This window comes from Schistocerca americana, unplaced genomic scaffold (assembly GCF_021461395.2).
Source record: "Schistocerca americana isolate TAMUIC-IGC-003095 unplaced genomic scaffold, iqSchAmer2.1 HiC_scaffold_13, whole genome shotgun sequence".
NCBI classification, from domain to species: Eukaryota; Metazoa; Arthropoda; class Insecta; order Orthoptera; family Acrididae; genus Schistocerca; species Schistocerca americana.
Genome location: NW_025725371.1, coordinates 8,976,241 through 9,120,419, shown reverse-complemented (window position 1 = coordinate 9,120,419; position 144,179 = coordinate 8,976,241).

Sequence of the window (144,179 nt, the reverse complement as noted above, 5' to 3'; positions counted from 1 at the left end):
AGTAAGAAGAGTCTCTATTCTTGTACTTAAGGCGGCATTGTGCCTTTGTTTTTAACTCCGATGCGATTTCTGTGTTTCATCGTCAATGTGAAGGTCCAAGTAATACATTGAACCTGCAGTTGTGTATCGGAAAGTAATACTGGTCTCACAGGGAATGCTCAAAGCACCGACTGTATGAAGAGTCTCTATTCTTGTACTTAAGGCGGCATTGCGCCTTTTGTATTTAATTCCGATGCGATTTCTGTGTTTCATCGTCAATGTGAAGGTCCAATTAATACATTGAACCTGCAGTGGTGTATCGGAACCTAATACTGGTCTCACAGGGAATGCTCAAAGCACCGACAGTAAGAGGAGTCTCAATTCTTGTACTTAAGGCGGCATTGTGCCTTTTGTATTTAACTCCGATGCGATTTCTGTGTTTCATCGTCAATGTGAAGGTCCAAGGAATACATTGAACCTGCAGTGGTGAATCGGAAACTAATACTGGTCTCACAGGGAATGCTCAAAGCACCGACAGTAAAAAGAGTCCTTATTCTTGTACTTAAGGCGGCATTGTGCTTTTGTATTTAATTCCTATGCGATTTCTGTGTTTCATCGTCAATGTGAAGGTCCAAGGAATACATTGAACCTGCAGTGGTGTATCGGAAAGTAATACTGGTCTCACAGGGAATGCTCAAAGCACCGACAATAAGAAGTGCCTCTATTCTTGTACTTAAGGCCGCATTGTGCCTTTTGTATTTAACTCCGATGCGATTTCTGTGTTCCATCGTCAATGTGAAGGTCCAAGGAAAACATTGAACCTGCAGTGGTGTATCGGAAACTAATACTGGTCTCACAGGGAATGCTTAAAGCATCGACTGTAAGAAGAGTCTCTATTATTGTACTTAAGGCGGCATTGCGCCTTTTGTATTTAATTCAGATGCGATTTCTGTGTTTCATCGTCAATGTGAATGTCCAAGGAATAAATTGAACACGCAGTGGTTTATCGGAAACTAATACTGGTCTCACAGGGAATGCTCAAAGCACTGACTGTGAGAAGAGTCTCTATTCTTGTTCTTATGACGGCATTGTGCCTTTTGGATTTAATTCCGATGCGATTTCTGTTTTTCATCGTCAATGTGAAGGTCCAAGGAATACATTGAACCTGCAGTGGTGTATCAGAGAGTAATAATGGTCTCACAGGGAATGCTCAAAGCACCGACTGTAAGAAGAGCCTCTATTCTTGTACTTAAGGCGGCATTGCGCCTTTTGTATTTAATTCCGATGTGATTTCTGTGTTTCATCGTCAATGTGAACGTCCAAGGAATACATTGAACCTGCAGTGGTGTATCGGAAACTAATACTGGTCTCACAGGGAATGCTCATAGCACCGACAGTAAGAAGAGTCTCAATTCTTGTACTTAAGGCGGCATTGTGCCTTTTGTATTTAACTCCGATGCGATTTCTGTGTTTCATCGTCAATGTGAAGGTCCAAGGAATACATTGAACCTGGAGTGGTGTATCAGAAACTAATACTGGTCTCACAGGGAATGCTCAAAGCACCGACTGTAAGAAGAGTCTCTATTCTTGTACTTAAGGCGGCATTGCGCCTTTTGTAATTAATTCAGATGCGATTTCCTTGTTTCATCGACAATGTGAAGGTCCAAGGAATACATTGAACCTGCAGTGGTGTATCGGAAACTAATACTGGTCTCACAGGGAATGCTCAAAGCACCGACTGTAAGAAGAGACTCTATTCCTGTACTGAAGGCGGCATTGGGATTTTTATATTTAATTCCGATGCGATTTCCTTGTTTCATCGTCAATGTGAAGGTCCAAGGAATATATTGATCTTGCAGTGGTGTATCGGAAGCTAATACTGGTCTCACAGGGAATGCTCATGGCACCGACTGTAAAAAGAGTCTCTATTCTTGTACTTCAGCATTGTGCCTTTTGTATTTAATTCCGAAGCGATTTCTGTGTTTCATCGTCAATGTGATGGTCCAAGGAAAACATTGAAACTGCAGTGGGCTATCGGAAACTAATCCTGGTCTCACAGGAAAGGATCAAAGCACAGACTGTAAGAAGAGTCTCTTTTCTTGTACTTAAGGCGGCATTGTGCCTTTTGGATTTAATTCCGATGCGATTTCTGTGTTTCATCGTCAATGTGAAGGTCCAAGGAATACATTGAACCTGCAGTGGTGTATCAGAAAGTAATACTGGTCTCACAGGGAATGCTCAAAGCACCGACTGTATGACGAGTCTCTATTCTCGTACTTAAGGCGGCATTGCGCCTTTTGGATTTAATTCCGATGCGATTTCTGTGTTTCATCGTCAATGTGAAGGCCCAAGGAATACATTGAACCTGCAGTGGTGTATCGGAACCTAATACTGGTCTCACAGGGAATGCTCAAAGCACCGACAGTAAGAGGAGTCTCAATTCTTGTACTTAAGGTGGCATTGTGCCTTTTGTATTTAACTCCGATGCGATTTCTGTGTTTCATCGTCAATGTGATGGTCCAAGGAAAACATTGAAACTGCAGTGGGCTATCGGAAACTAATCCTGGTCTCACAGGAAAGGATCAAAGCACAGACTGTAAGAAGAGTCTCTTTTCTTGTACTTAAGGCGGCATTGTGCCTTTTGTACTTAATTCCGATGCGATTTCTGTGTTTCATCGTCAATGTGAAGGTCCAAGGAATACATTGAACCTGCAGTGGTGCATCGGAACCTAATACTAGTCTCACAGTGAATGCTCAAAACACCGACTGTAAGAAGAGTCTCTATTCTTGTACTTAAGGCGGCATTGTGCCTTTTCTATTAAATTCCGATGCAATTTCTATGTGTCATCGTCAATGTGAAGGTCCAAGGAAAACATTGAACCTGCAGTGGTGTATCTGAAACTAATACTGGTCTCACAGGGAACGCTCAAAGCATCGACTGTATGAAGAGTCTCTATTATGGTACTTAAGGCGGCATTGCGCCTTTTGTATTTAATTCCGATGCGATTTCTGTGTTTCATCGTCAATGTGATGGTCCAAGGAAAACATTGAAACTGCAGTGGGCTATCGGAAACTAATCCTGGTCTCACAGGAAAGGATCAAAGCACAGACTGTAAGAAGAGTCTCTTTTCTTGTACTTAAGGCGGCATTGTGCCTTTTGGATTTAATTCCGATGCGATTTCTGTGTTTCATCGTCAATGTGAAGGTCCAAGGAATACATTGAACCTGCAGTGGTGTATCAGAAAGTAATACTGGTCTCACACGGAATGCTCAAAGCACCGACTGTATGACGAGTCTCTATTCTTGTACTTAAGGCGGCATTGCGCCTTTTGGATTTAATTCCGATGCGATTTCTGTGTTTCATCGTCAATGTGAAGGCCCAAGGAATACATTGAACCCGCAGTGGTGTATCGGAACCTAATACTGGTCTCACAGGGAATGCTCAAAGCACCGACAGTAAGAGGAGTCTCAATTCTTGTACTTAAGGCGGCATTGTGCCTTTTGTATTTAACTCCGATGCGATTTCTGTGTTTCATCGTCAATGTGATGGTCCAAGGAAAACATTGAAACTGCAGTGGGCTATCGGAAACTAATCCTGGTCTCACAGGAAAGGACCAAAGCACAGACTGTAAGAAGAGTCTCTTTTCTTGTACTTAAGGCGGCATTGCGCCTTTTGTATTTAATTCCGATGCGATTTCTGTGTTTCATCGTCAATGTGAAGGTCCAAGGAATACAATGAACCTGCAGTGGTGAATCAGAAACTAATACTGGTCTCACAGGGAATGCTCAAAGCACCGACAGTAAGAAGAGTCTCTATTCTTGTACTTAAGGCGGCATTGTGCCTTTTGTATTTAACTCCGATGCGATTTCTGTGTTTCATCGTCAATGTGAAGGTCCAAGGAAAACATTGAACCTGCAGTGGTGTATCTGAAACTAATACTGGTCTCACAGGGAATGCTCAAAGCATCGACTGTATGAAGAGTCTCTATTATGGTACTTAAGGCGGCATTGCGCCTTTTGTATTTAATTCCGATGCGATTTCTGTGTTTCATCGTCAATGTGAATGTCCAAGGAATAAATTGACCACGCAGTGGTTTATCGGAAACTAATACTGGTCTCACAGGGAATGCTCAAACACTGACTGTGAGAGGAGTCTCTATTCTTGTTCTTATGACGGCATTGTGCCTTTTGGATTTAATTCTGATGCGATTTCTGTGTTTCATCGTCAATGTGAAGGTCCAAGTTATACATTGAACCTGCAGTGGTGTATCAGAAATTAATAATGGTCTCACAGGGAATGCTCAAAGCACGGACTGTAAGAAGAGCCTCTATTCTTGTACTTGAGGTGGCATTGCGCCTTTTGTATTTAATTCCGATGCGATTTCTGTGTTTCATCGTCAATGTGAAGGTCCAAGGAATACATTGAACCTGCAGTGGTGTATCGGAAACTAATACTGGTCTCACAGGGAATGCTCATAGCACGACAGTAAGAAGAGTCTCAATTCTTGTACTTATGGCGGCATTGTGCCTTTTGTATTTAACTCCGATGCGATTTCTGTGTTTCATCGTCAATGTGAAGGTCCAAGGAATACATTGAACCTGGAGTGGTGTATCGGAAACTAATACTGGTCTCACAGGGAATACTCAAAGCATCGACTGTAAGAAGAGTCTCTATTACTGTACCTAAGGTGGCATTGCGCCTTTTGTATTTAATTCAGATGCGATTTCTGCTTTTCATCGTCAATGTGAATGTCCAAGGAATAAGTTGAACACGCAGTGGTGTATCGGAAACTAATACTGGTCTCACTGGGAATGCTCAAGGCACCAACTGTAAGAAGAGTCTCTATTCTTGTACTTATGACGGCATTGTGCTTTTTGGATTTAATTCCGATGCGATTTCTGTGTTTCATCGTCAATGTGAAGGTCCAAGGAATACATTGAACCTGCAGTGGTGTATCAGAAAGTAATACTGGTCTCACAGGGAATGCTCAAAGCACCGACTGTAAGAAGAGTCTCTATTCTTGTACTTATGACGGCATTGTGCTTTTTGGATTTAATTCCGATGCGATTTCTGTGTTTCATCGTCAATGTGATGGTCCAAGGAAAACATTGAAACTGCAGTGGGCTATATGAAACTAATCCTGGTCTCACACGAAAGGATCAAAGCACAGACTGTAAGAAGAGTCTCTTTTCTTGTACTTAAGGCGGCATTGTGCCTCTTGTACTTAATTCCGATGCGATTTCTGTGTTTCATCGTCAATGTGAAGGTCCAAGGAATACATTGAACCTGCAGTGGTGTATCAGAAACTAATACTGGTCTCACAGGGAATGCTCAAAGCACCGACTGTAAGAAGAGTCTCTATTCTTGTAGTTAAGGTGGCATTTCGCCTTTTGTATTTAATTCCGATGCGATTTCTATGTTTCATCGTCAATAAGAAGGTCCAAGGAATACAATGAACCGCCAGTGGTGTATCGGAAACTAAAACTGGCCTCACAGGGAATGCTCAAAGCACCGACAGTAATAAGAGTCTCTATTCTGCACTTAAGGCGGCATTGTGCCTTTTGTATTAAACTCCGATGCGATTTCTGTGTTTCATCGTCAATGTGAAGGTCCAAGGAATACATTGAACCTGCAGTGGTGTATCAGAAACTAATACTGGTCTCACAGGGAATGCTCAAAGCACCGACTGTGAGAAGAGTCTCTATTCTTGTACTTAAGGCGGCATTGGGCTTTTTATATTTAATTCCGATGCGATGTCTGTGTTTCATCGTCAATGTGAAGGTCCAAGGAATACAGCGATCCTGCAGTGGTGTATAGGAAACTAATACTGGTCTCACAGGGAATGCTCATGGAACCGACTGTAAAAAGAGTCTCTATTCTTGTACTTAAGACAGCATTGTGCCTTTTGTATTTAATTCCGATGTGATTTCTGTGTTTCATCGTCAATGTGAAGGTCCAAGGAATACAATGAACCAGCGGTGGTGTATCAGAAACTAATACTGGTCTCACAGGGAATGCTCAAAGCACCGACTGTAAGAAGAGTCTCTATTCTTGTACTTAAGGCGGCATTGCGCCTTTTGTATTTAATTCCGATGCGATTTCTGTGTTTCATCGTCAATGTGAAGGTCCCCGGAATACATTGAACCTGCAGTGGTGTATCGGAAACTAATACTGGTCTCACAGGGAATGCTCAAAGCATCGACTGTAAGAAGAGTTCCCAATATTGTACCTAAGGCGGCATTGCGCCTTTTGTATTTAATTCAGATGCGATTTCTATGTTTCATCGTCAATGTGAATGTCCAAGGAATAAATGGAACACGCAGTGGTGTATCAGAAACTAATACTGGTCTCAGTGGGAATGCTCAAAGCACCGACTGTAAGAAGAGTCTCTATTCTTGTTCTTATGACGGCATTGTGCCTTTTGGATTTAATTCTGATGCGATTTCTGTGTTTCATCGTCAATGTGAAGGTCCAAGTTATACATTGAACCTGCAGTGGTGTATCAGAAATTAATAATGGTCTCACAGGGAATGCTCAAAGCACGGACTGTAAGAAGAGCCTCTATTCTTGTACTTGAGGTGGCATTGCGCCTTTTGTATTTAATTCCGATGCGATTTCTGTGTTTCATCGTCAATGTGAAGGTCCAAGGAATACATTGAACCTGCAGTGGTGTATCGGAAACTAATACTGGTCTCACAGGGAATGCTCATAGCACGACAGTAAGAAGAGTCTCAATTCTTGTACTTATGGCGGCATTGTGCCTTTTGTATTTAACTCCGATGCGATTTCTGTGTTTCATCGTCAATGTGAAGGTCCAAGGAATACATTGAACCTGGAGTGGTGTATCGGAAACTAATACTGGTCTCACAGGGAATACTCAAAGCATCGACTGTAAGAAGAGTCTCTATTATTGTACCTAAGGTGGCATTGCGCCTATTGTATTTAATTCAGATGCGATTTCTGCTTTTCATCGTCAATGTGAATGTCCAAGGAATAAGTTGAACACGCAGTGGTGTATCGGAAACTAATACTGGTCTCACTGGGAATGCTCAAGGCACCAACTGTAAGAAGAGTCTCTATTCTTGTACTTATGACGGCATTGTGCTTTTTGGATTTAATTCCGATGCGATTTCTGTGTTTCATCGTCAATGTGAAGGTCCAAGGAATACATTGAACCTGCAGTGGTGTATCAGAAAGTAATACTGGTCTCACAGGGAATGCTCAAAGCACCGACTGTAAGAAGAGTCTCTATTCTTGTACTTATGACGGCATTGTGCTTTTTGGATTTAATTCCGATGCGATTTCTGTGTTTCATCGTCAATGTGATGGTCCAAGGAAAACATTGAAACTGCAGTGGGCTATATGAAACTAATCCTGGTCTCACACGAAAGGATCAAAGCACAGACTGTAAGAAGAGTCTCTTTTCTTGTACTTAAGGCGGCATTGTGCCTCTTGTACTTAATTCCGATGCGATTTCTGTGTTTCATCGTCAATGTGAAGGTCCAAGGAATACATTGAACCTGCAGTGGTGTATCAGAAACTAATACTGGTCTCACAGGGAATGCTCAAAGCACCGACTGTAAGAAGAGTCTCTATTCTTGTAGTTAAGGTGGCATTTCGCCTTTTGTATTTAATTCCGATGCGATTTCTATGTTTCATCGTCAATAAGAAGGTCCAAGGAATACAATGAACCGCCAGTGGTGTATCGGAAACTAAAACTGGCCTCACAGGGAATGCTCAAAGCACCGACAGTAATAAGAGTCTCTATTCTGCACTTAAGGCGGCATTGTGCCTTTTGTATTAAACTCCGATGCGATTTCTGTGTTTCATCGTCAATGTGAAGGTCCAAGGAATACATTGAACCTGCAGTGGTGTATCAGAAACTAATACTGGTCTCACAGGGAATGCTCAAAGCACCGACTGTGAGAAGAGTCTCTATTCTTGTACTTAAGGCGGCATTGGGCTTTTTATATTTAATTCCGATGCGATTTCTGTGTTTCATCGTCAATGTGAAGGTCCAAGGAATACAGCGATCCTGCAGTGGTGTATAGGAAACTAATACTGGTCTCACAGGGAATGCTCATGGAACCGACTGTAAAAAGAGTCTCTATTCTTGTACTTAAGACAGCATTGTGCCTTTTGTATTTAATTCCGATGTGATTTCTGTGTTTCATCGTCAATGTGAAGGTCCAAGGAATACAATGAACCAGCGGTGGTGTATCAGAAACTAATACTGGTCTCACAGGGAATGCTCAAAGCACCGACTGTAAGAAGAGTCTCTATTCTTGTACTTAAGGCGGCATTGCGCCTTTTGTATTTAATTCCGATGCGATTTCTGTGTTTCATCGTCAATGTGAAGGTCCAAGGAATACATTGAACCTGCAGTGGTGTATCGGAAACTAATACTGGTCTCACAGGGAATGCTCAAAGCATCGACTGTAAGAAGAGTTCCTATTATTGTACCTAAGGCGGCATTGCGCCTTTTGTATTTAATTCAGATGCGATTTCTATGTTTCATCGTCAATGTGAATGTCCAAGGAATAAATGGAACACGCAGTGGTGTATCAGAAACTAATACTGGTCTCAGTGGGAATGCTCAAAGCACCGACTGTAAGAAGAGTGTCTATTCTTGTACTTATGACGGCATTGTGCCTTTTGGATTTAATTCCGATGCGGTTTCTGTGTTTCATCGTCAATGTGAAGGTCCAAGGAATACATTGAACCTGCAGTGGTGTATCAGAAAGTAATACTGGTCTCACAGGGAATGCTCAAAGCACCGACTGTAAGAAGAGTCTCTATTCTTGTACTTAAGGCGGCATTGCGCATTTTGTATTTAATTCCGATGCGATTTCTGTGTTTCATCGTCAATGTGAAGGTCCAAGGAATACATTGAACCTGCAGTGGTGTATCGCATCCTAATACTTGTCTCACAGGGAATGCTCAAAGCACCGACAATAAGAAGAGTCTCAATTCTTGTACTTAAGGCGGCATTGTGCCTTTTGTATTTAACTACGATGCGATTTCTGTGATTCATCGTCAATGTGAAGGTCCAAGGAATACATTGAACCTGCAGTGGTGTATCGGAAAATAATACTGGTCTCACAGGGCATGCTCAAAGCACCGACAGTAAGAAGAGTCTCTATTCTTGTACTTAAGGCGACATTGTGCCTTTTGTATTTAACTCCGATGCGATATCTGTGTTTCATCGTCAATGTGAAGGTCCAAGGAATACATTGAACCTTCAGCGGTGTGTCAGAAGCTAATACTGGTCTCACAGGGAATGCTCAAAGCACCGACTGTAAGAAGAGTCTCTATACTTGTACTTAAGGCGGCATTGGGCCTTTTATATTTAATTCCGATGCGATTTCTGTGTTTCATCGTCAATGTGTATGTCCAAGGAATACATTGATCCTGCAGTGGTGTATCGGAAACTAATACTGGTCTCACAGGGAATGCTCATGGCACCGACTGTAAGAAGAGTCTCTATTCTTGTACTTAAGACAGCATTGTGCCTTTTGTGTTTAATTCCGATGCGATTTCTGTGTTTCATCGTCAATGTGAAGGTCCAAGGAAAACATTGAACCTGCAGTGGTGTATCGGAAACTAATACTGGCCTCACAGGGAGTGCTCATAGCACCGACAGTAAGAAGAGTCTCTAATCTTGTACTTAAGGCGGCATTGTGCCTTTTGTATTTAACTCCGATGCGGTTTCTGTGTTTCATCGTCAATGTGAAGGTCCAAGGAAAACATTGAACCTGCAGTGGTGTATCGGAAACTAATACTGGTCTCACAGGGAATGCTCAAAGCATCGACTGTAAGAAGAGTCTCTATTATTGTACTTAAGGCGGCATTGCGCCTTTTGTATTTAATTCAGATGCGATTTCTGTGTTTCATCGTCAATGTGAATGTCCAAGGAATAAATTGAGCACGCAGTGGTTTATCGGAAACTAATACTGGTCTCACAGGGAATGCTCAAAGCACTGACTGTGGGAAGAGTCTCTATTCTTGTTCTTATGATGGCATTGTGCCTTTTGGATTTAATTCTGATGCGATTTCTGTGTTTCATCTTTAATGTGAAGGTCCAAGGAATACATTGAACCTGCAGTGGTGTATCAGAAAGTAATAATGGTCTCACAGGGAATGCTCAAAGCACCGACTGTAAGAAGAGCCTCTATTCTTGTACTTAAGGCGGCATTGCGCCTTTTGTATTTAATTTCGATGCGATTTCTGTGTTTCATCATCAATGTGAAGGTCCAAGGAATACATTGAACCTGGAGTGGTGTATCAGAAACTAATACTGGTCTCACAGGGAATGCTCAAAGCACCGACTGTAAGAAGAGTCTCTATTCTTGTACTTAAGCCGGCATTGCGCCTTTTGTAATTAATTCAGATGCGATTTCTTTGTTTCATCGGCAATGTGAAGGTCCAAGGAATACATTGAACCTGCAGTGGTGAATCGGAAACTAATACTGGTCTCACAGGGAATGCTCAAAGCACCGACTGTAAGAAGAGACTCTATTCTTGTACTTAAGGCGGCATTGGGATTTTTATATTTAATTCCGATGCGATTTCTGTGTTACATCGTCAATTCGAAGGTCCAAGGAATATATTGATCCTGCAGTGGTGTATCGGAAACTAATACTGGTCTCACAGGGAATGCTCAAAGCACCGACTGTAAGAAGAGACTCTATTCTTGTACTTAAGACAGCATTGTGCCTTTTGTGTTTAATTCCGATGCGATTTCTGTGTTTCATCGTCAATGTGAAGGTCCAAGGAAAACATTGAACCTGCAGTGGTGTATCGGAAACTAATACTGGCCTCACAGGGAGTGCTCATAGCACCGACAGTAAGAAGAGTCTCTAATCTTGTACTTAAGGCGGCATTGTGCCTTTTGTATTTAACTCCGATGCGGTTTCTGTGTTTCATCGTCAATGTGAAGGTCCAAGGAAAACATTGAACCTGCAGTGGTGTATCGGAAACTAATACTGGTCTCACAGGGAATGCTCAAAGCATCGACTGTAAGAAGAGTCTCTATTATTGTACTTAAGGCGGCATTGCGCCTTTTGTATTTAATTCAGATGCGATTTCTGCTTTTCATCGTCAATGTGAATGTCCAAGGAATAAGTTGAACACGCAGTGGTGTATCGGAAACTAATACTGGTCTCACTGGGAATGCTCAAAGCACCGACTGTAAGAAGAGTCTCTATTCTTGTACTTATGACGGCATTGTGCCTTTTGGATTTAATTCCGATGCGATTTCTGTGTTTCATCGTCAATGTGAAGGTCCAAGGAATACATTGAACCTGCAGTGGTGTATCAGAAAGTAATACTGGTCTCACAGGGAATGCTCAAAGCACCGACTGTAAGAAGAGTCTCTATTCTTGTACTTAAGGCGGCATTGCGCCTTTTGTGTTTAATTCCGATGCGATTTCTGTGTTTCATCGTCAATGTGATGGTCCAAGGAAAACATTGAAACTGCAGTGGGCTATCGGAAACTAATCCTGGTCTCACAGGAAAGGATCAAAGCACAGACTGTAAGAAGAGTCTCTTTTCTTGTACTTAAGGCGGCATTGTGCAATTTGTACTTAATTCCGATGCGATTTCTGTGTTTCATCGTCAATGTGAAGGTCCAAGGAATACATTGAACCTGCAGTGGTGTATCAGAAACTAATACTGGTCTCACAGGGAATGCTCAAAACACCGACTGTAAGAGGAGTCTCTATTCTTGTAGATAAGGTGGCATTTCGCCTTTTGTATTTAATTCCGATGCGATTTCTGTGTTTCATCGTCAATAAAAAGGTCCAAGGAATACAATGAACCGCCAGTGGTGTATCGGAAACTAAAACTGGTCTCACAGGGAATGCTCAAAGCACCGACAGTAATAAGAGTCTCTATTCTTGCACTTAAGGCGGCATTGTGCATTTTGTATTAAACTCCGATGCGATTTCTGGTTTCATCGTCAATGTGAAGGTCCAAGGAATACATTGAACCTGCAGTGGTGTACCTGAAGGTAATACTGGTCACACAGGAAATGCTCAAAGCACCGACAGTAAGAAGAGTCTCTATTCTTGTACTTAAGGCGACATTGTGCCTTTTGTATTTAACTCCGATGCCATATCTGTGTTTCATCGTCAATGTGAAGGTCCAAGGAATACTTTGAACCTGCAGCGGTGTATCAGAAGCTAATACTGGTCTCACAGGGAATGCTGAAAGCACCGACTGTAAGAAGAGTCTCTATACTTGTACTTAAGGCGGCATTGGGCCTTTTATATTTAATTCCGATGCGATTTCTGTGTTTCATCGTCAATGTGAAGGTCCAAGGAATACATTGATCCTGCAGTGGTGTATCGGAAACTAATACTGGTCTCACAGGGAATGCTCATGGCACCGACTGTAAGAAGAGTCTCTATTCTTGTACTTAAGACAGCATTGTGCCTTTTGTATTTAATTCCGATGCGATTTCTGTGTTTCATCGTCAATGTGAAGGTCCAAGAAATACATTGGACCTGCAGTGGTGTATCGGAAACTAATACTGTTCTCACAGGGAATGCTCAAAGCATCGACTGTAAGAAGAGTCTCTATTATTGTACTTAAGGCGGCATTACGCCTTTTGTATTTAATTCAGATGCGATTTCAGTGTTTCATCGTCAATGTGAATGTCCAAGGAATAAATTGAACACGCAGTGGTGTATCGGGAACTAATATTGGTCTCACTGGGAATGCTCAAAGCACCGACTGTAAGAAGAGTATCTATTCTTGTACTTATGACGGCATTGTGCCTTTTGGATTTATTCCGATGCGATTTCTGTGTGTCATCGTCAATGTGAAGGTCCAAGGAATACATTGAACCTGCAGTGGTGTATCAGAAAGTAATACTGGTCTCACAGGGAATGCTCAAAGCACCGACTGTAAGAAGAGTCTCTATTCTTGTACTTAATTCGGCATTGCGCCTTTTGTGGTTAATTCCGATGCGATTTCTGTTTTTCATCGTCAATGTGAAGGTCCAAGGAATACCTTGAACCTGAAGTGGTGATCCGGAAACTAATACTGGTCTCACAGGGTATGCTCAAAGCACCGACAGTAAGAAGAGTCCCAATTCTTGTACTTAAGGCAGCATTGTGCCTTTTGTATTTATCTCCGATGCGATTTCTGTGTTTCATCGTCAATGTGAAGGTCCAAGGAATACATTGAACCTGCAGTGGTGTATCAGAAACTAATACTGGTCTCACTGGGAATGCTCAAAGCACCGACTGTAAGAGGAGTCTCTATTCTTGTACTTAAGGCGGCATTGCGCCTTTTGTAATTAATACCGATGCGATTTCTTTTTTTCATCGTCAATGTGAAGGTCCAAGGAATACATTGAACCTGCAGTGGTGTATCGGAAATTAATACTGGCCTCACAGGGAATGCTCAAAGCACCGACTCTAAGAAGAGTCTCTATTCTTGTACTTAAGACGGCATAGTGCCTTTTGAATTTAATTTCGATGCGATTTATGTGTTTCATCGTCAATGTGAAGGTTCAAGGAATACATTGATCCTGCAGTGGTGTACCGGAAACTAATACTGGTATCACAGGGAATGCTCAAAGCACCGACTGTAAGAAGAGTCTCTATTCTTGTACTTAAGGCGGCATTGTGCCTTTTGTATTTAATTCCGATGCGATTTCTGTGTTTCATCGTCAATGTGAAGGTCCAAGGAATACATTGAACCTGCAGTGGTGTATCGGAAACTAATACTGGTCTCACAGTAAAGGATCATATCACAGACTCTAAGTAGTCTCACTCTTCTTGCACTTAAGGCGCCATTGTGCCTTTTGCATTTAATTCCGATGCGATTTCTGTGTTTCATCGTCAATGTGTCTGTCCAAGGAATACATTGAACAAGCAGTGGTGTATCGGAAACTAATACTGGTCTCACAGGGAATGCGCAAAACACCGACTGTAAGAAGAGTCTCTATTCTTGTACTTAAGGCGGCATTGTGCCCTTTGTATTTAATTCCGATGCGATTTCTGTGTTTCATCGTCAATGTGTATGTCCAAGGAATACATTAAACCTGCAGTGGTGTTTCAGAAAGTAATACTGGTCTCACAGGGAATGCTCAAAGCACCGACTGTAAGAAGAGTCTCTATTCTTGTACTTAAGGCGGCATTGCGCCTTTTGTATTTAATTCCGATGCGATTTCTGTGTTTCATCGTCAATGTGAAGGTCCAAGGAATACATTGAACCTGCAGTGGTGTATCGGAACCTAATACTGGTCTCACAGGGAATGCTCAAAGCGCCGATAGTAAGAAGAGTCTCTATTCTTGTACTTAAGGCGGCATTGTGCCTTTTGTATTTAACTCTTATGCGATTTCTGTGTTTCATCGTCAATGTGAAGGTCCAAGGAATACATTGAACCTGCAGTGGTGTATCAGAAACTGATACTGGTCTCACAGGGAATGCTCAAAGCACCGACTGTAAGAAGAGTCTCTATTCTTCTACTTAAGGCGGCATTGGGCTTTTCATATTTAATTCCGATGCGATTTCTGTGTTTCATTGTCAATATGAAGGTCCAAGGAATGCATTGATCCTGCAGTGGTGTATTGGAAACTAATACTGGTGTCACAGGGAATGCTCATGGCACCGACTGTAAAAAGAGTCTCTATTCTTGTACTTAAGACAGCATTGTGCCTTTTGTATTTAATTCCGATGCGATTTCTGTGTTTCATCGTCAATGTGAAGGTCCAAGGAATACATTGAACCTGCAGTGGTGTATCGGAACCTAATACTGGTCTCACATGGAAAGCTCAAAGCACCGACAGTAAGAAGAGTCTCAATTCTTTTACTTAAGGCGGCATTGTGGCTTTTGTATTTAACTCCGATGCGATTTCTGTGTTTCATCGTCAATGTGAAGGTCCAAGGAATACATTGAACCTGCAGTTGGCTATCGGAAACTAATCCTGGTCTCACAGGAAAGGATGAAAGCACAGACTGTAAGGAGAGTCTCTTTTCTTAAACTTAATGCGGCATTGTGCTTTTGTATTTAATTCCGATGCGATTTCTGTGTTTCGTCGTCCATGTGAAGGTCCAAGGAATTCATTGAACGTTCAGTGGTGTATCAGAAACTAATACTGGTCTCACAGAAAAGGATCATATCACAGACTCTAAGAAATCTCACTCTTCGAGCACTTAAGTCGGCATTGTGCATTTTGTATTTAATTCCGATGCGATTTCTGTGTTTCATCGTCAATGTGAAGGTCCACGGAATACATTGAGCCTACAGTGGTGTATCGGAAAATAATACTGGTCTCACAGGAAAGGATCAAAGCACAGACTCTAAGTAGTCTCACTCTTGTTGCACTTAAGGCGTCATTGTGCCTTTTGCATTTAATTCCGATGCGATTTCTGTGTTTCATCGTCAATGTGTCTGTCCAAGGAATACATTGAAACAGCAGTGGTGTATCGGAAATTAATACTGGTCTCACAGGGAATGCGCAAAACACCGACTGTAAGAGGAGTCTCTATTCTTGTACTTAAGGCGGCATTGTGCCCTTTGTATTTAATTCCGATGCGATTTCTGTGTTTCATCGTCAATGTGAATGTCCAAGGAATACATTGAACCTGCAGTGGTGTATCAGAAAGTAATACTGGTCTCACAGGGAATGCTCAAAGCACCGACTGTAAGAAGAGTCTCTATTCTTGTACTTAAGGCGTCATTGCGCCTTTTGTATTTAATTCCGATGCGATTTCTGTGTTTCATTGTCAATGTGAAGGTCCAAGGAATACATTGAACCTGCAGTGGTGTATCGGAACCTAATACTGGTCTCACAGGGAATGCTCAAAGCACCGACAGTAAGAAGAGTCTCTATTCTTGTACTTAAGGCGGCATTGTGCCTTTTGTATTTAACTCCGATGCGATTTCTGTGTCTCATCGTCAATGTGAAGGTCCAAGGAATACATTGAACTTGCAGTGGCGTATCAGAAACTAATACTGGTCTCACAGGGAATGCTCAAAGCACCGACTGTAAGAAGAGTCTCTATTCTTGTACTTAAGGCGGCATTGGGCTTTTTATATTTAATTCCGATGCGATTTCTGTGTTTCATCGTCAATGTGAAGGTCCAAGGAATACATTGATCCTGCAGTGGTGTATTGGAAACTAATACTGGTTTCACAGGGAATGCTCAAAGCACCGACAGTAAGAAAAGTCTCAATTCTTGTACTTAAGGCGGAATTGTGCCTTTTGTATTTAACTCCGACGCGATTTCTGTGATTCATCGTCAATGTGAAGGTCCAAGGAATACATTGAACCTGCAGTGGTGTATCGGAAAGTAATACTGGTCTCACAGGGAATGCTCAAAGCACCGACAGTATGAAGAGACTCTATTCTTGTACTTAAGGCGACATTTTGCTTTTGTATTTAACTCCGATGCGATATCTGTGTTTCATCGTCAATGTGAAGGTCCAAGGAATACATTGAACCTGCAGCGGTGTATCAGAAGCTAATACTGGTCTCACAGGGAATGCTCAAAGCACCGACTGTAAGAAGAGTCTCTATTCTTGTACTTAAGGCGGCATTGGGCCTTTTATATTTAATTCCGATGCGATTTCTGTGTTTCATCGTCAATGTGAAGGTCCAATTAATACATTGATCCTGCAGTGGTGTATCGGAAACTAATACTGGTCTCACAGGGAATCCTCATGGCACCGACTGTAAGAAGAGTCTCTATTCTTGTACTTAAGACAGCATTGTGCCTTTTGTATTTAATTGCGATGCGATTTCTGTGTTTCATCGTCAATGTGAAGGTCCAAGGAATACATTGAACCTGCAGTGGTGTATCAGAAACTAATACTGTTCTCACAGGAAATGCTCAAAGCACAGACTGAAAGAAGAGTCTCTATTCTTGTACTTAAGGCGGCATTGCGCCTTTTGTATTTAATTCCGATGCGATTTCTGTGTTTCATCGTCAATGTGAAGGTCCAAGAAATACATTGAACCTGCAGTGGTGTATCGGAAACTAATACTGGTCTCACAGGGTATGCTCAAAGCATCGACTGTAAGAAGAGTCTCTATTATTGAACTTAAGGCGGCATTGCGCCTTTTGTATTTAATTCAGATGCGATTTCTGTGTTTCATCGTCAATGTGAATGTCCAAGTAATAAATTGAACACACAGTGGTGTATCGGAAACTAATATTGGTCTCACTGGGAATGCTCAAATCACCGACTGTAAGAAGAGTCTCTATTCCCTTACTTATGACGGCATTGTGCCTTTTGGATTTAATTCCGATGCGATTTCTGTGTTTCATCGTCAATGTGAAGGTCCAAGGAATACATTGAAACTGTAGTGGTGTATCAGAAAGTAATACTGGTCTCACAGGGAATGCTCAAAGCACCGACTGTAAGAAGAGTCTCTATTCTTGTACTTAAGGCGGCATTGCGCCTTTTGTATTTATTTCCGATGCGATTTCTGTCTTTCATCGTCGATGTGAAAGTCCAAGGAATACCTTGAACCTGCAGTGGTGAATCGGAGCCTAATACTGGTCTCACAGGGAATGCACAAAGCACCGACAGTAAGAAGAGTCTCAATTCTTGTACTTAAGTCGGCATTGTGCCGTTTGTATTTAACTCCGATGCGATTTCTGTGTTTCATCGTCAATGTGAAGGTCCAAGGAATACATTGAACCTGCAGTGGTGTATCAGAAACTAATACTGGTCTCACTGGGAATGCTCAAAGCACCGACTGCAAGAAGAGTCTCAATTCTTGTACTTAAGGCGGCATTGCGCCTTTTGTATTTAATTCCGATGCGATTTCTGTGTTTCATCGTCAATGTGAAGGTCCAAGAAATACATTGAACCTGCAGTGGTGTATCGGAAACTAATAGTGGCCTCACAGGGAATGCTCAAAGCACCGACTGTAAGAAGAGTCTCTATTCTTGTACTTAAGACGGCATAGTGCCTTTTGAATTTAATTTCGATGCCATTTTTGTGTTTCATCGTCAATGTGAAGGTCCAAGGAATACATTGAACATGCAGTGGTGTATCGGAAACTAATACTGGTCTCACAGGGAATGCTCAAAACACCGACTGTAAGAAGAGTTTCTATTCTTGTACTTAATGCGGCATTGTGTCTTTTGTATTTAATTCCGATGCGATTTCTGTGTTTCGTCGTCCATGTGAAGGTCCAAGGAATACATTGAACGTGCAGTGGTGTATCGGAAACTAATACTGGTCTCACAGAAATGGATCATATCACAGACTCTAAGAAATCTCACTCTTCGTGCACTTTAGGCGGCATTGTGCCTTTTGTATTTAATTCCGATGCGATTTCTGTGTTTAATCGTCAATGTGAAGGTCCACGGAATACATTGAACCTGCAGTGGTGTATCGGAAACTAATACTGGTCTCACAGGAAAGGATGAATGCACAGACCCTAAGTAGTCTCACTCTTCTTGCACTTAACGCGTCATTGTGCCTTTTGCATTTAATTCCGATGAGATTTTTGTGTTTCATCGTCAATGTGTCTGTCCAAGGAATACATTGAACCAGTAGTGGTGTATCGGAAACTAATACTGGTCTCAAAGGGAATGCTCAAAACACCGACTGTAAGAAGTGTCTCTATTCTTGTACTTAAGGCGGCATTGTGCGTTTTGTATTTAATTCCGATTGGATTTCTGTGTTTTATCGTCAATGTGTATGTCCAAGCAATACATTGAACCTGCAGTGGTGTATCGGAAACTAATACTGGTATCACAGCGAATGCTCAAAGCACCGACTGTAAGAAGAGTCTCTATTCTTGTACTTAAGGCGGCTTGTGAATTTGTATTTAATTCCGATGCGATTTCTGTGTTTCATCGTCAATGTGTATGTCCAAGGAATACATTGAACCTGCAGTGGTGTATCGGAAACTAATACTGGTCTCACAGGGAATGCTCATAGCACCGACTGTAAGAAGAGTCTCTATTCTTGTACTTAAGGCGATATTGTGCCTTTTGTATTTATTTCCGATGCGATTTCTGTGTTTCATCGTCAATGTGTATGTCCGAGGAATACTTTGAACCTGCAGAGGTGTATCGGAAACTAATACTGGTCTCACAGGGAATGCTCAAAGCACCGACTGTAAGAAGAGTCTCTATTCTTGTACTTAAGGCGGCATTGTCCCTTTTGTATTTAATTCCGATGCGATTTCTGTGTTTCATCGTCAATGTGTATGTCCAAGTAATACATTGAACCTGCAGTGGTGTATCGGAAACTAATACTGGTCTCACAGGGAATGATCAAAGCACCGACTGTAAGAAGAGTATCTATTCTTGTCCTTAAGGCGGCATCGTGCATTTTGTATTTAATTCCGATGCGATTTCTGTGTATCATCGTCAATCTGAAGGTCCAAGGAATACATTGAAGCTGCAGTGGTGTATCGGAAACTAATACTGGTCTCACAGGGAATGCTCAAAGCACCGATCGTAAGAAGAGTCTCTATTGTTGTACATAAGGCGGCATTGTGCATTTTGTATTTAATTCCGATGCGTTTTCTGTGTTTCATCGTCATGTGTATGTCCAAGGAATACATTGATGCTGCAGTGGGGTATCGGAAACTAATACTGGTCTCACAGGGAATGCTCAAAGCACCGACTGTAAGAAGAGGCACTATTCTTGTACTTAAGGCGGTATTGTTCCTTTTGTATTTAATTCCGATGCGATTTCAGTGTTTCATCGTCAATGTGTATGTCCGAGGAATACATTGAACCTGCAGAGGTTAATCGGCAACTAATACTGGTCTCACAGGGAGTGCTCAAAGCACCGACTGTAAGAAGAGTCTCTATTCTTGTACTTAAGGCGGCATTGTGCCTTTTGTACTTAATTCCGATGCGATTTCTGTGTTTCATCGTCAATGTCAAGCTCCAAGGATTACATTGAACCTGCAGTGGTGTATCGGAAACTAATACTGGTCTCACAGGCAATGCTCAAAACACCGACTGTAAGAAGAGTTTCTATTCTTGTACTTAAGGCGGCATTGCGCCTTTTGTATTTAATTCCGATGCTATTTCTGTGTTTCATCGTCAATGTGTCTGTCCAAGGAATACATTGAACCTGCAGAGGTTAATCGGAAACTAATACTGGTCTCACAGGGAATGCTCAAGGCACCCACTGTAAGAAGAGTCTCTATTCTTGTACTTAAGGCGGCATTGTGCCTTTTGTATTTAATTCCGATGCGATTACTGTGTTTCCTCGTCAATGTGAAGGGCCACGGAATACATTGAGCCTGCAGTGGTGTATCGGAAACTAATACTGGTCTCACAGGAAAGGATCAAAGCACAGACTCTAAGTAGTCTCACTCTTCTTGCACTTAAGGCGTCATTGTGCCTTTTGCATTTAATTCCAATGCGATTTCTGTGTTTCATCGTCAATGTGTCTGTCCAAGGAATACATTGAACCAGCAGTGATGTATCGGAAACTAATACTGGTCTCACAGGGAATGCTCAAAGCACCGACTGTAAGAAGAGGCACTATTCTTGTACTTAAGGCGGTATTGTTCCTTTTGTATTTAATTCCGATGCGATTTCAGTGTTTCATCGTCAATGTGTATGTCCGAGGAAGACATTGAACCTGCAGAGGTTAATCGGAAACTAATACTGGTCTCACAGAAAAGGATCATATCACAGACTCTAAGAAATCTCAATCTTCGTGCACTTAAGGCGGCATTGTGCCTTTTGTATTTAATGCCGATGCGATTTCTGTGTTTCATCGTCAATGTGAAGGTCCACGGAATACATTGAACCTGCAGTGGTGTATCGGAACCTAATACTGGTCTCACAGGAAAGGATCAAATCACAGACTCTAAGTAGTCTCACTCTTCTTGCACTTAAAGTTGCAATGAGCCTTTTTTATTTAATTCCGATGCGATTTCTGTGTTTCATCGTCAATGTGTATGTCCAAGGAATACATTGAAACCTGCAGTGGTGTATCGGAAAGTAATACTGGTCTCACAGGGAATGCTCAAAGCACCGACCGTAAGAAGAGTCTCTATTCTTGTACTAAGGCGGCATTGTGCCTTTTGTATTTAATTCCGCTGCGATTTCTGTGTTTCTTCGTCAATGTGTATGTCCAAGGAATACATTGAACCTGCAGTGGTGCATCGGAAACTAATACTGGTCTCACAGGGAATGCTCAAAACACCGACTGTAAGAAGAGTCACTGTTCTTGTACTTAAGGCGGCATTGTGCCTTTTGTATTTAATTCCGATTCGATTTCTATGTATCATCGTCAATGTGAAGTTCCAAGGAATACATTGAACATGCAGTGGTGTATCGGAAACTAATACTGGTTTCACTTTGAATGCTCAAAGCACCGACTGTAAGAAGAGTCTCTATTCTTGTACTTAAGGCGGCATTGTGCCTTTTGTATTTAATTCCGATGCGATTTCTGTGTTTCGTCGTCAATGTGTATGTCCAAGGAATACATTGAACCTGCAGTGGTCTATCGGAAACTAATACTGGTCTCACAGGGAATGCTCAAAGCGCCGACTGTGAGAAGGGTCTCTATTCTTGTACTAAGGCGGCATTGTGCCTTTTGCATTTAATTCCGATGCGATTTCTGTGTATCATCGTCAATGTGTATGTCCAAGGAATTCATTGAACCTGCAGTGGTGTATCAGAGACTAATACTGGTCTCACAGGGAATGCTCATAGCACCGACTGTAAGAAGACTCTCTATTCTTGTACTTAAGGCGATATTGTGCCTTTTGTATTTATTTCCGATGCGATTTCAGTGTTTCATCGTCAATGTTCATGTCCGACTAATACATTGAACCTGCAGAGGTGTATCGGAAACTAATACTGGTCTCACAGGGAATGCTCAAAGCACCGACTGTAAGAAGAGTCTCTATTCTTGTACTTAAGGCGGCATTGTGCCTTTTGTATTTAATTCCGATGCGATATCTGTGTTTCATCGTCAATGTGTATGTCCAAGGAATACATTGAACCTGCAGTGGTGTATCGGAAACTAATACTGGTCTCACAGGGAATGATCAAAGCACCGACTGTAAGAAGAGTCTCTGTTTTTGTACTTAAGGCGGCATTGTGCCTTTCATATTTAATTCCGATTCGATTTCTATCTACCATCGTCAATGTGAAGTTCCAAGGAATACATTGAACCTGCAGTGGTGTATCGGAAACTAATACTGGTCTCACAGGGAATGATCAAAGCACCGACTGTAAGAAGAGTATTTATTCTTGTACTTAAGGCGGCATCGTGCATTTTGTATTTAACTCCGATGCGATTTCTGTGTATCATCGTCAATCTGAAGGTCCAAGGAATAAATTGAAGCTACAGTGGTGTATCGGAAACGAATACTGGTGTCACAGGAAATGCTCAAAGCATCGACCGTGGGAAGAGTCTCTATTCTTGTACATAAGGCGGCATTGTGCCTTTTGTATTTACTTCCGATGCGATTTCTGTGTTTCATCGTCAATGTGAAGGTCCAAGAAATACCTTGAACCTGAAGTGGTGATCCGGAAACTAATACTGGTCTCACAGGGTATGCTCAAAGCACCGACAGTAAGAAGAGTCCCAATTCTTGTACTTAAGGCGGCATTGTGCCTTTTGTATTTATGTCCGATGCGAATTCTGTGTTTCATCGTCAATGTGAAGGTCCAAGGAATACATTGAACCTGCAGTGGTGTATCAGAAACTAATACTGGTCTCACTGGGAATGCTCAAAGCACCGACTGTAAGAGGAGTCTCTATTCTTGTACTTAAGGCGGCATTGCGCCTTTTGTAATTAATACCGATGCGATTTCTTTTTTTCATCGTCAATGTGAAGGTCCAAGGAATACATTGAACCTGCAGTGGTGTATCGGAAATTAATACTGGCCTCACAGGGAATGCTCAAAGCACCGACTCTAAGAAGAGTCTCTATTCTTGTACTTAAGACGGCATAGTGCCTTTTGAATTTAATTTCGATGCGATTTATGTGTTTCATCGTCAATGTGAAGGTTCAAGGAATACATTGATCCTGCAGTGGTGTACCGGAAACTAATACTGGTATCACAGGGAATGCTCAAGGCACCGACTGTAAGAAGAGTCTCTATTCTTGTACTTATGGCGGCATTGTGCCTTTTGTATTTAATTCCGATGCGATTTCTGTGTTTCATCGTCAATGTGAAGGTCCAAGGAATACATTGAACCTGCAGTGGTGTATCGGAAACTAATACTGGTCTCACAGTAAAGGATCATATCACAGACTCCAAGTAGTCTCACTCTTCTTGCACTTAAGGCGCCATTGTGCCTTTTGCATTTAATTCCGATGCGATTTCTGTGTTTCATCGTCAATGTGTCTGTCCAAGGAATACATTGAACAAGCAGTGGTGTATCGGAAACTAATACTGGTCTCACAGGGAATGCGCAAAACACCGACTGTAAGAAGAGTCTCTATTCTTGTACTTAAGGCGGCATTGTGCCCTTTGTATTTAATTCCGATGCGATTTCTGTGTTTCATCGTCAATGTGTATGTCCAAGGAATACATTAAACCTGCAGTGGTGTTTCAGAAAGTAATACTGGTCTCACAGGGAATGCTCAAAGCACCGACTGTAAGAAGAGTCTCTATTCTTCTACTTAAGGCGGCATAGGGCTTTTCATATTTAATTCCGATGCGATTTCTGTGTTTCATCGTCAATATGAAGGTCCAAGGAATGCATTGATCCTGCAGTGGTGTATTTGAAACTAATACTGGTCTCACAGGGAATGCTCATGGCACCGACTGTAAAAAGAGTCTCTATTCTTGTACTTAAGACAGCATTATGCCTTTTGTATTTAATTCCGATGCGATTTCTGTGTTTCATCGTCAATGTGAAGGTCCAAGGAATACATTGAACCTGCAGTGGTGTATCGGAACCTAATACTGGTCTCACAGGGAATGCTCAAAGCGCCGATAGTAAGAAGAGTCTCTATTCTTGTACTTAAGGCGGCATTGTGCCTTTTGTATTTAACTCTTATGCGATTTCTGTGTTTCATCGTCAATGTGAAGGTCCAAGGAATACATTGAACCTGCAGTGGTGTATCAGAAACTAATACTGGTCTCACAGGGAATGCTCAAAGCACCGACTGTAAGAAGAGTCTCTATTCTTCTACTTAAGGCGGCATAGGGCTTTTCATATTTAACTCCGATGCGATTTCTGTGTTTCATCGTCAATATGAAGGTCCAAGGAATGCATTGATCCTGCAGTGGTGTATTGGAAACTAATACTGGTCTCACAGGGAATGCTCATGGCACCGACTGTAAAAAGAGTCTCTATTCTTGTACTTAAGACAGCATTATGCCTTTTGTATTTAATTCCGATACGATTTCTGTGTTTCATCGTCAATGTGAAGGTCCAAGGAATACATTGAACCTGCAGTGGTGTATCGGAACCTAATACTGGTCTCACATGGAAAGCTCAAAGCACCGATAGTAAGAAAAGTCTCAATTCTTTTACTTAAGGCGGCATTGTGCCTTTTGTATTTAACTCCGATGCGATTTCTGTGTTTCATCGTCAATGTGAAGGTCCAAGGAATACATTGAACCTGCAGTTGGCTATCGGAAACTAATCCTGGTCTCACAGGAAAGGATGAAAGCACAGACTGTAAGGAGAGTCTCTTTTCTTGAACTTAATGCGGCATTGTGCTTTTGTATTTAATTCCGATGCGATTTCTGTGTTTCGTCGTCCATGTGAAGGTCCAAGGAATTCATTGAACGTTCAGTGGTGTATCAGAAACTAATACTGGTCTCACAGAAAAGGATCATATCACAGACTCTAAGAAATCTCACTCTTCGAGCACTTAAGTCGGCATTGTGCATTTTGTATTTAATTCCGATGCGATTTCTGTGTTTCATCGTCAATGTGAAGGTCCACGGAATACATTGAGCCTACAGTGGTGTATCGGAAAATAATACTGGTCTCAAAGGAAAGGATCAAAGCACAGACTCTAAGTAGTCTCACTCTTGTTGCACTTAAGGCGTCATTGTGCCTTTTGCATTTAATTCCGATGCGATTTCTGTGTTTCATCGTCAATGTGTCTGTCCAAGGAATACATTGAAACAGCAGTGGTGTATCGGATATTAATACTGGTCTCACAGGGAATGCGCAAAACACCGACTGTAAGAGGAGTCTCTATTCTTGTACTTAAGGCGGCATTGTGCCCTTTGTATTTAATTCCGATGCGATTTCTGTGTTTCATCGTCAATGTGAATGTCCAAGGAATACATTGAACCTGCAGTGGTGTATCAGAAAGTAATACTGGTCTCACAGGGAATGCTCAAAGCACCGACTGTAAGAAGAGTCTCTATTCTTGTACTTAAGGGGTCATTGCGCCTTTTGTATTTAATTCCGATGCGATTTCTGTGTTTCATTGTCAATGTGAAGGTCCAAGGAATACATTGAACCTGCAGTGGTGTATCGGAACCTAATACTGGTCTCACAGGGAATGCTCAAAGCACCGACAGTAAGAAGAGTCTCTATTCTTGTACTTAAGGCGGCATTGTGCCTTTTGTATTTAACTCCGATGCGATTTCTGTGTTTCATCGTCAATGTGAAGGTCCAAGGAATACATTGAACTTGCAGTGGCGTATCAGAAACTAATACTGGTCTCACAGGGAATGCTCAAAGCACCGACTGTAAGAAGAGTCTCTATTCTTGTACTTAAGGCGGCATTGGGCTTTTTATATTTAATTCCGATGCGATTTCTGTGTTTCATCGTCAATGTGAAGGTCCAAGGAATACATTGATCCTGCAGTGGTGTATTGGAAACTAATACTGGTCCCACAGGGAATGCTCAAAGCACCGACAGTAAGAAAAGTCTCAATTCTTGTACTTAAGGCGGAATTGTGCCTTTTGTATTTAACTCCGACGCGATTTCTGTGATTCATCGTCAATGTGAAGGTCCAAGGAATACATTGAACCTGCAGTGGTGTATCGGAAAGTAATACTGGTCTCACAGGGAATGCTCAAAGCACCGACAGTATGAAGAGACTCTATTCTTGTACTTAAGGCGACATTTTGCTTTTGTATTTAACTCCGATGCGATATCTGTGTTTCATCGTCAATGTGAAGGTCCAAGGAATACATTGAACCTGCAGCGGTGTATCAGAAGCTAATACTGGTCTCACAGGGAATGCTCAAAGCACCGACTGTAAGAAGAGTCTCTATTCTTGTACTTAAGGCGGCATTGGGCCTTTTATATTTAATTCCGATGCGATTTCTGTGTTTCATCGTCAATGTGAAGGTCCAAGGAATACATTGATCCTGCAGTGGTGTATCGGAAACTAATACTGGTCTCACAGGGAATCCTCATGGCACCGACTGTAAGAAGAGTCTCTATTCTTGTACTTAAGACAGCATTGTGCCTTTTGTATTTAATTGCGATGCGATTTCTGTGTTTCATCGTCAATGTGAAGGTCCAAGGAATACATTGAACCTGCAGTGGTGTATCAGAAACTAATACTGTTCTCACAGGAAATGCTCAAAGCACAGACTGAAAGAAGAGTCTCTATTCTTGTACTTAAGGCGGCATTGCGTCTTTTGTATTTAATTCCGATGCGATTTCTGTGTTTCATCGTCAATGTGAAGGTCCAAGAAATACATTGAACCTGCAGTGGTGTATCGGAAACTAATACTGGTCTCACAGGGTATGCTCAAAGCATCGACTGTAAGAAGAGTCTCTATTATTGAACTTAAGGCGGCATTGCGCCTTTTGTATTTAATTCAGATGCGATTTCTGTGTTTCATCGTCAATGTGAATGTCCAAGTAATAAATTGAACACACAGTGGTGTATCGGAAACTAATATTGGTCTCACTGGGAATGCTCAAATCACCGACTGTAAGAAGAGTCTCTATTCCCTTACTTATGACGGCATTGTGCCTTTTGGATTTAATTCCGATGCGATTTCTGTGTTTCATCGTCAATGTGAAGGTCCAAGGAATACATTGAAACTGTAGTGGTGTATCAGAAGGTAATACTGGTCTCACAGGGAATGCTCAAAGCACCGACTGTAAGAAGAGTCTCTATTCTTGTACTTAAGGCGGCATTGCGCCTTTTGTATTTATTTCCGATGCGATTTCTGTCTTTCATCGTCGATGTGAAAGTCCAAGGAATACCTTGAACCTGCAGTGGTGAATCGGAGACTAATACTGGTCTCACAGGGAATGCACAAAGCACCGACAGTAAGAAGAGTCTCAATTCTTGTACTTAAGTCGGCATTGTGCCGTTTGTATTTAACTCCGATGCGATTTCTGTGTTTCATCGTCAATGTGAAGGTCCAAAGAATACATTGAACCTGCAGTGGTGTATCAGAAACTAATACTGGTCTCACTGGGAATGCTCAAAGCACCGACTGCAAGAAGAGTCTCAATTCTTGTACTTAAGGCGGCATTGCGCCTTTTGTATTTAATTCCGATGCGATTTCTGTGTTTCATCGTCAATGTGAAGGTCCAAGAAATACATTGAACCTGCAGTGGTGTATCGGAAACTAATACTGGCCTCACAGGGAATGCTCAAAGCACCGACTGTAAGAAGAGTCTCTATTCTTGTACTTAAGACGGCATAGTGCCTTTTGAATTTAATTTCGATGCCATTTTTGTGTTTCATCGTCAATGTGAAGGTCCAAGGAATACATTGAACATGCAGTGGTGTATCGGAAACTAATACTGGTCTCACAGGGAATGCTCAAAACACCGACTGTAAGAAGAGTTTCTATTCTTGTACTTAATGCGGCATTGTGTCTTTTGTATTTAATTCCGATGCGATTTCTGTGTTTCGTCGTCCATGTGAAGGTCCAAGGAATACATTGAACGTGCAGTGGTGTATCGGAAACTAATACTGGTCTCACAGAAATGGATCATATCACAGACTCTAAGAAATCTCACTCTTCGTGCACTTTAGGCGGCATTGTGCCTTTTGTATTTAATTCCGATGCGATTTCTGTGTTTAATCGTCAATGTGAAGGTCCACGGAATACATTGAACCTGCAGTGGTGTATCGGAAACTAATACTGGTCTCACAGGAAAGGATGAATGCACAGACCCTAAGTAGTCTCACTCTTCTTGCACTTAACGCGTCATTGTGCCTTTTGCATTTAATTCCGATGAGATTTTTGTGTTTCATCGTCAATGTGTCTGTCCAAGGAATACATTGAACCAGTAGTGGTGTATCGGAAACTAATACTGGTCTCACAGGGAATGCTCAAAACACCGACTGTAAGAAGTGTCTCTATTCTTGTACTTAAGGCGGCATTGTGCGTTTTGTATTTAATTCCGATTGGATTTCTGTGTTTTATCGTCAATGTGTATGTCCAAGCAATACATTGAACCTGCAGTGGTGTATCGGAAACTAATACTGGTATCACAGCGAATGCTCAAAGCACCGACTGTAAGAAGAGTCTCTATTCTTGTACTTAAGGCGGCTTGTGAATTTGTATTTAATTCCGATGCGATTTCTGTGTTTCATCGTCAATGTCAAGGTCCAAGGAATACATTGAACCTGCAGTGGTGTATCGGAAACTAATACTGGTCCCACAGGGAATGCTCAAAGCACCGACTGTAAGAAGAGTCTCTATTCTTGTACTTATGACGGCACAGTGCCTTTGAATTTAATTACGATGCGATTTCTGTGTTTCATCGTCAATGTGAAGGTCCAAGGAATTCATTGAACGTTCAGTGGTGTATCGGAAACTAATACTGGTCTCACAGAAAAGGATCATATTACAGACTCTAAGAAATCTCACTCTTCGTGCACTTAAGTCGGCATTGTGCCTTTTGTATTTAATTCCGATGCGATTTCTGTGTTTCATCGTCAATGCGACGGTCCACGGAATACATTGAGCCTGCAGTGGTGTATTTGAAACTAATACTGGTCTCACAGGAAAGGATCAAAGCACAGACTCTAAGTAGTCTCACTCTTCTTGCATTTAAGGCGTCATTGTGCCTTTTGCATTTATTTCCGATGCGATTTCTGTGTTTCATCGACAATGTGTCTGTCCAAGGAATACATTGAACCAGCAGTGGTGTATCGGAAACTAATACTGGTCTCACAGGGTATGCGCAAAACACCGACTGTAAGAAGAGTCTCTATTCTTGTACTTAAGGCGGCATTGTGCCCTTTGTATTTAATTCCGACGCGATTTCTGTGTTCCATCGTCAATGTGTACGTCCAAGGAATACATTGAACCTGCTGTGGTGTATCGGAAACTAATACAGGTCTCACAGGAAAGGATCAAAGCACAGACTGTAAGACGTCTCACTCTTCTTGCATTGAAAGTTGCAATGAGCCTTTTTCATTTAATTCCGATGCTATTTCTGTGTTTCATCGTCAATGTGTATGTCCAAGGAATACATTGAACCTGCAGTGGTGTATCGGAAACTAATACTGGTCTCACAGGGAATGCCCAAAGCACCGACTGTAAGAAGAGTCTCTATTCTTGTACTTAAGGCGGCATTGTGCCTTTTATACTTAATTCCGATGCGATTTCTGTGTTTCATCGTCATTGGGTATGTCAAAGGAATACATTGAACCTGCAGTGGTGCATCGGAAACTAATACTGGTCTCACAGGGAATGCTCAAATCACCGACTGTAAGAAGAGTCTCTGTTTTTGTACTTAAGGCGGCATTGTGCCTTTCGTATTTAATTCCGATACGATTTCTATGTATCATCGTCAATGTGAAGTTCCAAGGAATACACTGAACCTGCAGTGGTGTATCGGAAACTAATACTGGTCTCACAGGGAATGATCAAAGCACCGACTGTAAGAAGAATATCTATTCCTGTACTTAAGGCGGCATCGTGCATTTTGTATTTAATTCCGATGCGATATCTGTGTATCATCGTCAATCTGAAGGACCAAGGAATACATTGAAGCTGCAGTGGTGTATCGGAAACTAATACTGGTCTCACAGGGAATGCTCAAAGCACCGACTGTAAGAAGAGTCTCTATTCTTGTACTTAAGACGGCATAGTGCCTTATGATTTTAATTCCGATACGATTTCTGTGTATCATCGTCAATGTGAAGGTCCAAGGAATACATTGAACCTGCAGTGGTGTATCGGAAACTAATACTTGTCTCACAGGCAATGCTCAAAACACCGACTGTAAGACGAGTTTATATTCTTGTACATAAGGCGGCATTGTGCCTTTTGTATTTAATTCCGATGCGATTTCTGTGTTTCATCGTCAATGTGAAGGTCCAAGGAATACATTGAACCTGCAGTGGGCTATCGGAAACTAATCCTGGTCACACAGGAAAGGATCAAAGCACAGACTGTAAGAAGAGTCTCTTTTCTTGAACTGAAGGCGGCATTGTGCCTTTTGTATTTAATTCCGATGCGATTTCTGTGTTTCGTCGTCCATGTGAAGGTCCAAGGAATTCATTGAACGTTCAGTGGTGTATCGGAAACTAATACTGGTCTCACAGAAAAGGATCATATCACAGACTCTAAGAAATCTCAATCTTCGTGCACTGAAGGTGGCATTGTGCCTTTTGTATTTAATGCCGATGCGATTTCTGTGTTTCATCGTCAATGTCAAGGTCCACGGAATACATTGAACCTGCAGTGGTGTATCGGAAACTAATACTGGTCTCACAGGAAAGGATCAAAGCACAGACTCTAAGTAGTCTCACTCTTCTTGCACTTAAAGTTGCAACGAGCCTTTTTTATTTAATCCCGATGCGATTTCTGTGTTTCATCGTCAATGTGTATGTCCAAGGAATACATTGAACCTGCAGTGGTATATCGGAAAGTATTACTGGTCTCACAGGGAATGCCCAAAGCACCGACTGTAAGAAGAGTCTCTATTCTTGTACTTAAGGCGGCATTGTGCCTTTTGTATTTAATTCCGATGCGATTTCTGTATTTCATCGTCAGTGTGTATGTCCAAGGAATACATTGATCCTGCAGTGGTGCATCGGAAACTAATACTGGTCTCACAGGGAATGCTCAAAACACCGACTGTAAGAAGAGTCACTGTTCTTGTACTTAAGGCGGCATTGTGCCTTTTGTATTTAATTCCGATACGATTTCTATGTATCATCGTCAATGTGAAGTTCCAAGGAATACATTTAACCTGCAGTGGTGTATCGGAAACTAATACTGGTTTCACAGGGAATGCTCAAAACACCGACTGTAAGAAGAGTCTCTATTCTTGTACTTAAGGCGGCATTGTGCCTTTTGTATTTAATTCCGATGCGATTTCTGTGTTTCGTCGTCAATGTGTATGTCCAAGGAATACATTGAACCTGCAGTGGTCTATCGGAAACTAATACTGGTCTCACAGGGAATGCTCAAAGCACCGACTGTGAGAAGAGTCTCTATTCTTGTACTAAGGCGGCATTGTGCATTTTGTATTTAATTCCGATGCGATTTCTGTGTATCATCGTCAATGTGTATGTCCAAGGAATACATTGAACCTGCAGTGGTGTATCGGAAACTAATACTGGTCTCACAGGGAATGCTCATAGCACCGACTGTAAGAAGAGTCTCTATTCTTGTACTTAAGGCGATATTGTGCCTTTTGTATTTATTTCCGATGCGATTTCTGTGTTTCATCGTCAATGTGTATGTCCGAGGAATACTTTGAACCTGCAGAGGTGTATCGGAAACTAATACTGGTCTCACAGGGAATGCTCAAAGCACCGACTGTAAGAAGAGTCTCTATTCTTGTACTTAAGGCGGCATTGTCCCTTTTGTATTTAATTCCGATGCGATTTCTGTGTTTCATCGTCAATGTGTATGTCCAAGGAATACATTGAACCTGCAGTGGTGTATCGGAAACTAATACTGGTCTCACAGGGATGATCAAAGCACCGACTGTAAGAAGAGTATCTATTCTTGTCCTTAAGGCGGCATCGTGCATTTTGTATTTAATTCCGATGCGATATCTGTGTATCATCGTCAATCTGAAGGTCCAAACAATACATTGAAGCTGCAGTGGTGTATCGGAAACTAATACTGGTCTCACAGGGAATGCTCAAAGCACCGATCGTAAGAAGAGTCTCTATTGTTGTACATAAGGCGACATTGTGCATTTTGTATTTAATTCCGATGCGTTTTCTGTGTTTCATCGTCATGTGTATGTCCAAGGAATACATTGATGCTGCAGTGGGGTATCGGAAACTAATACTGGTCTCACAGGGAATGCTCAAAGCACCGACTGTAAGAAGAGGCACTATTCTTGTACTTAAGGCGGTATTGTTCCTTTTGTATTTAATTCCGATGCGATTTCAGTGTTTCATCGTCAATGTGTATGTCCGAGGAATACATTGAACCTGCAGTGGTGCATCGGAAACTAATACTGGTCTCACAGGGAATGCTCAAAACACCGACTGTAAGAAGAGTCACTGTTCTTGTACTTAAGGCGGCATTGTGCCTTTTGTATTTAATTCCGATACGATTTCTATGTATCATCGTCAATGTGAAGTTCCAAGGAATACATTTAACCTGCAGTGGTGTAACGGAAACTAATACTGGTTTCACAGGGAATGCTCAAAACACCGACTGTAAGAAGAGTCTCTATTCTTGTACTTAAGGCGGCATTGTGCCTTTTGTATTTAATTCCGATGCGATTTCTGTGTTTCGTCGTCAATGTGTATGTCCAAGGAATACATTGAACCTGCAGTGGTCTATCGGAAACTAATACTGGTCTCACAGGGAATGCTCAAAGCACCGACTGTGAGAAGAGTCTCTATTCTTGTACTAAGGCGGCATTGTGCATTTTGTATTTAATTCCGATGCGATTTCTGTGTATCATCGTCAATGTGTATGTCCAAGGAATACATTGAACCTGCAGTGGTGTATCGGAAACTAATACTGGTCTCACAGGGAATGCTCATAGCACCGACTGTAAGAAGAGTCTCTATTCTTGTACTTAAGGCGATATTGTGCCTTTTGTATTTATTTCCGATGCGATTTCTGTGTTTCATCGTCAATGTGTATGTCCGAGGAATACTTTGAACCTGCAGAGGTGTATCGGAAACTAATACTGGTCTCACAGGGAATGCTCAAAGCACCGACTGTAAGAAGAGTCTCTATTCTTGTACTTAAGGCGGCATTGTCCCTTTTGTATTTAATTCCGATGCGATTTCTGTGTTTCATCGTCAATGTGTATGTCCAAGGAATACATTGAACCTGCAGTGGTGTATCGGAAACTAATACTGGTCTCACATTGATGATCAAAGCACCGACTGTAAGAAGAGTATCTATTCTTGTCCTTAAGGCGGCATCGTGCATTTTGTATTTAATTCCGATGCGATTTCTGTGTATCATCGTCAATCTGAAGGTCCAAGGAATACATTGAAGCTGCAGTGGTGTATCGGAAACTAATACTGGTCTCACAGGGAATGCTCAAAGCACCGATCGTAAGAAGAGTCTCTATTGTTGTACATAAGGCGACATTGTGCATTTTGTATTTAATTCCGATGCGTTTTCTGTGTTTCATCGTCATGTGTATGTCCAAGGAATACATTGATGCTGCAGTGGGGTATCGGAAACTAATACTGGTCTCACAGGGAATGCTCAAAGCACCGACTGTAAGAAGAGGCACTATTCTTGTACTTAAGGCGGTATTGTTCCTTTTGTATTTAATTCCGATGCGATTTCAGTGTTTCATCGTCAATGTGTATGTCCGAGGAATACATTGAACCTGCAGAGGTTAATCGGCAACTAATACTGGTCTCACAGGGAGTGCTCAAAGCACCGACTGTAAGAAGAGTCTCTATTCTTGTACTTAAGGCGGCATTGTGTCTTTTGTACTTAATTCCGATGCGATTTCTGTGTTTCATCGTCAATGTCAAGCTCCAAGGATTACATTGAACCTGCAGTGGTGTATCGGAAACTAATACTGGTCTCACAGGCAATGCTCGAAACACCGACTGTAAGAAGAGTTTCTATTCTTGTACTTAAGGCGGCATTGCGCCTTTTGTATTTAATTCCGATGCTATTTCTGTGTTTCATCGTCAATGTGTCTGTCCAAGGAATACATTGAACCTGCAGAGGTTAATCGGAAACTAATACTGGTCTCACAGGGAATGCTCAAGGCACCCACTGTAAGAAGAGTCTCTATTCTTGTACTTAAGGCGGCATTGTGCCTTTTGTATTTAATTCCGATGCGATTACTGTGTTTCCTCGTCAATGTGAAGGGCCACGGAATACATTGAGCCTGCAGTGGTGTATCGGAAACTAATACTGGTCTCACAGGAAAGGATCAAAGCACAGACTCTAAGTAGTCTCACTCTTCTTGCACTTAAGGCGTCATTGTGCCTTTTGCATTTAATTCCAATGCGATTTCTGTGTTTCATCGTCAATGTGTCTGTCCAAGGAATACATTGAACCAGCAGTGATGTATCGGGAACTAATACTGGTCTCACAGGGAATGCTCAAAGCACCGACTGTAAGAAGAGGCACTATTCTTGTACTTAAGGCGGTATTGTTCCTTTTGTATTTAATTCCGATGCGATTTCAGTGTTTCATCGTCAATGTGTATGTCCGAGGAAGACATTGAACCTGCAGAGGTTAATCGGAAACTAATACTGGTCTCACAGAAAAGGATCATATCACAGACTCTAAGAAATCTCAATCTTCGTGCACTTAAGGCGGCATTGTGCCTTTTGTATTTAATGCCGATGCGATTTCTGTGTTTCATCGTCAATGTGAAGGTCCACGGAATACATTGAACCTGCAGTGGTGTATCGGAACCTAATACTGGTCTCACAGGAAAGGATCAAATCACAGACTCTAAGTAGTCTCACTCTTCTTGCACTTAAAGTTGCAATGAGCCTTTTTTATTTAATTCCGATGCGATTTCTGTGTTTCATCGTCAATGTGTATGTCCAAGGAATACATTGAACCTGCAGTGGTGTATCGGAAAGTAATACTGGTCTCACAGGGAATGCCCAAAGCACCGACCGTAAGAAGAGTCTCTATTCTTGTACTAAGGCGGCATTGTGCCTTTTGTATTTAATTCCGCTGCGATTTCTGTGTTTCTTCGTCAATGTGTATGTCCAAGGAATACATTGAACCTGCAGTGGTGCATCGGAAACTAATACTGGTCTCACAGGGAATGCTCAAGACACCGACTGAAAGAAGAGTCACTGTTCTTGTACTTAAGGCGGCATTGTGCCTTTTGTATTTAATTAAGATTCGATTTCTATGTATCATCGTCAATGTGAAGTTCCAAGGAATACATTGAACATGCAGTGGTGTATCGGAAACTAATACTGGTTTCACATTGAATGCTCAAAGCACCGACTGTAAGAAGAGTCTCTATTCTTGTACTTAAGGCGGCATTGTGCCTTTTGTATTTAATTCCGATGCGATTTCTGTGTTTCGTCGTCAATGTGTATGTCCAAGGAATACATTGAACCTGCAGTGGTCTATCGGAAACTAATACTGGTCTCACAGGGAATGCTCAAAGCGCCGACTGTGAGAAGGGTCTCTATTCTTGTACTAAGGCGGCATTGTGCCTTTTGCATTTAATTCCGATGCGATTTCTGTGTATCATCGTCAATGTGTATGTCCAAGGAATTCATTGAACCTGCAGTGGTGTATCGGAAACTAATACTGGTCTCACAGGGAATGCTCATAGCACCGACTGTAAGAAGACTCTCTATTCTTGTACTTAAGGCGATATTGTGCCTTTTGTATTTATTTCCGATGCGATTTCAGTGTTTCATCGTCAATGTTCATGTCCGACTAATACATTGAACCTGCAGAGGTGTATCGGAAACTAATACTGGTCTCACAGGGAATGCTCAAAGCACCGACTGTAAGAAGAGTCTCTATTCTTGTACTTAAGGCGGCATTGTGCCTTTTGTATTTAATTCCGATGCGATTTCTGTGTTTCATCGTCAATGTGTATGTCCAAGGAATACATTGAACCAGCAGTGGTGTATCGGAAACTAATACTGGTCTCACAGGGAATGATCAAAGCACCGACTTTAAGAAGAGTCTCTGTTTTTGTACTCAAGGCGGCATTGTGCCTTTCATATTTAATTCCGATTCGATTTCTATCTATCATCGTCAATGTGAAGTTCCAAGGAATACATTGAACCTGCAGTGGTGTATCGGAAACTAATACTGGTCTCACAGGGAATGATCAAAGCACCGACTGTAAGAAGAGTATCTATTCTTGTACTTAAGGCGGCATCGTGCATTTTGTATTTAACTCCGATGCGATTTCTGTGTATCATCGTCAATCTGAAGGTCCAAGGAATACACTGAAGCTACAGTGGTGTATCGGAAACGAATACTGGTCTCACAGGAAATGCTCAAAGCATCGACCGTGGGAAGAGTCTCTATTCTTGTACATAAGGCGGCATTGTGCCTTTTGTATTTACTTCCGCTGCGATTTCTGTGTTTCATCGTCAATGTGTATGTCCAAGGAATACATTGAACCTGCAGTGGGGTATCGGAAACTAATACTAGTCTCACAGGGAATGCTCAAAGCACCGACTGTAAGAAGAGGCGCTATTCTTGTACTTAAGGCGGTATTGTTCCTTTTGTATTTAATTCCGATGCGATTTCAGTGTTTCATCGTCAATGTGTATGTCCGAGGAATACAATGATCCTGCAGAGGTGAATCGGATACTAATACTGGTCTCACAGGGAATGCTCAAAGCACCGACTGTAAGACGAGTCTCTATTCTTGTACTTAAGGCGGCATTGTGCCTTTTGTATTTAATTCCGATGCGATTTCTGTGTTTCATCGTCAATGTCAAGGTCCAAGGAATACATTGAACCTGCAGTGGGCTATCGGAAACTAATCCTGGTCTCACAGGAAAGGATCAAACACAGACTGTAAGAAGAGTCTCTTTTCTTGAACTTAAGGCGGCATTGTGATTTGTATTTAATTCCGATGCGATTTCTGTGTTTCGTCGTCCATGTGAAGGTTCAAGGTATTCATTGAACGTTCAGTGGTGTATCGGAAACTAATACTGGCCTCACAGAAAAGGATCATATCACAGACTCTAAGAAATCTCACTCTTCGTGCACTTAAGGCGGCATTGTGCCTTTTGTATTTAATGCCGATGCGATTTCTGTGTTTCATCGTCAATGTGAAGGTCCACGGAATACATTGAACCTGCAGTGGTGTATCGGAAACTAATACTGGTCTCACATAAAAGGATCAAAGCACAGACTCTAAGTAGTCTCACTCTTCTTGCACTTAAAGCATCATTGTGCCTTTTGCATTTAATTCCGATGCGATTTCTGTGTTTCATCATCAATGTGTCTGTCCAAGGAATACATTGAACCAGCAGTCGTGTATCAGAAACTAATACTGGTCTCACAGGGAATGCGCAAAATACCGACTGTAAGAAGTGTCTATATTCTTGTACTTAAGACGGCATTGTGGCTTTTGTATTTAATTTCGATGCGATTTCTGTGTTTCATCGTCAATGTGTATGTCCAAGGAATACATTGAACCTGCAATGGTGTATCGAAAACTAATACTGGTGTCACAGAAAAGGATCAAAGCACAGACTCTAAGACGTCTGACTCTTCTTGCACTTAAAGTTGCAATGAGCCTTTTTTATTTAATTGCGATGCGATTTCTGTGTTTCATCGTCAATGTGTATGTCCAAGGAATACATTGAACCTGCAGTGGTGTATCGGAAACTAATACTGGTTTCACAGGGAATGCTCAAAGCACCGACTGTAAGAAGAGTCTCAATTCTTGTACTTAAGGCGGCATTGTGCCTTTTGTATTTAATTCCGATGCGATTTCTGTGTTTCATCGTCAATGTGTATGTCCAAGGAATACATTGAAGCTGCAGTGGGGTATCGGAAACTAATACTGGTCTCACAGCAAATGCTCAAGGCACCGACTGTAAGAAGAGGCACTATTCTTGTATTTAAGGCGGTATTGTTCCTTTTGTATTTAATTCCGATGCGATTTCAGTGTTATATCGTCAATGTGTATGTCCGAGGAATACATTGAACCTGCAGAGGTTAATCGGAAACTACAACTTGTCTCACAGGGAATGCTCAAAGCACCGACTGTAAGAAGAGTCTCTATTCTTGTACTTAAGGCGGCATTGTGCCTTTTGTACTTAATTCCGATGCGATATTTGTGTTTCATCGTCACTGTGTATGTCCAAGGAATACATTGAACCTGCAGTGGTGCATCGGAAACTAATACTGGTCTCACAGGGAATGCTCAAAACACCGACTGTAAGAAGAGTCTCTGTTTTTGTACTTAAGGCGGCACTGTGCCTTTCGTATTTAATTCCGATACGATTTCTATCTATCATCGTCAATGTGAAGTTCCAAGGAATACATTGAACCTGCAGTGGTGTATCGGAAACTAATACTGGTCTCACAGCGAATGATCAAAGCACCGACTGTAAGAAGAGTATCTATTCTTGTACTTAAGGCGGCATCGTGCATTTTGTATTTAACTCCGATGCGATTTCTGTGTATCATCGTCAATCTGAAGGTCCAAGGAATACATTGAAGCTGCAGTGGTGTATCGGAAACGAATACTGGTCTCACAGGGAATGCTCAAAGTATCGACCGTAGGAAGAGTCTCTATTCTTGTACATAAGGCGGCATTGTGCCCTTTGTATTTAATTCCGATGCGATTTCTGTGTTTCATCGTCAATGTGTATGTCCAAGGAATACATTGAACCTGCAGTGGGGTATCGGTAACTATTACTGGCCTCACAGGGAATGCTCAAAGGACCGACTGTAAGAAGAGTCTCTATTCTTGTACTTAAGGCGGTATTGTTCCTTTTGTATTTTATTCCGATGCGATTTCAGTGTTTCATCGTCAATGTGTATGTCCGAGGAATACATTGAACCTGCAGAGGTTAATCGGAAACTAATACTGGTCTCACAGGGAATGCTCAAAGCCCCGACTGTAAGAAGAGTCTCTATTCTTGTACTTAAGACGGCATAGTGCCTTTTGAATTTAATTCCGATGCGATTTCTGTGTTTCATCGTCAATGTGAAGGTCCAAGGAATTCATTGAACCTGCAGTGGTGTATCGGAAACTAATACTGGTCTCACAGGCATTGCTCGAAACACCGACTGTAAGAAGAGTTTCTATTCTTGTACTTAAGGCGGCATTGTGCCTTTTGTATTTAATTCCGATGCGATTTCTGTGTTTCATCGTCAATGTGAAGATCCAAGGAATACTTTGAACCTGCAGTGGGCTATCGGAAACTAATCCTGGTCTCACAGGAAAGGATCAAATCACAGACTGTAAGAAGAGTCCCTTTTCTTGAACTTAAGGCGGCATTGTGCCTTTTGTATTTAATTCCGATGCGATTTCTGTGTTTCGTCGTCCATGTGAAGGTCCAAGGAATTCATTGAACGTTCAGTGGTGTATCGGAAACTAATACTGGTCTCACAAAAAGGATCATATCACAAACTCTAAGAAATCTCACTCTTCGTGCACTTAAGGCGGCATTGTGCCTTTTGTATTTAATTCCGAAGCGATTTCTGTGTTTCATCGTCAATGTGTATGTCCAAGCAATACATTGAACCTGCAGTGGTGTATCGGAAACTAATACTGGTCTCACAGGGAATGCCCAAAGCACCGACTGTAAGAAGAGTCTCCATTCTTGTACTTAAGGCGGCATTGTGCCTTTTGTATTTAATTCCAATGCGATTTCTGTGTTTCATCGTCAATGTGTATGTCCAAGGAATACATTGAACCTGCAGTGGTGCATTGGAAACTAATACTGGTCTCACAGGGAATGCTCAAATTACCGACTGTAAGAAGAGTCACTGTTCTTGTACTTAAGGCGGCATTGTGCCTTTTGTATTTAACTCCGATACGATTTCTATGTATCATCGTCAATGTGAAGTTCCGAGGAATACATTGAACTTGCAGTGGCGTATCGGAAACTAATACTGGTTTCACAGGGAATGCTCAGACTGTAAGATGAGGCTCTATTCTTGTACTTAAGGCGGCATTGTGCCTTTTGTATTTAATTGCGATGCGATTTCTGTGTTTCGCCGTCAATGTGTATGTCCAAGGAATACATTGAACCTGCAGTGGTCTATCGGAAACTAATACTGGTCTTACAGGGAATGCTCAAAGCACCGACTGTGAGAAGAGTCTCTATTCTTGTACTTAGGCGGCATTGTGCCTTTTGTATTTAATTCCGATGCGATTTCTGTGTATCATCGTCAATGTGTATGTCCAAGGAATACATTGAACCTGCAGTGGTGTATCGGAAACTAATACTGGTCTCACAGGGAATGCTCATATCACCGACTGTAAGAAGAGTCTCTATTCTTGTACTTAAGGCGATATAGAGCCTTTTGTATTTAATTTCGATGTAACTTTATTGCTTGATCGACAATGTGTATGTCCAAGGATTACATTGAACGTGCAGTGGTGTATCGGAATCTAATACTCGTCTCACAGGAATGGATTAAAGGAAAGACTCTAAGAAATCTCACTCTTCTTAAACTTAAGGCGACATTGTGTCTTTTGTATTTAATTCCGATGTAATTTCAGTGTTTTATCGTCAATGTTTATGTCCAAGGAATACATTGAACTAGCAGTGGTGTATTGGAAACTAATACTGATCTCGCAGGGAACGCTCAAAGCACCGACTGTAAGAAGAGTCTCAATTCTTGTACTTAAAGCGGCATTGTGCCTTTTGTATTTAATTCCGATGTGATATCTGTGTTTCATCCTCAGTGTGAAGGTCCAAGGAACACATTGAACCTGCAGTGGTGTATTGGAATCTAATACTGGTCTCACAGGAAAAGATCAAAGCACAGACTCGAAGAAGTGTCACTTTTCCTGCACTTAAGGCGGCATGTGCATTTTGTATTTAATTCCAATGTAATTAAGTGGTTCATCGTCAATGTGTATGTCCTAGGAACACATTGAACCTGCAGTGGTGTATCGGAAACTAATTCTGGTCTCACAGGGAATGCTCAAAGCACCGACTCTAAGAAGAGTCTCTTATCTTGTACTTAAGGCGGCATTGTGCCATTTATATTTAATTCCGATGCGATATCTGTGTTTCATCGTCAATGTGTATGTCCAAGGAATACATTGAACCTGCAGTGGGGTATCGGAAACTAATACTAGTCTCACAGGGAATGCTCAAAGCACCGACTGTAAGAAGAGGCGCTATTCTTGTACTTAAGGCGGTATTGTTCCTTTTGTATTTAATTCCGATGCGATTTCAGTGTTTCATCGTCAATGTGTATGTCCGAGGAATACAATGATCCTGCAGAGGTGAATCGGAAACTAATACTGGTCTCACAGGGAATGCTCAAAGCACCGACTGTAAGACGAGTCTCTATTCTTGTACTTAAGGCGGCATTGTGCCTTTTGTATTTAATTCCGATGCGATTTCTGTGTTTCATCGTCAATGTCAAGGTCCAAGGAATACATTGAACCTGCAGTGGGCTATCGGAAACTAATCCTGGTCTCACAGGAAAGGATCAAACACAGACTGTAAGAAGAGTCTCTTTTCTTGAACTTAAGGCGGCATTGTGCTTTTTGTATTTAATTCCGATGCGATTTCTGTGTTTCGTCGTCCATGTGAAGGTTCAAGGTATTCATTGAACGTTCAGTGGTGTATCGGAAACTAATACTGGCCTCACAGAAAAGGATCATATCACAGACTCTGAGAAATCTCACTCTTCGTGCACTTAAGGCGGCATTGTGCCTTTTGTATTTAATGCCGATGCGATTTCTGTGTTTCATCGTCAATGTGAAGGTCCACGGAATACATTGAACCTGCAGTGGTGTATCGGAAACTAATACTGGTCTCACATAAAAGGATCAAAGCACAGACTCTAAGTAGTCTCACTCTTCTTGCACTTAAAGCATCATTGTGCCTTTTGCATTTAATTCCGATGCGATTTCTGTATTTCATCATCAATGTGTCTGTCCAAGGAATACATTGAACCAGCAGTCGTGTATCAGAAACTAATACTGGTCTCACAGGGAATGCGCAAAATACCGACTGTAAGAAGTGTCTATATTCTTGTACTTAAGACGGCATTGTGGCTTTTGTATTTAATTTCGATGCGATTTCTGTGTTTCATCGTCAATGTGTATGTCCAAGGAATACATTGAACCTGCAATGGTGTATCGAAAACTAATACTGGTGTCACAGGAAAGGATCAAAGCACAGACTCTAAGACGTCTGACTCTTCTTGCACTTAAAGTTGCAATGAGCCTTTTTTATTTAATTGCGATGCGATTTCTGTGTTTCATCGTCAATGTGTATGTCCAAGGAATACACTGAACCTGCAGTGGTGTATCGGAAACTAATACTGGTCTCACAGGGAATGCCCAAAGCACCGACAGTAAGAAGAGTCTCAATTCTTGTACTTAAGGCGACATTGTGCCTTTTGTATTTAATTCCGATGCGATTTCTGTGTTTCATCGTCAATGTGTATGTCCAAGGAATACATTGAACCTGCAGTGGTGCATCGGAAACTAATACTGGTCTCACAGGGAATGCTCAAAACACCGACTGTAAGAAGAGTCACTGTTCTTGTACTTAAGGCGGCATTGTGCCTTTTGTATTTAATTCCGATACGATTTCTATGTATCATCGTCAATGTGAAGTTCCAAGGAATACATTGAACCTGCAGTGGTGTATCGGAAACTAATACTGGTTTCACAGGGAATGCTCAAAGCACCGACTGTAAGAAGAGTCTCAATTCTTGTACTTAAGGCGGCATTGTGCCTTTTGTATTTAATTCCGATGCGATTTCTGTGTTTCATCGTCAATGTGTATGTCCAAGGAATACATTGAAGCTGCAGTGGGGTATCGGAAACTAATACTGGTCTCACAGCAAATGCTCAAGGCACCGACTGTAAGAAGAGGCACTATTCTTGTATTTAAGGCGGTATTGTTCCTTTTGTATTTAATTCCGATGCGATTTCAGTGTTATATCGTCAATGTGTATGTCCGAGGAATACATTGAACCTGCAGAGGTTAATCGGAAACTACAACTTGTCTCACAGGGAATGCTCAAAGCACCGACTGTAAGAAGAGTCTCAATTCTTGTACTTAAGGCGGCATTGTGCCTTTTGTACTTAATTCCAATGCGATATTTGTGTTTCATCGTCACTGTGTATGTCCAAGGAATACATTGAACCTGCAGTGGTGCATCGGAAACTAATACTGGTCTCACAGGGAATGCTCAAAACACCGACTGTAAGAAGAGTCTCTGTTTTTGTACTTAAGGCGGCACTGTGCCTTTCGTATTTAATTCCGATACGATTTCTATCTATCATCGTCAATGTGAAGTTCCAAGGAATACATTGAACCAGCAGTGGTGTATCGGAAACTAATACTGGTCTCACAGCGAATGATCAAAGCACCGACTGTAAGAAGAGTATCTATTCTTGTACTTAAGGCGGCATCGTGCATTTTGTATTTAACTCCGATGCGATTTCTGTGTATCATCGTCAATCTGAAGGTCCAAGGGATACATTGAAGCTGCAGTGGTGTATCGGAAACGAATACTGGTCTCACAGGGAATGCTCAAAGCATCGACCGTAGGAAGAGTCTCTATTCTTGTACATAAGGCGGCATTGTGCCCTTTGTATTTAATTCCGATGCGATTTCTGTGTTTCATCGGCAATGTGTATGTCCAAGGAATACATTGAACCTGCAGTGGGGTATCGGTAACTAATACTGGCCTCACAGGGAATGCTCAAAGGACCGACTGTAAGAAGAGTCTCTATTCTTGTACTTAAGGCGGTATTGTTCCTTTTGTATTTTATTCCGATGCGATTTCAGTGTTTCATCGTCAATGTGTATGTCCGAGGAATACATTGAACCTGCAGAGGTTAATCGGAAACTAATAATGGTCTCACAGGGAATGCTCAAAGCCCCGACTGTAAGAAGAGTCTCTATTCTTGTACTTAAGACGGCATAGTGCCTTTTGAATTTCATTCCGATGCGATTTCTGTGTTTCATCGTCAATGTGAAGGTCCAAGGAATACATTGAACCTGCAGTGGTGTATCGGAAACTAATACTGGTCTCACAGGCATTGCTCAAAACACCGACTGTAAGAAGAGTTTCTATTCTTGTACTTAAGGCGGCATTGTGCCTTTTGTATTTAATTCCGATGCGATTTCTGTGTTTCATCGTCAATGTGAAGATCCAAGGAATACTTTGAACCTGCAGTGGGCTATCGGAAACTAATCCTGGTCTCACAGGAAAGGATCAAAGCACAGACTGTAAGAAGAGTCCCTTTTCTTGAACTTAAGGCGGCATTGTGCCTTTTGTATTTAATTCCGATGCGATTTCTGTGTTTCGTCGTCCATGTGAAGGTCCAAGGAATTCATTGAACGTTCAGTGGTGTATCGGAAACTAATACCGGTCTCACAAAAAGGATCATATCACAAACTCTAAGAAAACTCACTCTTCGTGCACTTAGGGCGGCATTGTGCCTTTTGTATTTAATTCCGAAGCGATTTCTGTGTTTCATCGTCAATGTGTATGTCCAAGCAATACATTGAACCTGCAGTGGTGTATCGGAAACTAATACTGGTCTCACAGGGAATGCCCAAAGCACCGACTGTAAGAAGAGTCTCCATTCTTGTACGTAAGGCGGCATTGTGCCTTTTGTATTTAATTCCAATGCGATTTCTGTGTTTCATCGTCAATGTGTATGTCCAAGGAATACATTGAACCTGCAGTGGTGCATTGGAAACTAATACTGGTCTCACAAGGAATGCTCAAATTACCACCTGTAAGAAGAGTCACTGTTCTTGTACTTAAGGCGGCATTGTGCCTTTTGTATTTAATTCCGATACGATTTCTATGTATCATCGTCAATGTGAAGTTCCGAGGAATACATTGAACTTGCAGTGGCGTATCGGAAACTAATACTGGTTTCACAGGGAATGCTCAGACTGTAAGATGAGGCTCTATTCTTGTACTTAAGGCGGCATTGTGCCTTTTGTATTTAATTGCGATGCGATTTCTGTGTTTCGCCGTCAATGTGTATGTCCAAGGAATACATTGAACCTGCAGTGGTCTATCGGAAACTAATACTGGTCTTACAGGGAATGCTCAAAGCACCGACTGTGAGAAGAGTCTCTATTCTTGTACTTAGGCGGCATTGTGCCTTTTGTATTTAATTCCGATGCGATTTCTGTGTATCATCGTCAATGTGTATGTCCAAGGAATACATTGAACCTGCAGTGGTGTATCGGAAACTAATACTGGTCTCACAGGGAATGCTCATATCACCGACTGTAAGAAGAGTCTCTATTCTTGTACTTAAGGCGATATAGAGCCTTTTGTATTTAATTTCGATGTAACTTTATTGCTTGATCGACAATGTGTATGTCCAAGGATTACATTGAACGTGCAGTGGTGTATCGGAATCTAATACTCGTCTCACAGGAATGGATTAAAGGAAAGACTCTAAGAAATCTCACTCTTCTTAAACTTAAGGCGACATTGTGTCTTTTGTATTTAATTCCGATGTAATTTCAGTGTTTCATCGTCAATGTGTATGTCCAAGGAATACATTGAACTAGCAGTGGTGTATTGGAAACTAATACTGATCTCGCAGGGAACGCTCAAAGCACCGACTGTAAGAAGAGTCTCAATTCTTGTACTTAAAGCGGCATTGTGCCTTTTGTATTTAATTCCGATGTGATATCTGTGTTTCATCCTCAGTGTGAAGGTCCAAGGAACACATTGAACCTGCAGTGGTGTATTGGAAACTAATACTGGTCTCACAGGAAAAGATCAAAGCACAGACTCGAAGAAGTGTCACTTTTCCTGCACTTAAAGCGGCATGTGCATTTTGTATTTAATTCCAATGTAATTTCAGTGGTTCATCATCAATGTGTATGTCCTAGGAACACATTGAACCTGCAGTGGTGTATCGGAAACTAATTCTGGTCTCACAGGGAATGCTCAAAGCACCGACTCTAAGAAGAGTCTCTTATCTTGTACTTAAGGCGGCATTGTGCCATTTATATTTAATTCCGATGCGATATCTGTGTTTCATCGTCAATGTGAAGGTCCAAGGAATACATTGAACCTGCAGTGGTGTATCGGAAACTAATACTGGTCTCACAGGGAAAGCTCAAAGCACCGCCTGTAAGAAGAGTCTCTATTCTTGTACTTAAGGCGGCATTGTGCCTTTTGTATTTAATTCCGATGCGATTTCTGTGTTTCATCGTCAATGTGAAGGTCCAAGGAATACATTGAACCTGCAGTGGTGTATCGGAAAGTAATACTGGTCTCACAGGAAAGGATCAAAGCACAGACTCTAAGAAGTCACACTCTTCTTGCACTTAAGGCGGCATTGTGCCTTTGGTATTTAATTCCGTTGCGATATCTGTGTTTCATCGTCAATGTGAATGTCCAAGGAATACATTGAACCTGCAGTGGTGTATCGGAAACCAATACCGGTCTCACAGGAAAGGATCAAAGCACAGAGTCTAAGAAGTCTCACTCTCCTTGCACTTAAGGAGGCATTGTGTCTTTTGTATTTAATTCCCTTGCGATTTCTGTGTATCATCGTCTATGTGAAGGTCCAAGGAATACATTGAACCCGCTGTGGTGTATCGGAAACTAATACTGGTCTCACAGGAAAGGACCAAAACAAAAACTCTAAGAAGTCTCACTCTTCTTGCACTTAAGTCGGCATTGTGCCTTTTGTATTTAATTTCGATGTAATTTCAGTGTGTCATCGTCAATGTGTATGTCGAAGGAATACATTGTACCTGCAGTGGTGTATCGGAAACTAATACTGGTCTCACAGGAAAGGATCAAAAGACAGACTCTAAGAAGTCTCACTCTTCTTGCCCTTAAGGCGGCATTGTGCCTTTTGTATTTAATTCCGATGTGATATATGTGTTTCACCGTCAATGTGAGTTCCAAGGAACACATTGAACCTGCAGTGGTGTATCGGAAACAAATACTGGTCTCACAGGAAAAGATCAAAGCACAGACTCGAAGAAGTCTCACTCTTCCTGCTCTTAAGGCGGCATTGCGACATTTGTATTTAATTCCAATGTAATTTCAGTGGTTCATCGTCAATGTGTATGTCCTAGGAATACATTGAACCTGCACTGGTGTATCGGAAACTAATACTGGTTTCACAGGGAATGCTAAAAGCACCGACTGTAAGAAGAGTCTCTATTCTTGTACGTAAGGCGGTATTGGGCCTTCTGTATTTCAGTGATTCATCGTCAATGTGTATGTCCAAGGAATACATTGAACCTGCAGAGGTGTATCGGAAACTAATACAGGTCTCACAGGGAATGTTTAAAGCACCGACTGTAAGAAGAATCTCTATTCTTCTACTTAAGGCGGCATTGTGCCTTTGGTATTTAATTCCGATGCGATTTCTGTGTTTTATCGTCAATGTGAAGGTCCAAGGAATACACTGAACCTGCAGTGGTGTATCGGAAACTAATACTGGTCTCACAGGCAATGCTCAAATCACCGACTGTAGGAAGAGTTTCTATTCTTGTACTTAAGGCGGCATTGTGCCTTTTGTATTTAATTCCGATGCGATATCTGTGTTTCATTGTCATTGTTAAGGTCCAAGGAATACATTGAACCTGCAGTGGGCTATCGGAAACTAATCCTGGTCTGACAGGAAAGGATCAAAGCACAGACTGTAAGAGGAGTCTCTTTTCTTGAACTTAAGGCGGCATTGTGCCTTTTGTATTTAATTCCGGAGCGATTTCTGTGTTTCGTCGTCCATGTGAAGGTCGAAGGAATTCATTGAACGTTCAGTGGTGTATCGGAAACTAATACTGGTCCCTCAGAAATGGATCATATCACAGACTATAAGAAATCTCACTCTTCGTGCACTTAAGGCGGCATTGTGCCTTTTGTATTTAATCCCGATGCGATTTCTGTGTTTCATCGTCAATGTGAAGGTCCTCGGAATACATTGAACCTGCAGTGGTGTATCGGAAACTAATACTGGTCTCACAGGAAAGGATCAAAGCACAGACTCTAAGTAGTCTCACTCTTCTTGCACTTAAGGCGTCATTGTGCCTTTTGCATTTAATGCCGATGCGGTTTCTATGTTTCATCGTCAATGTGTCTGTCCAAGGAATACATTGAACCAGCAGTGGTGTATCGGAAACTAATACTGGTCTCACAGGGAATGCGCAAAACACCGACTGTAAGAAGTGTCTATATTCTTGTACTTAAGACGGCATTGTGCCTTTTGTATTTAATTCCGATGCGATTTCTGTGTTTCATCGACAATGTGTATATCCAAGGAATACATTGAACCTGCAGTGGTGTATCGGAAACTAATACTTGCCTAACAGGAAAGGATCAAAGCACAGACTCAAAGACGTCTCACTATTCTTGCACTTAAGGTTGCATTGAGCCTTTTGTATTTAATTCCGATGCGATTTCTGTGTTTCATCGTCATTGTGAAGGTCCAAGGAATACATTGAACCTGGAGTGGTGTATCGGAAACTAATACTGGTGTCACAGGAAAGGATCAAAGCACAGACTCTAAGACGTCTGACTCTTCTTGCACTTAAAGTTGCAATGAGCCTTTTTTATTTATTTCCGATGCGATTTCTGTGTTTCATCGTCAATGTGTATGTCCAAGGATTACATTGAACCTGCAGTGATGTATCGGAAAATAATACTGGTCTCACAGCGAATGCCCAAAGCACCGACTGTAAGAAGAGTCTCTCTTCTTGTACTTAAGGCGGCATTGTGCCTTTTGTATTTAATTCCGATGCGATTTCTGTGTTTCAACGTCAATGTGTATGTCCAAGGAATATATTGAACCTGCGGTGGTGCATCGGAAACTAATTCCGGTTTCACAGGGAATGCTCAAAGCACCGACTGTAAGAAGAGTCTCTATTCTTGTACTTAAGGCGGCATTGTGCCTTTTGTATTTAATTCCGATGCGATTTCTGTGTTTGGCCGTCAATGTGTATGTCCAAGGAATACATTGAACCTGCAGTCGTCTAACGGAAACTAATACTGGTCTCACAGGGAATGCTCAAAGCACCGACTGTGAGAAGAGTCTCTATTCTTGTACTAAGGCGGCATTGTGCCTTTTGTATTTAATTCCGATGCGATTTCTGTGTATCATCGTTAATGTGTATGTCCAAGGAATACATTGCACCTGCAGTGGTGTATCGGAAACTAATACTGGTCTCACAGGGAATGCTCATAGCACCGACTGTAAGAAGAGTCTCTATTCTTGTACTTAAGGCGATATTGTGCCTTTTGTATTTATTTCCGATGCGATTTCAGTGTTTCATCGTCAATGTGTATGTCCGAGGAATACATTGAACCTGCAGAGGTGTATCGGAAACTAATACTGGCCTCACAGGGAATGCTCAAAGCACCGACTGTAAGAAGAGTCTCTATTCTTGTACTTAGGCGGCATTGTGCCTTTTGTATTTAATTCCGATGCGATTTCTGTGTATCATCGTCAATGTGTATGTCCAAGGAATACATTGAACTAACAGTGGTGTATTGGAAACTAATACTGATCTCGCAGGGAACGCTCAAAGCACCGACTGTAAGAAGAGTCTCTATTCTTGTACTTAAAGCGGCATTGTGCCTTTTGTATTTAATTCCGATGTGATATCTGTGTTTCATCGTCAGTGTGAAGGTCCAAGGAACACATTGAACCTGCAGTGGTGTATTGGAAACTAATACTGGTCTCACAGGAAAAGATCAGAGCACAGACTCGAAGAAGTCTCACTCTTCCTGCACTTAAGGCGGCATTGTGCCTTTCGTCTTTAATTCCAATGTAATTTCAGTGGTTCATCGTCAATGTGTATGTCCTAGGAATACATTGAACCTGCAGTGGTGTATCGGAAACTATTTCTGGTCTCACAGGGAATGCTCAAAGCACCGACTGTAAGAAGAGTCTCTAATCTTGTACTTAAGGCGGCATTGTGCCATTTGTATTTAATTCCGATGCGATATCTGTGTTTCATCGTCAATGTGAAGGTCCAAGGAATACATTGAACCTGCAGTGGTGTATCGGAAACTAATACTGGTTTCACAGGGAAAGCTCAAAGCACCGCCTGTAAGAAGAGTCTCTATTCTTGTACTTAAGGCGGCATTGTGCCTTTTGTATTTAATTCCGATGCGATTTCTGTGTTTCATCGTCAATGTGAAGGTCCAAGGAATACATTGAACCAGCAGTGGTGTATCTGAAACTAATACTGGTCTCACAGGAAAGGATCAAAGCACAGACTCTAAGAAGTAACACTCTTCTTGCACTTAAGGCGGCATTGTGCCTTTTGTATTTAATTCCGTTGCGATATCTGTGTTTCATCGTCAATGTGAATGTCCAAGGAATACATTGAACCCGCTGTGGTGTATCGGAAACTAATACTGGTCTCACAGGAAAGGATCAAAACACAGACTCTAAGAAGTCTCACTCTTCTTGCACTTAAGTCGGCATTGTGCCTTTTGTATTTAATTTCGATGTAATTTCAGTGTGTCATCGTCAATGTGTATGTCCAAGGAATACATTGAACCTGCAGTGGTGTATCGGAAACTAATACTGGTCTCACAGGAAAGGATCAAAAGACAGACTCTAAGAAGTCCCACTCTTCTTGCCCTTAAGGCGGCATTGTGCCTTTTGTATTTAATTCCGATGTGATATATGTGTTTCATCGTCAATGTGAGTTCCAAGGAACACATTGAACCTGCAGTGGTGTATCGGAAACAAATACTGGTCTCACAGGAAAAGATCAAAGCACAGACTCGAAGAATTCTCACTCTTCCTGCACTTAAGGCGGCATTGTGCCTTTGGTATTTAATTCCGATGCGATTTCTGTGTTTTATCGTCAATGTGAAGGTCCAAGGAATACACTGAACCTGCAGTGGTGTATCTGAAACTAATACTGGTCTCACAGGCAATGCTCAAAACACCGACTGTAAGACGAGTTTCTATTCTTGTACTTAAGGCGGCATTGTGCCTTTTGTATTTAATTCCAAAGCGATTTCTGTGTTTCATCGTCAATGTGAAGGTCCAAGGAATACATTGAACCTGCAGTGGGCTATCGGAAACTAATCCTGGTCTCACAGGAAAGGATCAAAGCACAGACTGCAAGAGGAGTCTCTTTTCTTGAACTTAAGGCGGCATTGTGCCTTTTCTATTTAATTCCGATGCGATTTCTGTGTTTCATCGTCAATGTGTCTGTCCAAGGAATACATTGAACCAGCAGTGGTGTATCGGAAACTAATACTGGTCTCACAGGGAATGCGCAAAAGCACCGACTGTAAGAAGTGTCTATATTCTTGTACTTAAGACGGCATTGTGCCTTTTGTATTTAATTCCGATGCGATTTCTGTGTTTCATCGTCATTGTGAAGGTCCAAGGAATACATTGAACCTGGAGTGGTGTATCAGAAACTAATACTGGTATCACAGGAAAGGATCAAAGCACAGACTCTAAGACGTCTGACTCTTCTTGCACTTAAAGTTGCAATGAGCCTTTTTTACTTAATTCCGATGCGATTTCTGTGTTTCATCGTCAATGTGTATATCCAAGGAATACATTGAACCTGTAGTGGTGTATCGGACACTAATACTGGTATCACAGGGAATGCCCAAAGCACCGAATGTAAGAAGAGTCTATCTTCTTGTACTTAAGGCGGCATTGTGCCTTTTGTATTTAATTCCGATGCGATTTCTGTGTTTCATCGTCAATGTGTATGTCCAAGGAATACATTGAACCTGCAGTGGTTCATCGGAAACTAATACTGGTCTCACAGGGAGTACTCAAAACACCGACTGTAAGAAGAGTCACTGTTCTTGTACTTAAGGCGGCATTGTGCCTTTTGTATTTAATTCCGATACGATTTCTATGTATCATCGTCAATGTGAAGTTCCAAGGAATACATTGAACCTGCAGTGGTGTATCGGAAACTAATACTGGTTTCACAGGGAATGCTCAAAGCACCGACTGTAAGAAGAGTCTCTATTCTTGTACTTAAGGCGGCATTGTGCCTTTTGTATTTAATTCCGATGCGATTTCTGTGTTTGGCCGTCAATGTGTATGTCCAAGGAATACATTGAACCTGCAGTCGTCTAACGGAAACTAATACTGGTCTCACAGGGAATGCTCAAAGCACCGACTGTGAGAAGAGTCTCTATTCTTGTACTAAGGCGGCATTGTGCCTTTTGTATTTAATTCCGATGCGATTTCTGTGTATCATCGTTAATGTGTATGTCCAAGGAATACATTGAACCTGCAGTGGTGTATCGGAAACTAATACTGGTCTCACAGGGAATGCTCATAGCACCGACTGTAAGAAGAGTCTCTATTCTTGTACTTAAGGCGATATTGTGCCTTTTGTATTTATTTCCGATGCGATTTCAGTGTTTCATCGTCAATGTGTATGTCCGAGGAATACATTGAACCTGCAGAGGTGTATCGGAAACTAATACTGGCCTCACAGGGAATGCTCAAAGCACCGACTGTAAGAAGAGTCTCTATTCTTGTACTTAGGCGGCATTGTGCCTTTTGTATTTAATTCCGATGCGATTTCTGTGTATCATCGTCAATGTGTATGTCCAAGGAATACATTGAACTAACAGTGGTGTATTGGAAACTAATACTGATCTCGCAGGGAACGCTCAAAGCACCGACTGTAAGAAGAGTCTCTATTCTTGTACTTAAAGCGGCATTGTGCCTTTTGTATTTAATTCCGATGTGATATCTGTGTTTCATCGTCAGTGTGAAGGTCCAAGGAACACATTGAACCTGCAGTGGTGTATTGGAAACTAATACTGGTCTCACAGGAAAAGATCAAAGCACAGACTCGAAGAAGTCTCACTCTTCCTGCACTTAAGGCGGCATTGTGCCTTTCGTCTTTAATTCCAATGTAATTTCAGTGGTTCATCGTCAATGTGTATGTCCTAGGAATACATTGAACCTGCAGTGGTGTATCGGAAACTATTTCTGGTCTCACAGGGAATGCTCAAAGCACCGACTGTAAGAAGAGTCTCTAATCTTGTACTTAAGGCGGCATTGTGCCATTTGTATTTAATTCCGATGCGATATCTGTGTTTCATCGTCAATGTGAAGGTCCAAGGAATACATTGAACCTGCAGTGGTGTATCGGAAACTAATACTGGTTTCACAGGGAAAGCTCAAAGCACCGCCTGTAAGAAGAGTCTCTATTCTTGTACTTAAGGCGGCATTGTGCCTTTTGTATTTAATTCCGATGCGATTTCTGTGTTTCATCGTCAATGTGAAGGTCCAAGGAATACATTGAACCAGCAGTGGTGTATCTGAAACTAATACTGGTCTCACAGGAAAGGATCAAAGCACAGACTCTAAGAAGTAACACTCTTCTTGCACTTAAGGCGGCATTGTGCCTTTTGTATTTAATTCCGTTGCGATATCTGTGTTTCATCGTCAATGTGAATGTCCAAGGAATACATTGAACCCGCTGTGGTGTATCGGAAACTAATACTGGTCTCACAGGAAAGGATCAAAACACAGACTCTAAGAAGTCTCACTCTTCTTGCACTTAAGTCGGCATTGTGCCTTTTGTATTTAATTTCGATGTAATTTCAGTGTGTCATCGTCAATGTGTATGTCCAAGGAATACATTGAACCTGCAGTGGTGTATCGGAAACTAATACTGGTCTCACAGGAAAGGATCAAAAGACAGACTCTAAGAAGTCCCACTCTTCTTGCCCTTAAGGCTGCATTGTGCCTTTTGTATTTAATTCCGATGTGATATATGTGTTTCATCGTCAATGTGAGTTCCAAGGAACACATTGAACCTGCAGTGGTGTATCGGAAACAAATACTGGTCTCACAGGAAAAGATCAAAGCACAGACTCGAAGAATTCTCACTCTTCCTGCACTTAAGGCGGCATTGTGCCTTTGGTATTTAATTCCGATGCGATTTCTGTGTTTTATCGTCAATGTGAAGGTCCAAGGAATACACTGAACCTGCAGTGGTGTATCTGAAACTAATACTGGTCTCACAGGCAATGCTCAAAACACCGACTGTAAGACGAGTTTCTATTCTTGTACTTAAGGCGGCATTGTGCCTTTTGTATTTAATTCCAAAGCGATTTCTGTGTTTCATCGTCAATGTGAAGGTCCAAGGAATACATTGAACCTGCAGTGGGCTATCGGAAACTAATCCTGGTCTCACAGGAAAGGATCAAAGCACAGACTGCAAGAGGAGTCTCTTTTCTTGAACTTAAGGCGGCATTGTGCCTTTTCTATTTAATTCCGATGCGATTTCTGTGTTTCATCGTCAATGTGTCTGTCCAAGGAATACATTGAACCAGCAGTGGTGTATCGGAAACTAATACTGGTCTCACAGGGAATGCGCAAAAGCACCGACTGTAAGAAGTGTCTATATTCTTGTACTTAAGACGGCATTGTGCCTTTTGTATTTAATTCCGATGCGATTTCTGTGTTTCATCGTCATTGTGAAGGTCCAAGGAATACATTGAACCTGGAGTGGTGTATCAGAAACTAATACTGGTATCACAGGAAAGGATCAAAGCACAGACTCTAAGACGTCTGACTCTTCTTGCACTTAAAGTTGCAATGAGCCTTTTTTACTTAATTCCGATGCGATTTCTGTGTTTCATCGTCAATGTGTATATCCAAGGAATACATTGAACCTGTAGTGGTGTATCGGACACTAATACTGGTATCACAGGGAATGCCCAAAGCACCGAATGTAAGAAGAGTCTATCTTCTTGTACTTAAGGCGGCATTGTGCCTTTTGTATTTAATTCCGATGCGATTTCTGTGTTTCATCGTCAATGTGTATGTCCAAGGAATACATTGAACCTGCAGTGGTTCATCGGAAACTAATACTGGTCTCACAGGGAGTACTCAAAACACCGACTGTAAGAAGAGTCACTGTTCTTGTACTTAAGGCGGCATTGTGCCTTTTGTATTTAATTCCGATACGATTTCTATGTATCATCGTCAATGTGAAGTTCCAAGGAATACATTGAACCTGCAGTGGCGTATCGGAAACTAATACTGGTTTCACAGGGAATGCTCAAAGCACCGACTGTAAGAAGAGTCTCTATTCTTGTACTTAAGGCGGCATTGTGCCTTTTGTATTTAATTCCGATGCGATTTCTGTGTTTCGCCGTCAATATGTATGTCAAAGGAATACATTGAACCTGCAGTCGTCTATCGGAAACTAATACTGGTCTCACAGGGAATGCTCAAATCACCGACTGTGAGAAGAGTCGCTATTCTTGTACTAAGGCGGCATTGTGCCTTTTGTATTTAATTCCGATGCGATTTCTGTGTATCATCGTCAATCTGAAGGTCCAAGGAATACATTGAAGCTGCAGTTGTGTATCGGAAACTAATAATGGTCTCACAGGGAATGCTCATAGCACCGACTGTAAGAAGAGTCTCTATTCTTGTACTTAAGGCGATATTGTGCCTTTTGTATTTATTTCTGATGCGATTTTAGTGTTTCATCGTCAATGTGTATGTCCGAGGAATACATTGAACCTGCAGAGGTGTATCGGAAACTAATACTGGTCTCCCAGGGAATGTTCAAAGCACCGACTGTAAGAAGAGTCTTTATTCTTGTACTTTTGGCGGCATTGTGCCTTTTGTATTTAATTCCGATTCGATTTCTGTGTCTCATCGTCAATGTGTATGTCCAAGGAATACATTGAACCTGCAGTGGAGTATCGGAAAGTAATACTGGTCTCACAGGGAATGATCAAATCACCGACTGTAAGATGAGTATCTATTCTTGTCCTTAGGGCGGCATCGTGCATTTTGTATTTAATTCCGATGCGATTTCTGTGTATCATCGTCAATCTGAAGGTCCAAGGAATACATTGAAGCTGCAGTTGTGTATCGTAAACTAATACTGGTCTCACAGGTAATGCTCAAAGCACCGACCGTAAGGAGAGTCTCTATTCTTGTACATAAGGCGGCATTGTGCCATTTGTATTTAATTCCGATGCGATTTCTGTGTTTCATCGTCAATGTGAAGGTCCAAGGAATACATTGAACCTGCAGTGGTGTATCGGAAACTAATACTGGTCTCACAGGAAAGGATCAAAGCACAGACACTAAGAAGTCACACTCTTCTTGCACTTAAGGCGGCATTGTGCCTTTTGTATTTAAATCCGTTGCGATATCTGTGTTTCATCGTCAATGTGAATGTCCAAGGAACACATTGAACCTGCAGTGGTGTATCGGAAGCTAATACTGGTCTCACAGGAAGTGCTCTAAGCACCGACTGTAGGAAGAGTCTCTATTCTTGTACTTAAGGCGGCATTGTGTCTTTTGTATTTAATTCCGATGCGATTTCTGTGTTTCATCGTCAATGTGTATGTCCAAGGAATACATTGAACATGCAGTGGTGCATCGGAAACTAATACTGGTCTCACAGGAAAGGATCAAAGACCAGACTCTAAGACGTCTCACTCTTCTTGCATTTAAGGTTGCAATGAGCCTTTTGTATTTAATTCCGATGCGATTTCTGTGTTTCATCGTCAATGTGAAGGTCCAAGGAATACATTGAACCTGCAGTGGTGTATCGGAAACTAATACTGGTCTCACAGGAAAGGATCAAAGCACAGACTCTAAGAAGTCTCACTCTCCTTACACTTAATGCGGCATTGAGCGTTTTGTATTTAATTCCGATGCGATTTCTGTGTTTCATCGTCAATGTGTATGTCCAAGGAAAACATTGAACCTGCAGTGGTGTATCGGAAGCTAATACTGGTCTCACAGGGAATGCTCTAAGCACCGACTGTAGGAAGAGTCTCTATTCCTGTACTTAAGGCGGCATTGTGCCTTTTGTATTTAATTCCGTTGCGATTTCTGTGTTTCATCGTCAATGCGTATGTCCTAGGAATACATTGAACCTGCAGTGGTGCATCGGAAACTAATACTGGTCACACAGGAAAGGATCATTGCCCAGACTCTAAGACGTCTCACTGTTCTTGCACTTCAGGTTGCATTGAGCCTTTTGTATTTAATTCCGATGCGACTTCTGTGTTCCATCGTCAATGTCAAGGTCCAAGGATTACATTGAACCTGCAGCGGTGTATCGGAAACTAATACTGGCCTCACAGGGAATGGTCAAAGCACCGACTGTAAGAAGAGTCTCCATTCTTGTACTTAAGGCGGCATTGTGCCTTTTGTATTTAATTCCGATGCGATTTCTGTGTTTCATCGTCAATGTGTATATCCAGGGAATACATTGAACCTGCAGTGGTGTATCGGAAACTAATACTGGTCTCACAGGGAATGCTCAAAGCACCGACTGTAACAAGAGTCTCTATTCTTGTACTTACGGCGGCATTGTGCCTTTTGTATTTAATTCCGATGCGATTTCTGTGTTTCATCGTCAATGTGTATATCCAGGGAATACATTGAACCTGCAGTGGTGTATCGGAAACTAATACTGGTCTCACAGGGAATGCTCAAAACACCGACTGTAACAAAAGTCTCTATTCTGGTACTTAAGGCGGCATTGTACCTTTTGTATTTAATTCCGATGCGTTTTCTATGTATCATCGTCATTGTGAAGGTGCAAGGAATACATTGAACTTGCAGGGGTGTATCGGAAACAAATACAGGTCTCACAGGGAATGCTCAAAGCTTCGACTGTAAGAAGAGTCTCTATTCTTGTACTTAAGGCGGCATTGTACCTTTGGTATTTAATTCCGATGCGATTTCTGTGTTTCATCCTCAATGTGAAGGTATAAGGAATACATTGAACCTGCAGTGGTGTATCGGAAACTAATACTTGTCTCACAGGAAAGGATCAAAGCACAGACTCTAAGAAGTCTCACTCTTCTCTCACTTAAGGCGGCATTGTGCCTTTTGTATTTAATTCCGATGCGATTTCTGTGTTTCATCGTCAATGTGAAGGTCCATGGAATACATTGAACCTGCAGTGATGTATCGGAAACTAATACTGGTCTCACAGGAAAGGATCAAAGCACAGACTCTAAGAAGTCAAACTCTTCTTGCACTTAAGGCGGCATTGTGCCATTTGTATTTAATTCCGTTGCGATATCTGTTTTTCAACGTCAATGTGAATGTCCAAGGAATACATTGAACCTGCAGTGGTGTATCGGAAACTAATACTGGTCTCACAGGAAAGGATCAAATGACAGACTCTAAGAAATCTCACTCTTCTTGCACTCAAATCGGCATTGTGCCTTTTGTATTTAATTACGATTCGATTTCTGTGTTTCATCGTCAATGTGAAGGTCCAAGGAGTACATTGAAATTGCAGTGGTGTATCGGAAACTAATACTGGTCTCACAGGAAAGGATCAAAGCACAGACTCTAAGAAGTCTCACCCTTCTTGCACTTAAGTCGGCATCGTGCCTTTTGTATTTAATTTCGATGTAATTTCAGTGTTTCATCGTCAATGTGTATGTCCAAGAAATACATTGAACCTGCAGTGGTGTATCGGAAACTAATACTGGTCTCACAGGAAAGGATCAAAGGACAGACTATAAGAAGTCTTACTCTTCTTGCACTTAAGGCGGCATTGTGGCTTTTGTATTTAATTCCGATGTAATTTGAGTGTTTCATCGTCAATGTGTATGTCCAAGGAATACATTGAACCAGCTGTGGTGTATCGGAAACTAATACTGGTCTCACAGGGAACGCTCAAAGCACAGACTCGAAGTAGTGTCACTCTTCCTGCACTTAAGGCGGCATTGCGCCATTTGTATTTAATTCCAATGTAATTTCAGTGGTTCATCAACAATGTGTAAGTCCTAGGAATACATTGAACCTGCAGTGGTGCATCGGAAACTTATACTGGTCTCACACGAAAGGATCAAAGCACAGACTCTAAGACGTCTCACTCTTCTTGCACTTCAGGTTGCTATGAGCATTTTGTATTTAATTCCGATGCGATTTCTATGTTTCATCGTCAATGTGTATGTCCAAGGAATACATTGAACCTGCAGTGGTGTATCGGAAGCTAATACAGGTCTCACAGGGTATGCTCTAAGCACCGACTGTAGGAAGAGTCTCTATTCTTGTACTTAAGGCGGCATTGTGCCTCTTGTATTTAATTCCGTTGCGATTTCTGTGTTTCATCGTCAATATGTATGTCGAAGGAATACATTGAACCTGCAGTGGTGCATCGGAAACTAATACTGGTCTCACAGGAAAGGATCAACGCCCAGACTCTAAGACGTCTCACTCTTCCTGCACTTCAGGTTGCGTTGAGCCTTTTGTATTTAATTCCGATGCGCTTTCTGTGTTTCATTGTCAATGTGAAGGTCCAAGGAATACATTGAACCTGCAGTGGTGTATCGGAAACTAATACTGGTCTCACTGGGATTGCTGAAAGCACGGACTGTAAAAAGAGTCTCAAATCGTGTACTTAAGGCGGCATTGTGCCTATTGTATTTAAATGCGATGCGACTTCTGTGTTTCATTGTCAATGTGTATGTCCAAGGAATACATAGAGCCTGCAGTGGTGTATCGGAAACTTATACTGGTCTCACAGGGAATGCCGAAAGCACCGACTGTAAGATGAGTTTCTATTCTTGTACTTAGGGCATCATTGTGCCATTTGTATTAAATTCCGTTGCGATTTCTGTGTTTCATCGTTAATGTGTATGTCCAAGGAATACATTGAACCTGCCGTGGAGCATCGGAACCTAATACTGACCTCACAGAGAATGCTCAAAACACCGACTGTAAGAAGAGTCTCTATTCTTGTACTTAAGGCGGCATTGTGCCTTTTGTATTTAATTACGATGCGAATTCTATGCATCATCGTCAATGTGAAAGTCCAAGGAATACATTGAACCTGCAGTGGTGTATCGGAAACTAATACTGGTCTCACAGGGAATGCTCAAAGCACCGCCTGTAAGAAGAGTCTCTATTCTTGTACTTAAGGCGGTAGTGTGCCTTCTGCATTTAAATCCGATGCGATTTCTCTGTTTCATCGTCAATGTGAAGGTCCAACATTGAACCAGCAGTGGTGGATCGGAAACTTATACTGGTCTTACAGGAAAGGATCAAAGCATAGACTCTAAGAAGTCTCACTCTTCTTGCACTTAAGGCGGCATTGTTCCTTTTGTATTTAATTCCGTTGCGATATCTGTGTCTCATCGTTAATGTGAATGTCCAAGGAATACATTGAACCTGCAGTGGTGTATCGGAAGCTAATACTGGTTTCACAGGAAAGGATCAAAGCACAGACTCTAAGAAGTCTGACTCTTCTTGCACTTAAGGCGGCATTGTGCCTTTTGTATTTAATTCCGATCTAATTTCAGTTTTTCATCACCAACGTGTACGTCCAAGGAATACATAGAGCCTGCAGTGGTGTATCGGAAACTAATACTGGTCTCACAGGGAATGCTCAAAGCACCGCCTGTAAGAAGAGTCTCTATTCTTGTACTTAAGGCGGTAGTGTGCCTTCTGTATTTAAATCCGATGCGATTTCTCTGTTTCATCGTCAATGTGAAGGTCCAACATTGAACCAGCAGTGGTGGATCGGAAACTTATACTGGTCTTACAGGAAAGGATCAAAGCATAGACTCTAAGAAGTCTCACTCTTCTTGCACTTAAGGCGGCATTGTTCCTTTTGTATTTAATTCCGTTGCGATATCTGTGTCTCATCGTTAATGTGAATGTCCAAGGAATACATTGGACCTGCAGTGGTGTATCGGAAGCTAATACTGGTCTCACAGGAAAGGATCAAAGCACAGACTCTAAGAAGTCACACTCTTCTTGCACTTAAGGCGGCATTGTGCCTTTTGTATTTAATTCCGTTGCGATATCTGTGTTTCATCGTCAATGTGAATGACCAAGGAATACATTGAACATGCAGTGGTGTATCGGAAACTAATACTGGTCTCACAGGAAAGGAACAAAGCACAGACTCTAAGAAGTCTCACACTTCTTGCACTAAAGGCAGCATTGTGCCTTTTATATTATTAATTACGATGCGATTTCTGTGTTTCATCGTCAATGTGAAGGTCCAAGGAATACATTGAACCTGCAGTGGTGTATCGGAAACTAATACTGGTCTCACAGGAAAGGATCAAAGCACAGACACTCAGAAGTCACACTCTTACTGCACTTAAGGCGGCATTGTGCCTTTTGTATTTAATTCCGTTGCGATATCTGTACTTCATCGTCAATGTGAAGGTCCTAGGAATACATTGAACCTGCAATGGTGTATCGGAAACTAATACTGGTCTCACAGGAAAGGATCAACTCACAGACTCTAAGAAGTCTCACTCTTCTTGCACTTAAGGCGGCATTGTGCCTTTTGTATTTAATTCCGATGCGATTTCTATGTATCATCGTCAATGTGAATGTCCAAGGAATACATTGAACCTGCAGTGGTGTATCGGAAACTAATACTGGTCACTGGGAACGCTCAAAGCACCGACTGTAAGATGAGTCTCTATTCTTGTACTTAAGGCGGCATTGTGCCTTTGGTATTTAATTCCGATGCGATTTCTGTGCTTCAGCGTCAATGTGAAGGTCCAAGGAATACATTGAACCTGCAGTGGTGTATTGGAAACAAATACAGGTCTCACAGGGAATGCTCTAAGCACCGACTGTAGGAAGAGTCTCTATTCTTGTACTAAAGGCGGCATTGTGCCTTTTGTATTTAATTCCGATGCGATTTCTGTGTATCATCGTCAATGTGTATGTCCAAGTAATACATTGAACCTGCAGTGCTGTATCGGAAACTAATACTTGTCTCACAGGGAATGCTCAAACCACCGACTGTAATAAGAGTGTCTATTGTTGTACTTAGGGCGGCATTGTGCCTTTTGTATTTAATTCCGATGTGATTTCTATGTATCATCGTCAATGTTATGGTTCAAGGAATACATTGAACCTGCAGTGGTGTATCGGAAACTATTACAAGTCTCACAGGGAAATCTCAAAGCACCGACTGTATGAAGAGTCTCTATTCTTGTAGTTAACGCGGCATTGTGCCTTTGGTATTTAATTCCGATGCGATTTCTGTGTTTCATCGTCAGTGTGTATGTCCAAGAAATACATTGAACCTGCAGTGGTGTATCGGAAACTAATACTGGTCTCACAGGGAGTGCTCAAAGCACCGACTGTAGGAAGAGTCTCTATTCTTGTACTTATGGCGGCATTGTGCCTTTTGTATTTAATTCCGATGCGATTTCTGTGTATCATCGTCACTGTGTATGTCCAAGGAATACATTGAACCTACAGTGGTGTATCGGAAACTAATACTGGTCTCACAGGGAATGCTAAAAGCACGAACTGTAAGAAGAGTCCCTATTCCTCTACTTAAGGCGGTATTGTGCCTTCTGTATTTAATTCCGATGCGATTTCAGTGTTCCATCGGCAATGTGTATGTCCAAGGAATACATTGAACCTGCAGAGGTGTATCGGAAACTAATACTGGTCTCACAGGGAATGCTCAAAGCACCGACTGTAAGAAAAATCTCTATTCTTGTACTTAGTGCGGCATTGTGCCTTTTGTATTTAATTCCGATTCGATTTCTGTGTTTCATCGTCAATGTGTATGTCCAAGGAATTCATTGAACCTGCAGTGGTGCATCGGAACCTAATACTGGTTTTACAGGGAATGCTCAAAACACCGACTGTAAGAAGAGTCCCTATTCTTGTACTTAAGGCGGCATTGTGCCTTTTGTATTGAATTCCGATGCGATTTCTATGTATCATCGACAATGTGAAGGTCCAAGTAATACATTGAACCTGCAGTGGTGTATCGGAAACTAATACTGGTCTCACAGGGAACGCTCAAAGCACCGACTGTAAGATGAGTCTCTATTCTTGTACTTAAAGCGGCATTGTGCCTTTGGTATTTAATTCCGATGCGATTTCTGTGTTTCAGCGTCAATGTGAAGGTCCAAGGAATACATTGAACCTGCAGTGGTGTATCGGAAACTAATACTGGTCTCACAGGAAAGAATCAAAGCACAGGCTCTAAGAAGTCTCACTCTTCTTACACTTAAGGCGGCACTGTGCCTTTTGTATTTAATTCCGATGCGATTTCTGTGTTTCATCGTCAATGTGAAGGTCCAAGGAATACATTAAACCTGCAGTGGTGTATCGGAAACTAATACTGGTCTCACAGGGAAAGCTCAAAGCACTGCCTGTAAGAAGAGTCTCTATTCTTGTACTTAATGCGGCATTGTGACTTTTTATTTAATTCCGATGCGATTTCTGTGTTTCATCGTCAATGTGAAGGTTCAAGGAATACATTGAACCTGCAGTGGTGTATCGGATACTAATACAGGTCTCATAGGAAAGGATCGAAGGACTGTCTCTAAAAAGTCTCACTCTTCTTGCACTTAAGGCGGCATTGTGGCTTTTGTATTTAATTCCGATGTAATGTCAGTGTTTTATCAACAATGTGTATGTACAAGGAATACATTGAACCAGCAGTGGTGTATCGGAAACTAATACTGGTCTCACAGGGAACGCTCAAATCACCGACTGTAAGATGAGTCTCTATTCTTGTACTTAAGGCGGCATTGTGCCTTTGTTATTTAATTCCGATGCGATTTCTGTGTTTCAGCGTCAATGTGAATGTCCAAGGAATACATTGAACCTGCAGTGGTGTATCGGAAACTAATACTGGTCTCACAGGAAAGGATCAAAGCACAGACTCTAAGAAGTCTCAAACTTCTTGCACTTAAGGCGGCATTGTGCCTTTTGTATTTTATTCCGATCTAACTTAAGTTTTTCATCACCATCGTGTACGTCTAAGGAATACATTGAACCCGCAGTGGTGTATCGGAAACTAATACTGGTCTCACAGGAAAGGATCAAAGCACAGACTCTAAGAAGTCTCACTCTTCTTGCACTTAAGGCGGCATTGTGGCTTTTGTAATTAATCCCGATGTAATTTCAGTGTTTTATCAACAATGTGTATGTCCAAGGAATACATTGAACCAGCAGTGGTGAATCGGAAACTAATACTTGTCTCAGAGGGAACGCTCAAAGCACCGACTGTAAGATGAGTCTCTATTCTTGTACTTAAGGCGGCATTGTGCCTTTGGTATTTAATTCCGATGCGATTTCTGTGTTTCAGCATCAATATGAAGATCTATGGAATACAGTGAACCTGCCGTGGTTAATCGGAAACTAATACTGGTCTCACAGGAGAGGATCAAATCAAAGACTCTAAGAAGTCTCACTGTTCTTGCACTTAAGGCGGCATTGTGCCTTTTGTATTTAATTACGATGCGATTTCTGTGTTTCATCGTCAATGTGAAGGTACAAGGAATACATTGCACCTGCAGTGGTGTATCGGAAACTAATACTGGTCTCACAGGAAAGGATCAAAGCACAGACTCTAAGAAATCTCACTCTTCTTGCACTCAAGGCGGCATTGTGCCTTTTGTATTTAATTACGATGCGATTACTGTGTTTCATCGTCAATGGGAAGGTCCAAGGAATACATTGAACCTGCAGTGGTGTATCGGAAACTAATACTGGTCTCACAGGAAAGGATCAAAGCACAGACTCTAAGAAGTGTCACTCTTCTTGCCCTTAAGGCGGCATTGTGTCTTTTGTATTTTATTCCGATCTAATTTCAGTTTTTCATCACCAACGTGTACGTCCAAGGAATACATTGAACCCGCAGTGGTGTATCGGAAACTAATACTGGTCTCACAGGAAAGGATCAAAGCATAGACTCTAAGAAGTCTCACTCTTCTTGCACCTAAGGCGGCATTGTGTCTTTTGTATTTACTTGCGATGCGATTTCTGTGTTTCATTGTTAATGTGAAGGTCCAAGGAATACATTGAACCTGCTGAGGTGTATCGGAAACTAATACTGGTCTCACAGGAAAGGATCAAAACACAGACTCTAAGAAGTCTCACTCATCTTGCACTTAAGTCGGCATTGTGCCTTTTGTATTTAATTTCGATGTAATTTCAGTGTTTCATCGTCAATGTGTATGTAAAAGGAATACATTGAACCTGCAGTGGTGTATCGGAAACTAATACTGGTCTCACAGGAAACGATCAATGGACAGACTCTAAGAAGTCTCACTCATTTTGCACTTAAGGCGGCATTGTGGCTTTTGTATTTAATTCCGATGTAATTTCAGTGTTTCATCGTCAATGTGTATGTCCAAGGAATACATTGAATGAGCAGTGGTGTATCGGAAACAAATACTGGTCTCACAGGGAACGCTCAAAGCACCTACTGGAAGAAGAGTACCTATTCTTGTACTTAAAGCGGCATTGTGCATTTTGTATTTAATTCCGATGCGATTTCTGTGTTTCATCGTCAATGTGAAGGTCCAAGGAATACATTGTACCTGCAGTGGTGTATCGGAAACTAATACTGGTCTCACAGGAAAGGATCAAAGCACAGACTCTATGAAGTCTCACTCTACTTGCACTTAAGGCGGCATTGGGCCTTTTTTGTTTAATTCCGATGCGATTTCTGTGTTTCATCGTCGATGTGTATGTCCAAGGATTACATTGAACCTGCAGTGGTGTATCGTAAGCTAATACAGGTCTCACAGGAAATGCTCTAAGCACCGAATGTAGGAAGAGTCTCTATACTTGTACTTAAGGCGGCATTGTGCCTTTTGTATTTAATTCCGTTGCGATTTCTGTGTTTCATCGTCAATGTGTATATCCAAGGAATACATTGAACCTGCAGTGGTGCATCGGAAACTAATACTGGTCTCACAGGAAATGATCAACGCCCAGACTCTAGGACGTCTCACTCTTCCTGCACTTCAGGCTGCATTGAGCCTTTTGTATTTAATTCCGATGCGATTTCTGTGTTTCATCGTCAATGTGAAGGTCCAAGGAATACATTGAACCGGCAGTGGTGTATCGGAAACTAATACTGGTCTCACAGGGAATGCTCAAAGCACCGACTGTAAGAAGAGTCTCTAATCTTGTACTTAGGGCGGCATTGTGCCTTTTGTATTTAATTCCGATGCCACTTCTGTGTCTCATCGTCAATGTGTATGTCAAAGGAATACATAGAACCTGCAGTGGTGTATCGGAAACTAATACTGGTCTGACAGAGAATGCTCAAAACACCGACTGTAAGAAGAGTCTATATTCATGTACTTAAGGCGGCTTTGTGCCTGTTGTATTTAATTCCGATGCGATTTCTGTGTTTCATCGTCAATGTGTATGTACAAGGAATACATTGAACCTGCAGTGGTGCATCGGAAACTAATCCTGGTCTCACAGGAAAGGATCAATGGACAGACTCTAAAAAGTCTCACTCTTCTTGCACTTAAGGCGGCATTGAGCCCTTTTCATTTAATTCCGATGCGATTTCTGTGTTTCATCGTCAATGTGAAGGTCCAAGGAATACATTAAACCTGCAGTGGTGTATCGGAAACTAATACTGGTCTCACAGGAAAGGATCAGTGGACAGACTCTAAAAAGTCTCACTCTTCTTGCACTTAAGGCGGCATTGTGGCTTTTGTATTTAATCCCGATGTAATTTCAGTGTTTTATCAACAATGTGTATGTCCAAGGAATACATTGAACCAGCAGTGGTGAATCGGAAACTAATACTTGTCTCAGAGGGAACGCTCAAAGCACCGACTGTAAGATGAGTCTCTATTCTTGTACTTAAGGCGGCATTGTGCCTTTGGTATTTAATTCCGATGCGATTTCTGTGTTTCAGCGTCAATATGAAGGTCTATGGAATACAGTGAACCTGCCGTGGTTAATCGGAAACTAATACTGGTCTCACAGGAAAGGATCAAATCACAGACTCTAAGAAGTCTCACTGTTCTTGCACTTAAGGCGGCATTGTGCCTTTTGTATTTAATTACGATGCGATTTCTGTGTTTCGTCGTCAATGTGAAGGTCCAAGGAATACATTGAACCTGCAGTGGTGTATCGGAAACTAATACTGGTCTCACAGGAAAGGATCAAAGGACAGACTCTAAGAAATCTCACTCTTCTTACACTCAAGGCGTCATTGTGGCTTTCGTATTTAATTCCGATGTAATTTCAGTGTTTCATCGTCATTGTGTATGTCCACGGAATACATTGAATGAGCTGTGGTGTATCGGAAACTAATCCTGGTCTCACAGGGAACGCTAAAAGCACCGACTGGAAGAAGAGTCTCTATTCTTCTACTTAAAGCGGCATTGTGCTTTTTGTATTTAATTCCGATGCGATATCTGTGTTTCATCGTCAATGTGAGGTCCAAGGAACACATTGAACCTGCAGTGGTGTATCGGAAACTAATACTGGTCTCACAGGAAAAGATCAAAGCACAGACTCGAAGAAGTGTCACTCTTCCTGCACTTAAGGCGGCATTGCGCCTTTTGTATTTAATTCCAATGCAATTTCAGTGGTTCATCGTCAATGTGTAAGTCCTAGGAATACATTGAACCTTCAGTGGTGCATCGGAAACTAATACTGGTCTCACAGGAAAGGATCAAAGCACAGACTCTAAGACGTTCACTCTTCTTGCACTTAAGGTTGCTATGAGCATTTTGTATTTAATTCCGATGCGATTTCTGTGTTTCATCGTCAATGTGAAGATGCAAGGAATACATTGAACCTGCAGTGGTGTATCGGGAAATAATTCTGGTCTCACAGGAAAGGATCAAAGCACAGACTCTAAGAAGTCTCTCTCTACTTGCACTTAAGGCGGCATTGACCCTTTTTTATTTAATTCCGATGCGATTTCTGTCTTTCATCGTCAATGTGTATGTCCAAGGAATACATTGAACCTGCAGTGGTGTATCGTAAGCTAATACAGGTCTCACAGGGAATGCTCTAAGCACCGACTGTAGGAAGAGTCTCTATTCTTGTATTTAAGGCGGCATTGTGCCTTTTGTATTTAATTCCGTTGCGATTTCTGTGTTTCATCGTCAATGTGTATGTACAAGGAATACATTGAACCTGCAGTGGTGCATCGGAAACTAATTCTGGTCTCACAGGAAAGGATCATAGCACAGACTCAAAGAGGTCTCACTCTTCTTGCACTTAAGGTTGCAATGAGCCGTTTGTATTTAATTCCGATGTTATTTCTGTGTTTCATCTTCAATGTGAAGGTCCAAGGAATACATTGAACCTGCAGTGGTGTATCGGAAACAAATACTTTTCTCACAGGAAAGGATTAAAGCACAGACTCTAAGAAGTCTCACTCTACTTGCACTTAATGCGGCATTGAGCCCTTTTTATTTAATTCCGATGCGATTTCTGTGTTTCATCGTCAATGTGAAGGTCCAAGGAATACATTGAACCTGCTGTGGTGTAGCGGAAACTAATACTGGTGTCACAGGAAAGGATCAAAGCACAGACTCTAAGAAGTCTCACTCTACTTGCATTTAAGGCGGCATTGTGCCTTTTTTTTTAAATTCCGATGCGATTTCTGTGTTTCATCTTCAATGTGTATGTCCAAGGAATACATTGAACCTGCAGTGGTGTATCGGAAACTAATACTGGTCTCACAGGGAATGGTCTAAGCACCGACTGTAGGAAGAGTCTCTATTCTTGTACTTAAGGCGGCATTGTGCCTTTGGTATTTAATTCCGTTGCGATTTCTGTGTTTCATCATCAATGTGTATGTCCAAGGAATACATTGAACCTCCAGTGGGGCATCGGAAACTAATACTGGTCTCACAGGAAAGGATCAAAGCCCAGACTCTAAGACGTCTCACTCTTCTTGCTTTTCAGGTTGCATTGAGCCTTTTGTATTTAACTCCGATGCGATTTCTGTGTTTCATCGTCAATGTGAAGGTGCAAGGAATACATTGAACCGGCAGTGGTGTATCTGAAACTAATACTGGTCTCACAGCGAATGCTCAAAGCACCGACTGTAAGAAGAGTCTCTATTCTTGTACTTAAGGCAGCATTGTGCCTTTTGTATTTAATTCCGATGCGTTTTCTATGTATCATCGTCAATGTGAAGGTCCAAGGAATCCATTGTACCTGCAGTGGTGTATCGGAAACTAATACAGGTCTCACAGGGAATGATCAAAACACCGACTGTAAGAAGAGTCTCTATTCTTGTACTTAAGGCGGCATTGTGCCTTTGGTATTTAATTTCGATGCGATTTTTGTGTTTCATCGGCAATGTAGAGGTCCATGGAATACATTGAACCTGCAGTGGTGTATCGGAAAGTAATACTGGTCTCACAGGAAAGGATCAAAGCACAGACTCTAAGAAGTCACACTCTTCTTGCACTTAAGGCGGCATTGTGCCTTTTGTATTTAATTCCGTTGCGATATCTGTGTTTCATCGTCAATGTGAATGACCAAGGAATACATTGAACATGCAGTGGTGTATCGGAAACTAATACTGGTCTCACAGGAAAGGAACAAAGCACAGACTCTATGAAGTCTCACTCTTCTTGCACTAAAGGCAGCATTGTGCCTTTTATATTATTAATTACGATGCGATTTCTGTGTTTCATCGTCAATGTGAAGGTCCAAGGAATACATTGAACCTGCAGTAGTGTATCGGAAACTAATACTGGTCTCACAGGAAAGGATCAAAGCACAGACACTAAGAAGTCACACTCTTATTGCACTTAAGGCGGCATTGTGCCTTTTTTATTTAATTCCGTTGCGATATCTGTACTTCATCGTCAATGTGAAGGTCCTATTAATACATTGAACCTGCAATGGAGTATCGGAAACTAATACTGGTCTCACAGGAAAGGATCAACTAACAGACTCCAAGATGTCTCACTCTTCTTGCACTTAAGGCGGCATTGTGCCTTTTGTATTTAATTCCGATGCGATTTCTGTGTTTCAGCGTCAATGTGAAGGTCTAAGGAATACATTGAACTTTCAGTGGTGTATCGGAAACTAATACTGGTCTCACAGGGAAAGCTCAAAGCACCGACTGTAAGAAGAGTCTCTATTCTTGTACTTAAGGCGGCATTGTGCCTTTTGTATTTATTTCCGATGCGATTACTGTGTTTCATCGTCATTGTGAAGGTCCAAGGAATACATTGAACGTGCAGTGGTGTATCGGAAACTAATACCGGTCTCAAAGGAAAGGATCAAAGCACAGACTCTAAGAAGTCTCACTCTTCTTGCACTTAAGGCGGCACTGTGCCTTTTGCATTTAATTTCGATGCGATTTCTGTGTTTCATCGTCAACGTGAAAGTCCAAGGAATACATTAAACCTGCAGTGGTGTATCGGAAACTAATACTGGTCTCACAGGGAAAGCTCAAAGCACCGCCTGTAAGAAGAGTCTCTATTCTTGTACTTAATGCGGCATTGTGACTTTTGTATTTAATTCCGATGCGATTTCTGTGTTTCATCGTCAATGTGAAGGTCCAAGGAATACATTGAACCTGCAGTGGTGTATCGGAAACTAATACTGGTCTCCCACTAAAGGATCAAAGCACAGACTCTAAGAAGTCACACTCTTATTGCACTTAAGGGGGCATTGTGCCTTTAGTATTTAATTCCGTTGCGATATCTGTATTTCATCGTCAATGTGAAGGTCCTAGGAATACATTGAACCTGCAGTGGTCTATCGGAAACTAATACTGGTCTCACAGGAAAGGATTAAATCACAGACTCTAAGAAGTCTCACTCTTCTTGCACTTAAGGCGGCATTGTGCCTTTTGTATTTAGATACGATGCGATTTCTGTGTTTCATCGTCAATGTGAAGGTCCAAGGAATACATTGAACCTGCAGTGGTGTATCGGAAGCCAATACTGGTCTCACAGGGAATACTCTAAGCACCGACTGTAGGAAGAGTCTCTATTCTTGTACTAAAGGCGGCATTGTGCCTTTTGTATTTAATTCCGATGCGATTTCTGTGTATCATCGTCAATGTGTATGTCCAAGTAATACATTGAACCTGCAGTGGTGTATCGGAAACTAATACTTGTCTCACAGGGAATGCTCAAACCACCGACTGTAAGAAGAGTGTCTATTGTTGCACTTAGGGCGGCTTGTGCCTCCTGTATTTAATTCCGATGCGTTTTCTGTGTTTCATCGTCAACGTGTATGTCCAAAGAATACATTGAACCTGCAGTGGTGCATCGGAACCTAATACTGGTCTCACAGGGAATGCTCATAACACCGACTGCAAGAAGAGTCTCTATTCTTGTACGTAAGGCGGCATTGTGCCTTTTGTATTTAATTCCGATGCGATTTCTATGTATCATCGTCAATGTTATGGTTCAAGGAATACATTGAACCTGCAGTGGTGTATCGGAAACTATTACAGGTCTCACAGGGAAATCTCAAAGCACCGACTGTAAGAAGAGTCTCTATTCTTGTAGTTAAGGCGGCATTGTGCCTTTGGTATTTAATTCCGATCCGATTTCTGTGTTTCATCGTCAGTGTGTATGTCCAAGAAATACATTGAACCTGCAGTGGTGTATCGGAAACTAATTCTGGTCTCACAGGGAATGCTCAAAGCACCGACTGTAGGAAGAGTCTCTATTCTTGTACTTAAGGCGGCATAGTGCCTTTTGTATTTAATTCCAATGCGATTTCTGTGTATCATCGTCACTGTGTATGTCCAAGGAATACATTGAACCTACAGTGGTGTATCGGAAACTAATACTGGTCTCACAGGGAATGCTAAAAGCACCAACTGTAAGAAGAGTCTCTATTCTTGTACTTAAGGCGGTATTGTGCCTTCTGTATTTAATTCCGCTGCGATTTCAGTGTTTCATCGTCAATGTGTATGTCCAAGGAATTCATTGAACCTGCAGTGGTGCATCGGAACCTAATACTGGTCTCACAGGGAATGCTCAAAACACCGACTGTAAGAAGAGTCCCTATTCTTGTACTTAAGGCGGCATTGTGCCTTTTGTATTTAATTCCGATGCGATTTCTATGTATCATTGTCAATGTGAATGTCCAAGGAATACATTGAACCTGCAGTGGTGTATCGGAAACTAATACTGGTCACTGGGAACGCTCAAAGCACCGAATGTAAGATGAGTCTCTATTCTTGTACTTAAGGCGGCATTGTGCCTTTGGTATTTAATTCCGATGCGATTTCTGTGTTTCAGCGTCAATGTGAAGGTCCAAGGAATGCATTGAACCTGCAGTGGTGTATTGGAAACTAATACAGGTCTCACAGGGAATGCTCTAGGCACCGACTGTAGGAAGAGTCTCTATTCTTGTACTAAAGGCGGCATTGTGCCTTTTGTATTTAATTCCGATGCGATTTCTGTGTATCATCGTCAAAGTGTATGTCCAAATAATACATTGAACCTGCAGTGGTGTATCGGAAACTAATACTTGTCTCACAGGGAATGCTCAAACCACCGACTGTAATAAGAGTGTCTATTGTTGTACTTAGGGCGGCATTGTGCCTTTTGTATTTAATTCCGATGCGATTTCTATGTATCATCGTCAATGTTATGGTTCAAGGAATACATTGAACCTGCAGTGGTGTATCGGAAACTATTACAGGTCTCACAGGGAAATCTCAAAGCACCGACTGTAAGAAGAGTCTCTATTCTTGTAGTTAAGGCGGCATTGTGCATTTGGTATTTAATTCCGATGCGATTTCTGTGTTTCATCGTCAGTGTGTATGTCCAAGAAGTACATTGAACCTGCAGTGGTGTATCGGAAACTAATACTGGTCTCACAGGGAATGCTCAAAGCACCGACTGTAGGAAGAGTCTCTATTCTTGTACTTAAGGCGGCATTGTGCCTTTTGTATTTAATTCCGATGCGATTTCTGTGTATCATCGTCAATGAGTATGTCCAAGGAATTCATTGAACCTGCAGTGGTGCATCGGAACCTAATACTGGTCTCACAGGGAATGCTCAAAACACCGACTGTAAGAAGAGTCCCTATTCTTGTACTTAAGGCGGCATTGTGCCTTTGATATTTAATTCCGATGCGATTTCTGTGTTTCATCGGCAATGTGAAGGTCCATGGAATACATTGAACCTGCAGTGGTGTATCGGAAACTAATACTGGTCTCACAGGAAAGGATCAAAGCACAGACTCTAAGAAGTCACACTCTTCTTGCACTTAAGGCGGCATTGTGCCTTTTGTATTTAATTCCGTTGCGATATCTGTGTTTCATCGTCAATGTGAATGACCAAGGAATACATTGAACATGCAGTGGTGTATCGGAAACTAATACTGGTCTCACAGGAAAGGAACAAAGCACAGACTCTAAGAAGTCTCACTCTTCTTGCACTAAAGGCAGCATTGTGCCTTTTATATTATTAATTACGATGCGATTTCTGTGTTTCATCGTCAATGTGAAGGTCCAAGGAATACATTGAACCTGCAGTGGTGTATCGGAAACTAATACTGGTCTCACAGGAAAGGATCAAAGCACAGACACTAAGAAGTCACACTCTTATTGCACTTAAGGCGGCATTGTGCCTTTTGTATTTAATTCCGTTGCGATATCTGTACTTCATCGTCAATGTGAAGGTCCAAAGAATACATTGAACTTTCAGTGGTGTATCGGAAACTAATACTGGTCTCACAGGGAAAGCTCAAAGCACCGATTGTAAGAAGAGTCTCTATTCTTGTACTTAACGCGGCATTGTGGCTTTTGTATTTAATTCCGATGCGATTTCTGTGTTTCATCGTCATTGTGAAGGTCCAAGGAATACATTGAACCTGCAGTGGTGTATCGGAAACTAATACCGGTCTCAAAGGAAAGGATCAAAGCACAGACTCTATGAAGTCTCACTCTTCTTGCACTTAAGGCGGCACTGTGCCTTTTGTATTTAATTCCGATGCGATTTCTGTGTTTCATCGTCAATGTGAAGGTTCAAGGAATACATTAAACCTGCAGTGGTGTATCGGAAACTAATACTGGTCTCACAGGGAAAGCTCAAAGCACTGCCTGTAAGAAGAGTCTCTATTCTTGTACTTAATGCGGCATTGTGGCTTTTTATTTAATTCCGATGCGATTTCTGTGTTTCATCGTCAATGTGAAGGTTCAAGGAATACATTGAACCTGCAGTGGTGTATCGGAAACTAATACTGGTCTCCCACTAAAGGATCAAAGCACAGACTCTAAGAAGTCACACTCTTATTGCACTTAAGGCGGCATTGTGCCTTTTGTATTTAATTCCGTTGCGATATCTGTACTTCATCGTCAATGTGAAGGTCCTAGGAATACATTGAACCTGCAATGGTGTATCGGAAACTAATACTGGTCTCACAGGAAAGGATCAAATCACAGACTCTAAAAAGTCTCACTCTTCTTGCACTTAAGGCGGCATTGTGCCTTTTGTATTTAATTACGATGCGATTTCTGTGCTTCATCGTCCATGTGAAGGTCCAAGGAATACATTGGCCATGCAGTGGTGTATCGGAAACTAATACTGGTCTCACAGGAAAGGATCAAAGCACAGACTCTAAGAAGTCACACTCTTATTGCACGTAAGGCGGCATTGTGCCTTTTGTATTTGATTCCGTTGCGATATCTGTATTTCATCGTCAATGTGAAGGTCCTAGGAATACATTGAACCTGCAGTGGTGTATCGGAAACTAATACTGGTCTCACAGGAAAGGATTAAATCACAGACTCTAAGAAGTCTCACCCTTCTTGCACTTAAGGCGGCATTGTGCCTTTTGTATTTAATTACGATGCGATTTCTGTGTTTCACCGTCAATGTGAAGGTCCAAGGAATACATTGAATCTGCAGTGGTGTATCGGACGCTAATACTGGTCTCACAGGGAATGCTCTAAGCACCGACTGTAGGAAGAGTCTCTATTCTTGTACTAAAGGCGGCATTGTGCCTTTTGTATTTAATTCCGATGCGATTTCTGTGTATCATCGTCAATGTGTGTGTCCAAGTAATACATTGAACCTGCAGTGGTGTATCGGAAACTAATACTTGTCTCACATGGAATGCTCAAACCACCGACTGTAAGAAGAGTGTCTATGGTTGTACTTAGGGCGGCATTGTGCCTTTTGTATTTAATTCCGATGCGTTTTCTGTGGTTCATCGTCAACGTTTATGTCCAAAGAATACATTGAACCTGCAGTGGTGCATCGTAACCTAATACTGGTCTCACAGGGGATGCTCAAAACACCGACTGCAAGAAGAGTCTCTGTTCTTGTACTTAAGGCGGCATTGTGCCTTTTGTATTTAATTCCGATGCGATTTCTATGTATCATCGTCAATGTTAAGGTTCAAGGAATACATTGAACTTGCAGTGGTTTATCGGAAACTAATACAGGTCTCACAGGGAAATCTCAAAGCACCGACTGTAAGAAGAGTCTCTATTCTTGTAGTTAAGGCGGCATTGTGCCTTTGGTATTTAATTCCGATGCGATTTCTGTGTTTCATCGTCAGTGTGTATGTCCAAGAAATACATTGAACCTGCAGTGGTGTATCGGAAACTAATACTGGTCTCACAGGGAATGCTCAAAGCACCGACTGTAGGAAGAGTCTCTATTCTTGCACTTAAGGCGGCATTGTGCCTTTTGTATTTAATTCCGTAGTGATTTCTGTGTTTCATCGTCAATGTGTATGTCCAAGGAATACATAGAACCTGCAGTGGTGCATCGGAAACTAATACTGGTCTCACAGGAATGGATCAACGCCCAGACTCTAAGACGTCTCACTCTTCCTGCACTTCAGGTTGCATTGAGCCTTTTGTATTTAATTCCGATGCGATTTCAATGTTTCATCGTCACTGTGAAGGTCCAAGGAATACATTGAACCTGCAGTGGTGTATCGGAAACTAATACTGGTCTCACAGGGAATGCTCAAAGCTCCGACTGTTAGAAGAGTCTCTAATCTTGTACTTAAGGCGGCATTGTGCCTTTTGTATTTAATTCCGATGCGACTTCTGTGTTTCATCGTCAATGTGTATGTCCAAGGAATACATAGAACCTGCAGTGGTGTATCGGAAACTAAGACTGGTCTCACAGAGAATGCTCAAAACACCGACTGTAAGAAGAGTCTCTATTCATGTACTTAAGGCGGCTTTGTGCCTTTTGTATTTAATTCCGATGCGATTTCTGTGTTTCATCGTCAATGTGTATGTACAAGGAATACATTGAACCTGCAGTGGTGCATCGGAAACTAATACTGGTCTCACAGGAAAGGATCAAAGCAAAGACTCAAAGACGTTCACTCTTCTTGCACTTAAGGTTGCAATGAGCCTTTTGTATTTAATTCCGATGTTATTTCTGTGTTTCATCTTCAATGTGAAGGTCCAAGGAATACATTGAACCTGCAGAGGTGTATCGGAAACTAATACTGGTCTCACAGGAAAGGATCAAAGCACAGGCTCTAAGAAGTCTCACTCTACTTGCACTTAATGCGGCATTGAGCCCTTTTTATTTAATTCCGATGCGATTTCTGTGTTTGATCGTCAATGTGAAGGTCCAAGGAATACATTAAACCTGCAGTGGTGTATCGGATACTAATACAGGTCTCATAGGAAAGGATCGAAGGACTGTCTCTAAAAAGTCTCACTCTTCTTGCACTTAAGGCGGCATTGTGGCTTTTGTATTTAATTCCGATGTAATTTCAGTGTTTTATCAACAATGTGTATGTCCAAGGAATACATTGAACCAGCAGTGGTGTATCGGAAACTAATACTGGTCTCACAGGGAACGCTCAAATCACCGACTGTAAGATGAGTCTCTATTCTTGTACTTAAAGCGGCATTGTGCCTTTGTTATTTAATTCCGATGCGATTTCTGTGTTTCAGCGTCAATGTGAATGTCCAAGGAATACATTGAACCTGCAGTGGTGTATCGGAAACTAATACTGGTCTCACAGGAAAGGATCAAAGCACAGACTCTAAGAAGTCTCAAACTTCTTGCACTTAAGGCGGCATTGTGCGTTTTGTATTTAATTCCGATGCGATTTCTGTGTTTCATCGTCAATGTGATGGTCCATGGAATACATTGAACCTGCAGTGGTGTATCGGAAACTAATACTGGTCTCACAGGAAAGGATCAAAGCACAGACCCTAAGAAGACACACTCTTCTTGCACTTAAGGGGGCATTGTGCCTTTTGTATTTAATTCCCTTGCGATATCTGTGATTCATCGTCAATGTCAATGTCCAAGGAATACATTGAACCTGCAGTGGTGTATCGGAAACTAATACTGGTCTCACAGGAAAGGATCAAAGCACAGACTCTAAGAAATCTCACTCTTCTTGCACTCAAGGCGGCATTGTGCCTTTTGTATTTAATTACGATGCGATTACTGTGTTTCATCGTCAATGTGAAGGTCCAAGGAATACATTGAACCTGCAGTGGTGTATCGGAAACTAATACTGGTCTCACAGGAAAGGATCAAAGCACAGACTCTAAGAAGTGTCACTCTTCTTGCCCTTAAGGCGGCATTGCGCCTTTTGTATTTTATTCCGATCTAATTTCAGTTCTTCATCACCAACGTGTACGTCCAAGCAATACATTGAACCCGCAGTGGTGTATCGGAAACTAATACTGGTCTCACAGGAAAGGATCAAAGCACAGACTCTAAGAAGTCTCACTCTTCTGGCACTTAAGGCGGCATTGTGTCTTTTGTATTTAATTGCGATGCGATTTCTGTGTTTCATTGTTAATGTGAAGGTCCAAGGAATACATTGAACCTGCTGAGGTGTATCGGAAACTAATACTGGTCTCACAGGAAAGGATCAAAACACAGACTCTAAGAAGTCTCACTCTTCTTGCACTTAAGTCGGCATTGTGCCTTTTGTATTTAATTTCGATGTAATTTCTGTGTTTCATCGTCAATGTGTATGTAAAAGGAATACATTGAACCTGCAGTGGTGTATCGGAAACTAATACTGGTCTCACAGGAAAGGATCAAAGGACAGACTCTAAGAAGTCTCACTCATTTTGCACTTAAGGCGGCATTGTGGCTTTTGTATTTAATTCCGATGTAATTTCAGTGTTTCATCGTCAATGTGTATGTCCAAGGAATACATTGAATGAGCAGTGGTGTATCGGAAACTAATACTGGTCTCACAGGGAACGCTCAAAGCACCGACTGGAAGAAGAGTCTCTATTCTTGTACTTAAAGCGGCATTGTGCATTTTGTATTTAATTCCGATGCGATTTCTGTGTTTCATCGTCAATGTGAAGGTCCAAGGAATACATTGTACCTGCAGTAGTGTATCGGAAAATAATACTGGTCTCACAGGAAAGGATCAAAGCACAGACTCTATGAAGTCTCACTCTACTTGCACTTAAGGCGGCTTTGAGCCTTTTTTGTTTAATTCCGATGCGATTTCTGTGTTTCATCGTCAATGTGAATGACCAAGGAATACATTGAACATGCAGTGGTGTATCGGAAACTAATACTGGTCTCACAGGGAATGCTCAAAGCACAGACTGTAGGAAGAGTCTCTATTCTTGTACTTAAGGCGGCATTGTGCCTTTTGTATTTAATTCCGATGCGATTTCTGTGTATCATCGTCAATGAGTATGTCCAAGGAATTCATTGAACCTGCAGTGGTGCATCGGAACCTAATACTGGTCTCACAGGGAATGCTCAAAACACCGACTGTAAGAAGAGTCCCTATTCTTGTACTTAAGGCGGCATTGTGCCTTTGATATTTAATTCCGATGCGATTTCTGTGTTTCATCGGCAATGTGAAGGTCCATGGAATACATTGAACCTGCAGTGGTGTATCGGAAACTAATACTGGTCTCACAGGAAAGGATCAAAGCACAGACTCTAAGAAGTCACACTCTTCTTGCACTTAAGGCGGCATTGTGCCTTTTGTATTTAATTCCGTTGCGATATCTGTGTTTCATCGTCAATGTGAATGACCAAGGAATACATTGAACATGCAGTGGTGTATCGGAAACTAATACTGGTCTCACAGGAAAGGAACAAAGCACAGACTCTAAGAAGTCTCACTCTTCTTGCACTAAAGGCAGCATTGTGCCTTTTATATTATTAATTACGATGCGATTTCTGTGTTTCATCGTCAATGTGAAGGTCCAAGGAATACATTGAACCTGCAGTGGTGTATCGGAAACTAATACTGGTCTCACAGGAAAGGATCAAAGCACAGACACTAAGAAGTCACACTCTTATTGCACTTAAGGCGGCATTGTGCCTTTTGTATTTAATTCCGTTGCGATATCTGTACTTCATCGTCAATGTGAAGGTCCAAAGAATACATTGAACTTTCAGTGGTGTATCGGAAACTAATACTGGTCTCACAGGGAAAGCTCAAAGCACCGATTGTAAGAAGAGTCTCTATTCTTGTACTTAACGCGGCATTGTGGCTTTTGTATTTAATTCCGATGCGATTTCTGTGTTTCATCGTCATTGTGAAGGTCCAAGGAATACATTGAACCTGCAGTGGTGTATCGGAAACTAATACCGGTCTCAAAGGAAAGGATCAAAGCACAGACTCTATGAAGTCTCACTCTTCTTGCACTTAAGGCGGCACTGTGCCTTTTGTATTTAATTCCGATGCGATTTCTGTGTTTCATCGTCAATGTGAAGGTTCAAGGAATACATTAAACCTGCAGTGGTGTATCGGAAACTAATACTGGTCTCACAGGGAAAGCTCAAAGCACTGCCTGTAAGAAGAGTCTCTATTCTTGTACTTAATGCGGCATTGTGGCTTTTTATTTAATTCCGATGCGATTTCTGTGTTTCATCGTCAATGTGAAGGTTCAAGGAATACATTGAACCTGCAGTGGTGTATCGGAAACTAATACTGGTCTCCCACTAAAGGATCAAAGCACAGACTCTAAGAAGTCACACTCTTATTGCACTTAAGGCGGCATTGTGCCTTTTGTATTTAATTCCGTTGCGATATCTGTACTTCATCGTCAATGTGAAGGTCCTAGGAATACATTGAACCTGCAATGGTGTATCGGAAACTAATACTGGTCTCACAGGAAAGGATCAAATCACAGACTCTAAAAAGTCTCACTCTTCTTGCACTTAAGGCGGCATTGTGCCTTTTGTATTTAATTACGATGCGATTTCTGTGCTTCATCGTCCATGTGAAGGTCCAAGGAATACATTGGCCATGCAGTGGTGTATCGGAAACTAATACTGGTCTCACAGGAAAGGATCAAAGCACAGACTCTAAGAAGTCACACTCTTATTGCACGTAAGGCGGCATTGTGCCTTTTGTATTTGATTCCGTTGCGATATCTGTATTTCATCGTCAATGTGAAGGTCCTAGGAATACATTGAACCTGCAGTGGTGTATCGGAAACTAATACTGGTCTCACAGGAAAGGATTAAATCACAGACTCTAAGAAGTCTCACCCTTCTTGCACTTAAGGCGGCATTGTGCCTTTTGTATTTAATTACGATGCGATTTCTGTGTTTCACCGTCAATGTGAAGGTCCAAGGAATACATTGAATCTGCAGTGGTGTATCGGACGCTAATACTGGTCTCACAGGGAATGCTCTAAGCACCGACTGTAGGAAGAGTCTCTATTCTTGTACTAAAGGCGGCATTGTGCCTTTTGTATTTAATTCCGATGCGATTTCTGTGTATCATCGTCAATGTGTGTGTCCAAGTAATACATTGAACCTGCAGTGGTGTATCGGAAACTAATACTTGTCTCACATGGAATGCTCAAACCACCGACTGTAAGAAGAGTGTCTATGGTTGTACTTAGGGCGGCATTGTGCCTTTTGTATTTAATTCCGATGCGTTTTCTGTGGTTCATCGTCAACGTTTATGTCCAAAGAATACATTGAACCTGCAGTGGTGCATCGTAACCTAATACTGGTCTCACAGGGGATGCTCAAAACACCGACTGCAAGAAGAGTCTCTGTTCTTGTACTTAAGGCGGCATTGTGCCTTTTGTATTTAATTCCGATGCGATTTCTATGTATCATCGTCAATGTTAAGGTTCAAGGAATACATTGAACTTGCAGTGGTTTATCGGAAACTAATACAGGTCTCACAGGGAAATCTCAAAGCACCGACTGTAAGAAGAGTCTCTATTCTTGTAGTTAAGGCGGCATTGTGCCTTTGGTATTTAATTCCGATGCGATTTCTGTGTTTCATCGTCAGTGTGTATGTCCAAGAAATACATTGAACCTGCAGTGGTGTATCGGAAACTAATACTGGTCTCACAGGGAATGCTCAAAGCACCGACTGTAGGAAGAGTCTCTATTCTTGCACTTAAGGCGGCATTGTGCCTTTTGTATTTAATTCCGTAGTGATTTCTGTGTTTCATCGTCAATGTGTATGTCCAAGGAATACATAGAACCTGCAGTGGTGCATCGGAAACTAATACTGGTCTCACAGGAATGGATCAACGCCCAGACTCTAAGACGTCTCACTCTTCCTGCACTTCAGGTTGCATTGAGCCTTTTGTATTTAATTCCGATGCGATTTCAATGTTTCATCGTCACTGTGAAGGTCCAAGGAATACATTGAACCTGCAGTGGTGTATCGGAAACTAATACTGGTCTCACAGGGAATGCTCAAAGCTCCGACTGTTAGAAGAGTCTCTAATCTTGTACTTAAGGCGGCATTGTGCCTTTTGTATTTAATTCCGATGCGACTTCTGTGTTTCATCGTCAATGTGTATGTCCAAGGAATACATAGAACCTGCAGTGGTGTATCGGAAACTAAGACTGGTCTCACAGAGAATGCTCAAAACACCGACTGTAAGAAGAGTCTCTATTCATGTACTTAAGGCGGCTTTGTGCCTTTTGTATTTAATTCCGATGCGATTTCTGTGTTTCATCGTCAATGTGTATGTACAAGGAATACATTGAACCTGCAGTGGTGCATCGGAAACTAATACTGGTCTCACAGGAAAGGATCAAAGCAAAGACTCAAAGACGTTCACTCTTCTTGCACTTAAGGTTGCAATGAGCCTTTTGTATTTAATTCCGATGTTATTTCTGTGTTTCATCTTCAATGTGAAGGTCCAAGGAATACATTGAACCTGCAGAGGTGTATCGGAAACTAATACTGGTCTCACAGGAAAGGATCAAAGCACAGGCTCTAAGAAGTCTCACTCTACTTGCACTTAATGCGGCATTGAGCCCTTTTTATTTAATTCCGATGCGATTTCTGTGTTTGATCGTCAATGTGAAGGTCCAAGGAATACATTAAACCTGCAGTGGTGTATCGGATACTAATACAGGTCTCATAGGAAAGGATCGAAGGACTGTCTCTAAAAAGTCTCACTCTTCTTGCACTTAAGGCGGCATTGTGGCTTTTGTATTTAATTCCGATGTAATTTCAGTGTTTTATCAACAATGTGTATGTCCAAGGAATACATTGAACCAGCAGTGGTGTATCGGAAACTAATACTGGTCTCACAGGGAACGCTCAAATCACCGACTGTAAGATGAGTCTCTATTCTTGTACTTAAAGCGGCATTGTGCCTTTGTTATTTAATTCCGATGCGATTTCTGTGTTTCAGCGTCAATGTGAATGTCCAAGGAATACATTGAACCTGCAGTGGTGTATCGGAAACTAATACTGGTCTCACAGGAAAGGATCAAAGCACAGACTCTAAGAAGTCTCAAACTTCTTGCACTTAAGGCGGCATTGTGCGTTTTGTATTTAATTCCGATGCGATTTCTGTGTTTCATCGTCAATGTGATGGTCCATGGAATACATTGAACCTGCAGTGGTGTATCGGAAACTAATACTGGTCTCACAGGAAAGGATCAAAGCACAGACCCTAAGAAGACACACTCTTCTTGCACTTAAGGGGGCATTGTGCCTTTTGTATTTAATTCCCTTGCGATATCTGTGATTCATCGTCAATGTCAATGTCCAAGGAATACATTGAACCTGCAGTGGTGTATCGGAAACTAATACTGGTCTCACAGGAAAGGATCAAAGCACAGACTCTAAGAAATCTCACTCTTCTTGCACTCAAGGCGGCATTGTGCCTTTTGTATTTAATTACGATGCGATTACTGTGTTTCATCGTCAATGTGAAGGTCCAAGGAATACATTGAACCTGCAGTGGTGTATCGGAAACTAATACTGGTCTCACAGGAAAGGATCAAAGCACAGACTCTAAGAAGTGTCACTCTTCTTGCCCTTAAGGCGGCATTGCGCCTTTTGTATTTTATTCCGATCTAATTTCAGTTCTTCATCACCAACGTGTACGTCCAAGCAATACATTGAACCCGCAGTGGTGTATCGGAAACTAATACTGGTCTCACAGGAAAGGATCAAAGCACAGACTCTAAGAAGTCTCACTCTTCTGGCACTTAAGGCGGCATTGTGTCTTTTGTATTTAATTGCGATGCGATTTCTGTGTTTCATTGTTAATGTGAAGGTCCAAGGAATACATTGAACCTGCTGAGGTGTATCGGAAACTAATACTGGTCTCACAGGAAAGGATCAAAACACAGACTCTAAGAAGTCTCACTCTTCTTGCACTTAAGTCGGCATTGTGCCTTTTGTATTTAATTTCGATGTAATTTCTGTGTTTCATCGTCAATGTGTATGTAAAAGGAATACATTGAACCTGCAGTGGTGTATCGGAAACTAATACTGGTCTCACAGGAAAGGATCAAAGGACAGACTCTAAGAAGTCTCACTCATTTTGCACTTAAGGCGGCATTGTGGCTTTTGTATTTAATTCCGATGTAATTTCAGTGTTTCATCGTCAATGTGTATGTCCAAGGAATACATTGAATGAGCAGTGGTGTATCGGAAACTAATACTGGTCTCACAGGGAACGCTCAAAGCACCGACTGGAAGAAGAGTCTCTATTCTTGTACTTAAAGCGGCATTGTGCATTTTGTATTTAATTCCGATGCGATTTCTGTGTTTCATCGTCAATGTGAAGGTCCAAGGAATACATTGTACCTGCAGTAGTGTATCGGAAAATAATACTGGTCTCACAGGAAAGGATCAAAGCACAGACTCTATGAAGTCTCACTCTACTTGCACTTAAGGCGGCTTTGAGCCTTTTTTGTTTAATTCCGATGCGATTTCTGTGTTTCATCGTCGATGTGTATGTCCAAGGATTACATTGAACCTGCAGTGGTGTATCGTAAGCTAATACAGGTCTCACAGGGAATGCTCTAAGCACCGACTGTAGGAAGAGTCTCTATACTTGTACTTAAGGCGGCATTGAGCCTTTTGTATTTAAATCCGTTGCGATTTCTGTGTTTCATCGTCAATGTGTATGTCCAAGGAATACATTGAACCTGCAGTGGTGCATCGGAAACTAATACTGGTCTCACAGGACATGATCAACGCCCAGACTCTAAGACGTCTCACTCTTCCTGCACTTCAGGTTGCATTGAGCCTTTTGTATTTAATTCCGATGCGATTTCTGTGTTTCATCGTCAATGTGAAGGTCCAAGGAATACATTGAACCTGCAGTGGTGTATCGGAAACTAATACTGGCCTCACAGGGAATGCTCAAAGCACCGACTGTAAGAAGAGTCTCTAATCTTGTACTTAGGGCGGCATTGTGCCTTTTGTATTTAATTCCAATGCGATTTCTATGTATCATCGTCAATGTTAAGGTTCAAGGAATACATTGAACCTGCAGTGGGTTATCGGAAACTAATACAGGTCTCACAGGGAAATCTCAAAGCACCGACTGTAAGAAGAGTCTCTATTCTTGTAGTTAAGGCGGCATTGTGCTTTTGGTATTTAATTCCGATGCGATTTCTGTGTTTCATCGTCAGTGTGTATGTCCAAGAAATACATTGAACCTGCAGTGGTGTATCGGAAACTAATACTGGTCTCACAGGGAATGCTCAAAGCACCGACTGTAGGAAGAGTCTCTATTCTTGCACTTAAGGCGGCATTGTGCCCTTTGTATTTAATTCCGTAGTGATTTCTGTGTTTCATCGTCAATGTGTATGTCCAAGGAATACATAGAACCTGCAGTGGTGCATCGGAAACTAATACTGGTCTCACAGGAATGGATCAACGCCCAGACTCTAAGACGTCTCACTCTTCCTGCACTTCAGGTTGCATTGAGCCTTTTGTATTTAATTCCGATGCGATTTTAATGTTTCATCGTCACTGTGAAGGTCCAAGTAATACATTGAACCTGCAGTGGTGTATCGGAAACTAATACTGGTCTCACAGGGAATGCTCAAAGCTCCGACTGTTAGAAGAGTCTCTAATCTTGTACTTAAGGCGGCATTGTGCCTTTTGTATTTAATTCCGATGCGACTTCTGTGTTTCATCGTCAATGTGTATGTCCAAGGAATACATAGAACCTGCAGTGGTGTATCGGAAACTAAGACTGGTCTCACAGAGAATGCTCAAAACACCGACTGTAAGAAGAGTCTCTATTCATGTACTTAAGGCGGCTTTGTGCCTTTTGTATTTAATTCCGATGCGATTTCTGTGTTTCATCGTCAATGTGTATGTACAAGGAATACATTGAACCTGCAGTGGTGCATCGGAAACTAATACTGGTCTCACAGGAAAGGATCAAAGCAAAGACTCAAAGACGTTCACTCTTCTTGCACTTAAGGTTGCAATGAGCCTTTTGTATTTAATACCGATGTTATTTCTGTGTTTCATCTTCAATGTGAAGGTCCAAGGAATACATTGAACCTGCAGAGGTGTATCGGAAACTAATACTGGTCTCACAGGAAAGGATCAAAGCACAGGCTCTAAGAAGTCTCACTCTACTTGCACTTAATGCGGCATTGAGCCCTTTTTATTTAATTCCGATGCGATTTCTGTGTTTGATCGTCAATGTGAAGGTCCAAGGAATACATTAAACCTGCAGTGGTGTATCGGATACTAATACAGGTCTCATAGGAAAGGATCGAAGGACTGTCTCTAAAAAGTCTCACTCTTCTTGCACTTAAGGCGGCATTGTGGCTTTTGTATTTGATTCCGATGTAATTTCAGTGTTTTATCAACAATGTGTATGTCCAAGGAATACATTGAACCAGCAGTGGTGTATCGGAAACTAATACTGGTCTCACAGGGAACGCTCAAATCACCGACTGTAAGATGAGTCTCTATTCTTGTACTTAAAGCGGCATTGTGCCTTTGTTATTTAATTCCGATGCGATTTCTGTGTTTCAGCGTCAATGTGAATGTCCAAGGAATACATCGAACCTGCAGTGGTGTTTCGGAAACTAATACTGGTCTCACAGGAAAGGATCAAAGCACAGAATCTAAGAAGTCTCAAACTACTTGCACTTAAGGCGGCATTGTGCGTTTTGTATTTAATTCCGATGCGATTTCTGTGTTTCATCGTCAATGTGATGGTCCATGGAATACATTGAACCTGCAGTGGTGTATCGGAAACTAATACTGGTCTCACAGGAAAGGATCAAAGCACAGACCCTAAGAAGACACACTCTTCTTGCACTTAAGGGGGCATTGTGCCTTTTGTATTTAATTCCCTTGCGATATCTGTGATTCATCGTCAATGTGAATGTCCAAGGAATACATTGAACCTGCAGAGGTGTATCGGAAACTAATACTGGTCTCACAGGAAAGGATCAAAGCACAGACTCTAAGAAATCTCACCCTTCTTGCACTCAAGGCGGCATTGTGCCTTTTGTATTTAATTACGATGCGATTACTGTGTTTCATCGTCAATGTGAAGGTCCAAGGAATACATTGAACCTGCAGTGGTGTATCGGAAACTAATACTGGTCTCACAGGAAAGGATCAAAGCACAGACTCTAAGAAGTGTCACTCTTCTTGCCCTTAAGGCGGCATTGCGCCTTTTGTATTTTATTCCGATCTAATTTCAGTTCTTCATCACCAACGTGTACGTCCAAGGAATACATTGAACCCGCAGTGGTGTATCGGAAACTAATACTGGTCTCACAGGAAAGGATCAAAGCACAGACTCTAAGAAGTCTCACTCTTCTTGCACTTAAGGCGGCATTGTGTCTTTTGTATTTAATTGCGATGCGATTTCTGTGTTTCATTGTTAATGTGAAGGTCCAAGGAATACATTGAACCTGCTGAGGTGTATCGGAAACTAATACTGGTCTCACAGGAAAGGATCAAAACACAGACTCTAAGAAGTCTCACTCTTCTTGCACTTAAGTCGGCATTGTGCCTTTTGTATTTAATTTCGATGTAATTTCTGTGTTTCATCGTCAATGTGTATGTAAAAGGAATACATTGAACCTGCAGTGGTGTATCGGAAACTAATACTGGTCTCACAGGAAAGGATCAAAGGACAGACTCTAAGAAGTCTCACTCATTTTGCACTTAAGGCGGCATTGTGGCTTTTGTATTTAATTCCGATGTAATTTCAGTGTTTCATCGTCAATGTGTATGTCCAAGGAATACATTGAATGAGCAGTGGTGTATCGGAAACTAATACTGGTCTCACAGGGAACGCTCAAAGCACCGACTGGAAGAAGAGTCTCTATTCTTGTACTTAAAGCGGCATTGTGCATTTTGTATTTAATTCCGATGCGATTTCTGTGTTTCATCGTCAATGTGAAGGTCCAAGGAATACATTGTACCTGCAGTGGTGTATCGGAAAATAATACTGGTCTCACAGGAAAGGATCAAAGCACAGACTCTATGAAGTCTCACTCTACTTGCACTTAAGGCGGCATTGAGCCTTTTTTGTTTAATTCCGATGCGATTTCTAAGTTTCATCGTCGATGTGTATGTCCAAGGATTACATTGAACCTGCAGTGGTGTATCGTAAGCTAATACAGGTCTCACAGGGAATGCTCTAAGCACCGACTGTAGGAAGAGTCTCTATACTTGTACTTAAGGCGGCATTGTGCCTTTTGTATTTAAATCCGTTGCGATTTCTGTGTTTCATCGTCAATGTGTATGTCCAAGGAATACATTGAACCTGCAGTGGTGCATCGGAAACTAATACTGGTCTCACAGGACATGATCAACGCCCAGACTCTAAGACGTCTCACTCTTCCTGCACTTCAGGTTGCATTGAGCCTTTTGTATTTAATTCCGATGCGATTTCTGTGTTTCATCGTCAATGTGAAGGTCCAAGGAATACATTGAACCTGCAGTGGTGTATCGGAAACTAATACTGGCCTCACAGGGAATGCTCAAAGCACCGACTGTAAGAAGAGTCTCTAATCTTGTACTTAGGGCGGCATTGTGCCTTTTGTATTTAATTCCGATGCCACTTCTGTGTCTCATCGTCAATGTGTATGTCAAAGGAATACATAGAACCTGCAGTGGTGTATCGGAAACTAATACTGGTCTGACAGAGAATGCTCAAAACACCGACTGTAAGAAGAGTCTCTATTCATGTACTTAAGGCGGCTTTGTGCCTTTTGTATTTAATTCCGATGCGATTTCTGTGTTTCATCGTCAATGTGTATGTACAAGGAATACATTGAACCTGCAGTGGTGCATCGGAAACTAATACTGGTCTCACAGGAAAGGATCGCAGCACAGTCTATAAGAAGTCTCACTCTACTTGCACTTAATGCGGCATTGAGCCCTTTTCATTTAATTCCGATGCGATTTCTGTGTTTCATCGTCAATGTGAAGGTCCAAGGAATACATTAAACCTGCAGTGGTGTATCGGAAACTAATACTGGTCTCACAGGAAAGGATCAATGGACAGACTCTAAAAAGTCTCACTCTTCTTGCACTTATGGCGGCATTGTGGCTTTTGCATTTAATCCCGATGTAATTTCAGTGTTTTATAAACAATGTGTATGTCCAAGGAATACATTGAACTAGCAGTGGAGAATCGGAAACTAATACTTGTCTCAGAGGGAACGCTCAAAGCACCGACTGTAAGATGAGTCTCTATTCTTTTACTTAAGGCGGCATTGTGCCTTTGGTGTTTAATTCCGATGCGATTTCTGTGTTTCAGCGTCAATATGAAGGTCTATGGAATACAGTGAACCTGCCGTGGTTAATCGGAAACTAATACTGGTCTAACAGGAAAGGATCAAATCACAGACTCTAAGAAGTCTCACTGTTCTTGCACTTAAGGCGGCATTGTGCCTTTTGTATTTAATTACGATGCGATTTCTGTGTTTCATCGTCAATGTGAAGGTCCAAGGAATACATTGAACCTGCAGTGGTGTATCGGAAACTAATACTGGTCTCACAGGAAAGGATCAAAGCACAGACTCTAAGAAGTCTCACTCTTCTTGCACTTAAGGCGGCATTGTGTCTTTTGTATTTAATTCCGATGCGATTTCTGTGTTTCATCGTCAATGTGAATGTCCAAGGAACACATTGAACCTGCAGTGGTGTATCGGAAACTAATACTGGTCTCACAGGAAAGGATCAAAGCACAGACTCTAAGAAATCTCACTCTTCTTACACTCAAGGCGTCATTGTGGCTTTCGTATTTAATTCCGATGTAATTTCAGTGTTTCATCGTCAATGTGTATGTCCACGGAATACATTGAATGAGCTGTGGTGTATCGGAAACTAATACTGGTCTCACAGGGAACGCTAAAAGCACCGACTGTAGGAAGAGTCTCTATACTTGTACTTAAGGCGGCATTGTGCCTTTTGTATTTAATTCCGTTGCGATTTCTGTGTTTCATCGTCAATGTGTATGTACAAGGAATACACTGAACCTGCAGTGGTGCAACGGAAACTAATTCTGGTCTCACAGGAAAGGATCATAGCACAGACTCAAAGAGGTCTCACTCTTCTTGCACTTAAGGTTGCAATGAGCCGTTTGTATTTAATTCCGATGTTATTTCTGTGTTTCATCTTCAATGTGAAGGTCCAAGGAATACATTGAACCTGCAGTGGTGTATCGGAAACTAATACTGGTCTCACAGGAAAGGATTAAAGCACAGACTCTAAGAAGTCTCACTCTACTTGCACTTAATGCGGCATTGAGCCCTTTTTATTTAATTCCGATGCGATTTCTGTGTTTCATCGTCAATGTGAAGGTCCAAGGAATACATTTAACCTGCAGAGGTGTATCGGAAACTAATACTGGTGTCGCAGGGAATGCTTATAGCACCCTCTGTAAGAAGAGTCTCTATTCTTGTATTTAAGGCGGAATTGTGCATTCTGTATTTAATTCCGATGCGATTTCAGTGTTTTATCGTCAATGTGTATGTCCAAGGAATACATTGAACCTGCAGAGGTGTTACGGACACTAATACTGGTCTGATAGGGAATGCTCAAAGCACCGACTGTAAGAAGTGTCTCCATTCTTGTACTTGAGGCGGCATTGTGCCTTTTGTATTTAATTCCGATGCGATTTCTGTGTTTCATCGTCAATGTGAAGGTCCAAGGAATACATTGAACCTGCAGTGGTGTATCTGAAACTAATACTGATCTCACAGGAAAGGATCAAAGCACAGACTCTAAGAAGTCTCACTCTTCTTGCACTTAAGGCAGCATTGTTCCTTTTGTATTTAATTCTGTTGCGATATCTGTGTTTCATCGTCAATGTAAATGACCAAGGAATACATTGAACCTGCAGTGGTGTAGCGGAAACTAATACTGGCCTCACAGGAAAGGATCAAAGCACAGACTCTAAGAAGTCTCACTCTTCTTGCACTTAAGGCAGCATTGTGCCTTTTGTATTTCATTACGATGCGATTTCTGTGTTTCATCGTCAATGTGAAGTTCCAAGGAATACATTGAACCTGCAGTGGTGTATCGGAAAGTAATACTGGTCTCACACGAAAGGATCAAAGCCCAGACTCTAAGAAATCTCACTCTTCTTGCACTTAAGGCGGCATTGTGCCTTTTGTATTTAATAACGACCTAATTTCAGTTTTTTATCACCAACGTGTACGTCCAAGGAATACATTGAACCTGCAGTTGTGTATCGGAGACTAATACTGGTCTCACAGTGAATGCTCAAAACACCGACTGTAAGAAGAGTCTCTATTCTTGTTCTTAAGGCGGCATTGTTCCTTTTGTATTTAATTCCGATGCGATTTCTGTGTTTCATTGTCAATGTGAAGGTCCAAGGAATACATTGAACCGGCAGTGGTGTATCGGAAACTAATACAGGTCTCACAGGGAATGCTCAAAGCACCGACTGTAAGAAGAGTCTCTATTGTTGTACTTAAGGCGGCACTGTGCCTTTTGTATTTAATTCCGATGCGATTTCTGTGTTTCATCGTCAATCTGTATGTCCAAGGAATACATTGAACTTGCAGTTTTGCATCGGAACCTAATACTAGTCTCACAGCGAATGCTCAAAACACCGACTGTAAGAAGAGTTTCTATTCTTGTACTTAAGGCGGCATTGTGCCTTTTGTATTTAATTCCGATGCGATTTCTATGTGTCATCGTCAATGTGAAGGTCCAAGGAATACATTGAACCTGCAGTGGTGTATCGGAAACTAATACTGGTCTCACAGTAAAGGATCAATGCACTGACTCTAAGAAGTCTCACTCTTCTTGCACTTAAGGCGGCATTGTGCATTTTGTATTTAATTCCGGTGCGATCTCTGTGTTTCATCGTCAATGTGAAGGTCTAAGGAATACATTGAACCTGCAGTGGTGTATCGGAAACTAATACTGGTCTCACAGGAAAGGATCAAAGCACAGACTCTAAGAAGTCTCAACCTTCTTGCACTTAAGGCGGCATTGTGCCTTTTGTATTGACTTACGATGCGATTTCTGTGTTTCATCGTCAATGTGAAGGTCCGAGGAATACATTGAACCTGCAGTGGTGTATCGGAAACTAATACTGGTCTCACAATAAAGGATCAAAGCACAGACTCTAATAAGTCTCACTCTTCTTGCACTTAAGGCGGCATTGTGCCTTTTGTATTTAATTCCGATCTAATTTCAGTTTTTCATCACCAACGTGTACGTCCAGGGAATACATTGAACCTGCAGTGGTGTATCGGAAACTAATACTGGTCTCACAGAGAATGCTCAAAACACCGACTGTAAGAAGAGTCTCTATTCTTGTACTTAAGGCGGCATTGTGCCCTTTGTATTTAATTCCGATGCGATTTCTGTGTTTCATCGTCAATGTGTATGTCCAAGGAATACATTGAACCTGCAGTGGTGGATCGGAAACTAATACTGGTCTCACAGGAAATGATCAAAGCACAGACTCTAAGACGTCTCACTCTTCTTGCCCTTAAGGATGCAATGAGCCTTTTGTATTTTATTCCGATATGATTTCTGTGTTTCATCGTCAATGTGAAGGTCCAAGGAATACATTGAACCTGCAGTGGTGTATCGGAAACTAATACTGGTCTCACAGGACAGGATCAAAGCACAGACTCTAAGAAGTCTCACTCTACTTGCACTGAAGGCGGCATTGAGCCTTTTTTATTTAATTCCGATGCGATTTCTGTGTTTAATGGTCAATGTGTATGTCCAAGGAAAACATTGAACCTTGCAGTGGTGTATCAGAAGCTATTACTGGTCTCACAGGGAATGCTCTAAGCACCGACCGTAGCAAGAGTCTCTATTCTTGTACTAAAGGCGGCATTGTGCCTTTTGTATTTAATTCCGATGCGATTTCTGTGAATCATCGTCAATGTGTATGTCCAAGTAATACATTGAACCTGCAGTGGTGTAGCGGAAACTAATACTTGTCTCACAGGGAATGCTTAGACCACCGACTGAAAGAAGAGTCTCTATTCTTGTACATAGGGCGGCATTGTGCTTTTGTATTTAATTCCGATGTGATTTCTGTGTTTCATCGTCAACGTGCATGTCCAAAGAATACATTGAACCTGCAGTGGTGCATCGGAACCTAATACTGGTCTCACAGGGTATGTTCAAAACACCGACTGTAAGAAGGGTCTCTATTTTTCTACTTAAGGCGGCATTGTGCCGTTTGTATTTAATTCCGATGCGATTTCTATGTGTCATCGACAATGTTAAGGTTCAAGGAATACATTGAACCTGCAGTGGTGTATCAGAAGCTAATACTGGTCTCACAGGGAAAGCTCAAAGCACCGACTGTAAGAAGAGTCTCTATTCTTGTACTTAAGGCGGAATTGTGCCTTTGGTATTTAATTCCGATGCGATTTCTGTGTTTCATCGTCAGTGTGTATGTCCAAGGAATACATTGAACCTGCAGTGGTGTATCGGAAACTAATACTGGTCTCACAGGGAATGCTCAAAGCACCGACTGTAGGAAGAGTCTCTATTCTTGTACTTAAGGCGTCATTGTGCCTTTTGTATTTACTTCCGATGCGATTTCTGTGTATCATCGTCAATGTGTACGTCCAAGGAATACATTAAACCTGCAGTGGTGTATCGGAAACTAATACTGGTCTCACAGGGAATGCTCAAAGCACCGACTGTAGGAAGAGTCTCTATTCTTGTACTTAAGGCGTCATTGTGCCTTTTGTATTTAATTACGAAGCGATTTCTGTGTTTCATCGTCAAGGTGAAGTTCCAAGGAATAGATTGAACATGCAGTGGTGTATCGGATAGTAATACTGGTCTCACACGAAAGGACCAAACCCAGACTCTAAGAAATCTCACTCTTCTTGCACTTAAGGCGGCATTGTGCCTTTTGTATTTAATTCCGACCTAATTTCAGTTTTTTATCACCAACGTGTACGACCAAGGAATACTTCGAACCTGCAGTTGTGTATCGGAGATTAATACTGGTCTCACAGTGAATACTCAAAACACCGACTGTAAAAAGTGTCTCTATTCTTGTACTTAAGGCGGCATTGTGCCTTTTGTATTTAATTCCGATTCGATTTCTGTATTTCATCGTCAATGTGTATGTCCAAGGAATACATTGAACCTGCAGTGGTGTATCGGAAACTAATACTGGTCTCACAGGAAAGGATCAAAGCACAGACTCTAAGAAGTCTCACTCTTCTTGCACTTAAAGCAGCATTGTGCCTTTTGTATTTAATTCCGTTGCTATATCTGTACTTCATCGTCAATGTGAAGGTCCTACGAATACATTGAACCTGCAATGGTGTATCGGAAACTAATACTGGTCTCACAGGAAAGGATCAAATCACAGACTCTAAGAAGTCTCACTGTTCTTGCACTTAAGGCGGCATTGTGCCTTTTGTATTTAATTACGATGCGATTTCTGTGTTTCATCGTCAATGTGAAGGTCCAAGGAATACATTGAACCTGCAGTGGTGTATCGGAAACTAATACTGGTCTCACAGGAAAGGATCAAAGCACAGACTCTAAGAAGTCTCACTCTTCTTGCACTTAAGGCGGCATTGTGTCTTTTGTATTTAATTCCGATGCGATTTCGGTGTTTCATCGTCAATGTGAATGTCCAAGGAACACATTGAACCTGCAGTGGTGTATCGGAAACTAATACTGGTCTCACAGGAAAGGATCAAAGCACAGACTCTAAGAAGTCTCACTCTTCTTGCACTTAAGGCGGCATTGTGTCTTTTGTATTTAATTCCGATGCGATTTCAGTGTTTCATCGTCAATGTGAATGTCCACGGAATACATTGAATGAGCTGTGGTGTATCGGAAACTAATACTGGTCTCACAGGGAACGCTAAAAGCACCGACTGGAAGAAGAGTCTCTATTCTTCTACTTAAAGCGGCATTGTGCTTTTTGTATTTAATTCCGATGCGATATCTGTGTTTCATCGTCAATGTGAGGTCCAAGGAACATATTGAACCTGCAGTGGTGTATCGGAAACTAATACTGGTCTCACAGGAAAAGATCAGAGCACAGACTCGAAGAAGTGTCACTCTTCCTGCACTTAAAGCGGCATTGCGCCTTTTGTATTTAATTCCAATGCAATTTCAGTGGTTCATCGTCAATGTGTAAGTCCTAGGAATACATTGAACCTTCAGTGGTGCATCGGAAACTAATACTGGTCTCACAGGAAAGGATCAAAGCACAGACTCTAAGACGTTCACTCTTCTTGCACTTAAGGTTGCTATGAGCATTTTGTATTTAATTCCGATGCGATTTCTGTTTTTCATCGTCAATGTGAAGATGCAAGGAATACATTGAACCTGCAGTGGTGTATCGGAAAATAATACTGGTCTCACAGGAAAGGATCAAAGCACAGACTCTAAGAAGTCTCTCTCTACTTGCACTTAAGGCGGCATTGACCCTTTTTTATTTAATTCCGATGCGATTTCTGTCTTTCATCGTCAATGTGTATGTCCAAGGAATACATTGAACCTGCAGTGGTGTATCGTAAGCTAATACAGGTCTCACAGGGAATGCTCTAAGCACCGACTGTAGGAAGAGTCTCTATTCTTGTACTTAAGGCGGCATTGTGCCTTTTGTATTTAATTCCGTTGCGATTTCTGTGTTTCATCGTCAATGTGTATGTACAAGGAATACATTGAACCTGCAGTGGTGTATCGGAAACTAATACTGGTCTCACAGGAAAGGATTAAAGCACAGACTCTAAGAAGTCTCACTCTACTTGCACTTAATGCGGCATTGAGCCCTTTTTATTTAATTCCGATGCGATTTCTGTGTTTCATCGTCAATGTGAAGGTCCAAGGAATACATTGAACCTGCAGTGGTGTATCGGAAACTAATACTGGTGTCGCAGGGAATGCTTATAGCACCCTCTGTAAGAAGAGTCTCTATTCTTGTATTTAAGGCGGAATTGTGCATTCTGTATTTAATTCCGATGCGATTTCAGTGTTGTATCGTCAATGTGTATGTCCAAGGAATACATTGAACCTGCAGAGGTGTTACGGACACTAATACTGGTCTGATAGGGAATGCTCAAAGCACCGACTGTAAGAAGTGTCTCCATTCTTGTACTTGAGGCGGCATTGTGCCTTTTGTATTTAATTCCGATGCGATTTCTGTGTTTCATCGTCAATGTGAAGGTCCAAGGAATACATTGAACCTGCAGTGGTGTATCGGAAACTAATACTGATCTCACAGGAAAGGATCAAAGCACAGACTCTAAGAAGTCTCACTCTTCTTGCACTTAAGGCAGCATTGTTCCTTTTGTATTTAATTCCGTTGCGATATCTGTGTTTCATCGTCAATGTAAATGACCAAGGAATACATTGAACCTGCAGTGGTGTAGCGGAAACTAATACTGGCCTCACAGGAAAGGATCAAAGCACAGACTCTAAGAAGTCTCACTCTTCTTGCACTTAAGGCAGCATTGTGCCTTTTGTATTTCATTACGATGCGATTTCTGTGTTTCATCGTCAATGTGAAGTTCCACGGAATACATTGAACCTGCAGTGGTGTATCGGAAAGTAATACTGGTCTCACACGAAAGGATCAAAGCCCAGACTCTAAGAAATCTCCCTTTTCTTGCACTTAAGGCGGCATTGTGCCTTTTGTATTTAATTCCGACCTAATTTCAGTTTTTTATCACCAACGTGTACGTCCAAGGAATACATTGAACCTGCAGTTGTGTATCGGAGACTAATACTGGTCTCACAGTGAATGCTCAAAACACCGACAGTAAGAAGAGTCTCTATTCTTGTTCTTAAGGCGGCATTGTTCCTTTTGTATTTAATTCCGATGCGATTTCTGTGTTTCATTGTCAATGTGAAGGTCCAAGGAATACATTGAACCGGCAGTGGTGTATCGGAAACTAATACAGGTCTCACAGGGAATGCTCAAAGCACCGACTGTAAGAAGAGTCTCTATTCTTGTACTTAAGGCGGCACTGTGCCTTTTGTATTTAATTCCGATGCGATTTCTGTGTTTCATCGTCAATGTGTATGTCCAAGTAATACATTGAACCTGCAGTGGTGCATCGGAACCTAATACTAGTCTCACAGCGAATGCTCAAAACACCGACTGTAAGAAGAGTCTCTATTCTTGTACTTAAGGCGGCATTGTACCTTTTGTATTTAATTCCGATGCGATTTCTATGTGTCATCGTCAATGTGAAGGTCCAAGGAATACATTGAACCTGCTATGGTGTATCGGAAACTAATACTGGTCTCACAGTAAAGGATCAATGCACTGACTCTAAGAAGTCTCACTCTTCTTGCACTTAAGGCGGCATTGTGCCCTTTGTATTTAATTCCGATGCGATTTCTGTGTTTCATCGTCAATGTGTATGTCCAAGGAATACATTGAACCTGCAGTGGTGCATCGGAAACTAATACTGGTCTCACAGGAAAGGATCAAAGCACAGACTCTAAGACGTCTCACTCTTCTTGCACTTAAGGATGCAATGAGCCTTTTGTATTTTATTCCGATATGATTTCTGTGTTTCATCGTCAATGTGAAGGTCCAAGGAATACATTGAACCTGCAGTGGTGTATCGGAAACTAATACTGGTCTCACAGGACAGGATCAAAGCACAGACTCTAAGAAGTCTCACTCTACTTGCACTGAAGGCGGCATTGAGCCTTTTTTATTTAATTCCGATGCGATTTCTGTGTTTAATGGTCAATGTGTATGTCCAAGGATTACATTGAACCTTGCAGTGGTGTATCAGAAGCTATTACTGGTCTCACAGGGAATGCTCTAAGCACCGACCGTAGCAAGAGTCTCAATTCTTGTACTAAAGGCGGCATTGTGCCTTTTGTATTTAATTCCGATGCGATTTCTGTGAATCATCGTCAATGTGTATGTCCAAGTAATACATTGAACCTGCAGTGGTGTATCGGAAACTAATACTTGTCTCACAGGGAATGCTTAGACCACCGACTGAAAGAAGAGTCTCTATTCTTGTACTTAGGGCGGCATTGTGCTTTTGTATTTAATTCCGATGCGATTTCTGTGTTTCATCGTCAACGTGCATGTCCAAAGAATACATTGAACCTGCAGTGGTGCATCGGAACCTAATACTGGTCTCACAGGGAATGTTCAAAACACCGACTGTAAGAAGGGTCTCTATTCTTCTACTTAAGGCGGCATTGTGCCGTTTGTATTTAATTCCGATGCGATTTCTATGTGTCATCGACAATGTTAAGGTTCAAGGAATACATTGAACCTGCAGTGGTGTCTCAGAAGCTAATACTGGTCTCACAGGGAAAGCTCAAAGCACCGACTATAAGAAGAGTCTCTATTCTTGTACTTAAGGCGGCATTGTGCCTTTGGTATTTAATTCCGATGCGATTTCTGTGTTTCATCGTCAGTGTGTATGTCCAAGGAATACATTGAACCTGCAGTGGTGTATCGGAAACTAATACTGGTCTCACAGGGAATGCTCAAAGCACCGACTGTAGGAAGAGTCTCTATTCTTGTACTTAAGGTGTCATTGTGCCTTTTGTATTTACTTCCGATGTGATTTCTGTGTATCATCGTCAATGTGTACGTCCAAGGAATACATTGAACCTGCAGTGGTGTATCGGAAACTAATACTGGTCTCACAGGAAAGGATCAAAGCACAGACTCTAAGAAGTCTCACTCTTCTTGCACTTAAGGCGGCATTGTTCCTTTAGTATTTAATTCCGTTGCGATATCTGTGTTTCATCGTCAATGTGAATGTCCAAGGAATACATTGAACCTGCAGTGGTGTATCGGAAACTAATACTGGCCTCACAGGAAAGGATCAAAGCACAGACTCTAAGAAGTCTCACTCTTCTTGCACTTAGAGCAGCATTGTGCCTTTTGTATTTAATTATGAAGCGATTTCTGTGTTTCATCGTCAAGGTAAAGTTCCAAGGAATACATTGAACTTGCAGTGGTGTATCGGATAGTAATACTGGTCTCACACGAAAGGACCAAACCCAGACTCTAAGAAATCTCACTCTTCTTGAACTTAAGGCGGCATTGTGCCTTTTGTATTTAATTCCGACCTAATTTCAGTTTTTTATCACCAACGTGTACGACCAAGGAATACTTTGAACCTGCAGTTGTGTATCGGAGACTAATACTGGTCTCACAGTGAATACTCAAAACACCGACTGTAAAAAGAGTCTCTATTCTTGTACTTAAGGCGGCATTGTGCCTTTTGTATTTAATTCCGATTCGATTTCTGTATTTCATCGTCAATGTGTATGTCCAAGGAATACATTGAACCTGCAGTGGTGTATCGGAAACTAATACTGGTCTCACAGGAAAGGATCAAAGCACAGACTCTAAGAAGTCTCACTCTTCTTGCACTTAAGGCAGCATTGTGCCTTTTGTATTTAATTCCGTTGCGATATCTGTACTTCATCGTCAATGTGAAGGTCCTAGGAATACATTGAACCTGCAATGGTGTATCGGAAACTAATACTGGTCTCACAGGAAAGGATCAAATCACAGACTCCAAGAAGTCTCACTGTTCTTGCACTTAAGGCGGCATTGTGCCTTTTGTATTTAATTACGATGCGATTTCTGTGTTTCATCGTCAATGTGAAGGTCCAAGGAATACATTGAACCTGCAGTGGTGTATCGGAAACTATTACTGGTCTCACAGGAAAGGATCAAAGCACAGACTCTAAGAAGTCTCACTCTTCTTGCACATAAGGCGGCATTGTGTCTTTTGTATTTAATTCTGATGCGATTTCGGTGTTTCATCGTCAATGTGAATGTCCAAGGAACACATTGAACCTGCAGTGGTGTATCGGAAACTAATACTGGTCTCACAGGAAAGGATCAAAGCACAGACTCTAAGAAGTCTCACTCTTCTTGCACTTAAGGCGGCATTGTGTCTTTTGTATTTAATTCCGATGCGATTTCAGTGTTTCATCGTCAATGTGAATGTCCACGGAATACATTGAATGAGCTGTGGTGTATCGGAAACTAATACTGGTCTCACAGGGAACGCTAAAAGCACCGACTGGAAGAAGAGTCTCTATTCTTCTACTTAAAGCGGCATTGTGCTTTTTGTATTTAATTCCGATGCGATATCTGTGTTTCATCGTCAATGTGAGGTCCAAGGAACACATTGAACCTGCAGTGGTATATCGGAAACTAATACTGGTCTCACAGGAAAAGATCAAAGCACAGACTCGAAGAAGTGTCACTCTTCCTGCACTTAAGGCGGCATCGCGCCTTTTGTATCTAATTCCAATCCAATTTCAGTGGCTCATCGTCAATGTGTAAGTCCTAGGAATACATTGAACCTTCAGTGGTGCATCGGAAACTAATACTGGTCTCACAGGAAAGGATCAAAGCACAGACTCTAAGACGTTCACTCTTCTTGCACTTAAGGTTGCTATGAGCATTTTGTATTTAATTCCGATGCGATTTCTGTGTTTCATCGTCAATGTGAAGATGCAAGGAATACATTGAACCTGCAGTGGTGTATCGGAAAATAATACTGGTCTCACAGGAAAGGATCAAAGCACAGACTCTAAGAAGTCTCTCTCTACTTGCACTTAAGGCGGCATTGACCCTTTTTTATTTAATTCCGATGCGATTTCTGTCTTTCATCGTCAATGTGTATGTCCAAGGAATACATTGAACCTGCAGTGGTGTATCGTAAGCTAATACAGGTCTCACAGGGAATGCTGTAAGCACCGACTGTAGGAAGAGTCTCTATTCTTGTACTTAAGGCGGCATTGTGCCTTTTGTATTTAATTCCGTTGCGATTTCTGTGTTTCATCGTCAATGTGTATGTACAAGGAATACATTGAACCTGCAGTGGTGCATCGGAAACTAATTCTGGTCTCACAGGAAAGGATCATAGCACAGACTCAAAGAGGTCTCACTCTTCTTGCACTTAAGGTTGCACTGAGCCGTTTGTATTTAATTCCGATGTTATTTCTGTGTTTCATCTTCAATGTGAAGGTCCAAGGAATACATTGAACCTGCAGTGGTGTATCGGAAACTAATACTGGTATCACAGGAAAGGATTAAAGCACAGACTCTAAGAAGTCTCACTCTACTTGCACTTAATGCGGCATTGAGCCCTTTTTATTTAATTCCGATGCGATTTCTGTGTTTCATCGTCAATGTGAAGGTCCAAGGAATACATTGAACCTGCAGTGGTGTATCGGAAACTAATACTGGCCTCATAGGAAAGGATCAAAGCACAGACTCTAAGAAGTCTCACTCTTCTTGCACTTAAGGCGGCATTGTGCCTTTTGTATTTAATTACGATGCGATTTCTGTGTTTCATCGTCAATGTGAAGTTCCAAGGAATACATTGAACCTGCAGTGGTGTATCGGAAAGTAATACTGGTCACACACGAAAGGATCAAAGCCCAGACTCTAAGAAATCTAACTCTCCTTGCACTTAAGGCGGCATTGTGCCTTTTGTATTTAATTCCGACCTAATTTCAGTTTTTTATCACCAACGTGTACGTCCAAGGAATACATTGAACCTGCAGTTGTGTATCGGAGACTAATACTGGTCTCACAGTGAATGCTCAAAACACCGACTGTAAGAAGAGTCTCTATTCTTGTACATAAGGCGGCATTGTTCCTTTTGTATTTAATTCCGATGCGATTTCTGTGATTCATCGTCAATGTGAAGGTCCACCGAATACATTGAACCGGCAGTGGTGTATCGGAAACTAATACTGGTCTCACAGGGCATGCTCAAAGCACCGACTGTAAGAAGAGTCTCTATTCTTGTACTTAAGGCGGCACTGTGCCTTTTGTATTTAATTCCGATGCGATTTCTGTGTTTCATCGTCAATGTGTGTGTCCAAGGAATACATTGAACCTGCAGTGGTGCATCGGAACCTAATACTAGTCTCACAGTGAATGCTCAAAACACCGACTGTAAGAAGAGTCTCTATTCTTGTACTTAAGGCGGCATTGTGCCTTTTGTATTTAATTCCGATGCAATTTCTATGTGTCATCGTCAATGTGAAGGTCCAAGGAATACATTGAACCTGCTATGGTGTATCGGAAACTAATACTGGTCTCACAGTAAAGGATCAATGCACTGACTCTAAGAAGTCTCACTCTTCTTGCACTTAAGGCGGCATTGTGCATTTTGTATTTAATTCCGTTGCGATCTCTGTGTTTCATCGTCAATGTGAAGGTCCAAGGAATACATTGAACCTGCAGTGGTGTATCGGAAACTAATACTGGTCTCACAGGAAAATATCAAAGCACAGACTCTAAGAAGTCTCAACCTTCTTGCACTGAAGGCGGCATTGTGCCTTTTGTATTGACTTACGATGCGATTTCTGTGTTTCATCGTCAATGTGAAGGTCCGAGGAATACATTGAACCTGCAGTGGTGTATCGGAAACTAATACTGGTCTCACAGGAAAGGATCAAAGCACAGACTCTAATAAGTCTCACTCTTCTTGCACTTAAGGCGGCATTGTGCCTTTTGTATTTAATTCCGATCTAATTTCAGTTTTTCATCACCAACGTGTACGTCCAGGGAATACATTGAACCTGCAGTGGTGTATCGGAAACTAATACTGGTCTCACAGAGAATGCTCAAAACACCGACTGTAAGAAGAGTCTCTATTCTTGTACTTAAGGCGGCATTGTGCCCTTTGTATTTAATTCCGATGCGATTTCTGTGTTTCATCGTCAATGTGTATGTCCAAGGAATACATTGAACCTGCAGTGGTGCACCGGAAACTAATACGGGTCTCACAGGAAAGGATCAAAGCACAGACTCTAAGACGTCTCACTCTTCTTGCACTTAAGGATGCAATGAGCCTTTTGTATTTTATTCCGATGCGATTTCTGTGTTTCATCGTCAATGTGAAGGTCCAAGGAATACATTGAACCTGCAGTGGTGTATCGGAAACTAATACTGGTCTCACAGGACAGGATCAAAGCACAGACTCTAAGAAGTCTCACTCTACTTGCACTGAAGGCGGCATTGAGCCTTTTTTATTTAATTCTGATGCGATTTCTGTGTTTAATGGTCAATGTGTATGTCCAAGGAAAACATTGAACCTTGCAGTGGTGTATCAGAAGCTATTACTGGTCTCACAGGGAATGCTCTTAGCACCGACCGTAGCAAGAGTCTCTATTCTTGTACTAAAGGCGGCATTGTGCCTTTTGTATTTAATTCCGATGCGATTTCTGTGTTTCATCGTCAATGTGAAGGTCCAACGAATACATTGAACCGGCAGTGGTGTATCGGAAACTAATACTGGTCTCACAGGGAATGCTCAAAGCACCGACTGTAAGAAGAGTCTCTATTCTTGTACTTAAGGCGGCACTGTCTCTTTTGTATTTAACTCCGATGCGATTTCTGTGTTTCATCGTCAATGTGTATGTCCAAGGAATACAATGAACCTGCAGTGGTGTATCGGAACCTAATACTAGTCTCACAGTGAATGCTCAAAACACCGACTGTAAGAAGAGTCTCTATTCATGTACTTAAGGCGGCATTGTGCCTTTTGTATTTAATTCCGATGCAATTTCTATGTGTCATCGTCAATGTGAAGGTCCAAGGAATACATTGAACCTGCTATGGTGTATCGGAAACTAATACTGGTCTCACAGTAAAGGATAAATGCACTGACTCTAAGAAGTCTCACTCTTCTTGCACTTAAGGCGGCATTGTGCATTTTGTATTTAATTCCGATGCGATCTCTGTGTTTCATCGTCAATGTGAACGTCCAAGGAATACATTGAACCTGCAGTGGTGTATCGGAAACTAATACTGGTCTCACAGGAAAGGATCAAAGCACAGACTCTAAGAAGTCTCAACCTTCTTGCACTGAAGGCGGCATTGTGCCTTTTGTATTGACTTACGATACGATTTCTGTGTTTCATCGTCAATGTGAAGGTCCGAGGGATACATTGAACCTGCAGTGGTGTATCGGAAACTAATACTGGTCTCACAGGAAAGGATCAAAGCACAGACTCTAATAAGTCTCACTCTTCTTGCACTTAAGGCGGCATTGTGCCTTTTGTATTTAATTCCGATCTAATTTCAGTTTTTCATCACCAACGTGTACGACCAGGGAATACATTGAACCTGCAGTGGTGTATCGGAAACTAATACTGGTCTCACAGAGAATGCTCAAAACACCGACTGTAAGAAGAGTCTCTATTCTTGTACTTAAGGCGGCATTGTGCCCTTTGTATTTAATTCCGATGCGATTTCTGTGTTTCATCGTCAATGTGTATGTCCAAGGAATACATTGAACCTGCAGTGGTGCACCGGAAACTAATACTGGTCTCACAGGAAAGGATCAAAGCACAGACTCTAAGACGTCTCACTCTTCTTGCACTTAAGGATGCAATGAGCCTTTTGTATTTTATTCCGATGCGATTTCTGTGTTTCATCGTCAATGTGAAGGTCCAAGGAATACATTGAACCTGCAGTGGTGTATCGGAAACTAATACTGGTCTCACAGGACAGGATCAAAGCACAGACTCTAAGAAGTCTCACTCTACTTGCACTGAAGGCGGCATTGAGCCTTTTTTATTTAATTCTGATGCGATTTCTGTGTTTAATGGTCAATGTGTATGTCCAAGGAAAACATTGAACCTTGCAGTGGTGTATCAGAAGCTATTACTGGTCTCACAGGGAATGCTCTAAGCACCGACCGTAGCAAGAGTCTCTATTCTTGTACTAAAGGCGGCATTGTGCCTTTTGTATTTAATTCCGATGCGATTTCTGTGACTCATCGTCAATGTGTATGTCCAAGTAATACATAGAACCTGCAGTGGTGTATCGGAAACTAATACTTGTCTCACATTGAATGCTTAAACCACCGACTGAAAGAAGAGTCTCTATTCTTGTACTTAGGGCGGCATTGTGCTTTTGTATTTAATTCCGATGCGATTTCTGTGTTTCATCGTCAACGTGCATGTCCAAAGAATACATTGAACCTGCAGTGGTGCATCGGAACCTAATACTGGTCTCACAGGGAATGTTCAAAACACCGACTGTAAGAAGGGTCTCTATTCTTCTACTTAAGGCGGCATTGTGCCGTTTGTATGTAATTCCGATGCGATTTCTATGTGTCATCGACAATGTTAAGGTTCAAGGAATACATTGAACCTGCAGTGGTGTATCAGAAGCTAATACTGGTCTCACAGGGAAAGCTCAAAGCACCGACTGTAAGAAGAGTCTCTATTCTTGTACTTAAGGCGGCATTGTGCCTTTGGTATTTAATTCCGATGCGATTTCTGTGTTTCATCGTCAGTGTGTATGTCCAAGGAATACATTGAACCTGCAGTGGTGTATCGGAAACTAATACTGGTCTCACAGGGAATGCTCGAAGCACCGACTGTAGGAAGAGTCTCTATTCTTGTACTTAAGGCGTCATTGTGCCTTTTGTATTTACTTCCGATGCGATTTCTGTGTATCATCGTCAATGTGAATGTCCAAGGAATACATTTAACCTGCAGTGGTGTATCGGAAACTAATACTGGCCTCACAGGAAAGGATCAAAGCACAGACTCTAAGAAGTCTCACTCTTCTTGCACTTAGAGCAGCATTGTGCCTTTTGTATTTAATTACGAAGCGATTTCTGTGTTTCATCGTCAAGGTGAAGTTCCAAGGAATACATTGAACCTGCAGTGGTGTATCGGATAGTAATACTGGTCTCACACGAAAGGACCAAACCCAGACTCTAAGAAATCTCACTCTTCTTGCACTTAAGGCGGGATTGTGCCTTTTGTATTTAATTCCGACCTAATTTCAGTTTTTTATCACCAACGTGTACGTCCAAGGAATACTTTGAACCTGCAGTTGTGTATCGGAGACTAATACTGGTCTCACAGTGAATGCTCAAAACACCGACTGTAAAAAGAGTCTCTATTCTTGTACTTAAGGCGGCATTGTGCCTTTTGTATTTAATTCCGTTGCGATATCTGTACTTCATCGTCAATGTGAAGGTCCTAGGAATACATTGAACCTGCAATGGTGTATCGGAAACTAATACTGGTCTCACAGGAAAGGATCAACTCACAGACTCTAAGAAGTCTCACTCTTCTTGCACTTAAGGCGGCATTGTGCCTTTTGTATTTAATTCCCATGCGATTTCTGTGTTTCATCGTCAATGTGAAGGTCTAAGGAATACATTGAACTTTCAGTGGTGTATCGGAAACTAATACTGGTCTCACAGGGAAAGCTCAAAGCACCGACTGTAAGAAGAGTCTCTATTCTTGTACTTAAGGCGGCATTGTGCCTTTTGTATTTAATTCTGATGCGATTTCTGTATTTCATCGTCAATGTGCATGTCCAAGGAATACATTGAACCTGCAGTGGTGCATCGGAAACTAATACTGGTCTCACAGGAAAGGATCAAAGCACAGACTCTAAGCCGTCTCACTCTTCTTGCACTTAAGGTTGCAATGATCCGTTTGTATTTAATTCCGATGCGATTTCTGTGTTTCATCGTCAATGTGAATGTCGAAGGAATACATTGAAACTGCAGTGGTGTATCGGAAACTGATACTGGTCTCACAGGAAAGGATCAGAGCACAGACTCTAAGAATTCTCAATCTACTTGCATTTAAGGCGGCATTGAGCCGTTTTTATTTAATTCCGATGCGATTTCTGTGTTTCATCTTCATTGTGTATGTCCAAGTAATTCATTGAACCTGCAGTGGTGTATCGGAAGCTAATACTGTTCTCACAGGGAATGCTCTAAGCACCGACTGTAGGAAGAGTCTCTATTCTTGTACTTAAGGCGGCATTGTGCCTTTTGTACTTAATTCCGTTGCGATTTCTGTGTTTCATCGTCAATGTGAAGGTCCAAGGAATCCATTGAACCTGCAGTGGTGTATCGGAAACTAATACAGGTCTCACAGGGAATGCTCAAAGCACCGACTTTAAGAAGAGTCTCTATTCTTGTACTTAAGGCGGCATTGTGCCTTTGGTATTTAATTCCGATGCGATTTCTGTGTTTCATCGTCAATGTGAAGGTCCAAGGAATACATTGAACCTGCAGTGGTGTATCGGAAACTAATACTGGTCTCACAGTAAAGAATCAATGCACAGACTCTAAGAAGTCTCACTCTTCTTGCACTTAAGACGGCATTGTGCATTTTGTATTTAAATCCGATGCGATTTCTGTGTTTCATCGTCAATGTGAAGGTCCAAGGAATACATTGAACCAGCAGTGGTGTATCGGAAACTAATACTGGTCTCACAGGAAGGAATAAAAGCACAGTCACTCAGAAGTCACACTCTTCTTGCACTTAAGGCGGCATTGTGCCTTTTTTATTTAATTCCGTTGCGATATCTGTGTTTCATCGTCAATGTGAATGTCCAAGGAATACATTGAACCTGCAGTGGTGTATCGGAAACTAATACTGGTCTCTCAGGAAAGGATCAAATTACAGACTCTAAGAAGTCTCACTCGTCTTGCACTTAAGGCGGCATTGTGCCTTTTGTATTTAATTCCGATGCGATTTCTGTGTTTCATCGTCAATGTGAAGGTCCAAGGAGTACATTGAACCTGCAGTGGTGTATCGGAAACTAATACTTGTCTCGCAGGGAAAGCTCAAAGCACCGACTGTTAGAAGAGTCTCCATTCTTGTACTTAAGGCGGCATTGTGCCTTTTGTATTTAATTCCGATGCGATTTCTGTGTTTCATCGTCACTGTGAAGGTCCAAGGAATACATTGAACCTGCAGTGGTGTATCGGAAACTAATACCGGTCTGAAAGGAAAGGATCAAAACACAGACTCTAAGAAGTCTCACTCTCCTTGCACTTAAGGCGGCATTGTGCCTTTTGTATTTAATTCCGATGCGATTTCTGTGTTTCATCGCCACTGTGAAGGTCCAAGGAATACATTGAACCTGCAGTGGTGTATCGGAAACTAATACCGGTCTGAAAGGAAAGGATCAAAACACAGACTCTAAGAGGTCTCACTCTTCTTGTACTTAAGGCGGCATTGTGCCTTTTGTATTTAATTCCGATGCGATTTCTGTGTTTCATCGTCAATGTGAAGGTCCAAGGAATACATTGAACCTGCAGTGGTGTATCGGAAACTAATACTGGTCTCCCAGGAAAGGATCAAAGCACAGACTCTAAGAAGTCACACTCTTATTGCACTTAAGCCGGCATTGTGCCTTTCGTATTTAATTGCGTTGCGATATCTGTGTTTCATTGTCAATGTGAAGGTCCTAGGAATACATTGAACCTGCAGTGGTGTATTGGAAACTAATATTGGTCTCACAGGAAAGGATCAAATCACAGACTCTAAGAAGTCTCACCCTTCTTGCACTTAAGGCGGCATTGTGCTTTTTGTATTTAATTACGATGCGATTTCTGTGTTTCATCGTCAATGTGAAGGTCCAAGGAATACATTGAACCTGCAGTGGTGTATCGGAAACTAATACTGGTCTCCCAGGAAAGGATCAAAGCACAGACTCTAAGAAGTCTCACTCTTCTTGCACTTAAGGCGGCATTGTGCCTTTTGTATTTAATTCCGATCTAATTTCAGTTTTTCATCACCAACGTGTACGTCCAAGGAATACATTGAACCTGCAGTGGTGTATCGGAAACTAATACTGGTCTCACAGAGAATGCTCAAAACACCGACTGTAAGAAGAGTCTTTATTGTTGTACTTAAGGCGGCATTGTGCCTTTGTATTTAATTCCGTTGCGATTTCTGTATTTCATCGTCAATGTGTATGTCCAAGGAATACATTGAACCTGCAGTGGTGTATCGGAAACTAATACTGGTCTCACAGGAAAGGATCAAATCACAGACTCTAAGAAGTCTCACTCTTCTTGCACTTAAGGCAGCATTGTGCCTTTTGTATTTAATTCCGTTGCGATATCTGTACTTCATCGTCAATGTGAAGGTCCTAGGAATACATTGAACCTGCAATGGTGTATCGGAAACTAATACTGGTCTCACAGGAAAGGATACCCTCACAGACTCTAAGAAGTCTCACGCTTCTTGCACTTAAGGCGGCATTGTGCCTTTTGTATTTAATTCCGATGCGATTTCTGTGTTTCATCGTCAATGTGAAGGTCTAAGGAATACATTGAACTTTCAGTGGTGTATCGGAAACTAATACTGGTCTCACAGGGAAAGCTCAAAGCACCGACTGTAAGAAGAGTCTCTATTCTTGTACTTAAGGCGGCATTGTGCCTTTTGTATTTAATTCTGATGCGATTTCTGTATTTCATCGTTAATGTGCATGTCCAAGGAATACATTGAACCTGCAGTGGTGCATCGGAAACTAATACTGGTCTCACAGGAAAGGATCAAAGCACAGACTCTAAGCCGTCTCACTCTTCTTGCACTTAAGGTTGCAATGATCCATTTGTATTTAATTCCGATGCGATTTCTGTGTTTCATCGTCAATGTGAATGTCGAAGGAATACATTGAAACTGCAGTGGTGTATCGGAAACTGATACTGGTCTCACAGGAAAGGATCAAAGCACAGACTCTAAGTATTCTCACTCTACTTGCATTTAAGGCGGCATTGAGCCTTTTTTATTTAATTCCGATGCGATTTCTGTGTTTCATCTTCATTGTGTATGTCCAAGGAATACATTGAACCTGCAGTGGTGTATCGGAAGCTAATACTGTTCTCACAGGGAATGCTCTAAGCACCGACTGTAGGAAGAGTCTCTATTCTTGTACTTAAGGCGGCATTGTGCCCTTTGTACTTAATTCCGTTGCGATTTCTGTGTTTCATCGTCAATGTGAAGGTCCAAGGAATCCATTGAACCTGCAGTGGTGTATCGGAAACTAATACAGGTCTCACAGGGAATGCTCAAAGCACCGACCTTAAGAAGAGTCTCTATTCTTGTACTTAAGGCGGCATTGTGCCTTTGGTATTTAATTCCGATGCGATTTCTGTGTTTCATCGTCAATGTGAAGGTCCAAGGAATACATTGAACCTGCAGTGGTGTATCGGAAACTAATACTGGTCTCACAGTAAAGAATCAATGCACAGACTCTAAGAAGTCTCACTCTTCTTGCACTTAAGGCGGCATTGTGCATTTTGTATTTAAATCCGATGCGATTTCTGTGTTTCATCGTCAATGTGAAGGTCCAAGGAATACATTGAACCTGCAGTGGTGTATCGGAAACTAATACTGGTCTCACAGGAAGAAATAAAAGCACAGTCACTCAGAAGTCACACTTTTCTTGCACTTAAGGCGGCATTGTGCCTTTTGTATTTAATTCCGTTGCGATATCTGTGTTTCATCGTCAATGTCAATGTCCAAGGAATACATTGAACCTGCAGTGGTGTATCGGAATCTAATACTGGTCTCACAGGAAAGGATCAAATTACAGACTCTAAGAAGTCTCACTCGTCTTGCACTTAAGGCGGCATTGTGCCCTTTGTATTTAATTCCGATGCGATTTCTGTGTTTCATCGTCAATGTGAAGGTCCAAGGAATACATTGAACCTGCAGTGGTGTATCGGAAACTAATACCGGTCTGAAAGGAAAGGATCAAAACACAGACTCTAAGAAGTCTCACTCTCCTTGCACTTAAGGCGGCATTGTGCCTTTTGTATTTAATTGCGATGCGATTTCTGTGTTTCATCGTCAATGTGAAGGTCCAAGGAATACATTGAACGTGCAGTGGTGTATCGGAAACTAATACTGGTCTCACAGGAAACGATCAAAGCACAGACTCTAAGAGGTCTCACTCTTCTTGTACTTAAGGCGGCATTTTGTATTTTGTATTTAATTCCGATGCGATTTCTGTGTTTCATCGTCAATGTGAAGGTCCAAGGAATACATTGAACCTGCAGTGGTGTATCGGAAACTAATACTGGTCTCGCAGGAAAGGATCAAAGCACAGACTCTAAGAAGTCACACTCTTATTGCACTTAAGCCGGCATTGTGCCTTTCGTATTTAATTCCGTTGCGATATCTGTGTTTCATTGTCAATGTGAAGGTCCTAGGAATACATTGAACCTGCAGTGGTGTATTGGAAACTAATACTGGTCTCACAGGAAAGGATCAAATCACAGACTCTAAGAAGTCTCACCCTTCTTGCACTTAAGGCGGCATTGTGCTTGTTGTATTTAATTACGACGCGATTTCTGTGTTTCATCGTCAATGTGAAGGTCCAAGGAATACATTGAACCTGCAGTGGTGTATCGGAAACTAATACTGGTCTCACAGGAAAGGATCAAAGCACAGACTCTAAGAAGTCTCACTCTTCTTGCACTTAAGGCGGCATTGTGCCTTTTGTATTTAATTCGGATCTAATTTCAGTTTTTCATCACCAACGTGTACGTCCAAGGAATACATTGAACCTGCAGTGGTGTATCGGAAACTAATACTGGTCTCACAGAGAATGCTCAAAACACAGACTGTAAGAAGAGTCTCTATTGTTGTACTTAAGGCGGCATTGTGCCTTTGTATTTAATTCCGATGCGATTTCTGTGTTTCATCGTCAATGTGTATGTCCAAGGAATACATTGAACCTGCAGTGGTGCATCGGAAACTAATACTGGTCTCACAGGAAAAGATCAAAGCACAGACTCTAAGACGTCTCACTCTTCTTGCACTTAAGGATGCAATGAGCCTTTTGTATTTTATTCCGATGAGATTTCTGTGTTTCATCGTCAATGTGAAGGTCCAAGGAATACATTGAACCTGCAGTGGTGTATCGGAAACTAGTACTGGTCTCACAGTACAGGATCAAAGCACAGACTCTATGAAGTCTCACTCTACTTGCACTTAAGGCGGCATTGAGCGTTTTTTATTTAATTCCGATGCGATTTCTGTGTTTAATCGTCAATGTGTATGTCCAAGGAAAACATTGAACCTTGCAGTGGTGTATCAGAAGCTAATACTGGTCTCACAGGGAATGCTCTAAGCACCGACTGTAGGAAGAGTCTCTATTCTTGTACTAAAGGCGGCATTGTGCCTTTTGTATTTAATTCCGATGCGATTTCTGTGTGCCATCGTCAATGTGTATGTCCAAGTAATACATTGAACCTGCAGTGGTGTATCGGAAACTAATACTTGTCTCACAGGGAATGCTCAAACCACCGACTGAAAGAAGACTCTCTATTCTTGTACTTAGGGTAGCATTGTGCCTTATTTATTTAATTCCGATGCGATTTCTGTGTTTCATCGTCAACGTGTATGTCCAAAGAATACATTGAACCTGCAGTGGTGCATCGGAACCTAATACTGGTCTCACAGGGAATGTTCAAAACACCGACTGTCAGAAAAGTCTCTATTCCTGTACTTAAGGCGGCATTGTGCCTTTTGTATTTAATTCCGATGCGATTTCTATGTGTCATTGTCAATGTTAAGGTTGAAGGAGTACATTGAACCTGCAGTGGTGTATCGGAAACTAATACTGGTCTCACAGTGAAAGCTCATAGCACCGACTGTAAGAAGAGTCTCCATTCTTGTACTTAGGGCGGCATTGTGCCTTTTGTATTTAATTGCGATGCGATATCTGTGTTTCATCATCAATGTGACGGTCCTATGAATACATTGAACCTGCAGTGGTGTATCGGAAACTAATACTGGTCTCACAGGAAAGGATCAAAGCACAGACTCTAAGAAGTCTCACTCTACTTGCACTTAAGGCGCCATTGAGCCTTTTTAATTTTATTCCGATGCGATTTCTGTGTTCCATCGTCAATGTGTATGTCCAAGGAAAACATTGAACCTGCAGTGGTGTATCGGAAGCTAATACTGGTGTCACAGGGAATGCTCTAAGCACCGACTGTAGGAAGAGTCTCTATTCTTGTACTTAAGGCGGCATTGTTCCTTTTGTATTTATTTCCGTTGTGACTTCTGTGTTTCATCGTCAATGTGTATGTCCAAGGAATACATTGAACCTGCAGTGGTGCATCGGAAACTAATACTGGTCTCACAGGAAAGGATCGAAGCCCAGACTCTAAGACGTCTCACTCTTCTTGCACTTCAGGTTGCATTGAGCCTTTTGTATTTAATTCCGATGCGATTTCTGTGTTTCATCGTCAATGTGAAGGTGCAAGGAATACATTGAACCTGCAGTGGTGTATCGGAAACTAATACTGGTCTCACAGGGAATGCTCAAATCACCGACTGTAGGAAGAGTCTCTATTCTTGTACTTAAGGCGGCATTGTGCCTTTTGTATTTAATTCCGATGCGATTTCGTTGTTTCATCGTCAATGTGTATGTCCAAGGAATACATTGAACCTCCAGTGGTGTATCGGAAACTAATACTGGTCCCACAGGGAATGCTCAAAGCACCGACTGTATGAAGAGTCTCTATTCTTGTACTTAAGGCGGCATTGAGCCTTTTGTATTTAATTCCGATGCGATTTCTCTGTTTCATCGTCAATGTGAAGGAACAAGGAATACATTGAACCTGCAGTGGTGGATCGGAAACTAATACTGGTCTTACAGGAAAAGATCAAAGCAAAGACTCTAAGAAGTCTCACTCTTCTTGCACTTAAGGCGGCTTTGTGCCTTTTGTATTTAATTCCTTTGCGATTTCTGTGTTTCATCGTCAATGTGAAGGTCCAAGGAATACATTAAACATGCAGTGGTGTATCGGAAACTAATACTGGTCTCACAGGAAAGGATCAAAGCACAGACTCTAAGAAGTCACACTCCTCTTGCACTTACGACGGCATTGTGCCTTTTGTATTTAATTCCGTTGCGATATCTGTGTTTCATCGTCAATGTGAATGTCCAAGGAACACATTGAACCTTCAGTGGTGTATCGGAAACTAATACTGGCCTCACAGGAAAAGGATCAAATCACAGACTCTAAGAAGTCTCACTCTTCTTGCACTTAAGGCAGCATTGTGCATTTTGTATTTAATTACGATGCGATTTCTGTGTTTCATCGTCAATGTGAAGTTCCAAGGAATACATTGAACCAGCAGTGGTGTATCGGAAAGTAATACTAACCTCACACGAAAGGATCAAAGCCCAGACTCTAAGAAATCTCACTCTTCTTGCACTTAAGGCGGCATTGTGCCTTTTGTATTTAATTACGACCTAATTTCAGTTTTTTATCACCAACGTGTACGTCCAAGGAATACATTGAACCTGCAGTTGTGTATCGGAGACTAATACTGGTCTCACAGTGAATGCTCAAAACACCGACTGTAAGAAGAGTCTCTATTCTTGTACTTAAGGCGGCATTGTGCCTTTTGTATTTAATTCCGATGCGATTTCTATGTATCATCGTCAATGTGAAGGTCCAAGGAATCCATTGAACCTGCAGTGGTGTATCGGAAACTAATACAGGTATCACAGGGAATGCTCAAAGCACCGACTGTAAGAAGAGTCTCTATTCTTGTACTTAAGGCGGCATTGTGCCTTTGGTATTTAATTCCGATGCGATTTCTGTGTTTCTTCGTCAATGTGAAGGTCCAAGGAATACGTTGAACCTGCCGTGGTGTATCGGAAACCAATACTGGTCTCACAGTAAAGGATCAATGCACTGACTCTAAGAAGTCTCACTCTTCTTGCACTTAAGGCGGCATTGTGCATTTTGTATTTAATTCCGATGCGATCTCTGTGTTTCATCGTCAATGTGAAGGTCCAAGGAATACATTGAACCTGCAGTGGTGTATCGGAAACTAATACTGGTCTCACAGGAAAGGATCAAAGCACAGACTCTAAGAAATCACACTCTTCTTGCACTTAAGGCGGCATTGTGCCTTTTGTATTTAATTCCGTTGCGATATCTGGGTTTCATCGTCAATGTGAAGGTCCAAGGAATACATTGAACCTGCAGTGGTGTATCGGAAATTAATACTGGTCTCGCAGGGAAAGCTCAAGGCACCGACTGTAAGAAGAGTCTCTATTCTTGTACTTAAGGCGGCATTGTACCTTTTGTATTTAATTCTGATGCGATTTCTGTGTTTCATCGTCATTGTGAAGGTCCAAGGAATACATTGAACCTGCAGTGGTGTATCGGAAACTAATACCGGTCTCAAAGGAAAGGATCAAAGCACAGACTCTAAGAAGTCTCACTCTTCTTGCACTTAAGGTCGCATTGTGCCTTCTGTATTTATTTCCGATGCGATTTCTGTGTTTCATCGTCAATGTGAAGGTCCAAGGAATACATTGAACCTGCAGTGGTGTATCGGAAACTAATACTGGTCTCCCAGGAAAGGATCAAACACAGACTCTGAGAGTCACACTCTTATTGCACTTAAGCCGGCATTGTGCCTTTTGTATTTAATTCCGTTGCGATATCTGTGTTTCATCGTCAATGAGAAGGTCCTAGGAATACATTGAACCTGCAGTGGTGTATCGGAAACTAATACTGGTCTCACAGGAAAGGATCAAAGCACAGAGTCTAAGAAGTCTAAATCTTCTTGCACTTAAAGCGGCATTGTGCCTTTTGTATTTAATTACGATGCGATTTCTGTGTTTCATCGTCAATGTGAAGGTCCAAGGAATACATTGAACCAGCAGTGGTGTATCGGAAACTAATACCGGTCTCAAAGGAAAGGATCAAAGCACAGACTCTAAGAAGTCTCACTCTTCTTGCACTTAAGGCGGCATAGTGGCTTTTGTATTTAATTCCGAGCTAATTTCAGTTTTTCATCACCAACGTGTACGTCCAAGGAATACATTGGACCTGCAGTGGTGTATCGGAAACTAATACTGGTCTCACAGAGAATGCTCAAAACACCGACTGTAAGAAGAGTCTCTATTCTAGTACTTAAGGCGGCATTGTGCATTTTGTATTTAATTCCGATGCGATTTCTGTGTTTCATCGTCAATGTGTATGTCCAAGGAATACATTGAACCTGCAGTGGTGCATCGGAAACTAATACTTGTCTCACAGGAAAGGATCAAAGCACAGACTCTAAGACGTCTCACTCTTCTTGCACTTAAGGATGCAATGAGCCTTTTGTATTTTATTCCGATGCGATTTCTGTGTTTCATCGTCAATTTGAAGGTCCAAGGAATACATTGAACGTGCAGTGGTGTATCGGAAACTAATACTTGTCTCACAGGACAGGATCAAAGCACAGACACTAAGAAGTCTCACTCTACTTGCACTTAAGGCGGCATTGAGCCTTTTTTATTCAATTCCAATGCGATTTCTGTGTTTAATGGTCAATGTGTTTGTCCAAGGAAAACATTGAACCTTGCAGTGGTGTATCAGAAGCTAATACTGGTCTCACAGGGAATGCTCTAAGCACCGACTGTAGGAAGAGTCTCTATTCTTGTACTAAAGGCGGCGTTGTGCCTTTTGTATTTAATTCCGATGCGATTTCTGTGTATCATCGTCAATGTGTATGTCCAAGTAATACATTGAACCCTCAGTGGTGTATCGGAAACTAATACGTGTCTCACAGGGAATGCTCAAACCACCGACTGAAAGAAGAGTCTCTATTCTTGTACTTAGGGCATCATTGTGCCTTTTGTATTTAATTCCGATGCGATTTCTGTGTTTCATCGTCAACGTGTATGTCCAAAGAATACATTGAACCTGCAGTGGTGCATCGGAACCTAATACTGGTCTCACAGGGAATTTTCAAAACACCGACTGTAAGAAGGGTCTCTACTCTTGTACTTATGGCGGCATTGTGCCGTTTGTATTTAATTCCGATGCGATTTCTATGTGTCATCGTCAATGTTAAGGTTGAAGGAGTACATTGAACCTGCAGTGGTGTATCGGAAACTAATACTGGTCTCACAGTGAAAGCTCAAAGCACCGACTGTAAGAAGAGTCTCTGTTCTTGTACTTAAGGCGGCATTGTGCCTTTGGTATTTAATTCCGATGCTATTTCTGTGTTTCATCGTCAATGTGAAAGTCCAAGGAATACATTGAACCTGCAGTGGTGTATCGGAAACTAATACTGGTCTCACAGGAAAGGATCAAAGCACCGACTGTAAGAAGAGTCTCTATTCTTGTACCTCGGGCGGCATTGTGCCTTTTGTATTTAATTGCGTTGCGATATCTGTGTTTCATCATCAATGTGACGGTCCAATGTATACATTGAACCTGCAGTGGTGTATCGGAAACTAATACTGGTCTCACAAGAAAGGATCAAAGCACAGACTCTAAGAAGTCTCACTCTAATTGCACTTAAGGCGCCATTGAGCCTTTTTAATTTTATTCCGATGCGATTTCTGTGTTCCATCGTCAATGTGTATGTCCAAGGAAAACATTGAACCTGCAGTGGTGTATCGGAAGCTAATACTGGTGTCACAGGGATTGCTCTAAGCACCGACTGTAGGAAGAGTCTCTATTCTTGTACTAAGGCGGCATTGTTCCTTTTGTATTTATTTCCGTTGTGACTTCTGTGTTTCATCGTCAATGTGTATGTCCAAGGAATACATTGAACCTGCAGTGGTGCATCGGAAACTAATACTGGTCTCACAGGAAAGGATCGAAGCCCAGACTCTAAGACGTCTCACTCTTCTTGCACTTCAGGTTGCATTGAGCCTTTTGTATTTAATTCCGATGCGATTTCTGTGTTTCATCGTCAATGTGAAAGTCCAAGGAATACATTGAACCTGCAGTGGTGTATCGGAAACAAATACTGGTCTCACAGGGAATGCTCAAATCACCGACTGTAAGAAGAGTCTCTATTCTTGTACTTAAGGCGGCATTGTGCCTTTTGTATTTAATTCCGATGCGATTTCGTTGTTTCATCGTCAATGTGTATGTCCAAGGAATACATTGAACCTGCAGTGGTGTATCGTAAACTAATACTGGTCCCACAGGGAATGCTCAAAGCACCGACTGTATGAAGAGTCTCTATTCTTGTACTTAAGGCGGCATTGAGCCTTTTGTAAATAATTCCGATGCGATTTCTCTGTTTCATCGTCAATGTGAAGGTCCAAGGAATACATTGAACCTGCAGTGGTGGATCGGAAGCTAATACTGGTCTTACAGGAATGGATCAAAGCAAAGACTCTAAGAAGTCTCACTCCTCTTGCACTTAAGGCGGCATTGTGCCTTTTGTATTTAATTCCTTTGCGATTTCTGTGTTTCATCGTCAATGTGAAGGTCCAAGGAATACATTAAACATGCAGTGGTGTATCGGAAACTAATACTGGTCTCACAGGAAAGGATCAAAGCTCAGACTCTAAGAAGTCACACTCTTCTTGCACTTACGGCGGCATGGTGCCTTTTGTATTTAATTCCGTTGCGATATCTGTGTTTCATCGTCAATGTGAATGTCCAAGGAATACATTGAACCTGCAGTGGTGTATCGGAAACTAATACTGGCCTCACAGGAAAGGATCAAATCACAGACTCTAAGAAGTCTCACTCTTCTTGCACTTCAGGCAGCATTGTGCATTTTGTATTTAATTACGATGCGATTTCTGTGTTTCATCGTCAATGTGAAGTTCCAAGGAATACATTGAACCTGCAGTGGTGTATCGGAAAGTAATACTGGTCTCACACGAAAGGATCAAAGCCCAGACTCTAAGAAATCTCACTCTTCTTGCACTTAAGGCGGCATTGTGCCTTTTTGTATTTAATTCCGTTGCGATATCTGTGTTTCATCGTCAATGTGAAGGTCCAAGGAATACATTGAACCTGCAGTGGTGCATCGGAAACTAATACTGGTCCCGCAGGGAAAGCTCAAAGCACCGACTGTAAGAAGAGTCTGTATTCTTGTACTTAAGGCGGCATTGTGCCTTTTGTATTTAATTCCGATGCGATTTCTGTGTTTCATCGTCATTGTGAAGGTCCAAGGAATACATTGAACCTGCAGTGGTGTATCGGAAACTAATACCGGTCTCAAAGGAAAGGATCAAAGCACAGACTCTAAGAAGTCTCACTCTTCTTGCACTTAAGGTGGCATTGTGCCTTTTGTATTTATTTCCGATGCGATTTCTGTGTTTCATCGTCAATGTGAAGGTCCAAGGAATACATTAAACGTGCAGTGGTGTATCGGAAACTAATACTGGTCTCACAGGAAAGGATCAAAGCACAGACTCTAAGAAGTCTCACTCTTCTTGTACTTAAGGCGGCATTGTGCATTTTGTATTTAATTCCGTTGCGATTGCTGTGTTTCATCGTCAATGAGAAGGTCCAAGGAATACATTGAACCTGCAGTGGTGTATCGGAAACAATTACTGGTCTCCCAGGAAAGGATCAAAGCACAGACTCTGAGAAGTCACACTCTTATTGCACTTAAGCCGGCATTGTGCCTTTTGTATTTAATTCCGTTGCGATATCTGTGTTTCATCGTCAATGTGAAGGTCCTAGGAATACATTGAACCTGCAGTGGTGTATCGGAAACTAATACTGGTCTCACAGGAAAGGATCAAAGCACAGACTCTAAGAAGTCTCAATCTTCTTGCACTTAAAGCGGCATTGTGCCTTTTGTATTTAATTACGATGCGATTTCTGTGTTTCATCGTCAATGTGAAGGTCCAAGGAATACATTGAACCTGCAGTGGTGTATCGGAAGCTAATACCGGTCTCAAAGGAAAGGATCAAAGCAAAGACTCTAAGAAGTCTCACTCTTCTGGCACTTAAGGCGGCATAGTGCCTTTTGTATTTAATTCCGATCTAATTTCAGTTTTTCATCACCAACGTGTACGTCCAAGGAATACATTGGACCTGCAGTGATGTATCGGAAACTAATACTGGTCTCACAGAGAATGCTCAAAATACCGACTGTAAGAAGAGTCTCTATTCTTGTACTTATGGCGGCATTGTGCATTTTGTATTTAATTCCGATGCGATTTCTGTGTTTCATCGTCAATGTGTATGTCCAAGGAATACATTGAACCTGCAGTGGTGCATCGGAAACTAATACTGGTCTCACAGGAAAGGATCAAAGCACAGACTCTAAGACGTCTCACTCTTCTTGCACTTAAGGATGCAATGAGCCTTTTGTATTTTATTCCGATGCGATTTCTGTGTTTCATCGTCAATGTGAAGGTCCAAGGAATACATTGAACCTGCAGTGGTGTATCGGAAACTAATACTGGTCTCACAGGACAGCATCAAAACACAGACACTAAGAAGTCTCACTCTACTTGCACTTAAGGCGGCATTGAGCCTTTTTTATTTAATTCCGATGCGATTTCTGTGTTTAATGGTCAATGTGTTTGTCCAAGGAAAACATTGAACCTTGCAGTGGTGTATCAGAAGCTAATACTGGTCTCACAGGGAATGCTCTAAGCACCGACTGTAGGAAGAGTCTCTATTCTTGTACTAAAGGCGGCGTTGTGCCTTTTGTATTTAATTCCGATGCGATTTCTGTGTATCATCGTCAATGTGTATGTCCAAGTAATACATTGAACCTGCAGTGGTGTAACGGAAACTAATACGTGTCTCACAGGGAATGCTCAAACCACCGACTGAAAGAAGAGTCTCTATTCTTGTAATTAGGGCATCATTGTGCCTTTTGTATTTAATTCCGATGCGATTTCTGTGTTTCATCGTCAACGTGTATGTCCAAAGAATACATTGAACCTGCAGTGGTGCATCGGAACCTAATACTGGTCTCACAGGGAATTTTCAAAACACCGACTGTAAGAAGGGTCTCTACTCTTGCACTTAAAGCGGCATTGTGCCTTTTGTATTTAATTACGATGTGATTTCTGTGTTTCATCGTCAATGTGAAGGTTCAAGGAATACATTGAACCTGCAGTGGTGCATCGGAAACTAATGCTGGTCTCACAGGAAAGGATCAAAGCACAGGCTCTAAGCCGTCTCACTCTTCTTGCACTAAAGGTTGCAATGATCCTTTTGTATTTAATTCCGATTCGATTTCTGTGTTTCATCGTCAATGTGAAGGTCCAAGGAATACATGGAACCTGCAGTGGTGTATGGGAAACTAAAACTTGTCTCACAGGGAATGCTCAAACCACCGACTGAAAGAAGACTCTCTATTCTTGTACTTAGGGCGGCATTGTGCCTTTTGTATTTAATTCCGATGCGATTTCTGTGTTTCATCGTCAACGAGTACGTCCAAAGAATACATTGAACCTGCAGTGGTGCTTCGGAACCTAATACTAATCTCACAGGGAATGCTCAAAACACCGACTGTAAGAAGTGTCTCTATTCTTGTACTTAAGGCGGCATTGTGCCTTTTGTATTTAATGCCGATGCGATTTCTATGTATCATCGTCAATGTGAAGGTCCAAGGAATACATTGAACCTGTAGTGGTGTATCGGAAACTAATACAGGTCTCACAGGGAATGCTCAAAACACCGACTGTAAGAAGAGTCTCTATTCTTGTACTTAAGGCGGCATTGTGCCTTTTTGTATTTAATTCCGATTCGATTTCAGTGTTTCATCTTCAATGTGAAGGTCCAAGGCATACATTGAACCTGCAGTGGTGTATCGGAAACTAATACTAGTCTCACAGGAAAGGATCAAAGCACAGACTCTAAGAAGTCTCACTCTTCTTGCACTTAAGGCGGCATTGTGCCATTTGTATTTAATTCCGATGCGATTTCTGTGTTTCACCGTCAATGTGAAGGTCCAAGGAATACATGGAACCTGCAGCGGTGTATCGGAAACTAATACTGGTCTCATAGGGAATGCTCAAAACACCGACTGTAAGAAGAGCCTCTATTCTTGTACTTAAGGCGGCATTGTGCCTTTTGTATTTAATTCCGATGCGATTTCGTTGTTTCATCGTCAATGTGTATGTCCAAGGAATACATTGAACCTGCAGTGGTTTATCGGAAACTAATACTGGTCTCACAGGGAATGCTCAACGCACCGACTGTAAGGAGAGTCTCTATTCTTGTACTTAGGGCGGCATTGTGATTTATGTATTTAATTCCGATGCGATATCAGTGTCTCATCGTCAATGTGTATGTCTAAGGAATACATTGTACCTGCAGAGGTGTATCGGAAACTAATACTGGTCTCACAGGGAATGCTCAAAGCACCGACTGTAAGATGACTCCCTATTCTTGTACTTAGGGCGGCATTGTGCCTTTTTTATTTAATTCCGATGCGATTTCAGTGTTTCATCGTCACTGTGAGAGTCCAAGGCATACATTGAACCTGCAGTGGTGTATCGGAAACTAATACTGGTCTCACAGGAAAGGATCAAAGCACAGACTCTAAGAATTCTCACTCTACTTGCACTTAAGGCGGCATTGTGCCTTTTGTATTTAATTCCGATGAGTTTTCTGTGTTTCATCGTCAATGTGAATGTCCAAGGAATACATTGAACCTGCAGTGGTGTATCGGAAACTAATACTGGCGTCACCGGAAAGGATCAAAGCACAGACTCTAGGAAGTCTCACTCTTCTTGCACTTAAGGTAGCATTGTGACTTTTGTATTTAATTACGATGGGATTTCTGTTTTTCAGCGACAATGTGAAGTTCCAAGGAATACATTGAACCTGCAGTGGTGTATCGGAAAGTAATACTGGTCTCACACGAAAGGATCAAAGCTCAGACTCTGTGAAATCTCACTCTTCTTGCACTTAAGGCGGCATTGTGCCTTTTGTATTTAATTCCGACCTAATTTCAGTTTTTTATCACCAACGTGTACGTCCAAGGAATACATTGAACCTGCAGTTGTGTATCGGAGACTAATACTGGTCTCACAGTGAATGCTCAAAACACCGACTGTAAGAAAAGTCTCTATTCTTGTACTTAAGGCGGCATTGTGCCTTTTGTGTTTAATTCCGATGCGATTTCTGTATTTCATCGTCAATGTGTATGTCCAAGGAATACATTGAACCTGCAGTGGTGTATCGGAAACTAATACTGGTCTCACAGTAGAGGATCAATGCACAGACTCTAAGAAGTCTCACTCTTCTGGCACTTAAGGCGGCATTGTGCATTTTGTATTTAATTGCGATGCGATATCTGTGTTTCATCGTCAATGAGAATGTCCAAGGAATACATTGAGCCTGCAGTGGTGTATCGGAAACTAATACTGGTCTCACAGGAAAGGATTAATTACAGACTCTAAGAAGTCTCACTCGTCTTGCACTGAAGACGGCATTGTGAATTTTGTATATAATTCCGATGCGATTTCTGTGTTTCATCGTCAATGTAAAGGTCCAAGGAATACATTGAACCTGCAGTGGTGTATCGGATACTAATACTGTGCACGCAGGGAAAGCTCAAAGCACCGCCTGTAAGAAGAGTCTCTATTCTTGTACTTAAGGCGGCATTGTGCCTTTTGTATTTAATTCCGATGCGATTTCTGTGTTTCATCGTCATTGTGAAGGTCCAAGGAATACCTTGAACCTGCAGTGGTGTATCGGAAACTAATACCGTTCTCAAAGAAATGGATCAAAGCACAGACTCTAAGAAGTCTCACTCTTCTTGCACTTAAGGCGGCATTGTGCCTTTTGTATTTAATTCCGATGCGATTTCTGTGTTTCATCGTCATTGTGAAGGTCCAAGGAATACCTTGAACCTGCAGTGGTGTATCGGAAACTAATACCGTTCTCAAAGAAATGGATCAAAGCACAGACTCTAAGAAGTCTCACTCTTCTTGCACTTAAGGCGGCATTGTGCCTTTTGTATTTAATACCGATGCGATTTCTGTGTTTCATCGTCAATGTGAAGGTCCTAGGAATACATTGAACCTGCAGTGGTGTATCGGAAACTAATACTGGTCTCACAGGAAGGATCAAAGCACAGACTCTAAGAAGTCTCACCCTTTTTGCACTTAAGGCGGCATTGTGCCTTTTGTATTTAATTCCGATCTAATTTCAGTTTTTCATCACCAACGTGTACGTCAAGGAATACATTGAACCTGCAGTGGTGTATCGGAAACTAATACTGGTCTCACAGAGAATGCTCAAAACACCAACTGTAAGAAGAGTCTCTATTCTTGTACTGAAGGCGGCATTGTGCCTTTTGTATTTAATTCCGATGCGATTTCTGTGTTTCATCGTCAATGTGAAGGTCCAAGGAATACATTGAATCTGCAGTGGTGTATCGGAAACTAGTACTGGTCTCACAGGACAGGATCAAAGCACAGACTCTAAGAAATCTCACTCTATTTGCACTTAAGGCGGCATTGGGCCTTTTTTATTTAATTAAGATGCGATTTCTGTGTTTAATCGTCAATGTGTAAGTCCAAGGAAAACATTGGATCTTGCAGTGGTGTATGAGAAGCTAATACTGGTCTCACAGGGAATGCTCTAAGCACCGACTGTAGGAAGAGTCTCTATTCTTGTACTAATGGCGGCATTGTGCCTTTTGTATTTAATTCCGATGCGATTTCTGTGTATCATCGTCAATGTGTATGTCCAAGTAATACATTGAACCAGCAGTGGTGTATCGGAAACTAATACTTGTCTCACACGGAATGCTCAAACCACCGACTGAAACAAGACTCTCTATTCTTGTACTTAGGGCAACATTGTGCGTTTTGTATTTAATTCCGATGCGATTTCTGTGTTTTATCGTCAACGTGTATGTCCAAAGAATACATTGAACCTGCAGTGGTGCATCGGAACCTAATACTGGTCTCACAGGGAATGTTCAAAACACCGACTGTAAGAAGAGTCTCTATTCTTGTACTTAAGGCGGCATTGTGCCTTTTGTATTTAATTCCGATGCGATTTCTGTGTATCATCGTCAATGTGTACGTCCAAGGAATACATTGAACCTGCAGTGGTGTATCGGAAACTAATACTGGTCTCACAGGGGATGCTAAAAGCACCAACTGTAGGAAGAGTCTCTATTCTTGTACTTAAGGCGTCATTGTGCCTTTTGTATTTAATTCCGATGCGATTTCTGTGTATCATCGTCAATGTGTACGTCCAAGGAATACATTGAACCTGCAGTGGTGTATCGGAAACTGATACTGGTCTCACAGGGGATGCTAAAAGCACCGACTGTAAGAAGAGTCTCTATTCTTGTACTTAAGGCGGTATTGTGCCTTCTGTATTTAATTCCGATGCGATTTCAGTGTTTCATCGTCAATGTGTATGTCCAAGGAATACATTGAACCTGCAGAGGTGTATCGGAAACTAATACTGGTCTCACAGGGAATGCTCAAAACACCGACTGTAAGAAAAGTCTCTATTCTTGTACTTAGGGCGGCATTGTGCCTTTTGTATTTAATTCCGATGCGATTTCTGTGTTTCATCGTCAATGTGAATGTCCAAGGAATCCATTGAACCTGCAGTGGTGTATCGGGAACTAATACAGGTCTCACAGGGAATGCTCAAAGCACCGACTGTAAGAAGAGTCTCTATTCTTGTACTTAAGACGGCATTGTGCCTTTGGTATTTAATTCCGATGCGATTTCTGTGTTTCATCGTCAATGTCAAGGTCCACGGAATACATTGAACCTGCAGTGGTGTATCGGAAACTAATACTGGTCTCACAGTAAAGGATCACTGCACAGACTCTAAGAAGTCTCACTCTTCTTGCACTTAAGGCGGCATTGTGCATTTTGTATTTAATTCCGATACGATTTCTGTGTTTCATCGTCAATGTGAAGGTCCAAGGAATACATTGAACCTGCAGTGGTGAATCAGAAACTAATACTGGTCTCACAGGAAAGGATCAAAGCACAGACTCTAAGAAGTCACACTCTTCTTGCACTTAAGGCGGCATTGTGCCTTTTGTATGTAATTCCGTTGCGATATCTGTGTTTCATCGTCAATGAGAACGTCCAAGGAATACATTGAACCTGCAGTGGTGTATCGGAAACTAATACTGGTCTCACAGGAAAGGATCAAATTACAGACTCTAAGAAGTCTCACTCGTCTTGCAGTTAAGGCGGAATTGTGCCTTTTGTATATAATTCCGATGCGATTTCTGTGTTTCATCGTCAATGTGAAGGTCCAAGGAATACATTGAACCTGCAGTGGTGTATCGGAAACTAATACTGGTCTCACAGGGGATGCTAAAAGCACCGACTGTAAGAAGAGTCTCTATTCTTGTACTTAAGGCGGTATTGTGCCTTCTGTATTTAATTCCAATGCGATTTCAGTGTTTCATAGTCAATGTGTATGTCCAAGGAATACATTGAACCTGTAGAGGTGTATCGGAAACTAATAATGGTCTCACAGGGAATGCTCAAAGCACCGACTGTAAGAAAAGTCTCTATTCTTGTACTTAGGGCGGCATTGTGCCTTTTGTATTTAATTCCGATGCGATTTCTGTGTTTCATCGTCAATGTGAATGTCCAAGGAATCCATTGAACCTGCAGTGGTGTATCGGAAACTAATACAGGTCTCACAGGGAATGCTCAAAGCACCGACTGTAAGAAGAGTCTCTATTCTTGTACTTAAGACGGCATTGTGCCTTTGGTATTTAATTCCGATGCGATTTCTGTGTTTCATCGTCAATGTCAAGGTCCACGGAATACATTGAACCTGCAGTGGTGTATCGGAAACTAATACTGGTCTCACAGTAAAGGATCACTGCACAGACTCTAAGAAGTCTCACTATTCTTGCACTTAAGGCGGCATTGTGCATTTTGTATTTAATTCCGATACGATTTCTGTGTTTCATCGTCAATGTGAAGGTCCAAGGAATACATTGAACCTGCAGTGGTGAATCGGAAACTAATACTGGTCTCACAGGAAAGGATCAAAGCACAGAAGTCACACACTTCTTGCACTTAAGGCGGCATTGTGCCTTTTGTATGTAATTCCGTTGCGATATCTGTGTTTCATCGTCAATGAGAATGTCCAAGGAATACATTGAACCTGCAGTGGTGTATCGGAAACTAAAACTGGTCTCACAGGAAAGGATCAAATTACAGACTCTAAGAAGTCTCACTCGTCTTGCACTTAAGGCGGCATTGTGCCTTTTGTATATAATTCCGATGCGATTTCTGTGTTTCATCGTCAATGTGAAGGTCCTAGGAATACATTGAACCTGCAGTGGTGTATCGGAAACTAATACTGGTCTCACAGGAAAGGATCAAAGCACAGACTCTAAGAAGTCTCACCCTTTTTGCACTTAAGGCGGCATTGTGCCTTTTGTATATAATTCCGATGCGATTTCTGTGTTTCATCGTCAATGTGAAGGTCCTAGGAATACATTGAACCTGCAGTGGTGTATCGGAAACTAATACTGGTCTCACAGGAAAGGATCAAATTACAGACTCTAAGAAGTCTCACTCGTCTTGCACTTAAGGCGGCATTGTGCCTTTTGTATATAATTCCGATGCGATTTCTGTGTTTCATCGTCAATGTGAAGGTCCAAGGAATACATTGAACCTGCAGTGGTGTATCGGATACTAATACTGTTCACGCAGGGAAAGCTCAAAGCACCGACTGTAAGAAGTGTCCCTATTCTTGTACTTAAGGCGGCATTGTGCCTTTTGTATTTAATTCCGATGCGATTTCTGTGTTTCATCGGCATTGTGAAGGTCCAAGGAATACCTTGAACCTGCAGTGGTGTATCGGAAACTAATACCGGTCTCAAAGGAAAGGATCAAAGCACAGACTCTAAGAAGTCGCACTCTTCTTGCACTTAAGGCGGCATTGTGCCTTTTGTATTTAATTCCGATGCGATTTCTGTGTTTCATCGTCAATGTGAAGGTCCTAGGAATACATTGAACCTGCAGTGGTGTATCGGAAACTAATACTGGTCCCACAGGAAAGGATCAAAGCACAGACTCTAAGAAGTCTCACCCTTTTTGCACTTAAGGCGGCATTGTGCCGTTTGTATTTATTTACGATGCGATTTCTGTGTTTCATCGTCAATGTGAAGGTCCAAGGAATACATTGAACCTGCAGTGGTGTATCGGAAACTAATACTGGTCTCACAGGAAAGGATCAAAGCACAGACTCTAAGACGTCTCACTCTTCTTGCACTTAAGGATGCAATGAGCCTTTTGTATTTTATTCCGATGCGATTTCTGTGTTTCATCGTCAATGTGAAGGTCCAAGGAATACATTGAATCTGCAGTGGTGTATCGGAAACTAGTACTGGTCTCACAGGACAGGATCAAAGCACAGACTCTAAGAAATCTCACTCTATTTGCACTTAAGGCGGCATTGAGCCTTTTTTATTTAATTCCGATGCGATTTCTGTGCTTTATCGTCAACGTGTATGTCCAAAGAATACATTGAACCTACAGTGGTGCATGGGAACCTAATACTGGTCTCACAGGGAATGTTCAAAACACCGACTGTAAGAAGAGTCTCTATTCTTGTACTTAAGGCGTCATTGTGCCTTTTGTATTTAATTCCGATGCGATTTCTGTGTATTATCGTCAATGTGTACGTCCAAGGAATACATTGAACCTGCAGTGGTGTATCGGAAACTAATACTGGTCTCGCAGGGGATGCTCAAATCACCGACTGTAAGAAGAGTCTCTATTCTTGTACTTAAGGCGGTATTGTGCCTTCTGTATTTAATTCCGATGCGATTTCAGTGTTTCATCGTCAATGTGTATGTCCAAGGAATACATTGAACCTGCAGAGGTGTATCGGAAACTAATACTGGTCTCACAGGGAATGCTCAAACACCGACTGTAAGAAAAGTCTCTATTCTTGTACTTAGGGCGGCATTGTGCCTTTTGTATTTAATTCCGATGCGATTTCTGTGTTTCATCGTCAATGTGAATGTCCAAGGAATCCATTGAACCTGCAGTGGTGTATCGGAAACTAATACAGGTCTCACAGGGAATGCTCAAAGCACCGACTGTAAGAAGAGTCTCTATTCTTGTACTTAAGACGGCATTGTGCCTTTGGTATTTAATTCCGATGCGATTTCTGTGTTTCATCGTCAATGTCAAGGTCCACGGAATACCTTGAACCTGCAGTGGTGTATCGGAAACTAATACCGGTCTCAAACGAAAGGATCAAAGCACAGACTCTAAGAAGTCTCACTCTTCTTGCACTTAAGGCGGCATTGTGCCTTTTGTATTTAATTCCGATGCGATTTCTGTGTTTCATCGTCAATGTGAAGGTCCTAGGAATACATTGAACCTGCAGTGGTGAATCGGAAACTAATACTGGTCTCACAGTAAAGGATCAATGCACAGACTCTAAGAATTCTCACTCTACTTGCACTTAAGGCGGCATTGTGCCTTTTGTATTTAATTCCGATGCGATTTCTGTGTTTCACCGTCAATGTGAAGGTCCAAGGAATACATGGAACCTGCAGCGGTGTATCGGAAACTAATACTGGTCTCATAGGGAATGCTCAAAACACCGACTGTAAGAAGAGCCTCTATTCTTGTACTTAAGGCGGCATTGTGCCTTTTGTATTTAATTCCGATGCGATTTCGTTGTTTCATCGTCAATGTGTATGTCCAAGGAATACATTGAACCTGCAGTGGTTTATCGGAAACTAATACTGGTCTCACAGGGAATGCTCAACGCACCGACTGTAAGGAGAGTCTCTATTCTTGTACTTAGGGCGGCATTGTGATTTATGTATTTAATTCCGATGCGATATCAGTGTCTCATCGTCAATGTGTATGTCTAAGGAATACATTGTACCTGCAGAGGTGTATCGGAAACTAATACTGGTCTCACAGGGAATGCTCAAAGCACCGACTGTAAGATGACTCCCTATTCTTGTACTTAGGGCGGCATTGTGCCTTTTTTATTTAATTCCGATGCGATTTCAGTGTTTCATCGTCACTGTGAGGGTCCAAGGCATACATTGAACCTGCAGTGGTGTATCGGAAACTAATACTGGTCTCACAGGAAAGGATCAAAGCACAGACTCTAAGAATTCTCACTCTACTTGCACTTAAGGCGGCATTGTGCCTTTTGTATTTAATTCCGATGAGTTTTCTGTGTTTCATCGTCAATGTGAATGTCCAAGGAATACATTGAACCTGCAGTGGTGTATCGGAAACTAATACTGGCGTCACCGGAAAGGATCAAAGCACAGACTCTAGGAAGTCTCACTCTTCTTGCACTTAAGGTAGCATTGTGACTTTTGTATTTAATTACGATGGGATTTCTGTTTTTCAGCGACAATGTGAAGTTCCAAGGAATACATTGAACCTGCAGTGGTGTATCGGAAAGTAATACTGGTCTCACACGAAAGGATCAAAGCTCAGACTCTGTGAAATCTCACTCTTCTTGCACTTAAGGCGGCATTGTGCCTTTTGTATTTAATTCCGACCTAATTTCAGTTTTTTATCACCAACGTGTACGTCCAAGGAATACATTGAACCTGCAGTTGTGTATCGGAGACTAATACTGGTCTCACAGTGAATACTCAAAACACCGACTGTAAGAAAAGTCTCTATTCTTGTACTTAAGGCGGCATTGTGCCTTTTGTGTTTAATTCCGATGCGATTTCTGTATTTCATCGTCAATGTGTATGTCCAAGGAATACATTGAACCTGCAGTGGTGTATCGGAAACTAATACTGGTCTCACAGTAGAGGATCAATGCACAGACTCTAAGAAGTCTCACTCTTCTGGCACTTAAGGCGGCATTGTGCATTTTGTATTTAATTGCGATGCGATATCTGTGTTTCATCGTCAATGAGAATGTCCAAGGAATACATTGAGCCTGCAGTGGTGTATCGGAAACTAATACTGGTCTCACAGGAAAGGATTAATTACAGACTCTAAGAAGTCTCACTCGTCTTGCACTGAAGACGGCATTGTGAATTTTGTATATAATTCCGATGCGATTTCTGTGTTTCATCGTCAATGTAAAGGTCCAAGGAATACATTGAACCTGCAGTGGTGTATCGGATACTAATACTGTGCACGCAGGGAAAGCTCAAAGCACCGCCTGTAAGAAGAGTCTCTATTCTTGTACTTAAGGCGGCATTGTGCCTTTTGTATTTAATTCCGATGCGATTTCTGTGTTTCATCGTCATTGTGAAGGTCCAAGGAATACCTTGAACCTGCAGTGGTGTATCGGAAACTAATACCGTTCTCAAAGAAATGGATCAAAGCACAGACTCTAAGAAGTCTCACTCTTCTTGCACTTAAGGCGGCATTGTGCCTTTTGTATTTAATTCCGATGCGATTTCTGTGTTTCATCGTCATTGTGAAGGTCCAAGGAATACCTTGAACCTGCAGTGGTGTATCGGAAACTAATACCGTTCTCAAAGAAATGGATCAAAGCACAGACTCTAAGAAGTCTCACTCTTCTTGCACTTAAGGCGGCATTGTGCCTTTTGTATTTAATTCCGATGCGATTTCTGTGTTTCATCGTCAATGTGAAGTTCCTAGGAATACATTGAACCTGCAGTGGTGTATCGGAAACTAATACTGGTCTCACAGGAAGGATCAAAGCACAGACTCTAAGAAGTCTCACCCTTTTTGCACTTAAGGCGGCATTGTGCCTTTTGTATTTAATTCCGATCTAATTTCAGTTTTTCATCACCAACGTGTACGTCAAGGAATACATTGAACCTGCAGTGGTGTATCGGAAACTAATACTGGTCTCACAGAGAATGCTCAAAACACCAACTGTAAGAAGAGTCTCTATTCTTGTACTGAAGGCGGCATTGTGCCTTTTGTATTTAATTCCGATGCGATTTCTGTGTTTCATCGTCAATGTGAAGGTCCAAGGAATACATTGAATCTGCAGTGGTGTATCGGAAACTAGTACTGGTCTCACAGGACAGATTCAAAGCACAGACTCTAAGAAATCTCACTCTATTTGCACTTAAGGCGGCATTGTGCCTTTTGTATTTAATTCCGATGCGATTTCTGTGTTTCATCGTCAATGTGAATGTCCAAGGAATCCATTGAACCTGCAGTGGTGTATCGGAAACTAATACAGGTCTCACAGGGAATGCTCAAAGCACCGACTGTAAGAAGAGTCTCTATTCTTGTACTTAAGACGGCATTGTGCCTTTGGTATTTAATTCCGATGCGATTTCTGTGTTTCATCGTCAATGTCAAGGTCCACGGAATACATTGAACCTGCAGTGGTGTATCGGAAACTAATACTGGTCTCACAGTAAAGGATCACTGCACAGACTCTAAGAAGTCTCACTCTTCTTGCACTTAAGGCGGCATTGTGCATTTTGTATTTAATTCCGATGCGATTTCTGTGTTTCATCGTCAATGTGAAGGTCCAAGGAATACATTGAACCTGCAGTGGTGAATCGGAAACTAATACTGGTCTCACAGGAAAGGATCAAAGCACAGACTCTGAGAAGTCACACTCTTCTTGCACTTAAGGCGGCATTGTGCCTTTTGTATGTAATTCCGTTGCGATATCTGTGTTTCATCGTCAATGAGAACGTCCAAGGAATACATTGAACCTGCAGTGGTGTATCGGAAACTAATACTGGTCTCACAGGAAAGGATCAAATTACAGACTCTAAGAAGTCTCACTCGTCTTGCAGTTAAGGCGGAATTGTGCCTTTTGTATATAATTCCGATGCGATTTCTGTGTTTCATCGTCAATGTGAAGGTCCAAGGAATACATTGAACCTGCAGTGGTGTATCGGAAACTAATACTGGTCTCACAGGGGATGCTAAAAGCACCGACTGTAAGAAGAGTCTCTATTCTTGTACTTAAGGCGGTATTGTGCCTTCTGTATTTAATTCCAATGCGATTTCAGTGTTTCATAGTCAATGTGTATGTCCAAGGAATACATTGAACCTGTAGAGGTGTATCGGAAACTAATAATGGTCTCACAGGGAATGCTCAAAGCACCGACTGTAAGAAAAGTCTCTATTCTTGTACTTAGGGCGGCATTGTGCCTTTTGTATTTAATTCCGATGCGATTTCTGTGTTTCATCGTCAATGTGAATGTCCAAGGAATCCATTGAACCTGCAGTGGTGTATCGGAAACTAATACAGGTCTCACAGGGAATGCTCAAAGCACCGACTGTAAGAAGAGTCTCTATTCTTGTACTTAAGACGGCATTGTGCCTTTGGTATTTAATTCCGATGCGATTTCTGTGTTTCATCGTCAATGTCAAGGTCCACGGAATACATTGAACCTGCAGTGGTGTATCGGAAACTAATACTGGTCTCACAGTAAAGGATCACTGCACAGACTCTAAGAAGTCTCACTATTCTTGCACTTAAGGCGGCATTGTGCATTTTGTATTTAATTCCGATACGATTTCTGTGTTTCATCGTCAATGTGAAGGTCCAAGGAATACATTGAACCTGCAGTGGTGAATCGGAAACTAATACTGGTCTCACAGGAAAGGATCAAAGCACAGAAGTCACACACTTCTTGCACTTAAGGCGGCATTGTGCCTTTTGTATGTAATTCCGTTGCGATATCTGTGTTTCATCGTCAATGAGAATGTCCAAGGAATACATTGAACCTGCGGTGGTGTATCGGAAACTAAAACTGGTCTCACAGGAAAGGATCAAATTACAGACTCTAAGAAGTCTCACTCGTCTTGCACTTAAGGCGGCATTGTGCCTTTTGTATATAATTCCGATGCGATTTCTGTGTTTCATCGTCAATGTGAAGGTCCTAGGAATACATTGAACCTGCAGTGGTGTATCGGAAACTAATACTGGTCTCACAGGAAAGGATCAAAGCACAGACTCTAAGAAGTCTCACCCTTTTTGCACTTAAGGCGGCATTGTGCCTTTTGTATATAATTCCGATGCGATTTCTGTGTTTCATCGTCAATGTGAAGGTCCTAGGAATACATTGAACCTGCAGTGGTGTATCGGAAACTAATACTGGTCTCACAGGAAAGGATCAAATTACAGACTCTAAGAAGTCTCACTCGTCTTGCACTTAAGGCGGCATTGTGCCTTTTGTATATAATTCCGATGCGATTTCTGTGTTTCATCGTCAATGTGAAGGTCCAAGGAATACATTGAACCTGCAGTGGTGTATCGGATACTAATACTGTTCACGCAGGGAAAGCTCAAAGCACCGACTGTAAGAAGTGTCCCTATTCTTGTACTTAAGGCGGCATTGTGCCTTTTGTATTTAATTCCGATGCGATTTCTGTGTTTCATCGTCATTGTGAAGGTCCAAGGAATACCTTGAACCTGCAGTGGTGTATCGGAAACTAATACCGGTCTCAAAGGAAAGGATCAAAGCACAGACTCTAAGAAGTCGCACTCTTCTTGCACTTAAGGCGGCATTGTGCCTTTTGTATTTAATTCCGATGCGATTTCTGTGTTTCATCGTCAATGTGAAGGTCCTAGGAATACATTGAACCTGCAGTGGTGTATCGGAAACTAATACTGGTCTCACAGGAAAGGATCAAAGCACAGACTCTAAGAAGTCTCACCCTTTTTGCACTTAAGGCGGCATTGTGCCGTTTGTATTTATTTACGATGCGATTTCTGTGTTTCATCGTCAATGTGAAGGTCCAAGGAATACATTGAACCTGCAGTGGTGTATCGGAAACTAATACTGGTCTCACAGGAAAGGATCAAAGCACAGACTCTAAGACGTCTCACTCTTCTTGCACTTAAGGATGCAATGAGCCTTTTGTATTTTATTCCGATGCGATTTCTGTGTTTCATCGTCAATGTGAAGGTCCAAGGAATACATTGAATCTGCAGTGGTGTATCGGAAACTAGTACTGGTCTCACAGGACAGGATCAAAGCACAGACTCTAAGAAATCTCACTCTATTTGCACTTAAGGCGGCATTGAGCCTTTTTTATTTAATTCCGATGCGATTTCTGTGCTTTATCGTCAACGTGTATGTCCAAAGAATACATTGAACCTACAGTGGTGCATGGGAACCTAATACTGGTCTCACAGGGAATGTTCAAAACACCGACTGTAAGAAGAGTCTCTATTCTTGTACTTAAGGCGTCATTGTGCCTTTTGTATTTAATTCCGATGCGATTTCTGTGTATTATCGTCAATGTGTACGTCCAAGGAATACATTGAACCTGCAGTGGTGTATCGGAAACTAATACTGGTCTCGCAGGGGATGCTCAAATCACCGACTGTAAGAAGAGTCTCTATTCTTGTACTTAAGGCGGTATTGTGCCTTCTGTATTTAATTCCGATGCGATTTCAGTGTTTCATCGTCAATGTGTATGTCCAAGGAATACATTGAACCTGCAGAGGTGTATCGGAAACTAATACTGGTCTCACAGGGAATGCTCAAACACCGACTGTAAGAAAAGTCTCTATTCTTGTACTTAGGGCGGCATTGTGCCTTTTGTATTTAATTCCGATGCGATTTCTGTGTTTCATCGTCAATGTGAATGTCCAAGGAATCCATTGAACCTGCAGTGGTGTATCGGAAACTAATACAGGTCTCACAGGGAATGCTCAAAGCACCGACTGTAAGAAGAGTCTCTATTCTTGTACTTAAGACGGCATTGTGCCTTTGGTATTTAATTCCGATGCGATTTCTGTGTTTCATCGTCAATGTCAAGGTCCACGGAATACCTTGAACCTGCAGTGGTGTATCGGAAACTAATACCGGTCTCAAACGAAAGGATCAAAGCACAGACTCTAAGAAGTCTCACTCTTCTTGCACTTAAGGCGGCATTGTGCCTTTTGTATTTAATTCCGATGCGATTTCTGTGTTTCATCGTCAATGTGAAGGTCCTAGGAATACATTGAACCTGCAGTGGTGAATCGGAAACTAATACTGGTCTCACAGTAAAGGATCAATGCACAGACTCTAAGAAGTCTCACTCTTCTTGCACTTATGGCGGCATTGTGCATTTTGTATTTAATTCCGATGCGATTTCTGTGTTGCATCGTCAATGTGAAGGTCCAAGGAATACATTGAACCTGCAGTGGTGAATCGGAAATTAATACTGGTCTCACAGGAAAGGATCAAAGCACAGACTCTAAGAAGTCACACTCTTCTTGCACTTAAGGCGGCATTGTGCCTTTTGTATGTAATTCCGTTGCGATATCTGTGTTTCATCGTCAATGAGAATGTCCAAGGAATACATTGAACCTGCTGTGGTGTATCGGAAACTAATACTTGTCTCACAGGAAAGGATCAAATTACAGATTCTAAGAAGTCTCACTCGTCTTGCACTTAAGGCGGCATTGTGACTTTTGTATATAATTCCGATGCGAATTCTGTGTTTCATCGTCAATGTGAAGGTCCAAGGAATACATTGAACCTGCAGTGGTGTATCGGATACTAATACTGTTCACGCAGGGAAAGCTCAAAGCACCGACTGTAAGAAGAGTCTCTATTCTTGTACTTAAGGCGGCATTGTGCCTTTTGTATTTAATTCCGATGCGATTTCTGTGTTTCATCGTCATTGTGAAGGTCCCAGGAATACCTTGAACCTGCAGTGGTGTATCGGAAACTAATACCGGTCTCAAACGAAAGGATCAAAGCACAGACTCTAAGAAGTCTCACTCTTCTTGCACTTAAGGCGGCATTGTGCCTTTTGTATTTAATTCCGATGCGATTTCTGTGTTTCATCGTCAATGTGAAGGTCCTAGGAATACATTGAACCTGCAGTGGTGTATCGGAAACTAATACTGGTCTCACAGGAAAGGATCAAAGCACAGACTCTAAGAAGTCTCACCCTTTTTGCACTTAAGGCGGCATTGTGCTTTTTGTATTTTATTACGATGCGATTTCTGTGTTTCATCGTCAATGTGAATGTCCAAGGAATCCATTGAACCTGCAGTGGTGTATCGGAAACTAATACAGGTCTCACAGGGAATGCTCAAAGCACCGACTGTAAGAAGAGTCTCTATTCTTGTACTTAAGACGGCATTGTGCCTTTGGTATTTAATTCCGATGCGATTTCTGTGTTTCATCGTCAATGTCAAGGTCCACGGAATACATTGAACCTGCAGTGGTGTATCGGAAACTAATACTGGTCTCACAGTAAAGGATCACTGCACAGACTCTAAGAAGTCTCACTATTCTTGCACTTAAGGCGGCATTGTGCATTTTGTATTTAATTCCGATACGATTTCTGTGTTTCATCGTCAATGTGAAGGTCCAAGGAATACATTGAACCTGCAGTGGTGAATCGGAAACTAATACTGGTCTCACAGGAAAGGATCAAAGCACAGACTCTAAGAAGTCACACACTTCTTGCACTTAAGGCGGCATTGTGCCTTTTGTATGTAATTCCGTTGCGATATCTGTGTTTCATCGTCAATGAGAATGTCCAAGGAATACATTGAACCTGCAGTGGTGTATCGGAAACTAAAACTGGTCTCACAGGAAAGGATCAAATTACAGACTCTAAGAAGTCTCACTCGTCTTGCACTTAAGGCGGCATTGTGCCTTTTGTATATAATTCCGATGCGATTTCTGTGTTTCATCGTCAATGTGAAGGTCCTAGGAATACATTGAACCTGCAGTGGTGTATCGGAAACTAATACTGGTCTCACAGGAAAGGATCAAAGCACAGACTCTAAGAAGTCTCACCCTTTTTGCACTTAAGGCGGCATTGTGCCTTTTGTATATAATTCCGATGCGATTTCTGTGTTTCATCGTCAATGTGAAGGTCCTAGGAATACATTGAACCTGCAGTGGTGTATCGGAAACTAATACTGGTCTCACAGGAAAGGATCAAATTACAGACTCTAAGAAGTCTCACTCGTCTTGCACTTAAGGCGGCATTGTGCCTTTTGTATATAATTCCGATGCGATTTCTGTGTTTCATCGTCAATGTGAAGGTCCAAGGAATACATTGAACCTGCAGTGGTGTATCGGATACTAATACTGTTCACGCAGGGAAAGCTCAAAGCACCGACTGTAAGAAGTGTCCCTATTCTTGTACTTAAGGCGGCATTGTGCCTTTTGTATTTAATTCCGATGCGATTTCTGTGTTTCATCGTCATTGTGAAGGTCCAAGGAATACCTTGAACCTGCAGTGGTGTATCGGAAACTAATACCGGTCTCAAAGGAAAGGATCAAAGCACAGACTCTAAGAAGTCGCACTCTTCTTGCACTTAAGGCGGCATTGTGCCTTTTGTATTTAATTCCGATGCGATTTCTGTGTTTCATCGTCAATGTGAAGGTCCTAGGAATACATTGAACCTGCAGTGGTGTATCGGAAACTAATACTGGTCTCACAGGAAAGGATCAAAGCACAGACTCTAAGAAGTCTCACCCTTTTTGCACTTAAGGCGGCATTGTGCCGTATGTATTTATTTACGATGCGATTTCTGTGTTTCATCGTCAATGTGAAGGTCCAAGGAATACATTGAACCTGCAGTGGTGTATCGGAAACTAATACTGGTCTCACAGGAAAGGATCAAAGCACAGACTCTAAGACGTCTCACTCTTCTTGCACTTAAGGATGCAATGAGGCTTTTGTATTTTATTCCGATGCGATTTCTGTGTTTCATCGTCAATGTGAAGGTCCAAGGAATACATTGAATCTGCAGTGGTGTATCGGAAACTAGTACTGGTCTCACAGGACAGGATCAAAGCACAGACTCTAAGAAATCTCACTCTATTTGCACTTAAGGCGGCATTGAGCCTTTTTTATTTAATTCCGATGCGATTTCTGTGCTTTATCGTCAACGTGTATGTCCAAAGAATACATTGAACCTACAGTGGTGCATGGGAACCTAATACTGGTCTCACAGGGAATGTTCAAAACACCGACTGTAAGAAGAGTCTCTATTCTTGTACTTAAGGCGTCATTGTGCCTTTTGTATTTAATTCCGATGCGATTTCTGTGTATTATCGTCAATGTGTACGTCCAAGGAATACATTGAACCTGCAGTGGTGTATCGGAAACTAATACTGGTCTCGCAGGGGATGCTCAAAGCACCGACTGTAAGAAGAGTCTCTATTCTTGTACTTAAGGCGGTATTGTGCCTTCTGTATTTAATTCCGATGCGATTTCAGTGTTTCATCGTCAATGTGTATGTCCAAGGAATACATTGAACCTGCAGAGGTGTATCGGAAACTAATACTGGTCTCACAGGGAATGCTCAAACACCGACTGTAAGAAAAGTCTCTATTCTTGTACTTAGGGCGGCATTGTGCCTTTTGTATTTAATTCCGATGCGATTTCTGTGTTTCATCGTCAATGTGAATGTCCAAGGAATCCATTGAACCTGCAGTGGTGTATCGGAAACTAATACAGGTCTCACAGGGAATGCTCAAAGCACCGACTGTAAGAAGAGTCTCTATTCTTGTACTTAAGACGGCATTGTGCCTTTGGTATTTAATTCCGATGCGATTTCTGTGTTTCATCGTCAATGTCAAGGTCCACGGAATACCTTGAACCTGCAGTGGTGTATCGGAAACTAATACCGGTCTCAAACGAAAGGATCAAAGCACAGACTCTAAGAAGTCTCACTCTTCTTGCACTTAAGGCGGCATTGTGCCTTTTGTATTTAATTCCGATGCGATTTCTGTGTTTCATCGTCAATGTGAAGGTCCTAGGAATACATTGAACCTGCAGTGGTGAATCGGAAACTAATACTGGTCTCACAGTAAAGGATCAATGCACAGACTCTAAGAAGTCTCACTCTTCTTGCACTTAAGGCGGCATTGTGCATTTTGTAATTAATTCCGATGCGATTTCTGTGTTGCATCGTCAATGTGAAGGTCCAAGGAATACATTGAACCTGCAGTGGTGAATCGGAAACTAATACTGGTCTCACAGGAAAGGATCAAAGCACAGACTCTAAGAAGTCACACTCTTCTTGCACTTAAGGCGGCATTGTGCCTTTTGTATGTAATTCCGTTGCGATATCTGTGTTTCATCGTCAATGAGAATGTCCAAGGAATACATTGAACCTGCTGTGGTGTATCGGAAACTAATACTTGTCTCACAGGAAAGGATCAAATTACAGATTCTAAGAAGTCTCACTCGTCTTGCACTTAAGGCGGCATTGTGCCTTTTGTATATAATTCCGATGCGAATTCTGTGTTTCATCGTCAATGTGAAGGTCCAAGGAATACATTGAACCTGCAGTGGTGTATCGGATACTAATACTGTTCACGCAGGGAAAGCTCAAAGCACCGACTGTAAGAAGAGTCTCTATTCTTGTACTTAAGGCGGCATTGTGCCTTTTGTATTTAATTCCGATGCGATTTCTGTGTTTCATCGTCATTGTGAAGGTCCCAGGAATACCTTGAACCTGCAGTGGTGTATCGGAAACTAATACCGGTCTCAAACGAAAGGATCAAAGCACAGACTCTAAGAAGTCTCACTCTTCTTGCACTTAAGGCGGCATTGTGCCTTTTGCATTTAATTCCGATGCGATTTCTGTGTTTCATCGTCAATGTGAAGGTCCTAGGAATACATTGAACCTGCAGTGGTGTATCGGAAACTAATACTGGTCTCACAGGAAAGGATCAAAGCACAGACTCTAAGAAGTCTCACCCTTTTTGCTCTTAAGGCGGCATTGTGCTTTTTGTATTTTATTACGATGCGATTTCTGTGTTTCATCGTCAATGTGAAGGTCCAAGGAATACATTGAACCTGCAGTGGTGTATCGGAAACTAATACTGGTCTCACAGGAAAGGATCAAAGCACAGACTCTAAGAAGTCTCACTCTTCTTGCACTTAAGGCGGCATTGTGCCTTTTGTATTTAATTCCGATCAAATTTCAGTTTTTCATCACCAACGTGTACGTCAAGGAATACATTGAACCTGCAGTGGTGTATCGGAAACTAATACTGGTCTCACAGAGAATGCTCAAAACACCGACTGTAAGAAGAGTCTCTATTCTTGTACTGAAGGCGGCATTGTGCCTTTTGTATTTAATTCCGATGCGATTTCTGTGTTTCATCGTCAATGTGTATGTCCAAGGAATACATTGAACCTGCAGTGGTCCATCGGAAACTAATACTGGTCTCACATGAAAGGATCAAAGCACAGACTCTAAGACGTCTCACTCTTCTTGCACTTAAGGATGCAATGAGCCTTTTGTATTTTATTCCGATGCGATTTCTGTGTTTCATCGTCAATGTGAAGGTCCAAGGAATACATTGAATCTGCAGTGGTGTATTGGAAACTAGTACTGGTCTCACAGGAAAGGATCAAAGCACAGACTCTAAGAAATCTCACTCTATTTGCACTTAAGGCGGCATTGAGCCTTTCTTATTTAATTCCGATGCGATTTCTGTGTTTAATCGTCAATGTGTATGTCCAAGGAAAACATTGAATCTTGCAGTGGTGAATGAGAAGCTAATACTGGTCTCACAGGGAATGCTCTAAGCACCGACTGTAGGAAGAGTCTCTATTCTTGTACTAATGGCGGCATTGTGCCTTTTGTATTTAATTCCGATGCGATTTCTGTGTTTCATCGTCAGTGTGTATGTCCAAGGAATACATTGAACCTGCAGTGGTGTATCGGAAACTAATACTGGTCTCACAGGGAATGCTCAAAGCACCAACTGTAGGAAGAGTCTCTATTCTTGTACTTAAGGCGTCATTGTGCCTTTTGTATTTAATTCCGATGCGATTTCTGTGTATCATCGTCAATGTGTACGTCCAAGGAATACATTGAACCTGCAGTGGTGTATCGGAAACTAATACTGGTCTCACAGGGGATGCTAAAAGCACCGACTGTAAGAAGAGTCTCAATTCTTGTACATAAGGCGGTATTGCGCCTTCTGTATTTAATTCCGATGCGATTTCAGTGTTTCATTGTCAATGTGTATGTCCAAGGAATACATTGAACCTGCAGAGGTGTATCGGAAACTAATACTGGTCTCACAGGGAATGTTCAAAGCACCGACTGTAAGAAAAGTCTCTATTCTTGTACTTAGGGCGGCATTGTGCCTTTTGTATTTAATTCCGATGCGATTTCTGTGTTTCATCGTCAATTTGAATGTCCAAGGAATTCATTGAACCTGCAGTGGTGCATCGGAACCTAATACTGGTCTCACAGGGAATGCTCAAAACACCGACTGTAAGAAGTGTCTCTATTCTTGTACTTAGGGCAGCATTGTGCCTTTTGTATTTAATGCCGATGCGATTTCTATGTATCATCGTCAATGTGAAGGTCCAATTAATACATTGAACCGGCAGTGGTGTAACGGAAACTAATACAGTTCTCACAGGGAATGCTCAAAGCACCGACTGTTAGAAGAGTCTCTATTCTTGTACTTAAGGCGGCATTGTGCCTTTGGTATTTAATTCCGATGCGATTTCTGTATTTCATCGTCAATGTGAAGGGCCAAGGAATACATTGAACCTGCAGTGCTGTATCGGAAACTAATACTGGTCTCACAGGAAAGTATCAAACACAGACTCTAAGAAGTTTCACTCTTCTTGCACTTAAGGCGGCATTGTGCCTTTTGTATTAAATTTCGATGCGATTTCTATGTTTCATCGTCAATGTGAACGTCCAAGGAATACATTGATCCTATAGTGGTGTATCGGAAACTAATCCTTGTCTCACAGGAAAGGATCAAGGCACAGACTCTCAGAAGTCTCACTCTTCTTGCACTTAAGGCGGCATTGTGCCTTTTGTATTTAATTCCCATCTAATTTCAGTTTTTCATCACCAACTTGTACGTCCAAGGAATACATTCAACCTGCAGTGGTGTATCGGAAACTAACACTGGTCTCACAGAGAATGCTCATAACACCGACTGTAAGAAGAGTCTCTGTTCTTGTACTTATGGCGGCATTGTGGTTGGTTGGTTGGTTTGGGGAAGGAGACCAGACAGCGTGGTCATCGGTCTCATCGGATTAGGGAAGGATGGGGAAGGAAGTCGGCCGTGCCCTTTCAGAGGAACCATCCCGGCATTTGCCTGGATTGATTTAGGGAAATCACGGAAAACCCAAATCAGGATGGCCGGACGCGGGATTGAACCGTCGTCCTTCCGAATGCGAGTCCAGTGTCTAACCACTGCGCCACCTCGCTCGGTCGCGGCATTGTGCCTTTTGTATTTAATTCCGATGCGATTTCTGTGTTTCGTCGTAAATGTGTATGTCCAAGGAATACATTGAACCTGCAGTGGTGCATCGGAAACTAATACTGGTCTCACAGGAAAGGATCAAAGCACAGACTCTAAGAAGTCTCACTCTACTTCCACATAAGGCGGCATTTAGCCTCTTTTATTTAATTCCGATGCGATTTCTGTGTTTCATCGTCAATGTGTATGTCCAAGGAAAACATTTAACCTGCAGTGGTGTATCGGTAGTTAATACTGGTCTCACAGGGAATGCTCTAAGCACAGACTGTAGGAAGAGTCTCTATTCTTGTACTTAAGGCTGCATTGTGCCTTTTGTATTTCATTCCGTTGCGATTTCTGTGTTTCATCGTCAATGTGTGTGTCCAAGGAATACATTGAACTTGCAGTGGTGCATCGGAAACTAATACTTGTCTCACAGGAAAGGATCAAAGCCCAGACTCTAAGACGTCTCACTCTTCTTGCACTTCAGGTTGCATTGTGCCTTTTGTATTTTATTCCGATGCGATTTCTGTGTTTCATCGTCAATGTGAAGGTCCACGGAATACATTGAACCTGCAGTGGTTTATCGGAAACTAATACTGGTCTCACAGGGAATGCTCAAAGCACCGACTGTAAGAAGAGTCTCTATTCTTGTACTTAAGGCGGCATTGTGCCTTTTGTATTTAATTCCGATGCGATTTCTGTGTGTCATCGTCAATGTGTATGTCCAAGGAATACATTGAACCTGCAATGGGATATCGGAAACTAATACTGGTCTCACAGGGAATGCTCAAAGCACCGACTGCAAGAAGAGTCTCTATTCTTGTACTTAAGGCGGCATTGTGTCTTTTGTATTTAAATCCGATGCGATTTCTGTGTTTCATCGTCAATGTGTATGTCCAAGGAATACATTGAACCTGAAATGGCCTATCGGAAACTAATACTGGTCTCACAGGGAATGATCAAAGCACCGTCTGTAAGAAGAGTCTCTATCCTTGTACTTAAGGCGGCATTATGTCTTTTGTATTTAATTCCGATGCGATTTCTGTGTTTCATCGTCAATGTGTATGTCCAAGGAATACATTGCACCGGCAGTGGTGTATCGGAAACTAATACTGGTCTCACAGGAAAGGATCAAATTACAGATTCTAAGAAGTCTCACTCTTCTTGCACTTAAGGCGGCATTGTGGGTTTTGTATTAAATTCCGATGTAATTTCAGTCTTTCATCGTCAATGTGTATGTCCAAGGAATACATTGAACCAGCAGTGGTGTATCGGAAGCTATTACTGGTCTCACAGGGAACGGTCAAAGCACCGACTGTAAGAAGAGTCACTATTCTTGTACTTAAAGCGGCATTGTACCTTTTTGTATTTAATTCCGATGTGATATCTGTGTTTCATCGTCAATGTGAAGGTCCAAGGAACACATTGAACCTGCAGTGGTGTATCGGAAACTAATACCGGTCTCACAGGAAAGGATCAAAGCACAGCCTCTATGAAAACTCACTCTTCTTGCACTTAAGGCGGCATTGTGCCTTTTGTATTTAATTGCGATGCGATTTCTGTGTTTCATCGTCAATGTGAAGGTCCAAGGAATACATTAAACCTGCAGTGGTGTATCGGAAACTAATACTGGTCTCACAGGAAAGGAACAAAGCACAGACTCTAAGAAGTCACACTCTTCTTGCACTTAAGTCGGCATTGTGCCTTTAGTATTTAATTCCGTTGCGATATCTGTGTTTCATCGTCAATGTGAATGTCCATGGAATACATTGAACCTGCAGTGGTCTATCGGAAACTAATACTGGTTCACAGGAAAGGATCAAAGCACAACCTCTAAGAAGTCATACTCTTCTTGCACTTAAGTTGCATTGTGCCTTTTGCATTTAATTCCGATCCAATTTCAGTGTTTCATCGTCAACTTTTGTGTCCAAGGAATACATTGAACCTGCAGTGGTGTATCGGAAACTAATACTGGTTTCACAGGGAATGCTCAAAGCACCGACTGTAAGAAGAGTCTCTATTCTTGTACTTAGGGCGGCATTGTGCCTTTTGTATTTAATTCCGATGCGATTTCTGTGTTTCATCGTCCTTGTGAAGGTCCAAGGAATACATTAAACCTGCAGTGGTGTATCGGAATCTGATACCGGTCTCACAGGAAAGGATCACACACAGACTCTAAGAAGTCTCACTTTTCTTGCACTTAAGGCGGCATTGAGACTTTTGTATTTAATTCCAATGCGATTTCTGTGTTTCATCGTCAATGTGAAGG